A 123,531-nucleotide genomic window follows, 5' to 3' on the forward strand; every position below is an offset into this window, starting at 1 on the left:
AAGTACGAGTTTTCTCATCTCGTGACGACTTCAGGTCGTAAATTACAATTCTCACCGGAATTCGGTGGGGCACTTCTGGCGTAGTGGGAGAGACGAAAAATGGACATACCTTTTATTCTATAAGATTTTAGATGACGGAGGTCAGAGATGGATAGTGCTTCAGTGGATTTATGGCGTTGTGTTTTCCACTGACATGAGAGCTTCTCGTGCTGATAACGTGTTGTAAAATCGACAGTGTGTGTGCAGTGGAATAAATAAAATAAGACATAAAATTTACGAGGTTCCTCTACAGTCAGTGTAACTGGAGTACGTCCTCGGGTAACAGTGATGCTTTCATTATAATTTGGAATAATAGGTGTACAAAGATAACTCTATGTATTCTCTCCTCTCCTCTTCCTCTCTTTCTTTCACTGCTCTCATCTCTTTTTCTCTCTACCTTGAAAGCATACGGAGTGCTCTATTTATAGAGCAACTCCAAGCACACATCTGTGACAATATAATCTTCCTTCATCTCCAAGTCAAGATTCATTTTATGGGCATTGAAAATCTACCCAATGTCTTCAGTTTCTATGTGGGCATTCATTACCCACTATTATTTTCAACAAAAAAAGATTTTTATCACAAATTGTTTTTGAAATTGACCTACCTCATTAAGATGGTTCCTGAAATTAAAAATCCATCAATGTAGTCTCTGAAAATAGGTATCGTAAACCAATTTGTTTCTTTCGTTACGATTTTGTCAAAAATCTGTTATATGCTGATGTAAAACAAACTAAATCACCAGTCTAATTAAATATTGTCATGTGGATTAAAATGTAAAAAAAATAGTTAATTTTAAATTTGGAAATAATAACAAATAAAAAAAAAAATTAACAATCAAAATGCAGAGCTACGATAGATGATCAGATTATTTCTTTATTTTGAATCATTTATCCACGTGATGATATTTTATCAAATTTGTGGGACTTATATATTTGTTCGATCAAAACATAACAGATTTTTTTACAGAATTATGAAGGGACCACATTGATTTTGATACCTATTTTCAAGGACTAAATTTTTACATTTTCAATTTCAAAGACAATATTGATATGATAGGTCATTTCATGAATCATTCGTTATAAAAACCCCTCTGAAAAAACACATATTTTTTTGATGAAAAAAAGCTATGTGAAAGTTACTAAACAAACTGAAAAATAAGTGGTGTTGAAACTTCTTTTCTTGTCAATTTGTACAGGGAATTGTTATTAGCACTCCAAAAATCTCATTTGGCCCTCCAAACTTTCTATAATTAGAAAGAAAAATGCACTTATGAGGAGTGTAGAATGAGATTTTTGAAGTGCTAATAACAGTTCCCTTTGTATAGATATACACCTTTGTTTTAGTGAGACTAATGAGAAACTGAGGGTTCATATATAAAAAAGAAAGGAATCCTCTTCGGATCCCTTCCTCTTAATCCACCAAGTCCAAAAATCCGGGTTGTTGAAATTTGATTCAACGGCTAAAGTTATTTTAACTTTGAAAGTGAGCCCCTGTTTGTAGTCATTGGATCAAATTTCAACGACCCGGATCCCTGAACTTGATGGATTAGGAGGAAGAGATCCGGAGATGATCTCTTTCCTATATATAAAAAAATAAAATAAAAAACAAGTTGAGAAGTTATGAAAAGGAGTTGAATAGTTTGAAAAACTGTTTTGGATAAAATTACAATTGGTGTCAAATCAAATTAGCCAAAAATAGAAATTAAACTTGGGACGTATTAGAGCATCTGCAAAGGAGATGTAAAAAAGTCCATATCAACAATAACGGTAAAAAAAAAGACATGATTAGTGTTTTCCAAGCGAAATGCCAATTCCTATGTGGCATGACATGAAAAGGCATCAGAGGAAGTTGCTGTCAAATTTAACAGCAGCTTCAAATCTATTTTTAGTAATTAATAAATGCTTTTCATAATTTTTATACTAATCTTTTGTTAATACTAAACAACTATAAAAAGTAAATAATGTAATAAAAATTTGACATATCGATTGGAGAACCAAATTTAAAAAAAGATCAATGTGCCACATAAGCATTCAAATTTAAATTTTATGTTTAAAATTTGATATATCTTTTGAAGATGATCTTAGTTATAAGTGTAAATGAATACTCGTGAGTAGAGGTATTAGCATGGATAATTAACTATAGCAAAATTTAGAGATTTCACGTGACATTTAGTAAAATTATAGCATAAACTTAAGGACAAGACTAAAGTGTTGTAACTTTGAAAACATATAGTCACGCTCATAGCAGCAGTGGACCTTACTTTTGACGGAATGTTGCACCTTCAGTAGAGTTCAGACAATTTAAAAAGTGGTTGAGTTGCCAGTATTACGTTTGGTGGTATTTTTTTTATTTATAAATAAGATATTTTAGATTCGAATCTCTTAAATACCTAATAAATTTGATACTAAAATAAGTTTTTTTATTATATAACTTAATCGAATTCCTTCTCTTTTTAATGTAAAATATTTAGTTATATTAAGAAGAAGAAAAAAGTGGTGAAGTTTTGTTAGAGTTCCTGGTCCTTACGCGGCTCCGACAATCTACTTCCTCGTGACCCCGATGTGACAGCTCTTGACGTTCTTGTCCAATTTCAACTCATCACGTGTTCATCGCATTTGGATATTAAACCAATCAGATAAGATTCTTTTTTTGTTGTAAAAGAATAGACACAAAAATTGTAACCTATATATCATTGATACAAAAACATTTTATATTTGTCCTTGTCTTACTAATTAAACGTGTTACTCGTGGTGGGTGGGTTCAAGATTTTCACACTACGGCATCAAAGATGTAAAAATGATTAAAAATAATTTAGTAGGAAATAACAATGACAAGTTAAACGATAATACATTCATTCATAATTTAAGAAAAAAATATTATAAGCTACAATTGTTCATAACGATTCTTCATATTCTAAATGTTAGAATAATCTGACCTTGAGAAACCAAATGATGAAGTCATAACTGATTTCAATAGTAAGTTTCTCCTCCCTTGCAAAAATAATATAATCAACTTACAATATGTTTAAATCTAATAATGAGCCGGTTTTTTTTGTGAGAGTAGTGGTCGTTGTTCATGTAGACAAACCATCCCTTTCAAAACGTTGCATTATGGTTTTTTATGTGAGAGCAATGACCTCTATTTAAATACACTTACACTTGTGCTCATATTTTAACACTGAAAAGGTTGCATGATAGTAAAAGAAAAAAACATATTTCCCAAACATATATTATCATTTAGTTATGGTATAATTTTCATTTAGACTCAAACATACCTCAAACATACCAAGTAATTAAGTAAGCAACTCAGAATTTATCTCATCATAACGATTATCTAACTTTACAAGTTGCCCATTGATAACATAAAAAAAGCCCTCCACAAGATAATGGTGATGGTTGGTCATTGTTGGAGTCTTACGCTATGACCTCCCTCCATTTATGTATGGCATCAAGTTTAGGAACATGGATATGATGTTTCTCACAAAAGAAGATGTGTAATCAACCAAAAGATCAAACTAATTATTCCTTGTGGGGTGAAGTTGTGGCTTACGTGATTGACTAAATTTATTGCATTCACAATCTTTTGATATTTTATTTATAATGCTTGTGACAAATCATTTGTCACTCTTAAGATGGATCTCAACGAAAATAGGTTAAACACAAACTCAAAACTCAAAAGTTAGTATTTCCAACAATAACATATTTTCTTCACCCACACTATCATTGTTATTATCATCAACAATCATTTGAAGCACTTTCACCACCATTTTTCTTTCAAGTTTCAACAAATTTGAAATAGGAATTGTTGTTGGCAATCCAAAATTTCTATAATTAGAAAGAAAAATACACTCGAGAGGAATGTAGAATGACATTTTTAGAGTGATAATAACAGTTCACTTCTAATTTCTAATTATGGATCATGGAATTGACCCCTTGACCCTTGTTACAATTTACAAACTCTAGTTATATTATAAAATTCGAACTCAAAACGAAACTTGTTAAACGCTAATTAGGTTATGAAAAAATTGCAAATCCTTACTTTCTTTCAACTTACAACTTGCTCAGATGGGGAGAGAGAGGCGAGGACAGAGTGGCGCCACCTTGGTTGAAGGTGGAGAGGAGAACTGTTGACCCTAAAAATTACAAGACCTATGCAACGCCCATGTCGAGCAAATATTGAGCTAACTACGTCCTTCTTGTGAATGCGGATGTGCCAACTCGCAACCGAGATTGATCGAGTGAGTAAAATAGATGTGGTGGTGGTGCCGAACTCTAAAATGTACTTGTGAGTAATTGATCATAGAACACTTCACTTTGTTGGGAAAACTAATGAAGTGAATCCTTTCGACGAAAGAATTGAAAGCACTTCACTGACTAAGACTTGGATAGAGAATCAATAGAACTAGAAGTAGTGTTGTTTAACCAAACTGAATGTACTTCTAGACCGATTAGTTATACAACTCTAATGATGTTCACTTGAACTGAGTATTTGCTAGTTGTCAACGAGTGATGTTCAATCGAACTGAATAAGTGTTGATGAAGGAGTTAGGATTTAAGGTTGTCAGAAGGTTTTCGCGTAGAGAAAGGTTTTTTTGGGTCCAGCATTTGAGTTATTTTATGGACACAGAGGAGAGGACAAAGTTGTGTGACTACTTTCATTTCTGATTTTTCTATTCTACGCCTTTGTCGTGTTTTTTGAATTTTGGTTATTTTAATTTGGATCAAAACGGTGTCGTTTTGGCCAGGTGTTAAAAAAAAAACCTTGCGGCACTGGGCGCTGCACAACTCCTGTTGCCGCCTAGTTTTGGATAGAGCATTTTATCAAACACGTAGTGTGCACAAAATGCCCGCTGTCCAGATGATCACAGGGTCAATCGAGATTCGAGAGACTTCCCAGCTAATTTTCTAGCGACCACGGGGTCAACTGACCCACTGTTGATCAGCCCCTGTGTGTTACTGTATTGGCACGTCCGTGCTTGGCTTACTAAGAGAATCGAAGTTTGTATGTTTTAATCACCAATTGATTAGTCCTTTGAAAAATGAAGACGCGACAAATTGAGGAGAGGAGGGTGAAGCGTTCAGGTCATATCATACCATAAAACGACAACAATTTGGTGGGTGTATGAAAAGGACAGATTATTCGATTCGGTTCGGTTTAGTTTGATTTGAAAGCTACTGAAACTGGAACCGAACCAATAGCTTTCGGTTCAATATGTTCTTTTTAGTTTTCGGTTTTTCGCCGACGTGAATACATGCTGGCATGCTTCTGCTCATTTGCCGGCAAAGAATACATTCCATGCCAGGTACGTACTTCTCCCTTTGTGCATGGGCTCGGAATATAAACAGATCGACAAAGGGAAACCAAGGTATGGCACTACGTACGACGTACTATAATATATATAATAGTCAGCAGAATAATTTCTCCTCTTTCCTTCTTGTTAATTTGTTGGAGGAGAATGATTTCTTTATCGACAAAAATGAGGTTAATTTGTTTTTCTTTTTTTCTCTCTCTCTTCTTGAATAAAGTCAAATGGGTTATTTTCCAGTAGGAAGCTAATGTTCAATAAAATAGAAATAATACTTTAATTTTTTTTTTCTTCTTGTCTTATGGATACTTCCTAGTAACAACAACAACGATGATAATTGTGAGCTCCATAAGTTTTTTGTAATATTTTAAGAATTTAAAAAACTTTTGTTTGTGTGAGCGACTTTTAAATTTCAAGATGTTTATGCAAATTAAATTAAGAAAAATATGCACTACAAAACATTAGATAGGACAGATAAGAAATAAATGACATGATCATTACAAATAACTCCTACCAAGTAGTATTTTACAAATTTCACTCATATGTCTTTGTAATTAATGCTCATGCACTGCATTCTAATCCCTCTTATATCTAACTTTTTGAGATTCATTTTTTCCTCCGTTGGCCTAAATGTTTCTTTCACTAATGACATACCTTGAGTGAAAGAAACAAAATAGAAAAAAGAAAATCTGAACTCTAATTTATGTCCTTGAAGTAAAGGAATATGCATGCATGGTTTCAACAAATTAATGGATATGATATGAGCTTGGTCCCCAGAAATAAGTAGTATCACATCTTCCAAAGCAATTATATATATAAGTAATGATAGAGAGACTAAATTTGTAGACAATTTTTGTAAACTAAAGAAATATAAGTTACTGATTGAATTATTACTTAAATATTGATAAACGTACTCATTTTCTATAAGTGATATATATCATTTAATTTATAAATTTTATCTATAAATTAAGTCTTTCAAGCATTACTCTATGCACACTCACACAACCAAATGTTCGAGTCATAAATCAATCAATGCAATATGATGATCCAATGAGGAGGGTAACATCAATTCAAGTCAAGCGGGTCACCTCTTCCAACGTTACTTACAGATCTCTGCGGATTTTTAATTGTTTTCGCAGCAATTTTTGGGGTTCGGGAGCTTTAGTCGCTCACAAATGATATGGATAACGTGGCACGTCAAGGTCAAAGGAATTTCACCACCACCCCCGTGTCCCTCACGAGCATTCCTCCATTGACCACAATGCATGCTCAGCTCAGCTCAGCTCAGCAGTTCAGCATATATACCTAACTGCTTTTTCTTTTCTTTTCTTTTTTTTTTTTCCTTTCGGCATGCCAGAAAATTTATATAATTGTTCTGAAGAAGAATATATAATTGATACGTAATTATGAATGTGATATTTCCAAGTTATGGTAGTTTTGCTGTGCGACGTTATATATATATATAGAACTTGATTTGCATTGGATTAGCATTTTTGGTATTTATTTATTTATTTTTATAAATTTTTCAAAAATATGAAATTTTGTATTAAGTTTTCAGCTTTTTCTTTTTTGTACATGTGTTACGTGACAATTGCAAAGCCATATTGTATTTTTTAATTTTATTAACTGATTTCATTTACGAGTAAAGAGTTGTGAGACGATTGTGAAATGTCACATTGCATTGTATTATTGTTTAATAATATATCACTTTATTAGAAGTACTCATGACTTTTTAAATTAATTTACCAAAAATGTTGTTCTTGAATCTATTTTTAGCACTGCCATTAAATAGTTTGTGTTCGTGTTATGATTATTAAATAGTTTGTGTTTTTGGTCAAGTGGCTTAACATGAGAATGACACAATTTAACATGAAATAAGAAGTTAATTTGGCACATAGTTCAATTTTTTAGTGGATAAGATGTTGGGTTTTTATCCATACGTCTGGCTTCGAAACTTCCCCTCTCCTATTATTGTTTGGAACTTATCTCCTTACCCCTAATAAAAAATAATTTAAAAATAAATTTAATTTGATCCTTTTATTTGATGCAAAAATTATGTTTAATGTGTACATTTGTAATTAACATTAAACGGGTTTTTTTTTTCTTTTTCTAAACAAAAGATATTATCTTCACTAAAGGGGTGGGGAGTGAGCTAAGCCTCACAATGGACTAGCAATAATGTAGTTTAAATTCACATGTGGCGAGAATCAAACCTAAGACCTCTTATGTACTAGTGAAGATAAATATCATTGGATTGTAGTACCAAGTGACTGAACATTAAACGGGTTGAATTATCATGAAAGACATTTAATTGTTGGATATCAGATTTAGAAAAATATCCAAAGAAAAATGACTTTTCTTCTATGGCGTTATATATTTTGGTGTATTTTGTTTTTGGTTTGAAGAACCACCCAATGTGATCTCTAATGTTTTAACAGAGGATAGCATAACATTTTATGTTGTATATATTTTGAATACAATGATATTATTTATACTAAAGAAGATGCGAGAGACTGGACTAAGTCACACAATTTTATAAAAATAATTTAGCATCAAACTTGCTATTAAGGACAATCGAACTTTTTTTTTGTTTGAACAAACAATATTATCTACTCTAAAAAGGAGGATAAGGGGTTTAGCTTTACAATGGGCTCGCAATAATGTAGTTCAAATTCGTCTTTGGCAAAAACTAAACCTAAGACCTCTCACTTACAAGTAAAAAAATATACCACTAAATTATAATACTAAATAACAGAAAAATCGAACTTAAGATTTATAATTTACAAAAAGAAAAAGCTAAGTGCCAATTTTGTAACGAATCGCACCGCATTCTCTTGTACGTTCTTTTATCCATAAATGTGGAAATTTTTGGTTATGACCGGAACACAAGTGATATACCATGTGTTTTTATATAAGTGGTGGAAAATTTTATTTTTTAAGTTATTAACTTTTTAACACACATAAGTGCCAATTTTGTAACGAATCACACCGTGTTCTCTTGTACGTTCTTTTATCCATAAATGTGGAAATTTTTAGTTGTGACCGGAACACGAGTGGTATATCATGTGTTTTTATGTAAGTTGAGAAAAATTTTATTTTCTAAGTTATTAACTTTTTAACATATATATTCCATCATTTATATAACGACACGTGATGTACCATCGTGTGACGATTAGATTAAAAAATCTCTTCCATAAATGAATATTGTACGCTTCTCAAAAAGAAATATATTAATGAAAGAAAATAAAAAAAAGAAGAAATAATTGAATGAGGGTTTGACTTGCAGACTTGCTGACACCAAAACCAAGTCTTGTCGGTTTTTTTTTTCTTTTGAAATTTTTAAAAGACTCAGAGAGAGGGAGAGACTGACTGACTCAATAGCATTCAACTCCAAACGGATAAACCCAACTCCAAACGGATAACCCAACTCCATCTTAATTTCACCAGTTGCCTCCTCCTCCTCCATGCAAACACCGCCATCACCACCTCTATAAATTCCAGATAAGTCATCACAACTCTCCTCATAATAACTCTCTCTCTCTTTCTCTCTCTCTCTCTCTCTCTCTCTCTCTCTCTCTCGAAGGATTAGTTATCCGTTTCCCCAACAGAGCGACATCGACATAGAAAAAGAGAGAAAGAAAGTGACGAAGACAGAAAGCGTGTGTCCTGCCATCCAGCCATGGAAGTTGAAAACGCCAACAAGAATCCTCACGCCGCGCAGGAGCAGCAGGCAAGCCCGCTGAAAAAAATCATCCTCGTCGCCTCCATTGCCGCCGGAGTCCAATTTGGATGGGCCCTACAACTCTCCCTCCTCACTCCCTACGTCCAGCTCCTCGGCGTCCCCCACACCTGGGCCGCCTTCATCTGGCTTTGCGGCCCCATCTCTGGCTTGCTCGTCCAGCCCATCGTCGGCTATCACAGCGACCGTTGCACTTCCCGCTTTGGACGCCGTCGCCCCTTCATCGCTGCTGGCTCCGCCCTCGTCGCCGTCGCCGTCTTCCTCATTGGCTACGCTGCTGATCTTGGACACCTCACTGGAGACTCCCTTGAGAAGGCCACCAAGCCCCGTGCCGTCTCCGTCTTCGTGGTCGGTTTCTGGATCCTCGACGTCGCCAACAACACGCTGCAAGGGCCATGCAGGGCCCTCCTCGCCGACATCTCGGGATCCGACCCGAAGAGAATGCGGACTTCCAACGCGCTGTTCGCCTTCTTCATGGCTGTCGGAAACATCCTCGGTTACGCCGCCGGGGCCTACAACAACCTCCACAAAATGTTCCCCTTTACCAAGACCAAAGCCTGCGACATCTACTGCTCCAATCTCAAGAGCTGCTTCTTCCTCTCCATCGCCCTCCTCATCACCCTCACCGTATTGGCCCTCACCATCGTCAAGGAAACCCCCGCCGACGTCGCTCCAGACGAGCCGGAGGAGGAGTCAACGACAGCTCGAAAGGTGCCCTTTTTTGGTCAAATGATTGGGGCATTCAAGGAGTTGCAGAGGCCAATGCTGGTGTTGCTTCTGGTGACGTGTCTGAACTGGATTGCGTGGTTCCCGTTCTTGCTGTTCGACACTGACTGGATGGGAAAGGAAGTGTACGGCGGCCAGGTCGGTAAAGGGCGACTGTACGATTTGGGGGTGAGAGCCGGTTCGCTCGGCCTCTTGCTAAACTCTGTCGTTTTGGGGTTCATGTCTCTCGGGGTCGAGCATCTCGGCCGTTGGGTTGGCGGGGTCAAGAGATTGTGGGCTATTGTCAACTTCTTGCTCGCCGTCTGCATGGCCTTGACTGTTTTAATCACTAAATTGGCTGAAGCCAGCCGACACGGCCACATCGGAGTTGAGCCGCCTCCGCCACCTGCCGGTATCAAGGCGGGCGCATTGTCTCTGTTCGCCGTGCTTGGCATTCCTCTAGCGGTTAGTCTGCAAATCTTTTTGACACGTTTTATTATTTCTTAATTAATTTCACAACCGATTTCTTACACAAAAGGAAAAAAAGATATCTGATACCAAATAATTATTTATTAATTAGAACAGATTTTCTTTCGACCAAAAAAAAAAAAAAAAAAGAACAGATTTTCACTTGGGAGCTTGCGGACTAATTAGTTTCATTGTTTTACCTTTTAATTTTTGGTGGTCACATATTTTGCCTTGTTTTTCAAGAACCATGGGGTTATCGTTATCCAGAAGGTGTTTTTGTTTGTTTTTATCCGAAGTCTTTTAGTGCATGCAGAAAAGGTTTCACCATGCATTTACTAGGAACATTTACTAGGATAAGGAAAACTATTTTGCTTCTTTGAACAACTCCTCAATTGCGGTTTTATTTTACAAATTAATTTTTCATAATTTAAGGGGATTGATTAATTATGTGCTTGAATATTCTTTTTACCGCTAATATGAAAACGACTTGTATAACACAAATACATCGTTAAAATAGATCTATAAAATAAAAACATGAAAGAGTGTTTAATTCACTTCACGTCACATGACATACAAATTATTCTTCTCCGGCAGCATCTACTACTTGTTTTCCTTGTTCTTTTCGATGCCATCCTTTTCATCAATAATAATAGCTCACTTTTCCTATTTTGTATTTGTCGGTACAATTCCCATGTTTTTCTTTTGTCAAGGCCCACATCCCATGTTATTCTACTCCTTTACATCGAAGATTTTTTTAACATATTCAAAACACGAGACAGTACGTCATATATTATTCCGTAAGTTGATAAACATTTTTTTTTCTTTTTCACAATTATCCCTTCACTTTCACTTATATATCGACATATTCATGTTTTGAACACCCTGAATCTCTCCATTTAATCAACAACTTTCCCCATTCTCAAAATTAAATTAAACAAAACAACCTTTCATAATTCTCAAGCATTTACCGAGTTGAAGGCAAAGTGAAAGTTAGATGCAATCCATTTTTACAATTAAATAAATCCATTCATATGTGATGCGTTTGTATATATGTGATGTGACAATTAAGTTGAGGAATATTCATTGACCCTTGCTAATTTTAACGAGTTCGGATTCTTTTTTGTAAGGATTCTAATGGTTCATGAATCGTGTCTGTTCGTCGTACATTGTGTGGTTAGAAATTATTTTAAATAGTTTTATTTAAAATTAAACACAAACAGTACTTAATAAAAATTGAATGCACGATATACGATAAACTTACATGATTTACGGATCTCCATGATCCTCACCAAAAGGATCCGGAGAGCATCATGTTGGAATTTTGCCCACCACCTAATCTTGTTTTTTTTTTTTTTTTATCTTTACACAGGTGACGTACAGTATTCCCTTTGCTCTGGCTTCCATATTTTCCAGCAATTCTGGTGCAGGCCAAGGTTATTTAACTTAATTTTTACACGTATTAATTATACTAATTTTCCAAAACCTGACATAAACCATTATGTTTTGGTGATTAATATTTTCTGAATTCTCCTAATTAAAACAGGGCTTTCTTTGGGAGTCCTAAATCTTGCAATTGTCGTACCACAGGTACGTAATGCTTCCCTAATTTCATCTCTTTAGTAAAATTTCCTTGGAAAAATACATGTTATCTTAAATTTTAATTCAAATTAACTACATAGTTAATTACTAAATTATTGAACTTGCAGATGTTTGTGTCCGTCGTAAGTGGACCGTGGGATGATTTGTTTGGAGGTGGTAATTTACCGGCGTTTGTTGCCGGCGCGGTTGCTGCCGTCGCAAGTGGAATGTTGGCTCTCTTTATGCTACCGTCTCCGCCACCCGATCTTCCGTCGAACAAAAATGCAAGAGCTCCTGTTGTTGCCTTCCATTGATTTGCTTGCCCTACCTCTTAACTTCTTAAGAAAAAAAATCGATACTGTATGCATCCAAGCGTAAGCAGGATATATTTAGTCGCAGTTTTTCTTCTTTTCTTGTATTTATTTCCGTCAAGGTTTTATGTTTGTGATAAAAGACGTCAAGGTTGAACGCCTAAATCTTTAGCTTTGTATAATGAGGAAGAGCATTTGAGTTTTCATTATTGTTTCGATTCTTTTTATTAGCGCTCACGAAAAATAATCATGCCGCTTCTCCATATATAATGTTTTTTATCTCGTGCATTTTTTCATGAGAGGAGTACGGGTTGACTATATAGGAGCCAATGATATCACACTTCTTTTTGCCCTTCATATTTTTTAGTCTTTATCTTGTCCGTACATTTTAGCGTGACGGTTCTTGTTCAATGTGTATATACGATGTGTTTTTAGTGTTGTGCATTAGAGAAAAATCACAAAAGAAAGACATAAATGGGTAAACCAATCATAAGAGAGAGATGTAATGAGGGATGAAGTCTATATTTCATCCATATCGAAAAAACTCCTAAATTTCAACTAAAATCGATATATTTATGCAAATTTCTTACATCAGATAAATATCATTTATTTTAATTTTCACGTTTTTGAGCAAATTTCATCATTTCCATCAAAGGTAGCTGATATCAATATCAATATATCCATTGATATTTCTAATAATAACTATATTTTAAGCACTGATTGTGACTAATATGTGTGTATTCATATTACATTCATGAGACGGACATAAAATTTCCTCAATAGTGAGTGTACAATTTCAATTATTGTTTTAGCCCATCATGTGTAGAGAAAGCGCGCTTCGAGTAAGGCAGTAACATCCTCAGGTAGAAATTTTGAGATACGAGTCGTCCTTGTACTTTGAGTACAATGGAAGTTCAAGAGCTTCCTCCGCAATTCGCCCGTCCTCATGAATCCTTTCTATCAAGCTCTCAAGCGATGAGAAATTCGCCTGTTTCAGTCCATACCCGAAAATTAAAACAAAGGATAGATGTCAGGACAGGAACGACCATTTGACACCTTCCACAAGAAAATGGACAAGTTAGAGTAAATACCTCAGGCCGTATGTAGCCAACTATAATAAGATGCAGTTCTTCCCCATAAAAATCCTCATCGAAGTCATGAAGCAGCCATGGCTCCTGCATTACAAGCTAAATTAAGAAAACAAGCCAAGAAGAAAAATACTTGCAAAGGCAACCGTAAGTGTCTTGGAAGACTCACTATAGTCTTTTCCGTGTTGTTGAAATAAGGATTCGAACCAATACTCATGACCATTTTGAAGACACCCCGTGTTGATAATCCAGCCCAACCAAAATATACTCCCGAGGGATGTTCGGAAAGAAGAGATGCATATCCTTCTGTGGATAAATTTGCTGGAGAAAAGATGCAGTGCACTAATAAGGATACAAAATGAGGAAAGGGGGCAATTTAATTGAGCATAACAGGGAGAGAACAGCAGTTATATCAGAAGCATTCAAAATATTAGCTACCTATTTTTATCACAAAAAATGTGCTACTTATGAAATACAACTAACTGGTATATGTCGTCTCTAAATAAGAACACCAGTTATAGCTAATTCATCCTTAAGACAAGTAGTAGAAGATTGTAACCGGACAGGCTGACAGTAAAAGCTACACTCTAACACACCTGTAGGGATCCCGAGTACTTTTGAGCCCCGACCAAATCCCTTAACAACTGGACCACCAATATGCCAAGGTTCTATTGGTAAAGTATCTTTTATCCCTGCAACAACAAATTAAATAAAATGAAAATGACTTCTGCAGCAGAAACTCTCCACAGTTGAACAGAGACACAGATACTGGGATTTACAGTCTTGGAAAGGAGGTAGGCCCCACAATTCAGGTCGCAAATCAAGTAGAGAGTTTATCACCTCATCCGCTGATGTATAGAGATTGGACTGCTTTGGGATGGAGGGTACAGCGACCACCTCCATTCCAGCAGCCTTTCCAGCTCTAACACCCGGTCTGACAAAACCCAAATACGAAAATGTTCAAGGAGGAAACTCAAAGGAAACTGACATCAGTTTGAAGACAATAAACACATCATAAGGAGGAAATTTAGCATCTAAATTGTAATTATCAAAGGAAGAATGTTAATGAAGGAGAGAACATCAAAGCAATTTGCCATCTACAACTGAAATTACTAATTTTCGCTAGAAACACTGCACACATGTGCATGTCATGTGCATTGTGATGGAAGAGTGACACACACATTAAGAAGACAAAAAACTAGAATTTGGGAGAGAATAAATGGTATCCATAAAGTGGGTTTAATTAATTCATTAACCTAGTATTCAAATTAATTATTGGATTTATCAATGTGAAAGAGCCACAATTTACATTTTCAAGTCCGTTAACAAAAGTACGGATAAATAGTTTATATATGAGCGAGAAAAGCAATATGATTTATATTCGAGTACAGCATGCGCAAGCCTTATCAAATTTAGTCTACATATAACTTTTTTGAAATAAGTATTTGTATATAGAATAAAATAAAAGTGGCAAAAATAAAGGTTTCATTCAGGTTCACTACTCTATCAAGAAGTTTTAGATGTAATGTAAACAAGGTTAGTTAAAGAGAACATGATGAAAACTATAACACTCCAAAGAAAAATGTTCCCTGCCACATTTGTTGTTTTAACTGTAGTAAAAGAACCAGAGTAGGTATACGTACAGAGAATCTTCAATGACAAGGCAGCTGGAAGGTTCAACATTGAGCCTTTTAGCAGCTTCAAGGAATCTGCATGCAAAACAAATATTTACAGTTTTAGAACACTATATATCTCATCCATGATAGAAAACACTCAAGTCAATATGCACAAATTTTTGCATCTCACATTTCAGGAGATGGCTTCCCAGAACCTACTTCATCAACACCAATGACGACTGAAAAAGATTCCTTCCAGCCTGCATATGAAAACAATAAGCAAATAAGTACTTGTTTGGTACGATAAGACTAACTCAGAATATCATGGATAAATCTGATACTAGACAATTAACCATGTAAGACATAAGCAAACACTGCATGCTTTTCAAGAACAGGAGTATACCCTGATGAAAAGAAAGTTTGGTTTCAATGTTTTCCTTTGGAGAGTTTGAAGCCAATGCCATTGGCACTCTATGACCACTCAAATGTTTAATTAGCCGATTGGAACCTGGAAGCGCTTTAATGTTGCACCACCTATAGTGACAATTGTCAAAATCCAATCAACAGTTTTCCAACACATAACAGGCAAAACAAAATAACTTGGTACTAGCAACAAAAAGTCTTTCTAAACAGACATAAGAACAAGTATAGTAGTAAATTACTGATTGGAGAACAATGGGGTAATCTCTGAAAGTAATTCATTCGTTGTACACGATAACCCATAATCTTCCACAACAGCACTTGCAGCTTCAAATGGTGTTTTTCCAGCTATTTTTTGAACTTCCCGCCCATCCCACTGCTTTCCATACTTACCCAAATAAACTTTCAAAACTTCACTTACAATACCATCTGTGATTAGTTAAAACAATGAAAATAAAAAGAGTCACCAACACCAGTAGAAAGAAAATAGCTACGTGCAAGAATCAAAATTGATCCAACACAGAAAAGCCAAAAGAAGCATCAGGCCCTTATCACATACCACACTAAACTGACGTTAAAGTAATACTGAAAATTCTCTTAAGGGCACAGACCTGTGTTCAGTAGTGTACCATCCAAATCAAGGATAATGCAGGACACCAATTTCTTTAAAGGCCGTGCAGTTGACATCTTCCCAATTATGCAGAAGACTCACAATTAGATTTATGTTCCCACTGTTGAAATATATCTGAAGCAAAAACAGATTTTTAAATTCATTGACTGAAATTCTAATAACTAATCCAAGAAATTCACCAAATTTCAATCCAACCGAAATTTATCGGCCATTTATTCACAGAAATAGTTGCCATTTCCCACCTTATCTTGATCAAACATCACACAGCTCAATTTGACAATAGTTCATGTAGAGCTAGAAACTATAAAAGAAGCAATTTAAGCACTCACATAATCAAGTCTATCCGTTCTTGCATATTAGCCTCTTCGGACACTATTTTCATGCTCAAGGGTTTTTCTGTAACAAATTTTTTTTTTCTCCAATGTATTAGTTAAATTTTCCAGGTTTCAATTAGTTTCATTTTAAAATTAAGCAGGAATCATGAAAACCATCTGTTTGTTATAAGAGCTACTAAACCCTATACGAGGAACATCATGAATTACGCGGCTGCACACAAAGACATAATTTGAAATTGGGGTGAGCTGAACATTTAAGCCAAATCCACTTAAGAGGAAAGTACCAAAAATTGCAGAGTTTGTTTTTTATGGCATTCCCTAAATTTTACACAAACCTCTCAAAACTTAACACAATTTGGACCAAACTGAAGTTTCAGAGCACAACAAAAAGAAAAGCTCTCCAGCCCATAACTTGAAAACTGAATTTGAGAAACATAAGCTGAAATCTGAATCCCTAATTTCCTAAATTCCTCAGTCCTAATTTCCTATATCCCAAACCCTAATGCAAAGCAGCTAAAAGTCAGAAATTCAGAGCATAACAACTGTATAATTAAAAGAAGGAAACTAAATATTTGCAGAGGAAGAACAACATATAATTAGAAAATAAGAAGAAGAAGAAGAAGAAGTACGATCGAGATGAAAAGAGACGCCGCCAACAACCCTGACAAAGCTAAGCTATCAAATCCAAAGTTTGATTATTGTGTTTTGGAAGTGTTTGATGAGTTTATGTTGATAATTTTGATTCCGGAGAATCACACCACTACAGCTGTAATACGGTGGAGGAGGCGCGAAGAAGCTGCGCTTTGGCAGCCGGAGAAGAAGACGGAGGTTCTACGGGGCCCGCTGTTGGTAGACGTTGGAGCGGTGCGGGTTTGGGTGTGGCTGTTAGTGGTCGTTGTTATGCGAAAGAATAAAACGTTACGGTTAGCATTCGGGAAAAAAAAAAAAAACGTTACGGCTGTGGTGGTGCGGGCGCCTGGGCGCCTGGGCGTTGCGACCGTGGTGTACCGGGCAAATAATTGTCTAAATATTTTAATTTGATTAACATAATGATATATGACGGTGTAATCGTATTATATACATCATTTTCATGAATATGTGATGTTATCAATTTCTGATGAGAGTTGCTAGATCCAACTGTTGATGGTTGAGTAAGAAATTCTACGGAAATGATGAGTGATTTAGGATTGAATTTCGTAGAATTAACTTACTTGAAAAATGTGTAGATTGAGATAGTTATAGAGTGTAGGAGCCACATGTTTAGAGTTTTCATGCTATGTGTCGGTCTAATTGGCTAGACTGTGTTATTAGTTGGATGCAATAGAAAAGAATTTTAAGATGTTGAAATATCTTAAGTATGATAGAGAATAATTCTTAGAGATATTATTAAATAAATAATAATATATGAATTATTTTAGAGATCCTTGACAAATTTGATTGTGTTTCTTGAATAAAGAAATGTTCCTAATTAGGAAGGTAAAAACTAGTTATTAGTTTTACATTTAAATCCCTTGTCAATATGTCATTGCCATAGTATAGGCAAAGAAGCATGAAAAATTGTATGTTTCTTCGTTGGTTGAACCATTAGAATGAGTGTGAGCCTCACCAATAAATAAATATATTCTCGTCAAAATCTAGGTGACACCCTCAAAATTTTATAAATTAATTATGGCTCCACGCAATTTTTTTTAATCAAATCGAACCTTCCCTAGATGGTCAATTTATAACTTTCGATTTAACCTACGGTTCGATTTAATTCATAACTTTGCTTTTTTTTTTTTTTTTTCAAACAAACCATATTATTTATTGGTTTAGTCTCATAATAAAATTAACAATAATATGGAAGATTAGACCTGCTATTTACAAGTAAAGAAAAATACAAGTATTTATCAAATATAATCAAATATTAGCCCTTGATTTCAAAAATGTCAGTTTTTATAAAAACTTTCAAATATATGTAAAATATCACTTAAATAGACATAAATACCCTTAAGCTTTAAACCTAATAAATTAAAAAACCAAAACCTTATTAGATGAAGAGTTATCATAGCTAAACCTTAAAATTGGAGGAGACCTAGTAAAGGCATCGACTATTGGTGAAGAATTGTGCATTCCTAAACGAAGATGAGTGTAGATGGTTAGTTTTTTGAACTTTTCCTCTTCTACGTCTTCTCTTTGCTCTTGTAGTTTCTTCATTTGATTGAATATTTATGGAAGAATGAACTGTCAATTTTTGTAACATTATTTATCTCAATTTTCTTTTGGATTATATGTGCTTCGTATTTAATTTTCCACCTTTGCACTATTAAGGGTGTTGTCCTTGTCTGAATTCTGTTTTGAAGATTATCATTGGCTGTGGTAGTGAATCGAGAGATTTGTTATGTTGTTAGAAAGTGCAAAAAGCATATTTTAAGGTTTAGCGAATAGAAAATCTTCGGGTGCATATTAGAAAAATTAGTGAAAGCACCACTTGATTATGACACAAGAATCTTTTAATTAACAACTAGTTATTTGTATGAATTAAGGGTATTTGTATCTATTTAAATGATATTTTGGATATATTTGAAAGTTTTTATAAAAACTGACATTTTTGAAATTAGAAGCTAATATTTGGCTACATTTGATAAATACTTGAAAAATACTAGTAGACTGGAATCATAACTTTGATGTAATCTACGAGTCCATGTTCCCACTTCCACCCTCTTATATTTTCCAGAGACTATTGAATGGCAATCCCATTCCCAGAATGATTCTCGTCGGACTCTCTTTGTGAGGATTCGAGAATCTTTCAATCACATTCATTCATCGTACATTGTGCGGTCAATTTTTATCATGTATGATAAATAGATGTGATTGAAGAATCCGCAAATTCTCACAAAAGAATCCGGAGAGGATCCTTTCTCATCCCATTCATCAACGGCTAGTATCCGTCAGCGTGGGTCCAATTCCGAAGGGCAGCTGAAAATTTCACCTGTCCCCGCCATTTTATAAGTCGAAAGAAAATCAACTTTCATTACCAGAAACCAGAAATCATAGGAGACGATGGATTGCAGTTGCAGGGAGCTCCTCCTCCGTCAGGATTCCTATTCCAGCAACCCCTACATTCTTCTGCTCAACGACCTCTCTCTTATTCCCGTTTGGCATTACCTCTTCGCTTCCCTCGCGATTTCCTCTGCATTTCTATACCACTTCCTTGAATTCCATTTCTTCCAGGACCTTTTCACCGCCTTCAGAGGCTCCGCCGTCTCCTTAACCTTCAACCCCTCCTCCCACATCTACCAAGACGTCGTTTCCAAGTGCCGGATTCTCCATTCCAGGTCCCAATTCAATACTTTCTGATTAACCAACTATTAAATTTTTGATTTTGTTGTTCAATTAACTAATGATTCGATTAATTTGCAGGTATTTGGCGACGACTTGGCTATCGAACCCCCATTTCCAGACTCTTTTCGTCGGCTTCTTTGGGCGGCCTCCTGCTTTCAGCTACCGAAGGTACCCTTGCATCCGTCTTTAACTCGTGGACCCAATTATCAAATTCTGTGGGCAAAAGGGGGTTATTTATATTTTCGCATTTGGTCATCTGGGTCAGTTCGAGATTTGAAATTTGTGGTTGTTTTTGTGTGATGGGTTATGCTGCATCTGTGTGCAATGTGCATTTTTCGAAGCGAAATGTTTAGAGTATTAGTGTACCACTGCAAAACCCAATTCAGCTGGGATTGTTACTACAAATCTTCGTATGTGGATTAGGATTTTAAGACTAGTAAAGACACACTAATTTACTATTCTTTTAGTTTGTTAAAACAAAATTTCAGACTTGGACTTATTTTGAATTTTGAAGGAGTTTGCTGCAAACTGCAAAGCAAATGGTGAGGTATTATATGAGTTGTCTGTCTGGTAGATATGTTAAACCAGAGTGCTCTTAGTCTTTGAGTTAGTGTGATTGTGTGAGGGGATTTTAGTGTTCAGTGGATTTTATATATCGTTTGATATATGTTTGATTTCATTTGGTTCAGGCGTAGTTTTGTTGATATATTATTCTTAAAAAAGTTATAACAATGATCATTTGAATAGGAATTTGATAGTAATCTGTGTACTGTGTTTCATAAAGGTTTTTCGTAAATTTTTTTCATCCACCGTATTTGTTTCACATTTAACACTCGATATAAAAATACCATATGAGATGGCCATTTTTGGCATTTGATGTATATAAATTGCATTGCGTTTCCAGTTTGGTGTTGTTTAAATCAGGCTTATATATTTATTTCCTTGTAAAAGGAAAGAACGCAGAAGGGGAAACTTAATTCTGTATGCTTTTCTGGTGGGCTTTAAGGTTAGCATACAGCCGTCTGAATTTTTGGGCTGTTGAACAAGGTTTTAGTGGGAAACAATACAGCGTATCGTAGCTGATATTAACACACAGCTGCCCTCCATCTATTTAAACATCAGAGAAAAAAAGGTCTCTAAGCCCTGGTGTAACTGAAGCTTAACGAGCTTCCCGGAATCTGACTTTAACTTTATATAAGGTGGTTTTAGTCCTGTTTGACACCGAAGGATAGATATAAAGTGACCACACTGTGATTTATAGCCGTAAGGATACATGAGATGTGTCTATTTGGGGAAATGAATCAGTTGTCTTGTTAATTTACTAATTTACTGCTTTCAAAATGAGAAATGTAACTTTGTACTGTATTGTTCTCTTTTGATCCTTAAAGTTTTTCTGTCTCATGTTGAAAGGTTGACTGGGGTCTCTGATACTTTACATCTTTTTTCCATGAACTTGATTTCTTGCATAGGTTTGCTAATGTTTATTTAAAATACAGATAATAAAATGTCACAATGACTATTCTTCCTCTTGTATTTTGATTCATGCTTTTGAGTAACAGATAGCCATGTATATTCCCTCTCAGAGAAAATTTTCATCTATCTGATGGTGGCACCATTGCTTTGGATTGGCTGAGGAACTCTGATGGTAACTATTATTTGATTTACCTGAAATTAATGACCATATACATATATCCTTTTATAGACATTTATGAACGCAAAGCAAGGGGTTAACTACATTTTACACCCTTCAGGTTTGAGGGTGATTTTCAAAATGGACTGTGGTTCTAATATTCTTGCGTTGCACCCTAAGTTTTGAAATTGTATCAATTTACACCTTTTGCTCTTTGAATATCTAACCCTCTATTAAATTGATGAGTTTTTTGTCAATGTGGTGCAAATGTGGCTTAAACGTTAGCCCATATAGTTATCTCACACTCACTATGTCATCAATTTAATGAAGGATCAAGCAATCAATCCAACCAAATGCATATTTTGATGCTTTATGGTGTTAAATAAGAAAATTGAAATTTAATGACACATTTTTGAAAATCACCCAAGCTTCAAGGGTGTGTAATGTAGTTAGAACCAAATTATACTTTATCATTTTAATTTTATGTTTCTGATATATATTCCTTGATTCGAACCCCTGGATCTTCTAAAACCCTATATACCCAAACCCACCGAAAATATTATTTTGGTTCTTATCATAAAATAAAGACCATTTTTTCATTGGTTACAAAGAGATTTTTCATAATCATAAAATGTGTGCCGGTGACGGTGTCTTTACTTAGTTTGTATTTATCATGCTTTTGTATGAAGTGCTATGACACTCAGTTGATTTCATGGTAATAGTAGTTATAAATGGTTTTTCTATTCTGATCCATGTGTATGCTTGTATTACAGTTCTGGGAGATGCTTTTAGCACAAACAATGCTATTCCTAAAGATGACACCACCCCTATCGTGCTGGTGATTCCTGGATTAACCAGCGATTCTGAATCTCCTGTAAGCTTCATCTTTATTTCTTCATTATTTATTTGCCTTTTTGTGCATAGAGAATTCCCCAAATCCACAAGAGCTCCGGTTTGAAACTGGTGTCCCCTATCAAACCTTACAATTTAGAAGGTAGGAAATTCTTGCAAATAGCTAGATTAGATTGGTACTACAAAGAATTGAACCCCTGACCACGTGGGAGCAAGCTACTCAACTAAACCCTTATTGGTACTCAATTTCGTAGTATCTTTAATTCTACTAGTTATTGTGCTGGTATCAGTCTCTAGGAATAAAATATATGAACTAATTTAGTTGGTTTAAATAGAATTTTTTGGTTTTAGTGAAGCAAGAAGTTAAAATAGTAAAATAAATATCTCAAGAAACCTGAAAAGCTGTTGAATCTTGGAATCTCAACTGGGTTTCTTTTTCTTCAGGAAAAAAGTCTTTAAGATAGGACCTACCACTTTCCCACCCTATCCCAATGGAATTTGAGCAAGAATCCCTGGCAGTTAAAAACTTAGTACTACATTGGGAACTTTAAGATCTTTGGAAGGACCTTTTTTTTTCCTGTTGGTTATTATATGTCTGAAACACATAACTAACTACAACTAGACCTGGCCATGGAAACATCAGTCCTAGTCTCAGCCAAAATAGGAATTAAATTCTCCAGGGTTTTTCAAACCGAAGTAGTTGGCCCAAACCATGCCATCCGATCTACAACAAGAGTGCACCCTGTAAGCATGATAGATGTTGTACTGCCTACACCATTCCATAGACGCTGGCATTAATGTACCCGGAAGTGGATGGGGCCTTTATGGTTGTGATTACTGAAGGAGAAGAGTCAGTTGGTCTATCCCAATTTCTTGTAATGCGCTATAATGTGAGAAGTTTAAATCTTTTGAAGGAAAGAAATGGGTCATATTTCTGTGGAAATGCTATGTTAGCAATTTTGTGGGTTGTATAGGTGGAAAGGATTAGGAGAGTGCTTGAGAAGTAATTGGTGAGAAGGTGGAGGGCTTACGGAAAAGTGTTTAGTTTGGGCTTCTTTTTGGGCATCTGTAGAGTTGGAGGAGGTGTCCCTTTCTGTTAGGTCAGTTTGTATTGTCATAATCCAGTCCAGGAATGGGAAAGTAATTTCTATTTTACCAAGATGTGATGTTTGGCACGTTGTCAGGCTGGCATTTCCAGTCAATTCTAAATTTCTAACAAAGTCGAGTATTAGAATTCCAGTTAAGAGCGTATTTCCATTCCTTACCACACATGGAATGTTAATTTACACAGAAGTCAGGCGTTGACCTGATTCAGTTGTAACAAAGTCAGACATTGACCTTAGCATCTATTCTTTTGTGTAGAGCTGATTTTTAGGTTTCATGATTTAGTAGAAGTGGATTTCATGTTCACTATTCATGTACCTGTGCTTTTGTTTCTTATAAAAACAAAATACACATTTGTTGGGATTGTAAAGGCCAGATTTCAGGTTTTAGGGTAAGAATCTCTCCTCTTCCTTTCTCTCACTTTTGTTCTACTACATCAAAAGGAGGAAATGGAAAAAGGAGAGGACCCAACTCCTAGCCTTAGAGTTATTTTTACTTTGTTTTTTATGCTTCACATTTGCTTCATTGTGCTGTTACAATAGGAAACACTATGATTTTTCATTTATTTATATAGGAAACATAATGATTAAATTGAAGGATGTACAATCTAAGTGGACCAACAGCCCGTAAAAACTAAAGAGCTGGCCACAACCTACAATAAACAAGCAACCACAGAATCTAAAGAAATTCTGCACCCTTATGCAGGATTTAGTCCATGGTATTAATCACAAAGTCTATTTCATTTATAAAAAAAAATTATAAGCATCCTCTTGATATCTTCTTTAGACTCATTCCATAATAAGCTTTTGCATGTGTAAGATATGCTTTGTGTGCTTTCATGATGATTAGCTGATGTGACTTGTTGCTGCAGTATATAAAGCATCTTGCTTTCAATACAGCGAAAAACGGATGGAATGCTGTCGTTAGCAATCACAGAGGACTGGGTGGCGTTTCAGTTACTGTAAGAAGCTGTTTTATAAACAACAAAAGTGGACAAGCTAATGATATTTGAAGATTCTGAAAATTCTCTATTGTTAAAATTTAGTTTTTTTTTTGTTATTTCTCTACTGAGAAGCACACCTTATTCATAATCTATGAACTAGAAAAGAATGAAAGTGGACAAGGTATCCACTGAAGTACAAATAGCATCTTTTAAACAACTTCTACAAATACAAACAGAAAAAAAAAAAAAAAGAAAAAAAAAAAGAAGGATCCAAACAAGCATTTTGTTATAGTAATGAGTTGTATCTTGCTTCTTCCTTGTCTAACTTTCTGGATATTATTCATTTCTCTTAAATAATCAGTTTTCTTATTAAGCCAATGAATTATATTGGTAATCTAAGTTTTTTTTTGTTTGTTATTTTCAGTCTGATTGCTTTTATAATGCTGGATGGACAGAGGATTTACGGAGTATTGTTAACAACCTCCACCATGAATACCCAAAGGCTCCTTTATTTCTTGTTGGAACAAGTATAGGTGCCAATGTTTTGGTATGCTATTTAGCCATGTTAGATTCGTTAGTAAGCATTTTGTTTTTGTTAAGTTAGATTTGATCTTTTATGGTATTATTTGAATTCACTACTTTTTCTAATTCTGCAGCCCTTTATCATATCTTAACTTCATTTATGTTATGGAGGCGCTCGCCTTGCAATTTCTAGAACTATTCTAATGTTTCTGATATCAAACAGATCCTTATAGAATGTTTATAAAGTCAATTTCATTATCTCTCTGTATTCTCATTTGCCAGTAATATTGGCACCTAGCTATGTGAGTTTAGGACATCTTTTAAAATAATTTTCATTATAAACTTAGTTTTCAACATCCTCTATTTCGTTTAATCGCCTGAAGTTAACATCCATTTTAATTAACTGTTTTCAGGTCAAGTATCTTGGGGAGGATGGCGATAAGACTCCTGCTGCTGGGGCTGTAGCTGTCTGTTCCCCTTGGGACCTTTTGGTTAGTGCCTCAACTTAATGGTTATGTGAAGGGCAATGTTTCTGGGTTGTGATTAAATGCATTGGCAGCGTGTGTGGGCAAGTTTCTGTATACGGTTTTGTCCCAAATTTTGGTTTCTACTGTTAATCATTCTTGGTGGGTCAGCAGGGGATAATAATAATGGCTCAGTAGTATGGATTCAGGGATTAAAGTTTGATCTGGGTTGCAGAATTGAGTGTTCTAACTTCTGGACATTTTTTTTTGGTCTGAGCTTTGTTAGAACGAGCTAAATATGTTAGTTAGCCAAGCAAAGATACTTGTCGGTAAAGCAACTGTGTAGAAGTTGAACATGCTGGTATGGCATAATAGCATGAGACATGCTTGGTTTCACAGTGTAGCGTGACATTGAGTGGGTTGGCCTCACCTAGATTGTAGCTTGTCATAAGAGTGTCGCTGGCCTTCAGTTTTTGGGGATGTATAGTGTGGTACAGAATGACGTAATATATATTCTTCATTGGGCTTGCGTGGACATCACTGTTATTTTGGGCCTTAGCTCATTGTGGTCACATAGGTCTTGTCAACTTTTGGACTTTAAATCTTATTCTTTTAGCCCATCCAATGTAACAGCAACTCTAATTTAATACATCTTAGACATATTAGGCATATTAGACATCCGTTTGAGAAAATGGAAAAAGAAATATGGGTCGTCCTTTGTCGTACCATATACTGCTAGGCAAACAAACGATTTTGCTGTTGCCTTCACCTCCCCTGACACCTGTCTGCAAGTTACCAAATAACCTTCAGCTAGATAAGAAAATTAATTGTGCATTTGATGCTGTTGTTTGAAAAACGGTGTTTGCTCCTTTCACATGTGTCATGGAATTGTAATTATTCATTTGGTTTATGTAGTAGTTTCATACTGAATGGAGTTACTTATCCTATGTTTTTATGTTGTTTTGCAGCTTGGTGATAGATTTATAGGCCGTAGGCTGTTGCAAAAGTTTTATGATAAAGCTCTAACAATTGGCCTTCAAGGCTATGCTCAATTGTATGTCTATTCCTCCCTTTTAATTTGGGTAGTAAATACCTCATAAAACATTATGCAGTGTGCTACTTTGTATGTATAGATATTTGCTCGACGTGCATGCGCGATATTCATTTAGTTTCTTACAATATAAAGAAGGTAGGAATAGGATCTATTTATTTAAACAATAGTTTCTGTCCTTTTTAAAATATATTTATGACAAATAATGAATGGTTAATGCAGGCACCAGCCTCACTTCTTGCGCCTTGCTAATTGGGAAGGCATAAAAAAGGTTGGTGTTGTTTTTAAGAGTTTTTGGTTTAGCTTGGCATCATTGTTAGAGCAGTGAATAAAGTTGATACTAGACCTCTGTACCCTGCTAGAAACAAATTGATTAGGATAACAACTTTTTTTACGTTGTGATTCTTTCTGCTTTGAACGGAAACACTGAATTGTCGATTTATGACGTTATGAAATATTGTTAAAACCTGCAACAAGTAATTTTACTTCTGGAATTTTCAATTTTTGAACCCATGCACCACAAAATGGTTGATTGTGGATTTCTATTACTCATGAAAAACAGAAACATCCAAATGAAACAGTTGCGTGGAAATAATCTCTGTGTGTGTGTGTTTGTGCTTCGTTTAGTGGCGCTACCAGCCTTATACTAATGCTTGTTTTGTTCTTGTTCTTCAATAGTCACGCTCCATTCGTGATTTTGATCAGCATGCCACCTGCATTGTTGGGAAATTTGAGGTATAATGTCTGAGATTTCACTAATTCCTCTCACTTTACCTTTGTTCTATTTATTGCGTTAAGCATCTGTTTTTTCTTTACAGACTGTGGACACATTTTACAGGCGCTGTACCAGTGCTACTTACGTGGGAAATGTTGCTGTCCCACTCCTCTGTATCAGTGCTTTAGATGATCCAGTCTGCACCAGGGAAGCCATTCCCTGGGATGAATGCAGGTGGACCTCTTAAAGTGTTTTCTTTCAGCGGTTTCTTCTTTCACATCAGTTAAGCATATGCCTTGTATTTGTCTTCAATAGGGCAAACAAAAATATTGTATTGGCTACAACAAAGCATGGAGGACACTTGGCTTTCTTTGAAGGATTAACTGCTTCGGGCATCTGGTACTTCATGATTCCATGTTGTTTCTATATCTTTCTCTTTTGTGTTAGTCGCGACATTGGAGATTAACTTGATATATTTTCTTCCCGTAAACTTTATGTTATTATGCGTGGCTAGCCTAGTAGCAACCTCTGTAATGTTACTTAATAGCTGTGTCCTTTTAAGCTTGTCGTAATATAGTATCTTTGTCATAATACTCTCTTTGCTATGGTTGGCATGCACACTTTTGGCAACCTCGTCATAACTTTTGTTCTAGTGTGCGTGATTAATTTTCTTTCCCTTGCAGGTGGGTACGGGCTGTCGATGAATATCTTAAAATTCTACACTCTAGCCATTATATGCATGTACAGATGGTATAATTTTGATTGCCTTGGTCTTCGAGTGCTTGATGAACAGGCCATTTTTGCATATTAATATTTTTGATCTTCATGTTTTTCAGATGGTGAGTTGTGGCCCACAGTTGTCATTGGACCCTTCAGTAGATCATCAAGGCCCCTACGTAAACGTTGCAGAAGATGGAATGGTAGCTGCCGTGGGAAATGAACAGGCGATGGACAATAAGATAGAAGATGTACTTGAACCGCAAAAGATCCATTACAGAGAAACTAAAGAAATGGTCTCAGGAGAAGAAGATGAAGAGATGATTCAGCCCGAATCACATTTGTTGGCAGAAATCCCACCATCATCTGAACAAGTTACTAGCGTGCAGGATGCGAAGCCTCTCGATGTAACTACTAGTGTTAGAAGATGCTTAGATCAGCAATCCCGACAAAGTAAGTGGTCGTTGTGGTTGCTTGTTTATGTTTCCATCGCCACAAGTTGGCCATTGGTTGGTTCTGCACTTAAAATTGTCTGGCAAAAGAAGCTCAGAAATTTATTTTCGTGATTCTATTGCCACCCTCCAATATACGAGAAATTTAGGAAATGATAAGAAACTGTTTCGCCCTAGAAGATTGTCGCTGAATGCTTACATTGTATTAAACTGTTATGAAAGAAGATGATAAACCAGTTGAGTCTGGATCAGTCGACTTCGATGACATTTTGAAACTTTTTGTCAGCGATCATCGCATCCATGAAACAAGTGAATGCCTTCATCAGAGCCAAACAAATCCCATACCAGAATCTCAGGCACAGCATCCTCGTACCCTTTGTCTTTTAACTTTTTCTGTCTGTACCATATTTTTAGACTAACAAGATTTTTGACGCAACTTGTGGAAGCCATACTTGTGGCAAGGGAAGGTTGAAATGCCTCTGTGAGTCTTTCCGGCTCCCGAAGGGGATGGATAAATGTAACTTGCCACCAGATGTTCCCTTAAAAAAAATAAAAGTAAAAATAAAAAATTTATGGTGCACTTCAGTTAACATGGTATTTCCTCAATTAATGGTGCACGTTTTCTTAAAATTGACAGCCTGAGGTATGTGTTAGTGTAATTTCTCAAACCTAATTTTTGTAAAAATTTGATAAGCTTTTGAGTTGTCAATAAAATCAACCCGACATACAAGTTGTGCTTTATTATTTTGGATGGTGCCTTCTTAATTTCTGACCGTCGAATCTAATGAATTGGAAAAATCAACCGACAAAAATTAACAAGGATGTGAGAAGTAAAAATGATAGAATAACACTGAACAAGGTTTTAGAGGGAAACAGTATAGCGTATCCTAGCTGATATTAACACACAGCTGCCCTCCATCTAATTAACCATCAGAGAAAAAAAGGTCTCTAAGTCCTGCTGTAACCGAAGCTTAACGAGCTTCCTGGAATCTGACTTTAATTTTATATAAGGTGGTTTTTGTCCTGTTTGACACCCAAGGATAGATATAAAGCGACCACACTGTGATTTATAGCCGTAAGGATACATAAGATGTGGCTATTTGGGGAAATGAATCAGTTGACTATTCTTCCTCTTGAATTTTGATTCATGCTTTTGAGTAACAGATAGCCATGCATATTCCCTCTCAGAGAAAAATTTTCATCTATCTGATGGTGGCACCATTGCTTTGGATTGGCTAAGGAACTCTGATGGTAACTATTATTTGGGTTAGCTGCATTTTACACCCTTCAGGTTTGAGGGTGATTTTCAAAATGGACTATGTGGTTCTAATTTTCTTGCATTGCACCCTTAAGTTTTGAAATTGTATCAATTTACACCTTTTGCTCGTTGAATATCTAACCCTCTATTAAATTGATGATTTTTTTGTCAATGTGGTGCAAATGTGGCTTAAACGTTAGCCCATATAGTTATCTCACACTCACTATTTCATCAATTTAATGAAGGATCAAGCAATCAATCCGACCAAATGCATATTTTGATGCTTTATGGTGTTAAATAAGAAAATTGAAACTTAATGGTACATTTGAAAATCACCCCAAACTTCAAGGGTGTGTAATGTCGTTAGAACCAAATTGTACTTACTTTATCATTTTAGTTTTATGTTTCTGATATAATTCCTTGATTCGAACCCCTGTATATTCCCCAAATCCACATCAAGGGCTTTGAAACTGGTGTCACCTATCAAACCCTGCAATTTAGAAGGTAGGAAATTCTTGCAAATAGCTAGATTAGATTGGTACTATAAAGAATTGAACCCCTGACCACGTGGGAGCAAGCTACTTGACTAAACCCTTATTGGTACTCAATTTCGTAGTGTCTTTAATTCTACTAGTTATTGTTCTGGTATTTGAAGTAACTTATCTCGTTTAAATAGAAATTCTTGGTTTTAGTCAAACAAGAAGTTAAAATAGGAAAATAAATATCTCAAGAAACCTGAAAGCTCTTGAATCTTGAATCTCAACTGGGTTTTTTTTTTTTTTTTCTTCAGGAAAAAAATTCTTTAAGATAAGACCTACCACTTTCCCACCCTATCCCAATGGAATTTGAGCTAGAGCTCATTGGGCTTGAATGAACATCACTGTTATTTTGGGCCTTAGTCATTGTGGTCACATAGGTCATTTCAACTTTTGGACTTTAATCTTATTCTTTTAGCTCATCTAATGTAGCGGCAACTCTAATTTAACACGTTTTAGACATACTAGACATCCGTTTGAGAAAATGGAAAAAGAAATATGGTTCATCCTTTGTCATACCATATACTGCCGGGCAAACAAACCATTTTGCTGTTGCCTTCACCTCCCCTGACACCTGTCTGCAAGTTACCAAATAAGCTTCAGCTAGATAAGAAAATTAATTGTGCATTTGATGCTGTTGTTTGAAAAACGGTGTTTGCTCCTTTCACATGTGTCATGGAATTGTAATTATTCATTTGGTTTATGTAGTAGTTTCATACTGAATGGAGTTACTTATCCTATGTTTTTTTGTTGTTTTGCAGCTTGGTGATAGATTTATAGGCCGTAGGCTGTTGCAGAAGTTTTAGGATAAAGCTCTTAACAATTGGCCTTCAAGGCTATGCTCAATTGTATGTCTATTCCTCCCTTTTAATTTGGGTAGTAAATACCTCGTAAAACATTTATGTAGTGTGCTAATTGGGAAGGCATTAAGAAGGATGGTGTTGTCTTTAAGAGTTTTTGGTTTAGCTCAGCATCTTTGTTCGAGCAGCGAATAAAGTACCCTGCTAGAAACAAATTGATTAGAATAAGCAACTTTTTTTACTTTGTGATTCTTTCTGATTTGGAAAGGAAACACTGAATTGTCGATTTATCACCTTATGAAATATTGTTAAAACCTGCAACAAGTAATTTTACTCCTGGAACTTTCAACTTTTGAACCCATGGACCACATAATAGTTGATTGTGGATTTATATTACTCATGGAAAACAGGAAACATCCAAATGAAACAGTTCTGTGGAAATAATCTCGGTGTGTGTGTGTGTTGTGCTTCGTTGAGTGGCGTTACCTGCCCTATACTAATCTTTGTTTGTTTGTTCTTCAATAGTCATGCTCCATTCGTGATTTTGATCAGCATGCTACCTGCATTGTTGGGAAATTTGAGGTATAAGGTCTGAGATTTCACTAATTCCTCTCACTTTACCTTTGTTCTATCTACTGCGTTAAGCTTCTGTTTTTTCTTTACAGACTGTGGACATATTTTACAGGCGCTGTACCAGTGCTACGGCGTTAAGCATATGCCTTGTATTTGTCTTCAACAGGGCAAACAAAAATATTGTATTGGCTACAACAAAGCATGTGGACACTTGGCTTTCTTTGAAGGATTAACTGCTTCTGGCACCTGGCACTTCATGATTCCATGTTACTTTATAGCTTTGTCCTTTTAAGCTTGTCGTAGTATGGTGTCTTTGTGTCATCATATGTTCGTTGCGGCTGTTGTCATCATACTCTCTTTGCGTCATAACTTTTGTTGTAACATGCGTGATTGATTTTCTTTCCCTTGCAGGTGGGTAAGGGCTGTTGATGAATATCTCAAAATTCTACACTCTAGCCAATATATGCATGTACAGAAGGTATAATTTTATTTTCCTTAGTCTTCGAGTGCTTAACCAAGTAATTTAGTTATTGGGTGCATGAAGTCTGCGTTTTAGTTTCTCATCACATTGTGTTCTACTATTAGTACGCAGCAGGATACCGGCCTTTTTGCAGATTAATATTGTTGATCTTCATGTTTTTCAGATGGTGAGTAGTTGCCCACAGTTTTCGTTGGACTTTTCAATAGATCATCAAGGTCCCTACGTAAACGTTGCAGAAGATGGAATGGTAGCCGCCGTGGGAAATGAACAGGCGATGGACAGTAAGATAGGAGATGTACTTGAACCGCAAAAGATCCATTGCAGAGTAACTAACGAAATGGTTTCTGGAGAACAAGATGAAGAGATGATTCAGGCAGAATCACACTTGTTTGCAGAAATCCCACAATCATCCGAACAAGTTACTAGCATGCAGGATGCAAAGCCTCTCGATGTAACTACCACTGTTGGAAGATGCTTAGATCAGCCATCCCAACAGACTAAGTGGTCGTTGTGGTTGCTTGTTTATGTTTCCATCGTCACAAGTTGGCCATTGGTTGGTTCTGCACTTAAAATTGTCTTGCAAGGGAAGCTCAGAAATTTGTTTTGGTGATTCTATTGCCAACCCCAATATCCGAGAAATTTAGGAAATGATAATACATGTAAGAAACTTGTTTCGTCCTAGAAGATCGTCGCTGTAATGCTTACATTGTTTTAAACATATTAAAGAAGATTATAAACCAGTTGAGTCTGGATCAGTCGACTACGACGACATTTTGAAACCTTTTGTCACTCGACGGTGCACCTCAATTAATATGGTATGTCCTCAATTGATGGTGCACGTTTTCTTAAATTGACGATGAGGTACATGTTTCTGACTGTCGTGATTCCTATTGAAGCATATACTCGATGTGGGTGCTATAGATTTTCTGATTTGAATTATAACTTCAAAATCTCATATTCATCTTAGGCCTTACGGGAAGGCTTTGATATATACACCACAACAACACTTTACAGATTAAACTGTAAGTGACAGCATGCACACACATGCTGCAGCACCATCTATACACCTTTACATATTAAACTACGAGATAACAGCACACACACATGCAGCATCACCATCTGCTGTCTTCTGACAGCACACATGGGAAAATGCTTTAACAGTAACCAAGCACGCATGGGAAGACTTCTGACAGCACACATGTACATGCACATACAGCTTGCCGTGCTGTATGCTTCTTCCAAGGTACATACACCCATGCTTGCCGACTAGGATTCTGCACTGCATGTGGAGCATCAAATCATGGAGTGGATGAACCGGCAGATTGACTTCCAAGGTACATACACCCATGCTTGCCGACTTGGTTACTGTTAAAGCATTTTCCTGTGTGTGCTGTCAGAAGACAGCAGATGGTGCTGCTGCATGTGTGTGTGCTGTTATCTCGTAGTTTAATATGTAAAGGTTTTCCCATGTGTGCTGTCAGAAGACAGCAGATGGTGCTGCTGCATGTGTGTGTGCTGTTATCTCGTAGTTTAATATGTAAAGGTGTATAGATGGTGCTGCAGCATGTGTGTGCATGCTGTCACTTACAGTTTAATCTGTAAAGTGTTGTTGTGGTGTATATATCAAAGCCTTCCCGTAAGGCCTAAGATGAATATGAGATTTTAACAGTAACCAAGCACGCATGGGAAGACTTCTGACAGCACACATGTACATGCACATACAGCTTGCCGTGCTGTATGCTTCTTCCAAGGTACATACACCCATGCTTGCCGACTAGGATTCTGCACTGCATGTGGAGCATCAAATCATGGAGTGGATGAACCGGCAGATTGACTTGGGTTAACAGCCCCCCGCAAGCGAACAGGTGGGGGAACAACTGGAAGCTTGGAGACAAGAAACTTAAATCGTGAAGAAGAGAGGCCTTTAGTAAAAATGTCAGCAAGCTGGTCTTGAGAACACACATAACTTACTACGAGCTGTTTTCGAACCACCTTTTCACGAACATAATGGTAGTCGACCTCCAGATGCTTAGTGCGCGAGTGGAAGACTGGATTGGATGCCAGGGCAATTGAGGAAATGTTGTCACACCAAATGGTTGGTGGAACCAAATTTAAATGAAGATCTTTGTAGAGAGACCTTAACCATGATAATTCTGCAGCAGTATAAGCTAATTGGCGATACTCCACTTCTGCACTTGAATGTGAAACGGTCTTCTGCTTCTTTGAACTCCAGGAGACAAGATTAGAACCCAAATAAACACAGAAACCACCCGTAGAATGACGAGTATCAAGGTTGCCAGCGTAATCTGCATCCGAATAAGCTGTCAACGTAGCAGTTCCTGGTTGATATAGTAAGCCATGATTATATGTAGCCTTTAGATACCGAAGAATTCTCTTGACTGCCATCCAGTGTGTGTTTTTCGGGGAATGCATAAACTGGCACACTTGATTCACAGCGTAGGACAGATCAGGTCATGTGATGGTGAGGTACTGGAGCGCCCCCACAACACTGCGATACATCTCTGGTTTGACGTAAGGATCGCCAATATGAGCACTCAGTTTCTGACCAGACGACACAGGAGTAGAAATAGGTTTGGCATCTGTGAATTTTGTGCAAGTGAGGTGATCCAGTGCATATTTAGACTGACAAAGATGCATGGCATCACCATTATACTTCACTTCAATGCCTAAGAAATAACTGAGCGGTCCCAAATCTTTAATTAGAAACAAACTACCAAGTTTCTGAATCAAATGAGCCACCTGGCGTGGATTGTTCCCTGTTATAAGAATGTCGTCGACATAAATTAACAGAATAATATATATACCCTGCCTGTCAAACACAAAAAGGTTGTAATCACACGTAGATTCCTCAAACCCTAGTTGAAACAAGAAATCAGAGAACCGTTGAAACCAAGCCCTAGGCGCTTGTTTGAGACCATAAAGAGATCGATGTAGCTTACATACATGATGAGGAAACTGGTTGTCAATGAAGCCTGATGGTTGTCTCATGTAAACATGTTCATTTAAGTATCCATGCAAAAACGCATTCTGCACATCAAGTTGGCGTACAGGCCACTTCTTTGACACAGCAAGACTCAACACGAGTCGAATGGTGCTATGCTTTACCACAGGGCTGAAAGTTTTGGTGTAATCCACACCAGCTTTCTGATGAAAACCATTGGCAACTAACCGAGCTTTATGTCGCTCAAGAGTGCCATCAGCGTGACTTTAATTTTAAACACCCATTTGTTGGGTAGCACATTCATTGTAGAATTGTACGGAACCAAGCTCCAAGTTCCATTTCTTTGTAGTGCATTAAACTCCTGCGCCATAGCTTCTCTCCACGCCTGATGTTTGACTGCCTGACTGAAACAGGTAGGCTCAACAAGAGAGTTATCAAGTGCAACATGCATAGCATATTTTGGATTTAGTTTGTGAACCCCTAATTTAGACCGTGTAGTCATAGAATGTCCAGTATCACTGGGGACAGTGGGTTGCACACGATGTTCAGTTACTAAAACTTGCTCATTTGATGATAGTGAGGGTCCTATAGATAGGTTAGGGTCTAAAGGTGGGTTGAGTTGTGATACAGGTTCAACCATGGATGGTGGATTAGTGGGTAATGGAAAGTTAGGTAAGATATGAGGGAAAAAATTGTTACCTTGTTCGTCGACACTGTCAAAAGGAGATGTGAGTCCCTTAAAAGGGAATGAGTCCTCGTCGAATAGAACATGGCGAGACAAATAAACTCGTCTTGTGGTCATGTCCAAGCATCTGTATCCTTGATGGTTCAAAGAATATCCAAGAAAAACACAGGACTTTGATTTTGGTTGTAACTTGTTTTGCGTGTATGGTGTTAGCCATGGAAAGCAACGGCAACCAAACACCTTCAGAAACTCATAATTGGGTTTTCTTTGAAATAATTTCTCAAACGGAGATGTATCAAATAATACACGAGTAGGTAATCGATTTATTAGATATGTGGCAGTTGAGCATGCGTCAAACCAAAACGTAGTTGATATGAAAGATTGAGCAAGCATAACCATGGCAGTTTCGACAATATGTCGATGTTTTCGTTCAGCTAAACCATTTTGTTCAGGATGTTTAGGGCAAGAAAAACGTTGAGAAATACCATGAATATCAAGAAACCTTTGAAAAAAATGATTCTTATATTCACCACCTTCATCACATTGAAGAGTTTTTATGGATTTGTTAAACATATTTTCAACTTTGGCTTTAAACTTCACAAATATCGCAAAAACTTCAGATTTTTGTTTCATGGGAAAAATCCATGAATATCGCGAATAATCATCCACAAACAACAAATAATAACGAAAACCTTCGTTAGAAGGAATTGGAGAACACCACACATCTGAATGAATAAGTTGCAAAGGAAATTGAGACCTAGACTCGGACAATTTGAAAGGTAATTTAGTACTTTTACCTAGAGGACATGACTCACAAAAGCGTACATCAGAGGTACCATGAATTGGTACCAATTTTTTTGAAATTAAAAACTTGATTATTGGTTTTGCAGGATGGCCAAGACATGCATGCCACTTTTGAACCGACACTCGAACTCCCACACATGCAGTAACAGAATGCTTGAGACAGCCACTGCCATTTGGAAATGGGTACAACCCATTCTCACGTCTCTCTCGGAAAAACGTCTTCCGTGTCTTGAGGTCCTTTACAAGGAAAACATGGGGAAAAATAAGTAAGTAACAATCATTATCTAGGGTAAATTGATGAGCAGAAAGGATATTAATGGAGGCAGTTGGGCAATGAAGAATGTCACGTAAAACAAATGAGCAAGATTTAGTTTGAAGTTTACTGGAACCATAATGTGCAATTGAGATGCCCGTGTGATTACCTACACCTCCTACTCCTTCATTCCCGTGATACTCTTTGGGATTGGCCAAATTATGAATGTCAGAAGTAATGTGTGCATTGGCTCCTGTGTCTAGGAGCCAAGAACCATTCTGCTGTTTGTTAAGAGTAATTGGTGAAGAAGTCATGGCCGAGAGTCGTTTGGCCGGAATTCGTCCTTCAAAGCCAGTGTTCATGCGCTGGTAGCAATCCAACGCAGGATGACCTGGTTTACCACATATCTGACACACAATTCTATCACCACAAGAAACAAACCTTTCGCCAGTACCTTGATTATTCTGCGAAGCATTGTAATGGCGAGGATTGGGACCTCGTTGAGCACCACCACGATATGAGTAGTTCCCGCGTCCACCACCACAAGAACGACCACCCCCACGTCCTCGAGAAGCCACGAAGGCATTAACAGTGGCTCCTTCAACCAACGGAACATTGTGTTCCATCATTCTCCTTTCTGTTGTCAGCAGCAAGGATTCAAGGGCAGGATAAGTGATAGGGTTGTCACGAGCTTGTGCTGCGCTCACAGTCATCTCATACGCTGGTCCAAGATTATTCAACACAATCTGGACCAGTTCATCATCACTCACAGGTTGCCCAGCAAGAGCAAGATTGTCAGCAATCGCATTCATGCGATCAAGGTAATCCGTCACAGAGAGATCACCTTTTTTGGTCTGCAACAATTCATTCCTTAGAAACAAAATACGATTCTGAGACGTGGATGCATACCTTTGCTCCAGAGCTTCCCAAGTAGCTCGAGCAGTTCTTTTGCTTGCCACCACAGACAAGACAGACGCAGTCAGAGATCCATTAATCCAGCTAAGGATCATTTGATCCTGTTGCACCCACGTTGTGTACGAAGGATTCACGGTTGTCAAACCAGCAACATGTTTTGGGGGACACACCAAGGTGCCATCAGCATACCCCATCAAGTCCCGGCTTTTTAAAATAGGGAGAATTTGAGCCAACCACAGTGGGTAGTTGGTTCTATCAAGTTTGATATTGACGATAATGGAAAAAGGTTGAAAGGTGGTGGTTTGGGGGTTAGGGTTGATAGCAGGGACATTGTTTCCAGCCATGGAAGCGATGATGGACAGAATAATAGGTTAGGATCTTTGTCGTTAGACAAAAAAGGCTCTAGAGACCATATAGATTTTCTGATTTGAATTATAACTTCAAAATCTCATATTCATCTTAGGCCTTACGGGAAGGCTTTGATATATACACCACAACAACACTTTACAGATTAAACTATAAGTGACAGCATGCACACACATGCTGCAGCACCATCTATACACCTTTACATATTAAACTACGAGATAACAGCACACACACATGCAGCAGCACCATCTGCTGTCTTCTGACAGCACACATGGGAAAATGCTTTAACAGTAACCAAGCACGCATGGGAAGACTTCTGACAGCACACATGTACATGCACATACAGCTTGCCGTGTTGTATGCTTCTTCCAAGGTACATACACCCATGCTTGCCGACTAGGATTCTGCACTGCATGTGGAGTATCAAATCATGGAGTGGATGAACCGGCAGATTGACTTGGGTTAACAGGTGCAGGGTGGACGATTTCAAAGCAGACTCCCCATTCATTAGATAGAGAAGATCACCAAGATTTCCCCTCAATTCCTTTGAGTTTCATTCTTGCGACCGTACTCCCAAGCAGTATACTTAACTCGTTAGCTATAGCACTGCACGGATCGATACGCACAACGTCAATTATCCATCGTTTACGATTAGGACTATTGGGGGAAGCACATATTCCTCCAGGTGGCGATTAGGGCGTGGACATAAGGGTGTAATGAATTGGAGAAATCAATGGATAAAAATCAACAGGAGTGTCTAATGAGTAAAAAGGGCATGTGAATACCACTGCTTATGATATTGTGGACGTGGCACAACATCAGTGGTTACTGGAGGAAATAACATGAACCTTCAAACACCTGATCACTAATGGCTTTTAAATCACCGTCTCTCTATCGCCCCTCCCCAGCGACCCCACTCTCTGTATTCCGACGCCGCCTATAAACACCTTCTCTTGTTGTCTCATGCCCTCCTAGCAATCATTTCCCAGATGACCACCACCACCACCGACATCCGCCACGGAGCCACCAAAGATTAGTCCACACTCCACACTCCAGAGGTAAATTATATGGAAGCTATTAAATAGCCAATCATAGATAGGAAACGAATGAACTATATATTTACATATACAAAGATTTCTCGTTTAATTTGTGTATTATGTTATCTGAGCTCTGTTCCTATTAAGGTTGGTGATGTTTGGTTTCTGGGTATTCAAACGTTGTTCATTTCCCTGTTTTGTTTGTTTTTTAATATCTTGGTTTTAATTGCCTCCTCAGCATTAGTGTGTGAACACCTTACTTGTGTAAGTGATCCTGCAATAGTAGAGCGGAGAAAACAAGTTGGGGGTTTTTCTCAAGGGTATAGAGGGACCCAACTGATCTTATTGTGTATGAGTGTTGTTTGTTTAGTTCTTGCTACATTTATCGGTGCGGCTTTTCGTACAAATGTATCTCTTTTTATTGTAGGTATGGTCTGAATTGAGATTAGGCTCATATGATTTTGTGTTCAATGCTTTCTACCATAGGTCAATCAATTTCGGAGTGGTTCTGAATTTCCGTATCTTTTGATAGTTTTTGACGTATTGATACTTTGCTGTATGAACTAAAACAAATGCATATTTGTGAAATACTGGAAATGCAATCAGTTCTTTGGACTTGCTATAAAGTTTTCTGAAAAAAAGGGTATAGGTTGCCATTTTCTTGGCGACTGCATTACTACTGCTCACAATGTGCGTTTACCTTACTAGTCACAATGTCTGTATAACGGTAGGCGTTCTATCTTGAGACATAAGCCCATTACAAAAGGCTTGTAAACTACTGTTAAAGGAACTTCTGTTTTTGGTTTTTGTTTCGAAGCATTTTCATTGATCCATTTTATCAAAGTTCTATTAAATTACTGTTGTGTTGCTGCATTTGTATAGCCACCTTCTATTTGTAAAACATTAACATTCATCAAATTGGAACATCAATCAAGTATACCATACTTCTTGTAAGACTGGTTGGCTGTTCCATTTCATTTTCAATAACTTGGGCCAGGTTTACACCTAAATTTGTTCTGTGATGTTAGATTCTAAGAGTGATGTTAGTTTCTAAGAATTGTCTGGCTACTAGAAAAAAATTGATCCTTCTTTTCGAAATTTTTTCAAAGGATTTGCGATTTATGTTTTGAGTGGAGTACTAATGTGACATGACAATTTAGAGGAAGTGTACTGATTCGGTTAATTATGTGGTAGTTATGTGGACCATCCTTATAAATGGTTTATAAATGGTTCATTTGTGAAGGGCCATTTACCTTGAGGATGGTTGATTTTTCTTCCTTTCTTGTATTCATCATCATGTGTCTACCTGTTCCAATTATCAACCATCGAGCTCTTAGAATTTGTAACTCTTATTTGTTTTGAATCTTGAGTTAATTATGTACAGATTATCACTAAATTAAAAGATAAGCAGTATCTACAATTAGTTGTGAACAAAGAATGTCATATATTGATTTGTTTTTTAGATGTCTTGATGATATTGCATTCAACAGGGTGCAAGCTTGACTCTCCTATTGATTTGTTAATTTCTGATGGCGAGCTCTTTGCAACACTTCTCCAGCCATGTTCGTCTTTCTCGAACCACTATTGTCTCAGGATCCAAACCTTTCTTGGTGGACGCATTTGTCAAGATCAAACCTGTTGAGGTAAGGATGGTCCTTGGCTTTGAGAAGAACATAGTCATAGTGGACCCTCAACCTTTTTCTTTTTAAAATTTAATCTAATTAATTATCTGTTTTACGGAGTCTTCCATTGGGGCACATAATCCATTTCTTTTATCAAGTAATCTCCTATGTTAGGGAAACAGTTTTGGTATGGTAATACAATGGGGGCATTTGCACAATTTGGTATATTCCTGTGAAAATAAAAAAATTTAGGACAGAACATTTTTCTTTCCATGAACTCCCAAGTTCTGCATAGTCACCAAACCAGTTTTTGCTATCAAAAGTAATTGTGCATTTTTGCTTGGTAAAATCTGTCGTCTGTTGTCTTTTCTTCTAATTCTTTCATTGTTACATGACAGCATGTAATGGGCTTACCTGCCACAACTGCAACCCAACAAGGACCAGGGTAAGTTGAGAGGTGGAAAATCAATGGAAGTATGTTCCGTTTTTGGATGTTCTGCTCACCGGTGTAAATGATCAGCTAGAAGTCACTGTCTTAAGGATGTTTTCTGTTATTATCAATAACTTAATAGTGGTAATAGGTATTATACTTTATGCTTAACGTAATCTTCTGCACCAGGGTATTTACTAAACAATGTAAATGTTCTGTCAGAAATCATATTTATGTTTTCTACTGAAGTTATCTAAATATGTGTTTATATTTCATCTTGAGTTCTTTGCATAGTGACTAATCAAACCGCTCTTTTTAGAGTCAATACCAAATCCAAACTACTTAACGAGGGTGTAACTGCCAACATTTTATTGCTGCTAGGTTATGAATAGTCGGAGCATCCAAATATTTTTTACATCAAAGGTTGCCTGAATGTCCAACACATAACAACCAAAAGTTCCCTGCAGGTCCTTATCAAGATTTGCCTCCTCCACTCTTTCCCGTGCCCTCAGCACAGCCACTGCTGCAAGTGAGACTCAGACCCAGAAGCTTGAGCGCATTGCCGACGATCTCCTTGACCTCACAAAGCTCGAGAGGCACGACTACTCCATCCTTTTCAGGCTGAAAATGGGCCTCAATCGGTACGGCCCAGCAGTCTCGGGTATTGGCTCGGCATCTTCTGAATCTGGGCCTGCTTCAACAGAATCCAAGGTCGCTGAGAAGTCTGCATTTGATATAAAGATTGAGAAATTCGACGCAGCGGCAAAGATCAAGATCATAAAGGAGGTTAGGACTTTCACTGACTTGGGACTGAAGGAGGCTAAAGAGTTGGTGGAGAAGGTCCCTGTTGTGGTGAAGAAAGGGTTAACCAAGGAGGAGGCGGGGCCCATTGTCGACAAGCTTAAGGAGTTGGGTGCCACTGTGGTATTGGAATAAATTGAATTATGCTATTTTGTTTTGCTTATTTCTTCTGTTTCCTTTCACTTAGGATAGTTGAGTTAAATGATAAAGGGAAGATAATATATGCTTTGCGCCAGAGTTCTGGAGGTTAGGATTGTTCCAAAACGTTTCCACCACCCAATGAATTATTTTTATCTGTGGCGATTTTGATGCTCGTCTTTCAGTCGTCTGCACTTTAAACTGAATATTTTACAATTATTTCTATATTCACACGAGGGCATGTGTTTTGTATGGTCAACATGCACTGATAGTTTCACTGGCTGCTGCCCTGGACTTGTTATTTCTCTATTAACGGCAAATTGAACTGTATCTTTTCTGCGGTGGAGGATGGATGATTTTGGTTTGGTTTGATTTGGTTTGGTTGACTACCTCCGCTAAATTCTAACAGTTTAATCACAAAAAATTATAAAGAATTGAACCCAAGACCTTTACATTCGTTGATATTAAAGTAGAAGGTCAAGAAATTTACATCCTTACATTAAAAGAGTTACAGCCGACCAAAAACGTAAGAGTTACAAACTGGGTTCAATTTGAAAAAGCCACATTGTAAGACCATCTTTAGTCTTTGGGTTAAAACTTAAAATTTTTACCCCAGAAAATTTAGGCTAAAAATTTTAAGCTTTAACCCAAAAACAGCTATTTTGCTCCAACCCTTCTAGGTTAAAATTTTAGCCTCAGATTATTAAAGGATGAATTTAGGCTAATTTATTTTCTTAAAGTAACTTTTTTAAAAGAAAAAAAATTATATAGACTATCCTAATTTAATTTTATGAACATTTTAACCTAAAATTATTTAGATTTTGACAAATATTGAAAAATCACTAACCGACACCATGAAACTCGTGAAACACTATGAAAAAAATATGAAATACATAAAAAAATTTCTTTTTAATTACTTTAGCCGTTGGATTTAAATTTAGACAGTTAGATTTTATTTTTTTTAACGTTGGATTTCATCAAATTAGATCTTAACCGTTGGATTCAATGAATTTATAAATATAAAACTAAAAAAAATATACATAAATTTGACCTAGAAATGAGTTTTGAGTTTTAACTCATATTTGCCCCAAGGATTGAAGCAAGTTGGAGTAAGTTTATAACCTAAATTTTAAGTTTTACTCCAATAATTGGAGTAGGTCTAAGAGTTGTAATACTGTAAATTTATTGCATCTGACCACCATCAGGTGATCACCAAGCGGAGAGATCCCAACACACTGCTAGGGTATGTCACCAACTACCATTGCAGAGGAGGCGTTGAGAGGGAGAGATTTTTTAGTGTGACCATCATACGAGATGGTACATCATATGTCTTTATATAAATTGTGGGATATGTGTGTTAAAAGGTTAATAACTTAAAAATTAAAATTTTCCACCACTACATGGTGTACCGTCATTGTTCCGTCACAACTAAAAATTTCTCGTTGAGGGAATGCGAAAGGTGCAGTCGCATAGAGCTCCAAATTTGAAGGGGCCCCCAAAATTTTTGTCACTAATATTTACATGTAATAATATTCTATATTTAAAATTGATTTTGTTAGCACTTTAAAATCTCATCTTACACTCCTTATAAGCATAATTTTTTTTCCCTTCCAAATATAAAAATTTAGAGTACAATCAAGTATTTTGAGTGCCAATAATACATCATAAAAGACGGTATTATTTCAATATTATTATATAATAATGTTACATATTCAAGTGAAACTTTAAAGTTAAGAGTTTTTGAAGTTTGTTTTCTTGTTTGGTTGTTTAAAATTGAAATGTTTTTTTATTATTTAGTGAACGTTATGTTTGTAGCTCTTTTTACTTATTATTAACATTTTTAAACTTTTAATCAGTGAGTGCTAAACTTTGATTTAATTTAAGTGATTGTTTTCTAGCATCAATACAATGTCATACATTTTTTTTAAGACTATCTTAAGGAAGAGCACTTTTATAAATCTCGTACAGGCTCCTAAAATCTCATACACGATCCTGTACCATTGAAATGGTAAACTTACCGTAGCCTAAGGACATCACGTACAGTTGATGAGCTAAACTGGTCTGCATAACCCGGCATGTAAAAATGGTGAGTCTGCTTGCTGCTATGTGATGATGCAGCCTTCCTAAAAACAATTCCAGGTTTTCATGAGACTGCAAAAACCTCTTTTAGCGGATCATGTCGATTTAAAATTTGGCATTGTATTTGAAAGAGCATCTGGGCATCGCCATATGTCGACCTCAGACTCGATGCGACAGAATACTTGTAAACAACACAATATAAGTTCCATTTTTATTAAACTATGTCCTCCATAACGAAAACAACCAAGAGAACTTTGATGCTTCCACGTTTTTATATGATTTTTGAGGATTCAAGGCCATCATTGGACTCATTCAGACGGCTGTTTCAAAGAAAATCCAAGAATTGAGGTGTTAGCTCTTCCCCTCCCGTCTTATTTAGGGTAGCCAAATGCTGCCGACGACGACAATGTTTCAAGACGGTAGGCTTGATACCCTAACTTTTTCCCGCTGTTTTTTTTGTCAGAATGTATACGGCATCTTCTTAGCCATCGGGATCTATCAAACCAACGGTTTAATTTACGGATAAAAAATCAAACACTTTTCATAAATTTCCAAAACAGCCTTCATCAAATATGTTTTCTAAACCGAAGACATGATTCTCTCTCAAGAAGAATATAAAGATACCCATCTCTTGTCTCTCCATCTCATAGGTTACAAAAAATAATAAATAAAAAAACCAAAAATAAAAAATAATGACAGAATGGAATTTTCAGAATGAGATATTCCATCCCTTCCTGCCGTATATAAATGCTCATTCATGATCTCTTTCATCATGTTCTCAATCTAGTACTAGATTCCCTCTCTCTCTCTCTCTCTCTCTCTCTCTCTCTCTCTATTATTTTTTAGGGTTTTGTGTTTTTTGTCTCTCTAAATCCATGGAAGACATAGATGAGGAGGAGGAGCTTTTGAATCTTAGCCTTGCGATTGTTACAAGTTCAGGGAGGGAAAGATTTAGAAAAAGGAAGAGATCAAGAGATGATGGTGTTGTTAATAGTTCGGTGAGGCCTCTGAACTCTTATGAAGGTTGTGAAGGGAAGATATTCAGGCTTCTTCAAATGAGGGAACAAATGCTAAAAAACCTAGACCACCACAAGAAGAAAGGGGTTGATGTCGATGATGAAGACGGAAAAGGACTCCACCTGATCCACATGTTGCTCATAACAGCCACTGCAGTCAACGAAAACAATGTAGGCTCAGCCTTGGAGCATCTCACTGAGTTGTACAAGAGTGTTTCATTATCCGGTGACTCCATCCAACGAGTAGTGGCTTATTTCGCAGACAGCTTGGCTGCAAGGCTTCTCACACGAAGATCCCCCTTTTATGACATCATCATGAAGGAACCGACGAGTGAAGAAGAGTTTGTAGCGTTCACCGCTCTCTATCGGGTGTCTCCGTACTACCAATTTGCTCATTTCACGGCAATCCAAGCAATCATTGAGGCCTTTGAGAAGGAAGAAGAGAAGAACAATCGTGCATTACATGTTATCGATTTCGATGTCTCCTATGGATTTCAGTGGGCATCTCTTATACAGTCTCTCTCCGAGAAGGCAAGCAGTAGGAAGCGAATATCGCTTAGAATAACAGGGTTTGGAAGAAGCGTGGACGAGCTACGGGAAACGGAGAACAGACTGACAAGCTTCTCAAAGGGGTTTCAGAATCTTGCTTTTGAATTTCAAGGGTTGTTGAGAGGCTCAAAGCTCGTAAACTTGAGGAAAAAGAGGAACGAAACACTGGCAGTGAATTTGGATTTTCATTTAAATACTTTGAGCAATAATTTGAAGATATCTGACTTGTTAAAATCTGTACATTTACTTAACCCTTCCATTGTAATCTTGGTTGAACAAGAAGGGACCAGTAGTCCTCGAAGATTCTTATCGAGATTCATGGAGTCTTTGCATTATTTTGCAGCCATGTTTGATTCTTTAGATGAATGTCTGCCATTAAAGAGTGCTGAAAGGTTGAGCATTGAGAAGAACCACCTTGGAAAAGAGATCAAAAGCATGCTCAATTACGACAATAACAACGATGATAATTGTCCGAAAATTGAAAAGATGGAAACATGGAAGGTGAGGATGGAGAGCCATGGTTTTGAAGGAATAAATCTAAGCTCCAGGTCCAAGATACAAGCAAGACTTCTTTTGAAAATTAGGACTCACTATTGTTCCCTTCAGTTTGATGGAGAGAGTAATGGAGCAGCAGCTGGGTTCAAGGTTTTCGAAAGAGAAGATGGAAGGACGATATCTCTTGGGTGGCAAGACAGGCATCTGCTTACAGTTTCCGCATGGCACTGTACTGTACCATAACTATATATACTAATAATCACCAACACATTCATTGATTATCAATTGGTAATCTTCTCCTTCTTCTCCTTCTTCAGATATAATAACTTTGAATTTAAGCAGCTATTGTTTGTTCATGATCACATAGATCTGATTGACTCTTTACACATATTGTATCAACTCAGATAATCAGAATAATGCAGTTCCATTTTACTTCATCTGTTTCAGTATCAATTAAGAACGTCCTCCAGTCCCCTCTATATATATAAAATTGACATTGCTTTGACACAAAATACACCATATTCAGATAGCTAAGAACCCGTTTGATAACAATTTCCTTTTGTTGAGATGTGAGGAAAGTATTCGAATGAATGATGGATGAAAGAACAGTGGTGGAGAGGGAGAGAAAGAAATAAAGAAGTATGAATAAAAACAAAACAACAGGTTTTAGTTTTCCCTTTCTGTACCTGTATTACGCATTTCATCTACATCTATCAAACCATTTTACCTTAGGCCGGCCGGTAAGAGGAGCCTGGTGAGACGGCCACCTAGGGTTCCCGATCGAGCGAAGGTCCATGTTAGTCTAGAACTAATGTACTAAGTTAGGACTTTTTGTCTATTGGCTTCTTGACTATAAAACTACACGCATAGTTACTTGTAATAGCTATTATCACTCAGTCACCTAATATGATAGACACAGAAATATGGTAGTGGCAATTGAAGGTTGATTTCATGAGAGAAATGAAGTAGCTTGGTACAAGTTCACGGTATGATCACATGCATACATTTCATGCATTTGCACTTGGGATTTTCGTATAGGATTTTTATCACAAATGGTCTTTGAAATTGACCTTCACCATCAAGATAGTCCCTGAAATTGAAAATCAATCAATGTAGTCCTTGAAAATAGGTGTCGCAAATCAATGTGTCATTCCATCACAATTCTATTAAAAATTCTGTTAAGTGTTGATGTGGCACATAAATGGATCCCATAAGTCTTTTTTTCTCACAAGTGGTCCTTGAAATTGACCCGCGACATCAAAATGGTCCTTGAAATTGAAAATCGATCAATGTAGTCCCACAAATAAGTGTCTCAAATCAATGTAGTCATTTCGTCACAATTCTGTCAAAAATTCTGTTATGTACTGATCTGACACATAAATGGATCACACGAGTCTAATTAAATTTAAAAAAATTACAAATAGGTTTAATAATTTAATAGTTAATAAACAGTTGTGAACCCAAAAACCCAGTCCTATAATCATCTCCAATACCAGTCCACATCCTCTACCTCCTTCGCTATTTATCCTCTAAAAAAAATTCTCAATACACTTATCTTTACACACTTCGACACCCTTCACCGAATTTAACCTAGATCGAGGTCACCTTTGGTGACAACTTGGCTGATTGGCAACGACTTCTAGGAATCACCATTAACATTTAGGCAATCAACATCCTCACAACCTTAATCTTGGAGAGCTTGTTCGGGACTTCTCTGGTGGTCTGGTGACTCAAATAACGGCGAGGTCTGCCTTGAGATAATGAGATTATAACTGAGGTGTGTCTATTATTGGTTGAAAACTATTTCCAAACCCCCATTCAGGCCTTGGTTAAGCCTTGTGCCTTTGAGAATTTATGGAAGGGATCTCTCTTCGGAGTAGTTCCTAGTATAAGAAAAAAAAAATCTATTGTGTAAAATGGTATTTAGACAACTTTGTTAATTAATTATTAAACCCACATCACACATAACAAATTTTTTTACAGAATTGTGACGGAATGATCATATTGACTTTGCAACACCTATTTTCAAGGACTACGTTCATCGATTTTTAATTTTAGGGATCATCTTGATGGTTTGGGTTAATTTTAGGGACCATCTTGATGGTGTGAGTCAATTTCAAGGACCATTTGTGATAAAAACCTGTAAATTTTGTGGGGCCCATTTATGTGCCATATCAGCACTTAACGGAATTTTTAATAGAATTATGATGTAAGGACCACATTGATTTACGACACCTATTTTTAGGGACTACATTGATTGATTTTTAATTTCAGGGACCATCTTAATAGTGAGAGTAAATTAACCATTTGTGATAAAAACCCTTTCATATATACTCCACTTAGGATTTTCATATGTACTATTATGAATTATCACATTTTTCAAAAGACCCACACACAAGAAACCCTAATTAGATCTAACTATTGTTAACTTCAACCCCAACAAATGGTTTCAGCGAAAGGTGTGCCAAACCCTAAATTAATAAAGTTTATGATTGTGGCAGAAAAGTGCTACTTTTACTACCATTTTCATACCGCATTCATATCATCTCTGTAATAGTGGTGGGTCCTGCCTTTATTGGAAAGGTGATACAAAGTGGTATGAAAAATGTGATAAGTGTAGCATTACTCTTTTAGCATGTAAGTTAACACTACTTTTATCGTACTTACACACGTGGGATGACCTTTCATACATCTCTCCCTTTATTTTCCTCACACCATTACTCCATCCTTGTCAATGGTTGCAAACAGTTCATCCTGCAACAACCATCATTCTCAAATTATCTTAATCTCAAAAGTGTTGGTCCGAAGTCAATCCTCAATGATCCCTGTCTAACCCCTGCATGGCATTTTGAGTATGATCGATGTTCAAAAAATCGTTATGCGGTAGTCGGCCAACGGGGAGGGGCCTAGCGCTTAAGGGACTAGACTGGAGCTTAGATGGGGACCTAAGTGGTTTTTTTATTTAATTAAATTTACTATATAACATATAAATTAATAAGTGTCTGCCTATACTTAAAAAAAAATACTATAATTTTATTCGGAAACATAAATTGGAATATGGAACGATATATAAACTATAAAGTACTACAATATATTGAAAACAATGAGAACAAGCAAATTATGAGCCAACAAAGTCTCCGACAATTTATTGAAAAATAAAATGCAAAATGAAAGTTATCTATTTTCTATCTAAAATAGAGAGTTGTGACTTGAGTCATTTTCTTAAAAAATGACAAATAAAACCAAAAAGAGTGGTCAAATTAATTGGACAATAATTAAAAAATAAAACAAATTCCAATATAAATAAATTAGGTGGGGCAATTTGATTGGTCAATATTTAAAAAAAAAAAATTGTAATTCTCAAAAGTCACGTGGGGTGGGATGGGAGAGAGAGAAAAGGTCTCTCTCTTCTTCCTTTCTCTTCTTGTTCATTAGAAACAAACCAGAACTTCATTTCCAGTCTCCAGAAGCTGCAAAATGCAGATCTTCGTTCCTCCTTTCTTTGGCCTAGGTTTTTTTGGAAAAAAAAGAGAGCTCTCGATCAGCCTGTGCTGTGATAGAGCAGGGAAACTGAAAAGGCCAGAGGGGCGGAACCACCGATCCTAGGCTCGATTTCTGGCGAGGGAAGGGGCGGCCACCACTCCCTGCCCTCACGTAGCTTCGCCACTGATTGTAGGGCTAGGGAGATGTTAATGCATTCAAGGTGACTATCAAGATTGCCCTTGTGATATCTAGTAATAAAGATACAACATGTCAACAAGTGTTCATAAACCTACATCAACCCTAAATTTCCACAAATTTAGTTAACTAGCATACATAATTAACCATGCACACTAAATAAATTTATCACTGAACACAAATAATAACTTTACTTCTAGAGTTCTTGTAGTTGCTCAAGTCAAATCAATAACCTAAAATTTCAAAGTCCTAAACCCAAGCAAAGAAAGAATTACGGGTTGTTTTTGTGTCGAAGGAAAACATTTGAATTTGAGGAAATTTTTGGGGCGGATGGAGACAACAAAGTAAATGCACGGTTTTGCTTTTACGTCGACAAATTAAATTTTTATAACTATTTTCCGCTTTTGTTGTGACCCGGCGTTAGTAATGAGCTCAAAATTATCCAAAAAATAAAAGAGAGAAGATGGGAGGTCTAGGGTTCCTACGTGCAAGGCACCGCTGGTGTCTTCACGCTGTTCTGTTATGGGTGTCCTTTAGGGTTTTCATATGGGTAAGAGATAATTGTCTTAGAGGTAAGGAGATCTCTGTTAATTACGTACTAGATGAGTGCTTGGTTACCCTAATTAGGATTCTGATAATTGAGAATAGGTTAATCATGAGTTCGAGTAGGTTGGGGTGGAGTGCAAACTGGTTTCTAGATAAGTGGGTGGTGAGTCTCGAGGAGTCGATTGAACTGATGTATCCTCATTTCCCAGGTGTTGTAGCTCTTTGGTGGTGTTTAGCAAATCGGTGTGAGAAATTAGGTTTCTTTACTCTGTTTAATCCTTTATGTATTGTTTTCTGGTTGGTAATTGGTCTCTTTGCCTTATTGTTATTATGTTTTTTTGGCTTGTTGGTTTGTGCTTTTTGGTGTCGTTCTACATTATGTGTTTGTGTAAACTTGGTTTTTTGAACTTAGGGTTTTTATTTGTTGCTCTAATTATGACTGGTATTACTTGGGGTGTTGGGCTTGGTTAACTTCCTTTCAAGGTTGATGTACCTGGAGATGTTTGATCTTCCCAAGTTCCTTTTTGCTTATTCTTTTTGGCTTTAGGCTGATGTTTTGGAGTCTTTTAGGCCTCTTGCTAGTGTTTGTCGCTTCTACTCTCAGTAATTGGCTGAGTTTTGGTTTTATGGCCTGTGATGTAGGTTATTTGTGTTTCACTTTCTTGTTTTTCTTTATTGTGTTAGTGTGCTTTGATGGATGGTTCCCCCCTAAGCTTATCTATATGTCCCAGTTTTGGTGGTGCCTCATCTTTCTATCGAAGTTGTTTTCTTCTCATTTGTTTCCTAGAGATCTTAAAATGACAAACCTTGTGCTTGCTGCTTCCTCCTCTAGCAATGTTTATAGGCCTAGAATCTATTCTGAGGGTTATATCCCGAGCTGGGAAAATCCTTTCCTTGTTCCTCAGCCTGGTCAAGACCCGATTGTTGTTGAAAAGGCTATGAGCACGTTCATTATGGAATGTGAAGTGACCAGGGTGAATACCTATTTATACTCTTCTATTAATGTTGAGCACATGTTTTCTAGGGTTCTTATGGGGAAGATGTTCGGTCAACCTCTTGATGCTCATTTGATTAATTGGAAATTGGGGTTTCTGTAGAAGAATGAGGTGAAGAACACCTTTTATTTGGATCACTTTGGAAGGAAACGATTTGCACTCGAATTCACTAATGAGGATGATTTGAACTCCGTCCTAATCGACCGTGGTATATGCGAGGTCAAATTTTTCATCTTGAAAGGTGGACAACAAATTTTAAGAACACGGATGTTATCACCAAGCTGGTTGTCTGGGCACACCTGCCTCGTGTCCCTGTGCAATACAAAGAAGAGAAGATTATCAAAGATATTACCTGGCCTATTGGTCGAGTGATCAAAGTAGATGAGTTGACATTTGGCTTAAACGGTCTTTTCGTCAAAGTTCTTCTGGAAGTTGACTTACGTTTTCCTCTTAAACGTATGCTCATTGTTAACCATGAGGATGACTACCTAATCCTTATCAGCTACGAAAAAATTTTGAAGTGTGTTTTTACTGTAGAAGAATGAGGCTTAAGGGACATGTGTGCACTGAAATTGAAGCTGATGACGGGTGCTTTATGGTTGACAAGGTTTTTGAGGACGAACCATCTGTTTACCTAGAGGATGTGGTGATGGATGAAGATATAAAAGCTAGTTTACAGGAGGATGTGATGCTCTGCTTTCCAAATGCTACAAATGTGGAAGAAGACTACACGGAGATGGAGGAGTCTGGACAATGCATGGAGGACGTAGGCCCTGATGAAGAAGGCTGGACAACGGTTGTTCTAAGATGGAGGAAAAAATGGATAAGAGGAAGACTAGTTATAGTTCCAGGGATGAGAGGTCATATAGAGATGTGGTCTCTAGTCCTAAACCAAAGTAGGTTGCAAAGGCTGACATTGTGTAGGATTTGAGAAGGGCTGGGAAATCGAAGGAACGTGATCAGCAGGTAAGTGAGGGCATAATAGGAGATCAGAGCAATGCTAGACCTAATCATAGAAATGATAATAATTTGTTAATTGATTGGGATATGTCTGTTTCATCTATCTTTGAAGATTTGAATGCGTTATTAGTTCCTTTTGAGTCTTACTACACTAGTGATTTTCAACTATGCAAGGTGAATTTTTTTATGCTATGTTTACTTTGATAAAAAAAAATCGGGACATTGTGATGTAAAATGTGGGGAGTGGTGAGATTGAAGCTAGGGAGAATTCATGAAGTTTTGTTGCTGCCGTGCTTGCGGCTGAGGCGACGTCTGTGAGTGCTAAGCCAACGATTGGAATGCTAAGTCCAAGGAAACGTATTCGAGAGGAGGATGTTGCTGAGGCTGGACCGTCTACTTATCTCTATGAGCTAGACTAATGAAAGGAATTATATGGAAATGTAGGGGCATTGGAAAACCAAATTTCACTAGTAATTTCAATTATCTTAGTAGCTTGGTTAAACTAGATTTCTTTTGTTTTGTTGAAACTAAGACTATTGTGGACATGGCCCCAATTGGTTGCTTTATGAGTTTTTTTTTATCAGTTTTTTGGTTTCAACCGCGAGGGGAGGTTTAGGGGTATTTATGTTTGTTGGAACTCTGGTCTTATTAATTTAAATGTGATTGCTACTTCTTCTAGATATATTCATGCCTTAGTTAAGGATGTGCACTCAAATATTAAATACTTTGCTACTTTTGTTTATGTATATCCTCAGAAATCTCCTCAAGAAAATATGTAGGAGGAGTTATTAGCCCTAAATCCTGCTGATAAACCCTGGATGTTACTTGGTGATTTTAATAACATTACTTGCCTACAGGAAAAATGGGGTGGGAATCAAAGTGTTAGCATCTACATGACTAATTTTGTGAACTTCTTGAATAATGCTAGTCTTATTTCTTTACAAGCCTCTGGTGTTCCTTTTAATTGGACAAACAAACATAAGGATGACACTCTTATCTTTGAGAGATTAGACAGGGTTGTTGCTAATTCCTTTTGGCTTGAACTGCACCTAAACTACTCTCCACAATTATCCTATTCTAGGTTCATACCATAGTCCTTTATTCTTGGATACTGTAGGCCCTTAAGTTGGTCAACGAAGGAAAGCTTTTAAATTTGAAGCCATGTGGAACCTTCATCTTGACTTTAAACATCTTGTTTTAGGGGCTGCTTAGGTACTTTCTCTTATCTTGTTAAAAATTGGAATCATACGGTATTTGGGTTTGTCAAGGAAAAGAAAGGTAAAATTCTAAGTGACCTGGACCGAGTTCAAAATGAAATTATGTCTCTCAATTACAATTCCAACACTACAAATAATTTCCTTGATAAAGTTCAATTAGAGGCTCAAATTAATGAGATACTCACTCAAGTGCTTAAGGAGGAGGAAGTAATGTGGGCTAAAAAAGTCAAAGTGAATTGGTTAAAACATGGAGATAAAAATACGAGATTCTTACAATTGAGTGCCATGATAAGAAGAAAGCACAATGAAATCAACAAGATCAGATATGGCAATGGTTTCTGGTGGTTTAGAGGTGATGGTTTGGAGCAACTCTTTGTGTAAGAATTTAAATTATGATTCACCAATTGCTCTAATCCTACTGTTGATAACATCAACTTGATCAATCAAGTAATAAAACCCTTGTATTTCAAATGAGCATAATAACATGTTAACTGATACTTCTTTAAATGCTGAGATTGGGAATGTTGTTAAAAGCATTAGTGCTCTTAAAGCCCCAGGGCCTGATGGAATCCATGCAAGTTTCTACCAAGAATGTTAGGAGTTTGTGGGACCTTCAGTGTGCAACATGGTGAAAGACTTTTTTGTCAATAATATCAGTCTCAAATTAATTAATCATACAAATATTGCCCTAATTCTGAAAAGTGGAGAATCCGAAGATTGTCAATAATTATCGTCCAATTCGTCTTTGTAATGTTAGTTACACAATTATCACAAAAGTCATGATTACCGGATTGAAATCCCTCATTCATTTGTGTATCTTGCGCAACCAGGGAGTTTTTGCTCCGAGTAGATCTATAAAGGATAACCATTCTTATTGCTCAAGAATTGTTCTCTAGTTTTAACAAGAAGAAAGGCAGGAAAGGGGATCTAGCCATCAAGCTAGACTTGAAAAAGCGTATGATCTTCTAAATTGGAATTATATCAAGTGTGTTTTGGCAAGGTTTGGTTTTTGCCATAAGTGGATCAATTTAATTATGGAATGTATCTCTTCTACATCCTTCTCAATCAATATTAATGGAGAATCTCATGGCTACTTATGCTCAAGTAGAGGTATTAGGCAAGGTGACCCCTTATCCCCATACATTTTCATTCTTTGCATGGAACCCCTAATTAGAAGTTTGAATGAGTTAGCTTATATTGCAAAAACCCATATTGGTCTGCTAACTTCCCTTTTTGGCTACAAAGTCCCGAATTTAGTTTTTGCGGATGATTGCCTTATCTTTGCCAAGGCAACTACAAAGGGTGCCAGGAATGTACTAGAGGTTTTAAATAAGTTTGCAAATGCTTCGGGTCAACAAATCAATTTCAACAAATCTTCTCTGTATTTATCTTCTAATACAAATAACCAGGCAAATAATGAAATTGTTAATATTCTCCAAATTCAACATAAAACTTCCATTGGCAAATATCTAGGTATACATAATATAGTGTTTTGGAAGGACCCAATGCCTAATCATATAATGTCTTGCTTCAAATGTCCTCATAAACTAACCAGTCAATTAAATAGAGAATGCAGACAATTTTTTTGGGGTAATAATCATAAGTGCAACCCGGTGAGTTGGAAAAAAATATGTAGACCAAAGAATGCAGGTGGTTTAGGTATCAAGAACCTAGACCATTTCAATAAGGCGTGTCTTACTAAGCTGTGATGGAAGGTATTATTCGATAATGATAACTGGTGGGCTAATATAGTCAAAAGGAAATACCTTAGACATGATACTTTTTTGGAGACTAAAACTAAAAAAAACCACTCGCTTGCCTGGAAAGGTATTCTAGGGTCCAGAGACATTGTCAGTAAGGGTATGAGGTGGGTGGTTGGTGATGGTAAGGACATCCTGTTCTGGACATTTAACTGGGTTTTTCCTCACCCTCTCTTCCATCTCGTACCAGAGAATCAAAGACATCGAATCCAATTGGGCACTAAGGTGGTAGAGTTTATTGTTGATGGTTATTGGGATAAAAACAATATAAGTCAAGTGATAGACAATTATATTGTTAAAAAAATCTGTGACATTCTTATCCCTCTATATTCTTCCAAGGACGCTGTTGTTTGGGGTCCAAGTTGTTGGAAATTTTGAGTAGAAATTTCCTTGTCCCACATTGGTCACTACAAAAAGGTACCCTCACTTTATAAGGTTTTGTCCCTTATAGAAAGTGATTGGAGTGATGGACCATGAAGAATAAAATTGGGCTCAACCTTAGGGTTGGGCTTTGAGGTGTAGTAATTAATTGATAATTAATATATAATTAATTATCAAAAGATGGGCCTTGAGGCTCTTGGGCTCGGGCTCTAATAATTAAATTCTTTAATTAATTATTTTTAATTAATTTCATATTTAATTAATTAAATTTTTTGTTTATATCAACAGACTCATCTTTTCAAATGAAATCTGAAATGATGAAAGAACGCCAAAGACCAAAGCACCCCTATGAGAAGATGTCTTCCAACATATGCATCTCATTCTCATACATATTGCAAACAGGCATAAAACTATTATATATACATCCATCTGCATGACATTTAGAACACAGAGAAATAAAATTCTTCTTCTACAATCCCAAACATTCTTACTAGAGAACCACAAAGAAATTCGCTAGAAGTCAAGTTTTCCAGTGCTAGAATTCTGACTTAGATCGTTGAATCCTGGTGAAGCATATGTCCATAGAACCACAAGCACTGAGTAGGGACAAAATTTCTGTTTCAAGGACATTATGGTATGCAAGCCTCGATCTTCAATTTGTTTGTTTAATATTATTTCGTTTTGTTCATACTCTGTTAAATTATTTATTCGCATTTATTAGTTATTAGCATATATAAATTTATCATTGATTGTTGATATTTATCCAATACAAGTAATAATGGTAGCTTCTTGGTTAAATCCGCGTCTTGGCTCTAAATAGAGGATCTTAGCCCTTCACCAGTTCAAGATCTTATCAATAGAGTTTGGAAACAAATCTTGCCTCCCAAATTAAAGTTGTTTGCCTAGAGCCTTATCAAGGGTAAGTTACAAACTAGGAAGAAACTAAGCAAGTTCATAACAAATATGGATACTCAGTGTCCTTTGTGCAACAAGAACGAGGAAGATTAAGATCATATGTTTCTCCATTGTCAGTATGCTAAGCAAGTTTGGAGTTGCTCCAATGATACGTTATTATCAAATATTGATGCTAACCTTAAGATAAGTGACTGGCTTAGAGACCTCTCTCATCAGAATAAGAATGTTGTAAGTAACTTAAGTAAAGCTCTAGCTATTTGCTGGCAGACATGGAATGGCAGAAATGGCAGTATTTTCAAGAATGAAAAGCCTTTGCATAGTAGATTTTTTCTTCGAGCTATGGCTACGGTTAATGATTACTTCAAGGAGAATGTTGCTAATCAAGAAAGTGTAAAAGTGCTTGTTGAAAATAACTTAATCAAGTGGAAATGTCCAATGTCTCCTTACGTCAAATTAAATTTCGACGGTTCAGTGTCAAACTATTTGGCTGCCAGAGGCTTCATTATTAGGAACTAGAACAGCAAACCTATCCTCGCTCGTGCTATAAACTTGGGGTTTACCACCATTAACGTTGTTGAGGCTCTAGCATTATGTGAGGCTCTGATCTGGGCTAGGAGAAGGAGCCTGACGCACTGTGATAGTGGAGGGTGATTCTAAGCTTGTCATTGATAATGTCCGTGGTGCCTGTGAAGTGCCGTGGAATTTGAGATCTATTATCAGAGACATCAGGTGGTGTGCCTCGTCCTTCCAAGATATCAAGTGGGGTCATGTGTTCAGGGAAGCAAATTTTGTTGCAAATGTTGCGACGTCTGTTGGGCTTAAGATAGATAACCTTTGTATTTGGGATGCTTGTCTTCCTTTGAAAGCAAACTTGGCCTTCCATTTTGATTGTATCGTCTCTGGCTATTTGAGGGGTTTTCTCTTTAGTGAATTTTCTTTCCTATAAAAAAAATGAGCTCAATTTAGCTAAATATGTTGTGAGCCATCCAGATCATATTTAAAATGTTTACATTGATACAGACTGATGGTCTAAGTATGTCCGTCATCGGATTACATTAAGCAATTCTCCAAATTATATATACTAAAACCTAGTTTTAAGATTGGCACTATTGATCTATAGTGTCCGGACGGATTTGCCCTCACGGTTCTCATTTGTTTCCGTCTGTCTTGCTTGGTTGGCATAGTGAAGAGACGTTTTTGCCCCTATTCTCCATGTGTCCCCCATCCTTATTCCCTCGACTTCCAGTATTGTTAGCTGGTTACAATTCTCTTTATTCGTTTGGATTTTGCCGTTTTTGTTTCGCTCCTTCTTGCGTCCAGTTTTGTGTTTCCCTTTACTGATCGTTGTTTCTTTCGAGCAAAGGCTGGGTGAATTTTGGAAAAACAATATGTTGTGTTAGTCTTTTTTTTGTCCGTCTAGGATTTTCAATTTCTATCTGGATTTTTGGTTGATTTCTAGCCCAGTTTGGGGGTGTCGTGTTTCCAGACGGCTTGGAGAGGGCTTTTACTCATGCTTATAATGATTGTTTTTGGGTTTTTGTTTTGCGTTGTTAATTTTGGATTTTTTGTTGATTTTGAGGAAACCCTAGCAATTTGGATTTGTAGTCAGTTGTAGTGTTGTTGAGACCTTAAGGGCTAAAAGTGGATTCTTACTTTGTTGTCCTCCGTTAACAAATATGAAATTTCCCACGAACTGCAATTGTTGTTTTGGGTATGGTTTCTTGCCTTTCCTGCTTCCTGATTCTGTCTCTATTTTGTTATTTGGCTTGCTAGAATTTGTGGTTTTGTCTGTTAATCTTGGAAAAATTTGTGGTTTTAACATCTCCAACACAATCATAACATAAGTAGTCCAACTAGAATTAAGGACAATGAAAATAACATTTAAAGTTCAACTAGAATCATCAATCAAGTCTTCCAAAGTCCAAACTTAAAATAAACATCAAAGCTTAAATAACTAACAACCCCACAACACAAAAATCGAACAAAATCTGCAAACTGGCTTACTCTTTTTCTTTGGAGTTTCACTCGGTAAGTGTGGGCAAAGTTTAGGGTTTGCAGGACTTGTGGGCTGCTATTGATGCAACAAAATACGAAGAGGGAGTAAAAAAAAAAAAGAGGATGATTAGAGAGCAAAACAGAATGAAGGTGCGGCTAGAGTCCAGGATGAAGAAATGAAGGAGAGAGACAGAAAAGAAAAAGAAAGAAAGAAGATGGAGATATGGTAAGGTGCGGCTAGGGTGAAGGAAAAGAAGGGGGAGGAATAATAGGTTAGGGTTTAGAGTTTCTCAAGGATTTTTTCTTTTTTCTTTTGTTTTTGTTTGTTTGTTTTTTTTTTTTTTTTTATAAATATTTTGGGTTTAAAGTTTGGCAACACATTGGGCTTAGCACATTTAGGCTTACAAATTGGGTTTAGAAAATAATACCCAAAACATATTAATTTAATTAATTCAATGGGATTCGGTTCGATTCGATTTTGAGACCACTAAAACCGAAACTGAACCAAACGAATTCGATTCAGTTTGGTTTTTCAATTCGATTATGTTTTTTCGTTCGGTTCGGTTTTTTCAATCTCGGTTCAATTTTTTTCGGTTTTTGATTTTTTGAACCCACCCCTAGTATATATATGTGTGTGCAATTCTATATGAAAAGCTTTATGTATAATTTGTATAAAGGAGGTTGTATACATGTGTGTGTGTGCAATTTTTTATGAAAGCCTTATGTATAATTTGTGATAAGGGAGGTTGTGGTCTGGTAACATGGCTTTTTTAAATAAAAGTAGAAACCATGATGTCCATTAACTGGACAAAGTTTTGTCCAAGTCTTTGCTCTTTGTTCCAGTTCTTCTACAAAGGGTGTGTGGAGCTTTTATGCATAGAGTGGCAAATGCTTTCTCTTTGTTATCTGTTTTAAAGTACAAAGACTAACAACTATTTTTTCTTTTGTCTAAAATAAAGAACCAAAAACATAATGTTGCTCTTTTTTCTGTATTTTTTATAAGCAATAAGGATCTTGGCATTTCAATTTTTTTCTTAGTTTTTACTGTTACTTGAAAGTAACATTAAAAGCATGTAATAATTTGGTTACAAAGTGTGAGATTAGGTATTTGGAATAGCAAGGTTGTATAAAGAAGTCTTTATCCATAGAATTTTTGTAAGGCAAAAGATGCTTATTGGGGTCAAGAGATTTTAATGGTTCTCTTTATAGACTATTTGTGGTGGATATACTGTATTGTTATAGTGGTGGATACAGTGGCGGATCCAGGATTTTAAACTCGGGGGGTCCCAATTATAAAGGTCAAAAAATTTATAGACAAAAATAACATTGAAAATTTAAATATAATACATTTCATTCAAAAATCATATGCAAAACAATATTACAAATTATAAAATCATAATTCAAGTGTCCATTACGAGGTTTCATAAGTTACTAGGGAGTACCTAAGTTATTGATTTATCTAATATGAACCACTAAATTTAAAACACCGATCAAATAAAACTCTCCCCACACTCCCACTATCTTTCTAACCAAAAATACCATTTTTCTCTTTTACTAGTTTCCAAACATCCACCTTCTCTCTCACTAAGAACAAAGCTGCCATACCTCCACCAACTGCCTCCCTCCCCATTCTCCCAAAGTCATGGCAGCTCCACCCCCAAATTTCACCAACCCATGACAAATAATATCCATCTTACTAACCTTATGAAGGAAATTTCACCCACAAGAAAAATTACTAAGATGGTTGAAATAATTTGGGGAAATTTGGGTTTATGTACTACCCCCGTCAAACGACAAAGAAAGGTTGGAGAAGAAGTGGGTGGCACTGACGGATGAGACCATGGTAGAAGCAAAGAAGAGATAGGCAAGAAGGGTCCCTATTTTCTTTCTTCTTCGTGCGCGGTCATCTTCTTCGGGAAGAAGACAGCCACTGCAACCTACAACCTACAACCTGCACAAACCTTATGCTTGAGTACGAGGGGTCTCGAAAAATTTATAGCAGAAATTTAGGATCATCGACGGGTCCTGGGACCTCCTAGGTCCCTATGCGGATTCGCCCTTGGGTGGATATACTATATTGTTATAGTTTAAGAAGAACTAAAATGTGTTGGATCATTTAGTTTATTTGTAGATTATTGTCACAACAATTTATTTGAGCTAGAAAATGCTTTTGCTCAAATTGGAAAAAAAAAAAAAAAAAAGCGTAAGTGACTGACAAGTAGTGTAAACTTTAGAATTTACAAATTTTTGTTAATCATGTTGATAACTGTTTGTACATATATATATATATATATGTTCTGGTATTTGTATCACCCTTTAAAATTTCATGTAAATCAAATATCATCATGTGTTAAAGTTGTATTTTTATTTATGTCTTTTGTACTGTGATTAAGTCGTTTCTTTCTTTTTTGGAATGAGATGTAATATGTCTTTCTCTAAAATGTGTATTCATTGGTTGTAAATGAGGTTTTGGTGTGAAAACAATTGAAAAAGTAAAGAGCCGGTCGAAAATGAGGCTAAAGATATACAATCAATAATAGTGATTAATAGATTTATATGAGTGCTTATTAAGCTTGGTTAGCCGAGCACTTTCTTTTGTTGGGATTTACTTTGGTAGTTTCATGTTAATTGTATTCTTTTTAATGGTTGGCTAAGTAAGATAACCAAGCGGATCTACTTTCTTTCAGCTATTTTTTATTGTATTGTTGCTGCTCTATAGATCTAATTCACCTAATATTTTTTAATTAATTATGTGTGTGCTAAGTTAAAAGTGTTTATACAAATTTGGTGTTGCCTTGAATACAAATTATATGTGACTAAGGCTGATGTTAATATATATATATATATATATTTTTTTTTTTTTTTGCAGCTTTTGAAAAATCTTTTTTAGTCCGGAATTCAGGCTGTTTATTCTTGGTTTCCAAGGCGTTCTATCCTCAAGGTAAACAATGAAACTCTTGCTACTATTTGTCAAGACTTTAGATATGCGCTTTTCGTTTTTTATGGTTCAAATCAATATGGGTCTACTGTTTGCATTTTGTCACATTAAAATGAAATTTTTGGTTTGGTTCTGTCATTGGTTTTAGAGTGATGATTGTTGTTTTTGTGCATGCCATCAGTTTTTATTGATTTTTTTTTTTAAATATGTTTTGCAGTTGTTTCTTTTCAAATAGGTGTGCTCTTTTGTTTGCATGATGTCTAAAAAATGTGCAAACGATGAAACAAATAACGTCGTGAAACGAAACACAACTGTTATAGACAATGAAAGATTGAATTTTCAACTCCAAAGCCAACACTTGCTTTTTTAGTTTCCTTTCTTGATCCAAACGGAGGTCAAAAAAGTTTATCATTTCGAGAAAATATTAGAGCTTACAACTTTATGTTTTCATTTACTTCAATGGAAGCAAAAGTGGATAATTCAATTAATGACCGATCAAGTCATTACATTTTTAAAATTAGTGGTCAAGTTTGTCATTTGATGGTGTCTCTTTTGCTTTTTGATAATGAGTCACCAAAATTTGCTCAATTATATATTTATGATACACATAATGAAACACAAAATTGTCTAAGGGCTATTAATTGTGATAGAACAAATGAAAAACTTGAATCAAGAATTGTTACAAACTTAATTAAGATGTTTGATGAGTCAAATGAGCTGGTAAAACTTTCTTAAACAGTGAGAGACAAATTTGAAAATGATGGTTTGGTCAATTTAAAAATGACGTTGTTGGGCATACAACCCAATGATAGCAAGCAATATGATCAACCATCAAGCAATGAAACATGTGGATTAATAGTTGGTGATGTAGGTTTGTCAGACTCTAATAGAGATGTTATTATAGACTGCAAGAGTGAAGGGTTAAACGTGTTACAAAATTGAATCCAAAATTTATGGCTCTTTAGTACCTATTATTTTTCCATATGGTGAAGATGGTTACAAGCCGGATTTAAAATGGAATGAAACTTATAACGGTCCAAAAACAAAAGACAAAGAATACCTATGAGACCTTATATAGCTTATCAGATTCAAGAAAAAATCCATACTTAACTGCGTTGTTGAAAGGAGGTAGACTTTTCAACAATATTTAGTAGATTCTTATGCGACACTTGAAGAAGATAGGTTAGATTACATAAGACAAAATAAATAAAAAATTAAGAAGTGAGATTTACAAATGAATTTACAACGCTATGTCAAGAGGTGACAACGATGCGAACAATTTAGGACAAAAAATTGTTTTGCCAGCTTCATACACAAGAAGTCTTAGATATATGATTACTAATTATCAAGATGCTATGGTTATTTTTAGAGAACATGAACATTCTGATTTGTTTATAACATTTACCTGTAATATGAAGTAGACAGAAATTATAAGCGAATTTGAAAAAAAGCTAGGCTACAAACCTGAAGATAAACCTAATATAATTTTTAGAATATTTAAAATGAAACTTGATTTTGGTCAAGTTGAAGCAAATGAGTTCTAAAAAATTATTACTTTGCTTATCTTGGTTTGCTTTCCTTTTTTCTTTTTCTTTTTTGGGTTTTTGATTGTCTCAATTGCTTTTCCAAACAAATATTTGTACAACTGAATTTCAAAAAAGAAGTTTGCCTCATTCTCATATGTTAATATAGTTGAAATCAATGTGCCATCAGATATAAATTCAATTATTTATGCAGAATTGCCAGACAAATTTGTTAACCCTCGACTTTATGAGATTGTTAATCAATTTATGAGTCATGGTCCATGTGGGCATGTTAATCAAAATTTTATGTGCATGTGGGAAAATAAGTGCTCCAAAAACTTTCCTAAGTCTTATAAAAATGAAACAAGTTTTGAACAAAATGTTTTTCCAATTTATAGGCGTCGGGATGATGATACAAACTTTGTTATAAAAAATGGAATCAAAATTGATAACAGTTTTGTTGTTCTTTAACAAGGTTTGGAATTGGCTGCTTCACTGCTTTTATTTGATGTGATAGACAAAGTTAGTTGTTGACTCTCTTTACTATTTCAATTAATGTTCTCTGGCACTCTTCTCCATGTATTTTACTCTAGGGTCTCAGCACCTTGGAAATGACTTTTTCGTCAAATCACATCATGTTCTCATATTTTTATTAATTTTCCTCACATTACAAACCAAATTGTCGCACTAACTAGCACTGAAGCATTTTGTGCTAACAATCCTGAACTACTTTTGAGATATAATGCTCATATAAATGTTGAATCCTGTTGTCAATCTATGCTCATAAAATATTTGTTCAAATATGTAAACAAATGTTTAGATAGAGCACGGTTGGCTCTCCAACAAGATCCAAATGATGAAATATTAACATATCTAAACTATATATACATATCACCTCACGAAGCTGTTTGGAGATTGTTTCAATATTCTATACACTATAGGGAACCTTCTGTAGAGCGATTACCAGTGCATTTACCGTTAAAACACAACATTGTCTTCAGTGGTAATCAATCACTCCAATCAATTTTCAAACAAAACTCTTATGATATACAATGTTAACAAGTTGGTTTGAAACTAACAAAATTTATAGTGAAGCACGCTCACTCACTTATGCACAAATTCCTTCAAAATTCTTATATGACATATGTAAAGAAATGTGGAAACCTAGAAAACAAAAGGTTCAATAGGTAGAATAGCGTATATGCATCATGCATCTGGTGAATTGTATTATTTACGAATGCTTTTGAACTTGAAAAAAATATGCATTAAACTTTGATGATCTCAAAACAGTTAATGGTATTTTACATCCTTCATATCATGTTGCATGTCAATCATTGGGATTGTTAGGAGATGATAAAGAATGGATTGAGACTTTGTTAAGTGCTGTAAATTTAGCGTCATCTCTTCAATTGAGGCAATTATTTGTTACAATAATTTTATATTGTGATATGGTTAATCTTGAAATTCTTTTTAATGCTCATTGGCAAAACATGTATGACATTTTGTACAGCTTGCGAAAAACTTTTGCAATTCCTAATATGATCATACTATAAAATGAATTAAAAAAAATTATGTGTTGTTTGAATTATAATTGCTTTTTAACAATGCATCAAGTTCTCTAGCAAAGTATCATTTACCAATATCTGATGCAAAAAAATATTAGAAATTAACAATAAGCTTCTAAGAGACAAATTAAACTATGATTCCGAAGAATTGTAAAAAAAACACGCAAATTTAAAATTGCAACTTAATCAAAGTCAAAAACTTATCTATGATTGTGTTATAGATGTGGAAAAAAAAAAAGGGTGGTTTGTTTTTTGTTAATGGTCATGGAGATACTGGAAAAACTTTCTTATGAGATGTTATCATAAGTAAGCTTAGATCTGAAAGAAAATTTGTTTTAGCTATGGCATCATCAGGAATAGCTTCGTTGTCATTACCAGCTGGTAGAACAACACATTCCAGATTTAAAATTCCCTTGGTTGTTACTGATTCTTCAATTTGTGCAATAAAAAAAAAACTCATCTTGTTACATTAATTGAAAAAATAAAAATAAAAACAAATTTGATTATATGGGATGAAGCACCTATGAATCACAAACATTGTTTTGAAGCATTGGATAAATCACTTTCTAATATTATGTCCCAATTAAATGATTCACAAGGTAATACTCCATTTGGTGGTAAACCTTTTTTATTAGGTGGTGATTTCGACAAATATTACATGTTATACTTGGAGGAAGCAAACAGGACATAATAAATGCTTCTTTAAATAATTCTTATTTGTGGTCACATTTTAAAATATTTTATTTAAAAGAAAACATGAGATTATCAAAAAATGGGTTAAGCATTGATGAAAAGAGAGGAATCAGTGATTTTGCAAATTGGATTTTACAAATAAGTGATGGAAAAATTGGTGAAAATAATTCAAATGATAAAGATACATCTCTAATTGAAATACCTAAAGATTTAATAGTTGATTCTTCTCACAACCCAATTTTATCAAATTTTCTTGCAACTTATCCCAATTTTAAACATTCTTATCAAGATTTTGCCTACTTGAGAGAACGTGCTATTATAACACCTCGAAACACAATTGTTACAGATATAAACAATTATATAGCCGATTTTTTACCTGGAAAAGAACATGTATTTCTAAGCTATGATTCTTTGTGTTCTTCAAATGGAAATAATGAAAATTTAGAAACATTGTATCCTATTAAATTTTTGAATAAGCTCGATTTCAATGGTTTACCTACACATAACCTAATTTTGAAAATAGGAATGTCAATTATGATGTTACGAAATTTAAATCAGTCTTTGGGTTTGTGCAATGAAACTAGATTAGTGGTTACTCAATTATTCAACCAAATTATTAAAGCTAAAATTCTTGCTAGAAACAATATTGGTTACAAAGTATTCATTCCAAGAATCACTCTAACAGCAACAAAAAATAAGTGGCCTTCTAGTTTTAAAAGACGTTAATTCCCTGTTAGACCATGTTATGCAATGACCATCAACAAAAGTCAAGGACAATCTTTGAAACAAGTTGGTTTATATCTTCCTAAACTTGTTTTCACCCATGGTCAATTATATGTAGCATTATCTAGAGTTACATAAAAAGAATGTCTAAAGATTTTGGCTTCAGATGGAGACAATAATGTAGACAACTATACTGCAAACAAAGTGCTTAAAGATGTATTGCAAAATTTATGAGTAAACTATTTATTTCTTGCAACTATACTGAAGATTTTTCACTTATCATTGACTTTCTTCCATTGCTTTCTTTCTTTTGCAAATGCCGCATGAACACTTAAAAAGACATATCACCTTCGCACTTTCCAAAACAATTGAGGTTGAGATCAAACAGGTGAAATATTGGTTTAAAAAGTTATGTTGCAATGTTGCTTTCCTTTTTTCTAAAACCAATCTCAAACCATATTTACCTGTTCTTTCCTCTCTTTTGTTTTTTTTTTTTTTTCTTTTGCATGTTTTGTCTACATTTGGTTTATAGCATGTTACACGCATGTTTTAAATGTTTACATAAATTTAACACCTTTAACTTACACCTTAATAAATACATGTCAACACTCCAGCCCTACAAACAAAAAAATCACCTTACCATGTTATTTGTCATGTGTATCATACTTTATAAAACATGTGGATTAAAAGATTGTTTATACTTGAAAACCTTATATCAATCTACTTATTTGCGATGTTGATCACCTTGCCAGGTTATTTGCCATGCTCATCACCTATTCCGTTTAAACGGTAAATCAAAATACTCAAAAATCTCTGCCCTTTTTTTCATGACTGTTTTATGCTTATCTACACTAATGTTTCTCTTCAGGGGAATTGGCTGTTGCGAATGTATATGCACACTATCTTCATTTTATATGGCCAAAATGCATGTCCAATTACCTATCACCCTGCCAATCAGTTAACCCGGACATTCAAGAGCATTGGTGAACATATTATCACAACAAATACACCCATTCCACATAGCTTAATAAAACCACATAACACTTTAGTAATAGAGCAATTGTTGCATTTTATCGAAACATCTCATTATTAGTTAGATAAATTTCACAATTCCACTATTCTTATCATGTTCTTCAATTCAATTAAACCATGTGAAAACAGTATATATTCAGTTTCAACAATTGCATTCATGCTTTTGGATGTTCATCTTAAACCCATCACTAATTAGCCATGTAATTTGACATGTATCCAAAATAGGTAAAACGAAGAAAATGTTTGTGTATAAGTTGGTTGTAGTCAATTCCTCTGAAGAGGAAAGATGGAAATGATGATTGTTTATCTACGTCGAATAAGTTTTGTTTGGTCCATCTTTCAACACTCTATGTCCCCATTTTTACAGCAACATTAATTTAAATTGTCCTGCACATGTTCAACTTACACTAAACTTATTAGCACCGCTCTAGATACTTTCGTAAATAAAAACAATTATCTCTCTTTCTTTTTGAGTTTGCTTTGATTAAAACGACACAATGTCAAAACAAGGAGGCAAGATTGTGAGTGTTTTCTGTCTTTCACTGTGATATACTCTTCAACGACGATTCTTGTTGTGGTCTATTTTTGTTACATATTCCAATTATAAAATTGCTTCATCATATTAATCTTCAAAATCAGGTACCTTTTTTCAACAATGTCTTCTTTCCTCTACCTATCTTGTTTTTTAATATTTTGCAAAAAAATTGACATTTATCCATTTCAAATTTTCTGTCAAAAAATTAAAATTCAGGAATTTTTAAAGAGATTAAACATGTTCGAATAAACAAAGTTTTTATAATTGCTTTTTAGATATGCAATGGAGGTGTTAACATCTTCCCCGAATGATATCTAAATCCTCAACCACAATGGAACAATTTAATGGTATGTTTTCTTAACTCTATTTTCTTGGTGTCTTGCGTTTAAATTCAATGTTGACTAACCTTCTCTTCAGGGGAATTGACTGCTACCAATATATGTACAAACTATCTTCTTTTTACTTGCTTTGAATACATGCCTAATTCCTTACTTGCCCATTGATGAGTTAAGTTGGGCATGTGTAAGAATATCTTCGATGGGAACATCTAGATTTATATTTTTGCATGTCCAACTCAAACCCCTCATTGAACAACCAACCAATTAGCCATGTGTCTACAACATATCAAAATAAGAAAGCCTCTATATATAAATTGGTAGCAACCGACTCCTCTGAAGAGAAGATGAAAATGATGATTATTTCTCCAAATAATGGAGGTTGAAATAACTCAGCAAACTATATCTTTGTATTACACAGAGACACCAAACTAACTATATATGATCCATCTTTTTACACCATTGCTTCAACCTGTTTAATTGAAGTATATCCTTTACACCAAAATATGTAAACAATGATCTCAAATTTTGAAACCAAATATCTAATGACATTAATATGCTTCAAATTTCATTCAGTGATGCAATCTATTAACTTATTTTGCAATTACTTTTATTTCAACATATTCTACCTTCTTTACAATCCTCCAATATTTTTCCTTGCATATCCAATCAGTCATAGGTCAATATATCCAATATGTCACTATATTGTCTCAATCACACTCTTCCACAATATATTAGTTAGACGTAACTATTTACACAGTTTTTAATTGTAGAACATCACACTCCAAAAAAATGTTAGCTCAAATATCATATTGACATATATTCTCAGCTTTTTAACACCTTTTCGATGGTGGTCTTCCATTTGTTACAGTTGAAATCATCGAATTTGATTACTCTCCACCCTTGATCATCCTCATTTTGTCGTAAGTCGCTCACAATTACTCAATCGTTTTAATCCATATCAAATACAATTCCTACTTTTTAACATATTTTTCTAATCTTTGGGCACTGCTTGATTTGTTTTGTCAAATGGTGCATAAATTTTCATACATGCTCTATTAATATGTGTTAGACCCACCCCACTTTTGAGGTTTTCGTATGCAATGCTGAAACATTTTGTGCTCAAAGTATATCACATTTGTCTTTTCTTTCAGATTTTTTGGTAAACAATTTTACCAAACACTTTTTCTTCTTCTGTATTGCGTATCTCTTTGGATACTAAGTGTAGAGTATACTTTTTTAACACTTTCGTGTCTACAGCCATGTTATATGATCACCTACTATGCTTTTATTTTCTTCAATAAAACCAAAATAATTCATTAATTTTAATCCATTTATTCTCATTTTTTCTACAAATCATTCTACATCTTTGATTCTAACTTCTTGGTTCTTCAAATATATGTATATATGTTCTATTCTACATTCTTTTATTATTTTCAAAAATATTCTAATTTAACGTTCTTGAATAGCAAGAAACAACGTCGCAACAACACGCGGGCACTATTATAAAATTGCTTCATCATGTTAATCTTCAAAACCAGGTACCTTTTTTTAACAATGTCTTCTTTCCTCTACCTATCATGTTTTTTAATATTTTGCAAAAAAAAAAAATAGACATTTATCCATTTCAAAAGAAATTAAAATTCAGGCATTTTCAAAGAGATTAAACATGTTCTAATAAACAAAGTTTTTATAATTGCTTTTTAGATATGCAATGAGGTGTTAACATCTTCCCCTAACGATATCTAAATCCTCAACCATAATGGAATGATTAAATGGTATGTTTTCTTAACTCTCTTTTCTTGGTGTCTTGTGTTTAAATTCAATGTTTACTAACCCTTCTCTTCAAGAAAATTGGTTGCTACCAATATACATATACAAACTATCTTCTTTTTACCTGATCTAAATACATGACTAATTCCTTACTTGCCCACTGATGAGTTAAGTTGGACATGTGTAAGAATATCTTTGATGGGAACATCTAGATTTATACTTTTGCATGTCCAACTCAAACCCCTCTTTGAACAACCAACCAAATTAGCCATTTGTCCACAACATGTCAAAATAAGAAAGCCTCTATATATAAATTGGTAGCAACCAATTCCTTTGAAGAGAAAAGATGGCAATGATGATTATTTCTCCAAATAATGGAGGTTGAAATAACTTAGCAAACTATATCTCTGTATTACACAAAGATACCAAACTAATATGATCCATCTTTTTACACCATTGCATTCAACCTGTTTAATTGAATTATTTCCTTTACACCAAAATATGTAAACAATGATCTCAAATTTTGAAACCAAATATCTAATGACATTAATATGCTTCGAATTTGATTCAATGATGCAATCTATTAACTTCTTTTGCAATTACTTTTATTTCAACATATTTCACTTTCTTTACAATCCTCCAATACTTTTCCTTGCATCACCAATCAGTCATAGGTCAATATATCCAATATGTCACTATATTATCTCAATCACACTCTTCCACAATATATCAGTTAGACATAATGATTTACACAGTTTTTAATTGTAGAACATCACACTCCAAAAAAATGTTGGCTCAAATATCATTTTGACATGTATTCTCATTTTTTTAACACATTTTCGATGGTGGTCTTCCATTTGTTCTAGTTGAAATCATCGAATTTGATTACTCTCCACCCTCAATCATCCTCATTTTGTTGTAAGTCGCTCTGTTGGAGCGAGATTTCTCACAAGAAGAAATGCCTCCATAGATTCGTTGACCGCAATCCTCACGTTCGCCGGATCCTTCGCTAGAGATGCCCCCGAATAGTCTTCTTCTGTAGCTTGCCCGGGTGGTACCTGCAAGAGATACTGATGCTCAAGTCAGTCGATTGATTTTTTATTCTCTGGATTTTCTCGGGTTCTGATTACGTCCCTTGTTCTTTGGCTCCTTTCCCTATTTATAGGATTGCATGCTTGAGGATCAAGCACCACGGCCAATCCTCTTTTCCCACTTCTTTAGTGGTCATCTGTCATATGACTGCATGCTTTGGGAACAAGTGCCACGACCCGTTTCCCTCTCCCACTTCTCCTCCGTAGTAAGGTAGTTATCTAAGCACGTTCCCTTGCGTTCGTATATTTCTTGTGGGCTTTTTACCTTGCACAACACTTTCCCCTTGGATGATTGGTAATCGCCCATAAGTCGAAACTAGATTTTATCCTCCCACAGTGCCCTTTTTTTCATTTTTTACGCATGTGAAATAGGGGAAAACTGAGTTTTTCGATCTTATGGGGCCTTGAAACTACACTCTTTAAGCCAAGCTAAACTTGAAGCACTTTTTACTAAGGCCAAATTTGTGGAATTTGCTTTTTCTAAGAGTAAATTTACTGAAAGTAAATTTATCGAAGCCTCTGTTTCATTACGAATGAGGGTTGACATCTTCCCACTATGATTTTCGAACGAGGACTTACGAAACTAACACATCACGAAAGTGGACTGACATCTTACGAACTGACGAAATTTAACTGAGTAGGTTGTCTGACAGGCTATACATATATGTACCTAAGCCTTTGTTTCATTACGAATAAGATCTTCCCACTATGATTTTTCGAACGAGGATTTACGAGCGAGGACTGACACGTTGACATGATTTACAAACGAGAACTTACGAACGAGGACTGACACATTACGAAAGTGGATTGACACATTACGAAAGTGGACTGACATCTTACGAACTGACGAAATTTAACTGAGTAGGTTGTCTGACAGGCTATACATATGTGTACTTAAGTCTTCGTTTCGTTACGAATAAGATCTTCCCACTATGATTTTCGAACGAGGATTTACGAGCGAGGACTGACACGTTGACTTGATTTACGAATGAGAACTTACGAACGAGGACTCACGTTATGAAAGTGGACTGACACCTATATCGTATTTATTATATAGATCTTTATCCCATCTTGTCTGCACACCTGCATACACTTTTACCTGATTTACACACACACACACATATATACATATATATATATACATACATATATATATATATATATATATATACCATGTATGTTTCCTGCTCACACATATAATCAACAATGCTAGGCTGCAAACCTAGTCGGCACATCTAATCTACATGCCTATATATACATATATCAATACACACACACACGCACACACGCACACACACACACACACACACACACACACACACACACACACACACACACACACACACACACACCGACACACTTGCTTCACTCATTCTCTCTCTTTATAAATATATTTATAAAAAAGAGAGTTTAGTCGGTACCACTAGGAGCCGTGCGTTAGAAAGACCATATTTGTCTTCAACGTTTTTTTTTTTTTTTTTTTTTTTACCTATTCTCTCAGACCGACACACTTGCTTCACTCATTCTCTCTCTTTATAAATATATTTATAAAAAAGAGAGTTTAGTCGGTACCACTAGGAGCCGTGCGTTAGAAAGACCATATTTGTCTTCAACGTTTTTTTTTTTTTTTTTTTTTTTACCTATTCTCTCAGATTTTCGATCTTGGGTTTTCTTTTCCCACTCAAATTTAGACTTCCGATCTTGGTTGGGTCTCTGCCCATCCGATCTTGGGTTTTCTTTTCCAACTCGACCTTGATTGGGTCTCTGCCCATCCGATCTTAGGTTTTCTTTTCCCACTCGATCTTGATTGGGTCTCTGCCCATCCGATCTTCGGTTTTCTTTTCCTGCTTGATCTTTGATTTCTGATCTTGATTGGGTCTCTACCCATCCGATCTTGGGTTTTCTTTCCCCACTCGATCTTATGTTTTCGATCTTGATTCGATCCTCATCCCTTGGTTTAAGATTTGAATGAAATGCAACTTTATTTATCAAATAATAGGGAGATGTCAACAGACATCCAAGGATACACCCTTCAACATGCAAGGAAGACAAAAAGGGATTTACCCTTCAACATTGTTGGAAACAGAAATTTAAATATGGAAAACATAAACACGAAAAGCTAAATGTGGTACTTTCTTAAATGAATTGCATTCTATAGGCGCGGAACATACTGACCTATTTCAACGTGCCTAAGTTTATAGCTCCCTTTCCACAGGCTTCGGTCACCTCGTATGGTCCTTCCCATATGCGTCCAAGCTTCCCTGCATTCAAATCTTTTGTGTTTTCCATGACCTTTCTCAATACCCATTCTCCTACCCTGAATCTTTTCAACTTGACCCGTTTGTTGAAGTAAGCAGCAACTTGGTTCTGGTAGTTTGCAAGTTGTAGTGCGGCGATTTCTCTTTGTTCCTTGACTAAGTCGTGGGTTTCAAGGTAGGCACAGTAGTGCCTGCTGGAGATGCAGCAATAGTGGCTGTGGCCTGCTTTGATTGGATAAGTTTCTCTTCCTCTAGTCCGATGATTCCATCAGCCCGAGCCATCACCTTCCTCATGTCTAATGGTGGAATTTCGATTAATGACCTACGCATCTTTGTTCCGGGCAACACCCTTCTCGGAATGCCAAAGATGCATTGTGAGAATCACATTCTTCTAAGGTGGACATCTCTTCCGTGAACCTAGTCACATAGCTTTTGAGGCTTTCGCCAACATTTTGTTTGGTGCTGAACAAGATCGTAACATCTTTTCTTGGCCTCCGATTGCAAACATATTGAGATATGAATGCCTCACATAGCTCCGTAAAACTTCCGGTAGACCTTGGTTTGAGTTGTTTGAACCAAGTTAAAGATGATCCCAAAAGACTTGAAGGGAACAACTTGCACAGAAGGGCCTCATCGTCTCCTTCGAGCACCATCTGCTGTTGGAAGTAGTAACTATACTCAACGGGATCAATCGTGCCTTCAAACAACCTAAACTTTGGTTGGATGAACTTGGCGGGTTTTTTAGCCTTCAGGATGTCCTCCGTGAATGGTGATTTGCGGATCCCTCTGGCCGCTTCTAAAGTAAGTTCCGCCGGGGTTTGTAGCTTGTATCCCTTCACAATCTTCTCAATTTGTTCTCGCAAATCAACATCTTTTACTTTTTTTCGATCCTTTTCTCTTGTGATCCTCTTCGCCATGATTTTTCATCACCTTAACACGGTTGCTGGATGGCGCTACTAGAACTACCCTCCTTATCTTCCTCTTCTGCACACTGTCTCTTGGTGCCGGCCACATTTTCCACTGCGTTTCTTGCTTCATCCTTCTTCAATGCCTCCTCTGCTGTCTTTTTTGTTTCACGTAATTCCCTTGTTAACCTTCTAAATTGTTCCATGACGAGATTGGGTTCACTACCTTGGGATTGAGACGTCGCATGTACCGATCGAGTCCCTGCGTCTTCGGAGGGATTCAGAACTTTTTGTGCGGATCCAGTCATGTTTGTAGCTCGATTTTGTTTCGTTTCCACAGACGACGCCAACTGTTGGAGCGAGATTTCTCATAAGAAGAAATGCCTCCACAATTGATCGCAATCCTCACGTTCGCCGAATCCTTTGCTAGAGATGCCCCCAAATAGTCTTCTTCTGTAGCTTACCCGGGTGGTACCTGCAAGAGATACTCTGACGCTCAAGTCAATCGATTGATTTTCTATTCTCTGGATTTTCTCGGGTTCTGATTACGTCCCTTGTTCTTTGGCTCCTCTCCCTATTTATAAGATTGCATGCTTGAGGATCAAGCACCACAACCAATCCTCATTTCCCACTTCTTTAGTGGTCATCTGTCATATGACTGCATGCTTTGGGAACAAGTGCCACGACCTGTCGCCCTCTCCCACTTCTCCTCCGTAGTGGGGTTGTTATCTAAGCACGTTCCCTTACGTCCGTATATATCTTGTGGGCCTTTTACCTTGCACAACACTTTCCCCTTGGATGATTGGTAGTGGCCCATGAGTCGAAGCCAGATTTTATCCTCCCACACGCTCACAATTACTCAATCATTTTAATCCATATCAAATACAATTCCTACTTTTTAACATATTTTTCTAATCTTTGGGCACTGCTAGATTTGGTTTGTCAAATGGTGCATAAATTTTCATACCTGCTCTGTTAATATGTGTTGGACCCAACCCACTTTTGAGGTTTTCGTATGCAATGCTGAAACATTTTGTGCTCAAAGTATATAACATTTGTCTTTTCTTTTAGATTTTTTGGTAAAGAATTTTACCAAACATTTTTTCTTCTTCTGTATTGCGTATCTCTTTGGATCCTAAGTGTAGAGTATACTTTTTTAACACTTTCGTGTCTACAGCCAGGTTATATGATCACATGCTCTGCTTTTATTTTCTTCAATAAAAACAAAATAATTCATTAATTTTAATCCATTTATTCTCATTTTGTCTACAAATCATTTTACCTCTTTGATTCTAACTTCTTGGTTCTTCAAATATTCGAATATATGCTCTATTCTACATTCTTTTATCATTTTCAAAAAAAAAATCTAATTTAACATTCTGAAACAACAAGAAACAACGTCGCAGCAACGCAAAGGCACTACTGCTGGTAAATAAGAAAGTGGGAAATTACCCGGCCCATTTAAACTTTTTGGGTCGATTTGAACGGGTCAAGTTTATTTCATCTCTCTCGTCTGTATTCTCTGCAACGTTGGACTCGTAAGACTAATAAGGGCGACACTCTCAGCTTTGGATCTGAGACTCTGAAATTAAACGAGAAAGGAAAGAAGAAGGTAGAAGATACAAGAAGAAAGAAGCACTGTGAGAAAGTGAGAAATGGAGCAGGTTCGGTCGGCAATGGAGGATCACATGGATCAAATGGCAGATCTCGTCCAGAAGTTATCCGCAGAGTTACGTTCGGGTCTTGCGCCTGCTGTAAACAATTTCTTGGGTTTTTTCCACGCTATCGACTGGACGGTACCTCTATTTTATCTCTCTCTTTCTCTCTCTCTCTCTCTCTCTCTCTCTCCCTCCCTCTCTCTGTGTTTGATTTCCCAGAAAGTAAACAAATTTGAAAAGAAAATCTAATTTAATTTATGGGTTATTGGCAGGAACCTTGGTTGATGGGTTTAATGGGCATGCATCTTGTGCTTCTGATAGTAGCCATCACCTCCAGGAGGAATCTCAACTTCCAAATGTTTCTGTTCCTTTTGGCATGTAAGTTGGTTTTATTACTATTATTTCTTACATATGATTTTATGTTTCGATTAGATTGATTATGTTTGTAGCTTCTGGTGTAATGTGTTAATTTTGGTATAATATGTAGGTTTATGTGTTGTTTGCGAGATTGTGTAATGTGATTGCGTCTTCAGTCAATCTGTGGAGGATTGTTCTTCCCTTACAGCAATAGAAATATATATAGTAGTTTTTTGATGACACAGATAATGGGTTATGGCTAAAATTCTTTCATTTGGGTTAGATTCACAGCATGTCTTTAGTCCTCTTGTGAGTGAAGCCGCATTTTTACGCTTGTGACTAGAATAGATCATTGATGAAACATATAATGGGTGGTGCTAAAATACTTTCATTTGGTTAGATTCACGGCTTGTCCTTAGTTCACTTTGCATACTTTTTAGGATCATAATAAGTTGATTCCAGAAGCAAAAAATCATGATTGAGAATGGTAATTGGAGATGACCTCTGCAAGATCTAAGCAGCTCGTCTTGGTTCAGGCTGCTTTTCTAGAAATAATTGATGGTGGTGGTAGAGAAACCATCATTTTATGGTCTTGGTTCAAAAGGTGGAAAATTTGCCTATAAAGAAACCTGCTGTTCTACTGAACAAGTAATTTGGGTGGTTTATACGGTTACACAAGTCCATAACTCATTGCATTTTCAGCACATAAATTAGTCGGTTTTGTATGGTTTTAATGAAACTTGTGATATGGTAGCAGAACTCTTCTTTTCTTTGATTGCATTTTCAGCGAAATAATTTTCGATTTATGTCCTGCTAGATGTAGCCCATAACATTGGATAAAATCAAATGATTATGATTGACTCCACTGACACAAGTTTTCACTGTCTATTAGTGAACTTGTGCTTCAATAGTTCGATGTGAGACTTTCAAATTTAGGATATGGTTTCAGGATCTTGTTTGATGAGGGAACCACAAAACAGATGAATAAACACGACCAATCTTTAATTTTTTTCTAGTTGTTAGGCAAGATTCCGTAGGAGCCTTGACCAAGCTTTATATCAAACTGGGGAAGCAGTGCCAAAGGTTTGTTCACGAATTCCTTGGCCTCGACTGGACACAACTTTTCTCAGAAGGAGGTTATAGCAAAAATATTTCTGGCAATTATTTAATCACTTGTGTGCTCTTTTAAATTGAAGCTTATAATATAAATAGATTGTTTGTATTGCATGTGCTGTGTGATTTCTCCAGAATATGTATGAATCTCTTCCGTTACGAGTTCTGGTTATTTAGGAATTCCATTGAAACATCTGATTTAATTCTTGGAACTAGCACTGCAAATAATAGCATTTTGCTAGGCTTGTTTCTCTTTAGGGCTTTGGAAGAATTATTTTATACTTTATCAGAAGATTGATGTTTTAGTAAAATTATGCATGAATCTTCCGACTAAGATTTCATGTTCTTCATACCTTTTGTAGAAGCTTGTCAATGGAGAATTGTAGTAATTTCCAGTTTTCGTGATTGGTTGGAAACTTTGCCAATTCAGTCACCAACCAGTACTTATCACAAGGGGTTATAAATTTTTTAATTTTAAGTGCATAGAATTATGACATCAGCGTTAAGTACTGATGTTCTTTTGTGCTGCTGTGAGTATGAAGGCGACGAAGAAATAATTTTCATGTCTTTTGGGGTTTGCTTTTTAGATACTTATACATGTTCCTCAGCATGTCAACTAACATATGTAATATGTTCCTGTTGCCTATCTAGATACTTATATGTGGAAATTGTTTTGCAGTGGCAGGAGTATATCTTGCAGAGAGGCTCAATAGTTTCCTGCGTGCGAACTGGAAGAGCTTTGCCGGTCAGGATTATTTTGATGAGGGTGGAGTTTTTCTCTCAACGCTCTGGTCTGGGCCTCTTCTCGTCATTGCAATCATAATTTTGGTTAGTATGTGCGATTGATATTCATCTATTATTCTATCTTGTCTGATTCCGTATTTTCAATTCTTTGTGTTAACTTGAATCTAATTTCTTTCGCAGGTAAACACACTCTTTTCCTTGTGTCGCCTGATTGTTAAGTGGAAAAGAGCTGAGCTAAGACATCGTGCAAGGCTTTCTCAAAGTAAGCAGGATTGAGCTCCTCTCGTGCTGGATTGCCGGTCAAATCAATATGGGGTTTGTCCTTTCATGGCTTTTTATTTCAGAACTCCTTGTGTCTAGATGATGCTGTAGTTACAAGTTAGATGGGAGTTGGGATAAATTTTCACCATGCGAGTCATGAATTATGTAAAGGACCAACTAAGCAATGTGCTTTAGATTCCCATATCATAATCCTTCTTTCTGTAACATCAAATGTTGACCTATCTTTTTGTACGATAACTGATCTCAATCCGTGTATGATAAGTTTTGGCTGTTAATTTCTTGTGGATGGGATCCTGTACTAGGATAACAGCAATTTCTTTTGTCGTCTCCGGCGGCAGAAATGGCCACAGCTGTTTAATTCCAGCTCGGCTTGAGTCCCCGTCTTCGACATTTTCCGAGTGAAATATTTATTTTGGTCAGTTTTAAGCAATAACGAAACTATTGGCCTTCTGTCGGAAGTCTGCGAACGGTCAAAAGCTTCAGGATTATAACTGCAAAGAAAGTTTTCTGGTGAAGAGGCTAAATTTGAAACTGCGAATTAGTACCTTCTTGTTAAGGGCAGTCACTCTGTGCACTCGAAGTCCCGAGTTCGAATTTCCCCCTCTCAATATTCGCTTGTGTCAAGTACTCACGCCCCTTCTATTTCAAATTTTGTGAGAAGTTTTTTTGTGTTGTGGCAACAACGGAAGCAACATTGTCATCCACTAGACAACGAGCTCGCTCTCGTTTGCTGAACTTGCGCCTCTTGCACTTGTAACAACATAGTCCAACATCAAAATCCAAAGCAGATTACTTAAATCGCCGTCCTCCACTCTCTTTTTGTGATTATCTTTGGAGTTTACTGAAACAATCACAAATGAAGATACAAGCTCAAACAGAATAGAACCAACAAGACAGAGCCAAAACGCAACCAAACTAGTTACTTTATTAGGTTCAATTTTCGATATTAAGGGTGAAGTGTATTAAACCAGACCGTTCTCACCCTTCTCTTTAAAGCATCTGCACCAGTTGGTAAAAGGCAAGGGCAAAGACAACAATGTTGCCCTCTAACCCAAAAAATCCTCTCCAACAGTCCAATAAACCAAAGGTAAGTGGTGGGCCGACAACTTCCAGCCCAAATGCCCAGCCTTCTCAAGCTCAATCTACTGTTTTCGCGCAAGGTGACGTCAATTTTAAATTAAGTTTTTAATAAACAAACTTTTATTTATTGAATTACTGTGTATCCCTTTGTATATTTTTTAGGCTTTGAATAAAACAAACTTTTTTATTTATTTATTGAACATTTCTTTTTTTTAAAATCTTTACAATTTTGAATCAAGTTTCAAAATCCAAAAATTATTAGTGCAATAGCCGTTATATAATTGAAAAAAATCACAACGGTCGCCTTTTTGAAATAAAACCCCACCACAACCTCCCAAATATTTTCCCGAGGAATTACAACTATTCGTCATCCCTCTCTCTCTCTCTCTAAACCCAGTTGCCCTACGCAGAATCCAAATTCTTCAACAAAGAACACGGTCATGGCGAACGAGAAAGTGAACAGGAAGCTGAACGGAGAAGGAAAGGAAGAAGAAGAGGAGCCGAAAATCCCAGTCTTCACAGTCCTCAAGAACGGAGCCATTCTCAAGAACATCTTCATCGTCAACAAATCCCCGCCCCTGCTGCACTCCAAACCCATCTCCACCGTCCACCGGAAAACCTATGAAGAAATCTTGGTCGTCGGCCGACACCCGGATTGCAACATCGTCTTGACTCACCCCAGCATCAGCAGATTCCACCTCCAAATCCTCTCCGACCCTTTTTCTCAAAAGCTCTTTCTCACCGATTTGTCATCAGGTAAGAAATTGGGGTTTTTATTTGGCATTTCAATTAAGTTTTCTTTGCATAAAATAAGAAAATCCCAGAAATTTATAGGACCTGTTGGGTTAATTGGGTTTTTGTTGCAGTACATGGGACTTGGGTTTCAGACAAGAAGATCGAGCCGGGAGTTCGAGTGGAGCTGAGCGAAGGGGACACGCTCAGGCTTGGTGGTTCCAGCAGGGTCTACAGCTTGCATTGGATTCCTATGAGGCAGGCCTATGATTTCGAAACACCTTTTGTGCCATTCATAGCGCACAACGAATATGAAAATGCAGAACAAGTATTGGATCAGGTAAGTATATACGTGGTTTGTTTAATTTAGACACGAATTTGAAGAATGTCCAAAAGATTGCTTGTTGGATTGTTCCAGGAAACCAAGATTTTTTTTTGAATGGTTTTTTATTCTGTTGTTCGTTCAATCTGTTTCGTATTTCTTTATTCGAATTGACTTGAAATGAATAGGGTCCAAAAGTTGCCAATGAACTTTATACAAATTTTCGTTTGCGTTTTCTATTTGGGTTTGTGCAGAGTGAGAATTCTTTGCCAGTTGAGAACAAAGAAACTGAATCTCCAGATTCAAATTCCGTGGGTGTAGAATCGTTGTTCTCCGATGAAATTTTAGGAGTCATTGGGAAGATGGAGGTCCCATCAGCACCTCCACTGCCGGAAAATGCCGTTTACTCAATTTTTGATCCAGGCGAAGAAGGGAGCGAGAACTTATCAAAAGGTAGTGGTGAAGAGAATGAAGTCTCAAGTTTCTGGGCATTTGGAATGGAAAACCAGCGCCTACTTCACTGTGTCACAGAAGAGGTTTCTGAAAGAGAGAACCCAGAGAGTTCCTTTTTTACTGCAGAGGAAGGGGAAGCTTGTCCTGCTGTGCAAGTGTCAGAGGAAAGTGAGAAGCAAAGCCAATTGGGAAAAGACTATGGAAGGACTACTTTTTTGAGTTCACCTCTTCTGACTGGGGAAATCCTTGAGGAGACCAAAACTCAGCTAGATGAGAAAGAAAACCTGACCCCGGAATCAAAACCAAACTTGCCTGCCAACCTGAATGCTGAAAGTTCTTCTGGTGAAAAGGAAGAGGCTGATCATGCTGCGCAAGTACCTGAGAAGTACCAAAGCTCTTTGAGAAAAGATCAGGGACAGTTTGACATTTTATGTCTTTGTTCTGGACCTCGGGTGATGGAGAACTCAACCTTGCCGACTGTAAAAGTACTTGGGGAGGACAAAGATGAGCAAGTTCCAGAACAAAGCCTGACCCCAGAACCAAAATCAAGCTTGCTGATTAGCCAAAAGTTTGAACATTTTGATGAAAAGGAAAAGGAAGCTTATGCTGCTGCTTCTGTACCAGAGAAAATTGAGAACCAACGCCCATCGAGAAAAGATAATGGACAGACTGATATTTCATGTCTTTTTTCTGGACCCCTTGTGATGGAGAACTTGTCGTTGCCAATCGGGGAAGTCCTAGGGGAGATCAAAGATCAGAAAGTTGTAGAAGAAAGCCTGACCCTAGAACCAAAATCCAACTTGCCTCTTAACCGTGAACTTTGAGCATTCTGATGAAAAAGAATGTCTATTGGATGTGAGTTATGGAGAATTGGAAAACAAAAGCATGGCATCAGAAGATTATGACAAAAGGGATTCAAGCATTTCTTCTGCATCTCTTGTGACAGAATCTGGAACCTCATCTATGTCGGAGTTAATAAATAACAAAGAGGGGCAGACCCCACAATCTCTCTTTACTGCAGCAGGACAGCCTGAATCAGAACTATGCGAAAGCCCTCCACTGAGATCTGAGAATAAATCAAGTACGATGATGGGAAGCATTTGGGAAAGAAGAGGTAAACCTGCTAGTGCTGTAAAGCTTCAAACAGATAAGAGCAGAGGAAAACCTGCAGAAGCTGCGTGTGATGATGGTATTGAACAGGAGGGGGAGATCTTTACTCCAGACAAGGAAAATTTAACCCCAAATACTCTTCGACTAAAGTCTTTGAAAAAGAAGGGTAAGATAGAATTTAAGCATTCGAAATCAAGCACATCATCCTCGTTGCAATTAACTCCAGTCACCAATATCAGTCAACAAGAGCTGATTGAATCCCCAGGAAAAGAGAACCAGGTAATGAAGGAACTCCAAGAAATAAAATTAGCAGGAAATACTTCTGGAAATCAAGCTAGGGCGGAGAAAAAGTTGACGGTAACAAAAGTAAGAACAGAAAGGATTCCTTTTCAATCAATAAAAAGTTCTGAGGGCAAGAGCTTATCAGAAGACTCGGTCCCTAACACAGCGACAAGAAGCAGCACATCTTTCTCTTACACTCAAAATAAGGAGGTCACCAATGCAGGCTCTGTAAGTTGGTCAACGCTTGGTTAAATTTTTCTTATTCCCACAGCTCTAACTAGCTTTATCGAGCATAGACATAAGACATGTAACTCAAAGTTAATTTTCAGAATAAATCTGTTGGAGAAGGAAAGAGGAGCTGGACTATGGTTGCAGACGCTACTACTCTTCTCGACAAGGAATCAAGGAAGTCATTGCAGTTTCTACAAGGTCTCAAGGGGACTCAGTTAATCATTCCAAGAATGGGTAATGAAATTTGAATTACGTGCATATTATTTGTTAGGTAAAGTTGTTCCTGATGATTGTGAATGAACTCGCTTATTGTAAACAGTCATACGGGAACTGGATTGCTTGAAGCAACGTGGCAGCCTTTTCAGAAAGAAAACAGAGGCTGAATTGGTGCTGGAATGGATCAAAGAGTGCATGGTTAAAACAAATTGGTGGATCCATGTCCAGAGCTCAATGGAAGACGGAAGACTGATTGCTCCAACCCCTCCTGCTTCGCCGCAGTCTCTATTTAGCGAGAAGAGCTGGGGCTTTCCTTCTAGGACAACGGGCTCATTGACTTTTTCGAGGTGTGGGAGCATGATGGACCTTGTATCACCCGTCCCCAGAAGACCATATCCTAGATTGTGCTCTTTTATATAGAAGGATGAAAAGGAACGATGGACAACTTGTCCTTCTCAGTAACGATGTTACCCTGAAGATCAAAGCCATGGAAGAGGTAATGATACTACAACTAGCACTCCAACCATTTTCTCCTTCCACACTCGACGCACCCTTGACGCATAATGCAGGCATTTTAAGAATGATTATGGTTGTGTTTCAGGGTTTGCTCTGTGAGACAGCTGAGGAATTTCGCGAGGGTCTGGTGAACCCACTTTCTGAGAGGTTTTTGTGGCCTGACAGTTCTCCCTGTGGGCGTACGTGGTCTTACTTAGGAAACGGAGCTTTGAGAGAAAAGTACAATAGCTGCGGCCCTCTGAAGAAGTCGTCAAAAGGAGAAGGTGCAAAGGGTTTGAAGCTCATTCTACACCACAATGCTCATTACGGGCAGATCCGTTAGATGAACCAAAAACAATTTTCATTTACGGTCTCAAATTGTAATGGCGTTGTTACGTTGCAAAATGATGATCGAGTTGTTGACTTGTTTGTGCTTTATCAAGCACTTCAAACTTCTTTATTTCAACTGACTTGATCAATAACTTGAGGAAATATATGCCTAACATATTTGGCGAACCGATCCTATGGGTGCGCTAACAAAGTTCCGTAGAGTACTCAATCTGTGTAGGGGTAGGGTGGGTGTCTAAAGATTAGGGTTAGGTATGACATCTTTTGCGACTTAGGAAAAGTTGGTGAAACTGTTTTCACTCTCTGGGACTGCGACAGAGATGCCAAATTACTCTGCAATGTGAGGATGCGGAGTGTTGTCCCAGATTGGAAATTAAGGGTAAAGCTTTGATCATTTGTTTACAAAGATGCAAGTTATTTGATCAAGTGGTTGTTTGCAGGTGTGCGAAGTTGAAGACCCTTTTCGAGGGCTTGCTTATTGTGGTTCCGTTCTTGCTGACACCCCCTAACCACGGTGTAGATTTACTACGCTATTAGAATCGGGACATGTGTTTGAAGGTTTAACTATGGTAAGAATCTACAGAAGCAAATAATTAAGTGCAAAATATGTTATGGCAGTGAATTCATATCGAATATCGATTGAAGATGGATAACAAAATGCAGCCTAGTAAAACTACTATGGGAGTTACAAGAACTGTAAAGGAAAGTGGTAAATAGAAAGAAACAAAAACACCATCTCTGAAAGAATTCCAAATATGAAATGCAGAATAAAACCGATGAACACGAGAGCTAACAGAATATAAATGATGCAGAATTGATAGACTAAAGTTAAAGGATCGCTAGAGCCTGCTACAACTTCTATTAAGCTACAAACTAGTAAACACCATCAATTATTCAAGCTTAAGAAATCACATAATATATGGGATCACCTAAAACTTACAAATGTCAAAGAAAATCATACACTAGTGGCGAGCAATCATTAGTGTCGTTGAAGATTGTTGAAATTCGACTCCCCTCCAGTTTTGTCAGTGTAATTACAAGACACTGACATTAGAAAAGAGAATGGACTCTCTGAATCCTCAAACGGGGGTCGAGGCAACTCATTAAACCCATCAAAGTTACAGGTTTCAAAATTCAATGGAGAGAAGTAACTAGTAGGATCATCAATACTTTCTTTCACGTCCATGAGATTTTGAGATCCACCACCTCCGCAAGGAGCAGTGGAGCCAAAACTGAAGTTAATGCTTCCAACTCTGTTTGACGCTTCACTGCCTTCCCCGTGGTCATTGGCCCTAGGGTTCCTTTTGGTTCATCAGGGGGTATGGCAGGAGTGTGACCTTGGAAAAGGGCAATATGGCCAAAAAGCTTGTCTTTCCTTGAGAAGGTAGTGCCACAAGAACAAAGCCACTTGTCCTTACCACAATGCTTCTCATGAGTTTTCAGATCTGCAATAACGGAGAACTTCTTGCTGTTGCATCTGCTGCAAGTGTAACTTTTGTCACAGTGGGTTCTCTTGTAGTGATTCTTGACACATAAAATAGTCTTCAAGGGCTGAAACTTTTTGTGATCCTTGTTCCGCTTGCAACCAGCATAAGGGCATGAATACCTTTTGATAAGTGTTGGTTCGGAGCTGGATTCCTTGTTGGGCTTTGCAAGTGCTGCTGGGGTTTTGTACTCGTCTCCATGACCTCTCATGTGCATCCTCAAATTTGCATCCCGCTTGAATCCCTTTCCGCAAATTGCACAGAAGTGAGTGTGAGGTGCAAGGATTTCTTCTTTCTCTAACTGTAAAATTTCATAGCTACCAGGCGGAAGGTTCTCACCTTCATCAGCATCCTCTTCATCTTTTGTTTCATGTTCTTCAATGTTCTCAGTCCCAAATTACTTATTAGATCAGTCTGGTTGGCCTGGTCAGCTAATTTGCTTCCGCTATTAATTTGCAACTTGCCACCCAAATCATTCCCTGCTGCAGAAGGAATAAATGACCTACCAAGCTGCCCAAACTGTCCTGTAGAAGGTATCGTGGTGGAGAGTGTATGCTTCACAGATGGTAGAAGGCTACCTGCTGTAGAGATCAACTGAGCAATTATTGAAGTAAGATCGGCAGTTATGAGCTGCTGTTGCTGAGCCACAAGTTCATCTGGTCGTCCTAGAACTTGACCTCTCCGGCCAACAATCAAATGCACTAAATCCTGAAGCTGATGGATCTTTTCTTCCAGGAAAGATAGATTGTTCAACGTCGATCTTGGATCCCAGCCTTGGATTTTATTAGGATGCTGCACGTCATGCATCCTACCATCTTCTCGATCTGATATTTTTGTATCGTTATTGGAGTTGCAAGTATGTGACGCTTGCGAATCAGAAGGCTGGTGGAATTTCTGGAAGGACGGTTCCACCCCCATTTCATAATCTAAAACAGAGGGACTTTCCCACTTCTGTTGATGCTGCCGTGATTTGAAACTGGTAAAAGGTTGATGATCTGAGGAAATCGTATTTGTCACATCATTCCCAGTGGAAGGATTCTCCCAAGTGTCCCATTGCCTTTCTTTAGGATCCATTTCTCAACTTATATCCTCACCTGATGTATCAAAATCCAACACCAATCCAGCTTAATATACGAGACAAGAGAATCGTCATTGTAAATCAAAGAAATCGCAAACTGAAATGAATCATGCAATTAAGATATAGCTGCATCAGACACGCAGCCGAAAGTCTGAACAAATTCAATACCCATTTTCCCTCTGATGCTATTTTTAAGAAAACTATCATCTTCCTCAACAGATTTATTCATGAAATAATTGAAAAATAAAATAACTTTCACCATTAACGGTCATTGATCCCCACCTCCCATCCAGAATTCAACTTAGTTTGCCAAAAACAATTTATATTGATTGATTAGGATTTAGGAGCTGTACGTGCACACGCAACCCCAACTTTAACGACGCACTTATTGCTAATTAAAAAATTAAAGGCCAATTCAAGATCCCAAAATCTCAATTCAAGACAGCTTAAGCTGAATTATTTTCACTAAACCTAATTAAGAAACCCAAAATCCTATCAAATACGATTCATAATTCCCAAAAGCAGCTGAATCCATTTCAGTTAAACAAAGCAGATTAGAAAAGATTCAACCACATACAAAAATGTAAAATTAAAAAAAGTTACAAATTAAAAATTTACCAGAAACTGGAGAGAATGGAGGAAAACACAGATAAAACTCAATCCTTGGATATATTAAAAAATCTATACATATATATATATATATATATATATATATATCTATATACACGTGTGTGTGTGTGGGTGTGTAAGAACCCTAAAAAAGAGGTAAGAAAACTCACCAGATTGAAGAGTGAATGTGCTTATATGCTCTTTTGTCTCCTCTCCTCCTCCTGCATCTGTATATCAGCAATCTCTGCTACAGTTCACAATTTACAGTCTAACACGGTGGGGGCTGGATCTGTTTGTCAACCCCATCAATCAGACCGTCCATTTCTGGAACATAATTGATTAATGATTATGCTAGTGGGACCCGCTCATCATTTTGTTAGACATTTAATTGTTCACCGTTCAGGGCCGTGATCAGATCTTGCTTAGTTTTGTACGGTTGAGATTTCTCACAGAAGGAGGCGAAGTCTGATCGGAGATGTGGGGCCGCTGGAACTCTGGACGAATTTTTCATAATAAATAAAGAGAATTGTTATTGGCATTTCAAAAATTTCATTCTACATTTCAAACTTTCTATATTTGAAAAGAAAAATACATTTGTGAGGAGTGTAGAATGAGATTTTTAGAATGCGAATAATACTTCCCTAAATACAACTAAATCGCAATTTTAAGTGACAGGAAATTAATTATTCAAGTTAGACAAGGAAGATAAAGAGAAATTGCCCAAATGTAAAATGTTAGTTTAGTTAAGCACGACAAGTTGCACAGGTAAAGTGCGAAAAAAAGGTCTTAAGTTCAACTTTTGTAAGCTATGAATTTGCTTGATTGTGACAACAAATAGGATAATATTCTCAACTAACCTTCTTCAGATCCGAAAGGAATGAATAAATGTGATCCGACATTAGTTATCTCTTTTTTATTAAAAAGAGAGAGCTGGTTTATTTAGTGTTTGAGGCATTGAGCACCTAAAATGAGAGATGCAAAATATTTTGAAATGGAAAGGTTATATTGGGACCGAAAATTTCTCCAATAACAAAATGTAAATTATTTATCTTTAGAAGAAGATAAAAACAAAAAGAGAAATTTTATTTGAACTCATCTAATATTTTTCTACACCCAACTTCCTCTATAAACCCATATTATTTTTAATTAAATAACTAATATCTCTTTAAACTCAAATTTATTACCTAAAGTACCCTCCCATACCCAATTAAAATGCATATTTATCTTTACACCCATTATAAAATAAAATCTCAAAAAAAACTCGAAAGTCAAAAATCATCTGAGTCCTTCATCTCCCCTCCCACCTTGAGCTATTTAGATACAGAGCTTTGTTTTTCAAAATTTTCTCTGCATTTTTTAGCTTCACTACATCTTATTTGATTTTTTGGTAAAGTTTCAAATTTCCACTGGAGCTCCGTATAGCATTATAACATTTTCCATGGCTGCTGTTTTTTTATTTATTTGTGTTGTGGAGAACAAATGTCAATTAGAACGGCAACAAATGCAAAATGAAGTTGAAGTGAAAGGAAGAACAAATGTCAATCAGAATGGCAACAAATGTAAAATGAAGTGAAAGGTCCTCCAATCCCTATGGGACATGAGCCATGGATTCATGAATCATGCCACACTCGTTGACTAGGACGTGTATTGCCTGTCCAGATGCCTCCTTCTCCACACTACCTTGTCTTCTTGCTTCATTTGTGTCTTGTTTTTAATCAGAGATTTCTTACAACAGAAATAGATCCTCTCCGGATTTCTTATACCAAGGTTACCGGATTAAATGATTCGGACTTCTCAAATTTTATCCAACAGCTCATCTGTTTTGACTCCTTAAAAATTGTAATAATTTTTTGTCGTTGGATGAAATTTGAAAGATCCAAGTTACTCAATCCGGTGGCCTTCATGGAAGAGATCCGGAGAAGATCTCTTTCCTCTTACAGCCGAAGCATCTAGGCTAAGTTGACAACAACAATACATTGAATGGTATTCACATATATTTTATTATTTTAAAGAGTAATAGATATGTTTTTTATTTATTTTATTTTTTTGAGTTTTAAGAAACAAAGAACGCATGATATATTTTTATCAGGTTAAATTAGAAACTGAGTACTCACTAGTGAATATTTACGTATATCTAGTTAATAAGTAACTACATGAGTAGTGCAGAGTCACTAAGTATATTATTTTCAAATAACTCATTTGCAGTAGTTATATACAAATTCATGTAGTTATATACAAATTCTCACAAATTCATGCATTGCATCTAGCAGACTCAAATCTCTTTATCTAATTTTTGTTGATATTGCGACATTGGAGAAGAGAGATTTAAACTAAGTGACACATTGTGGCAGTTATAACTACGCATCAAAATCGTTATTAAGATGCCTCTCAACTTGATACTTTTGCTTACAAATAAAGAGAAATACTACTGCAGTATACGTGACTTTATATCTATAATTTATAGTGCATTTTTTGTGAACGTAGCCTACAAACTGCAAAGTAGTAGCTTGTGGCCTAATCTTCGCACAAAAGGCATTGTCCGGTTACCTAAATAACTTTTTCACAAGAAGTATCAAAGGAATAAGAAAGTTTCACAAGGAAAAACCATGGACCACATTCATTGATTTATGCTAATAGTTGACATAACACACCCATATAGACACAGGTAAGAATAAATTTGACATAAAAAACATTCAAATGCACCCGCCGGGCGGCATTGGTACATTTGCATATGTAGCTGAGATTTGCAGTTCCAAAACTTTGAGTTAAATAAACACACGAGCTCATTCAGCACTCACTCATGCACTATAACCATCTGACCACATTGCAATCTACTGCTGCGACGTTTCTCATAGCCACTGTACAACAAAATCTGAGATCCCAGAAACAGGAGGAGAAAGGCATATGAGAAGCAATAAAAATGGGAGAGGGAGAGCAGAAGAGAGAGAATACAGGTAGTGATAACTTACAGTACATTCCGCAATCAGAAGCACAAAAGTATATCAGTCTGCACATTGTTGTTCTTCGATTTCAGGATTTCTATATGGTAGCACATCCCTGTACATTAAATTTTGCTAAGCCCTCGGGTTAAAAGGATATAGTAGTTCTTCGGACCACCCACTGTACAAATTTTAATGGGAAATAGGTCATGGGGAAAAAATTATTTACATGATTATTGTTTATGTGCTAATCCTAGAACAATGGCCTATAAAAGTGAATTAATTCTTTATAAAAGCTTTCAAATGATATCAGTAATCTTAAGCTCAATTGATTAAGATTTCAGAAGATATACTTTGGAGATGAAAATTTTAAGGCCCATTTAATAACCATTTCACGTTTAGTCTTTTATGTTTAATTTTTGGTAAGATATAGGAGGAGAAGAGATGAAATGAGGTGGACAGATGGTGAGAGAGATGTAGAAGAAATGTATATGGAATGGTACACAACAGGAACCTAAAACCAAAAACTAAATACAAAATTAAGTTGTTTTCACACTCCTCCCACCCTTTCCGAGTGGTGATCCAAAATAAAAGACATGAGCTCTTATATTTCCTAAATCTCTCCTTACACAAATCCTAACATCTGACACAACTGGAATGACCCATACTCTAAACATTAGATAGAGGGATTTGTAATGACTAGATGTAATGCACTTCGCGGGGTTTGTAAATGACTGCATGGAAGAAGTCATTTGAGAATCCCTTGTTTAGTGGTAAGTAGAAAATATTCATGAGCTCTATCAAGAAGACGCATGACGAATATAAGCTTATGTATATAGATTATGTTGACAAATAATGAATTAAACAATCTGAGAGCCAGGTGAATTATAAAAATGAACAAGGTTGCATCATGGTAATGCATATATATACATGACAAATTCAATATCTTGATGTAAAGAAATGAATTATATTGAATAAGGACGTGTGTTAGACAAAGACACTGTAAATTTGTTGCCTTTATATTGTGTATCTATCTTACTCATACAATAATTCATTTTTTTCTGTAGATGATATTTTGTTCATGCACTTTATAGTATTTCAAAATTTCAGAAAAGTCATAGTTATGTAACGGACATGTAGAATGAAATTTATAAAATTTGAGAAATGTACAGGCAAGACAAATCAGTAAATTAAAGACCTCATCCTCAAAAAGTACCGCCCCACCTCCCCAAAACCCCAATGGGAAACAAGGAACAGATAATGAACTTGTTTCTGTCATATGGAAAGTTAAAAGAAATTACCTATCAGCTTAGCCATTTGAAACAGATGCTCTTTGATGACGGAAATCCCGGGTTTCTTCCAATAATTTATAGAAGTTAGACAGAGTTGCAGAATCATTGCTTGTATCTCTGGTAAGCAACCACTCTTCTCTAAGCTGAACATTGACATCCCTGCAGAAAAGTGCGACTCAGGAATATCAAGAACTAGGGATTACTATAGAGCAAGGTAATAAGATAACTCTGAATAACAGGATTATCCCTGGAATTTAATGATAAAAGAAAATTAACACAGCAAGCATAGCAACTACCTCCTAAGGGAAAGAATCTCGTAGTTCCTCCTTAGGTAATCAGCATGTTTTGTTAGAGCATCTTGAGCATACTGTCTGCCTACAGTTCTGACTGCAGCTGTGTTTAGTAGGTTTTCCAATGAACCGTGCTTTTTCAAGAGCTTTAGGGCAGTCTTCTGACCAAATCCAGGAGCTAGATGTTGGATTCCAGGAACACCATCAGCGTGATCACCCACAATGCACCCTAGACATTAAGTTAACAGAATTACAAAACATGTTATGGAAGTGAATACATATTACATTAAGAGGGGCTTGGTTTATCAGACAGAAATGCGGCCTAGTAAAACCACTCTGGGAGCTGACAACAGTAAACGAACTGACAAATTAAGAAGAAATAATCACTGTCTCCCCTTATGTGTATGTTTGCATGTGATCAAATGTTTTACAAAACATTGCAGTACAGTTGCTGTGCAAATTTACTTCCGTTAATAATTATCTGAATATGTCAGTGTTCACCCTACAACATCCTAGCGAATTTAATGAGTATTTATAATTAAGCCATAAAAACCATAGACTATATGAATCAATGTGTCTTATATAAAAGTGAACATTCACAGATATAGCATTAGCATCTATGCAGAAAACTGTCCAGGATAAGATACATCAACATCATAACTGGCTCTGGAAACAAAACTGGAAAACATTTATCATTTATGAAACCACCACATTATAATTATACTTACTAAGGCTCAAATCACAGCATGGATCACAGTTATACTGAGCAATGTAGTGCTTAAGAGTGTAAAACGACCAGCGTTCTAACTCATCCAGGGGCACAACAAGCTGGACATCTTCCGAAAGCAATTGCTTAAAATCTTTATCAGGAGAGGCAATCACCACCCGATATCCTGTTTGAAGAACTTTCCCAACAAGTGTAGCTATAACATCATCAGCTTCATGACCTTCTACTTTTATGACCTGCACCACTTTATGTTTAAAATAACGAAAAGCAGAAAACCAAAATATTTGAATTTTATCAGCTACAGGCCTTTTTGAGAGATTTCATGTTTTAATCTTCAATTCCACTAGCTTCAGGCATGGCTTAAAGAATCCAATATGATATGAAGTATCCAGACCAATAAAAAATTATATATCAAACGACTCAACAGTTAAAAGCATACAATTTTAAAATAGAGAGCAAACTGGTTATTGAATTTTTATTCAAACAACTAGAATAAAGAAGGTAAGACTTATGGTTCCTGTATAAAAGGGCAGCCTGTTGTATCCCGTCTTAATGAACAGCATTCTTCACCAACTTGTTGTGAAGGTGCAAGACTTTATGAGTAAAGAAGCAAGAATTAGGTATGTGCGCTATGCTGACGATATAGTTCCTTGCCCGTTCATAGATACAAGTATATCATGTTTATATAGGAACTCATTTGAAACTGATTCAAATGAGTTCAAGGATTATTCTCTTTCTTATAAAGTGATGGTTGTGTTAGCAGTAGTAAAATGAATTTGGTCCAGCTTTAGTTACTTGTTAGGTAGTCCTACTTGAGAGGTCTTAGCTAGTTTTGCTAGTTGGTGGATTTCTTATCCACTTGTAATTCCTTCTATTGATTCAATAAAATTCTATCGTTTCTTCTCAAAAAAAAAGAGAGTTTACTTATAGTTATACGTTATGTTTGGTGCGCAGGATATAATTGACAAATGTGAAAGAATTACATTAGACTGGAATCCATTAGATCCTGTATCTGTATTACGTGTAGTATCAGATATGAGCTCCAAATAAGAATGGGTTCTACAAAAGATAAAATCATTACTGAGACTTCATTAAAAATATTATAAGGGAGATAATGCTTGTTGCAAGAATATAAAAAGTTGGTAGTGGTGGTAAGTGGTGGCAAGTGGCAACTGAATCAACAATGATCATATAACCACAGTGGTGATAGTGGGGAAAACAGCATCAGTGTAGGTGGTGGGGTGTTAATTCCTTGGTCGTTTTAATGCCTTGGCGGTAGCAATAAAGGTGGAATAAAGTAGTGTGTCGACAATGAAAATGACGATAACAACAGTTGGTCACATTGGCAGTGATAGTGCTAGTAATAATGTAGTTCAACTGTGGTAATCCTAGATACAGTAATCCCACCCTCCGATGGAATTTTTTATCCTCTATGTGGTGGACTTCAAAGTACACAGAATTTCCATAACCTTTTTCAATTGCAGAACCAACCACTAGATATGCATACAAGTTTTCTATCTGTAAATGCAGTCTTTATTTACTGGAAAAGCTTTACAAGAGCTTTGTGCATTTTTTTCCTGTTAAATTTAGAAATTATTGAAGCACAGCAGGTTTGGTGAATCTTTAAAAGTTATAAATCTTATTTGGTATTCCAGGTCGAGTTTGCGATTCATCCTTTGCTGGCATAGAAGAATTGTTAGTAGCCTTTAACGAAGTGGAGCCTTCTATGGTCAATTAACAGACCAGTTGTTGAGATGGCTCTTTGATTAGTCTCGTACGATCCATCTCTTTCTTTACTCTGTTAGAATTTTTTTGTCACTTTATAATAAACATCATGTTAATGTTTGTGTACTTGGTAGTTGCCCCTCAGTGTTTACTATTAAAAAGTTAACTTTGATTAATGCTTCCAGCTCTATAAATAGATCCATATTTGCTCTAAAGATAATATTACAACCTAATGTAATGATACGAAAATAGAGGTTCACTCACAGGCACATTGCATTTTCTAAGAACATTGGTGATGACTCCATGTGACCTTCCAACATGCCCCTTTGAAAACTGTCTTGTGAATTTCCACCTGTGTGCTTTATAAGATGGTAATAACTGTCTGCGGTGCTCACTTCCTCCTTCGGCATCAACAACCTGCAAGTGCAGAATTTAGAAAAAAATACATATAGTTACTATTACCAAGATTAACCATCATGATACAGCATTAGTTAATTGTAATTTTAATGTTCAAGTTCAAGTTCCGGGAATCTCAACCCTCTACCCTCTACAGCTGAAAATCATGAAAGAATAAGATTATCTTTGCAGGGAGTCTACTCGGACCAATGATTTATCACCGTTTCCTTCATGAAAATACGTGACTTGTGCATCGCGGAGAATATGTTTCTGTTTGGGTTTATCATTTTTAAGCCTCTACCGGGTCAAACAATGGCACGGCCACTAACTACCTTAGAAATAATAGGGAAGTATTATCCTCCATAAGTGGTTTATAACCCGAATAAGCTAATACAACTCTCTAAAAATGAGATGAATTATAACCAGCCCCTGGGTGCCTAGAAATAAATAAAAATAATGGCTTATAGAGACATCATAAACTGCATCATAACCCTTTAATAGGGCAATCAAAATTCCGTATAAGCATCAACAAAAATATTCAGGAGTGGAGCTACATAGTATCCTCGTGTGAAATATATTTTGCCAAGCTATTTATCTTAACCAAATTTTGATATACTTTATAGTGATGTAAGGAACATGAAGTGCATTATCATAATATATGCTCCAAACAGCAGAAATGTAAGTTTTTGGAGGTTGTGAACGTCGAAGAAAATGATTTTAGTTTAAATATGAAAGAGAGAGTGGCGAAAAAACTCGCGAAGCATTTCATCGAACACATGGTGCGCAAGTGGTAAAGAGGACTTACAGCAATAACAGGGTCAGATAGGCTAACTTGATTGAAAAATAAGGAGACCCAATGAGCAAAAGCGTGTAAGCTGGGTCTGCTTCCAGCATAGCAGAGAGGATTGACGTCTAAAAAGAAGACCCTTTTCTTGCTTGCCTTGTTTGGCAACACTACTTGTTGTCCATCATCAACCGTTTGTTTATACCCACAAGCACTAGTAGTAGAAGAAGAAGAAGAAGAGAAGAAGAAGCTGCAACTTTACGAATCTTCAAGGGTTTTGTCTTTGTTACCACTATTGTGCGACGAATTGGATGATGTGGGCTTACAGAAAGAAAGGGTCTGATATGAACGCCGGTAGGAACTGCAACTTCTACCATTTCCAATAAGAGTAATTTTGATGTTGCAACTTTAGAAGCTTGGATATTTATCCAGTAAAAAAATATACAAATTGAACTAAATTTTAATTTTTTGAGAGAAGAAAAGAAAAATAAATAAACGTTATGAATCATATTCACGTCGCACCAAACTAGGGGTAAGTTCGGTTTTTTCTCAAAATCGAAAACAAAATTGAAATTACTATTCGGTTCGGTTTAGTTTGGTTTTTATCCGAAATTATTATTATAGTGCTCATGTATCCACTTTTTGTATGGATTCCATTGAGTTAGCATGGACTCCTAATTTTTTTTATGGTTTTGTTGAGTTGGTTTGAAACCCTATATTCTTTTAGATTCTTTAGATTTGGTCCAGTATCTCATTTCCGATTCAGTTTCGTTGAGTCGATCAAAAACCCTATATTATTAGCATAACATTGATTTCATCTGGAATCCTACTTTTGTTATGATTTTGTTGAGTAGTCTGAAATAGGGATGGGCAAAGGCTGAGTTGGGCCCAAATTTAAAGGAACCTGACCCTACCCATTTTAAAATGTAACAGGACAGGCTGGGCTGAGTAGAGGGATTTTGAGTTTGGGAACTAAACCTAACCTGACCCATTTCAAACGGGTCGGTTCAGGGTGGTCCACAGGTCCAATCGCAATTTGTTTTTTTTTTCCTTCCAATTTTGGGCATACTGAGATTGAAGCAGAAGGAGGAATGGTTCCGGTGCCGATTGCGACAAAGACTCCGTCGCCTAACAAGATTTCACCAGAGCGATTCAACAAGCTGATCGCTAAGCTAGATCGCGAGGCGGTGGAGAATTCGAACTTGGATTTACAGGTTCAATTTAACTTGAACACTTGCCACTGCCTTACTTATCGTCGAACCAGCGCCACTGCTCATCCTCCTTACCACGATTCCGTTAGCCAACTCTCTTTCACTCAACGCCCTCACCACAAAGGTCGAGAACCCACTGTCGTCTCTATCATCGTCGAATGACGCCCGCTTGAAGTCGCGCGACCTCCTCGTGGTTTGGTTTCGATCGAGCTTGATGATCATTATGCCAAAATCGACACCGTTTTCATCTTCCTTTTCATCGTTGAAGTAATCGATTAAGGCTTCACCACCGAAGTCCTTTGGGAGGCAATTGGGAAGCGGAGGGAGAGAGGCGTTGTCGTCTTCGTCGACATTACCTTTATAGACCATAGTGGCGTAGAGGTCGGATTCCTAGTTGGAGCTCTTATGCTTGCTCTGTCAATCGGACTCGGAGTCATCGTCGTTGTGGATGACTCCCGTTGAGTAATCAAGTTTAGGTGAGATTTTTCAGGTCCAGTGAGTGGTGGGGATCGAATCCATTTTCGATTGGGAGGGAGAGATAGGGAGGTAAAAAAGAAAGAGTGTGTTAGCTAAAGTTTGAGAGACTGACTATAAACTTGCAGAAATAAGAAGGCGATAGAGTAGTTGCAGATGTGGTCATCGAGGACTCGAGGTTGCTGGGCCATCCATTGTAATTACAAATAAGGTTGGTTCGGGGCGGGATCTCGAACCGAAACCCCTAACCCGAATTCCAAACCAAAACATTTCGGGATGGGATTTTATATCCTGAAACCGAACCGAAACTATTCATTTCCCGAAATTTGGGATTCCCAAAAGTGTTTCGGGATTTTCGGGAAACTTCAGGATTGGGCCTTGAAGCCCAAAATGTTGGGTTTTTTTTTTTAACTTTTTACAATTTTAAGCTCTTTAACAAGTAAGCCCACCCATTTTTTAGGAAAAAAAGAGTTAACAATTGTAGGCTTGCAGCCCATTACTCGCACAACCTGTTTCAATTTCACAATCACATAAATAAATTCAATTCAATCAAAGTTCACCACAATTTCATCTCATAATTTCAATTTTCATACCAAGCAAGCAACAACTAACAAGTTAAGCTTAAGTTCACAATTGTCTACCAAACTAGTTAATTAAAGGTGCATGCAACCAAAATGAAATAAGTTAAGTTTTACACACCAAACTTCCGAATGAATTTAGATTAAGTTACAAACCAAAAGCAAAACATAGTTTATAAGCAAAAAAGTGCATGCAACCAAAATGAAGCTTAAGTAATTTCATTCCCTTTCGCTCCTTCGGCCCCTTCCCCTTGTTGATGAATGACCCGTTGCCGTTAATGGTGGACCCCATCCTCTTGTTGATAATTGAACCCTCCTTTGTGTTGGTGTAGATGCTCTTGAAACGGGTGGTCACAGAGGTAGTGATGGGCGGGGTTGAACTTGAGGTGGTGGAGGAGGTGACATTTCACAATAATATATCACAACCACAGTTCAACATATATATAATATTCATATATCTCATATACTGATCAAACACATATATATCACATATATATCACAACCATAAATTGATCCATAAACTGACAGAGTGCACATTCCATAAACTGATCCATAAACACATATATATTAAACACATATTTATCTTTGATTCATAAACTGACAGGATGCACATTCCATAAACTGATTCATAAACACATGTTTATCAAACAAATGCAATAGGAAACTAACATGCTGCACAGTTGGTAATAGGAGAATAGGCTAAATAGCTACGGCGTGCTTTGATAAAATAGTAACAAATGCAGCAGGGAACTCAAAATGTGTTAGGAAAGTGACAAAAAGAGTAAGTTGGTATTGGGTTGTTGGGCTTGGAAAAAAAAATTGTTTGGAGTTTCAATTGGGTTTAATAGAGAGTTGGGTTTATCGAATCAAGCCTGGTTATTAAGATAAAAACAAATGTTAATTAACACGTTCGATCAAGTTCGATTTGGACTGGAGTTTTCAAAACTGAAAATTTAGAATTGAAGCGAGGCCCGTTTGGTCTGGTTCATAACATGGGTTTGACCAGTTTTTAATTAACTCAATTTTTTTGGGTCCAAAACAAATAACTTAATTTTTTTTTGTTTATATTTACTAGTTTGGGGAATGCCAAGGAAACTCTCTCTAAAGTGGAATTCTCCATCATCTTATGTTTTTGGCACAATCTATGTGTCAACATTATAAAACATTGTGCTAAAAACTAGAGGTGACGGAAGGTTCATAAAAAGTCCAATTTTCAGAAAGTATCCTTAGCATTTCTCTTTCTAGGTTTGAATAGGTTTTCTAGTGCATCAGTTTTATTCCCCACTCTTAGCTAAGCACTAACTAACGTAGTTGTGTTCGTTTTAATTAGTAAATACGTGTGTATTTTTGAAAAATATTTGCATTTTTCGCACACTCTTTAATTGATGAACTAAATCGCATGTTTTTAGAATTTCAATAGAATTTCAACATATAATACACACATAGTATATCGTATTTATGTACTTTCAAGTATAATACACGTTATTTTAACATATTTTTCAATTTAACATATTATTGAAAAAAAATAATACATAAATATTTTTAACAAAAATTTGCAAATAATATTTATTTTAACAAAATATTTAAATTATTTATAGAAAGGAAGCATACCAAGCGGCCATCATCAACATTGACACCGGTAAATTAGTTGGAAGTTGGAACCTCCGCCTTTGGCTTCGATGCATTCGAGAAACTCACACCCAAATATCACCAACTTATCAACCATGAAATAAACCCACTAAACAAAACCCCTTCCCATCCGAACCGCCTCGTTCCTTCGCGCTCTCTCTTTCTCTGACTGCCGCTTCAATGGCTCACCTTCTCAACACCTCCTTCATCCCCAGCTCCCAATCCCTCCGCCGGAACGCCACTTCCTCTGCGCCGCCCCTCATTTCAGGGCGCCGGAGCAGGGCCCAAGTCCAGGCCAAGATCCGGGAGATCTTCATGCCTGCTCTCAGCTCCACCATGACTGAGGGCAAGATCGTCTCTTGGGTCAAGTCCGAGGGCGACATAGCTCTCCAAGGGCGAGAGCGTCGTCGTTGTCGAGTCCGATAAGGCCGACATGGACGTCGAGACTTTCTACGACGGTTACCTGGCTTCGATTATGGTGGAGGAGGGCGGCGTCGCCGCCGTCGGTTCGGCTATTGCTCTGTTGGCCGAGACTGAGGACGAGATTGCCGAGGCCAAGGCCAAGGCCGGTTCTTCATCGGCAGCTCCAGCGGCACCAGCACCGGCTGCAGCTGCTCCGGAGCCACTACCGGAGAAAATTCCGTATAATGTGGGTCCTGCGGTGGTCCCTAAGGCGGCGGCTACTGTGGCGGCGGTGGCTTCGACCCACCCGGCATCAGAGGGAGGGAAGAGAATCGTGGCGTCGCCGTATGCGAAGAAGCTCGCAAAGGACTTGAAGGTGGATTTGGGGTCAGTGGTGGGAAGTGGACCACTGGGGAGGATTGTGGCTAAGGATGTTGAAGCTTTTGCTGCTCAGCCGACGGTGGCGGCTGCTGCTGAAACGAGTGTTGGGAAGTCAGCTACTGCTGTGGCGGCGGAGGCGGGAATTCAGTTGGGATCGGTGGTTCCTTTTACGACAATGCAGGGGGCTGTGAGTAGAAACATGCTTGAGAGTCTCTCAGTGCCAACTTTCAGAGTAGGATACACTATCACCACTGATGCGCTCGATGCTCTGTACAAAACGGTAACTTTTCATTTTCCAGAAAATGTGCTTTCGGAATCATTTCACATGTTGCAAGAACAATGCTGAATTCTTGTTGGGTTTAAAATTCAAATTCATTGTACGTTAACGCTCAGCGCTGAAAAGATGGTTTTTAGGTAGTTTCAATTCAACAATTTGGCTGCTTAACATGACAATCATCAAAATTGAGTCTCTACTAGATAATTCGACGTTGTCTTGAAATTGTAAAGTGATTTCTTTTTTCCATTTCAATGAAGACTATGTAGTTTATAGTATGCTATGCGCTTGCATCGTTAATAAGCTTGTATTTTATTTTCCAAGAGAATGTGGCTTACTGGTCGAGAATTGTGAAATCATGACAGTGGATTCGTAAGTTAAGTTTACCACGTTATACTGTTATAATGAGTAGATGTTATGATTAATTTTTTCTAGATCAAGTCCAAGGGAGTTACCATGACAGCATTGCTTGCAAAGGCTACAGCACTTGCATTGGTCAAACATCCTGTTGTCAACTCCGGCTGTAGAGATGGTAAGAACTTTACATACAACAGCAGCATTAACATTGCAGTCGCTGTGGCAATCGATGGTGGATTGATTACACCAGTGCTTCAGGATGCGGACAAGGTTTGGGCCGTTTCATTTTCGATGCTTTATAGTAGTGGTTTCTTTTATTTTGAGAAGGTGGTTGGTGGTCCTGATGCTTGAAATTTTAATGGGTCAGGTTGACATATATACATTGTCGAGAAAGTGGAAGGAGTTAGTCGACAAGGCCAGGGCCAAGCAGCTACAACCTCACGAGTACAATACAGGTACTATTATTACTTACCTAAATGCTTGGTAGCCACACAACATGTCGAGCAGAAAAGGAATGAGAGTGTTAGGTTTATTTTCTATTACATTGTCATGCAGAATGAAATGTGAAAATAAACAACCTTTGCATGTGAAGTTTTTAAAACTTGTATAAAGATGCTTCAAAATTCATGATTATGTCTATCAAATTTAGTAACTACTTTTTTGATCAATACAAAAAATTATGTTGCTAAATTTGATAGAAATAATCATATTCATCGAAATGTAGTTAACTTTTTCGATCAATACAAAAAAGTATGTTCATTTGGAGAAAAAGAGGTTTATGTGCACTGGCATTCACTTAGTTTTGCTGTGGGTATGCGTATGAGATTAAAAAACCCTTTTAATCTCGTCAATATTTCTTCTGGAATTATTTATGGACTATTCAGTTTGTAGGATGTTATAAATTGTTCCTTCAAAACTTTTAATTACTTAGCTAAAGTATGACATGGAATAATTCAATTTATGCTTTATCGTGGTATGAAATTAAACACCAAAGCTGGACAGTGGGAATGAGAACAAGGTGATCATTGATCATGCAGTCAGCGTTTGTTTTCCTCAAGCAAAAATGCCTAAATAATTTGGTTGCCTATGCTCAGACTCTCATGTTCCCCATAACATGTACATAATTAGGCTGTCAGTTAGGTTCATGTAATTGTCAAATTAGTACCTAACACTGCGTGTAAAGTTCTTTACAAGTAGGAAATGTTGGCTTCCTAAGTCGGTTCGTTTCAATTCTTCAACTCAATCTTGGCTCTTTGAGGTCACAACTCCCATGTTTGACTCCAAGATTGACCAAGAAGCTTTGGCCGTGCCATTAGAATTTTGTGCCTCATTGTCTTTCGTTTTTATTCACAATCTCAGATCACCAAAACAGTCAGAATGCTGATTAGAGCAACAGTGTCCAGAATTACTTTTAATGATGCAGTTTACAAAGCCTGTTCTTTCTGTTACCTTTTAACTCTGTGATGCGTTCGAAGGGTCTGGCCCTTATTTTTTAGTCTGCCGTATTATTAGGCCCTCAGAGAACCTTACCATGGTCGAGTACCTGCGTACGTTCTGTCTCTGTTTTTGCTCAATTCAGGGTTTCTGCCATTTTTCCTCCTAATTTTACTTTTGAGTTTTGGTATATGCACTTTAATAGATGATTTCGGAGTTAGAATATTGTTCATATAATCCTAGTTTTTGGATTCTTCAAGAGAGAAATAGTAGCATAATATACTATGCTTAGCGAAGGCAGGAGGCAACTAGAAATTTTACTAGATTACTTGTATGTCTACATGTAGGTTACTTTTTCTTGTGTTCGTATATTATCTTTTATACTTATTTTATTGACATTCAAGGTGCCCATATTTTTATTTCTGATTTAAGAGACAACTGTTTGCTGGTTTTTTAGGTACTTTCACTGTTTCTAATCTTGGGATGTTTGGTGTTGATCGGTTTGATGCTATTCTGCCACCTGGAACTGTAAGCGTTGTATTTTGTCCCTTTTTCCTGATTTATTTTCTGTTCAGGTGATAATGCATGTTGTATGTTGGTTATAATATTTGTGCGTTCTGGTTTCATTTCACAGGGAGCAATTATGGCTGTTGGATCATCTCAGCCTACTGTTGTGGCTACTAAGGATGGTCGGATTGGACGGAAGAACCAAATGCAGGTAAGAAATTTGAAAGCTATACTAATTGGTATGATACATAAAAGGGAAACTACGAATTCTAATTCTTGGAACATGCAATGATTTACAGGTAAATGTTACTGCTGATCATCGTATAATTTATGGCGCTGATCTGGCTTCATTCTTACAAACCTTGGCCAAGATTATTGAGGACCCCAAAGATCTTACCTTCTAGTCTCGAAATGTCTAGTCGTCACCAATCGATCCCCGCTTGGCTTTCAGAATGTCTGGGATTTTTCTCCGTAGGATCTCGTCAGGCATGCTTCTGCCGTTGCTAATCATTTAGGTTTGACGGGATGCTTGTTCAATTCTATGACGAATAGGAAAACAATTTTGAACATTAATGCATAATGAGTTTTAGTTCCAGTTCATCAAAGGTTCTATCATAAAATCTTGCTGGCCGTTGTTTTTTCTCAGTTGTTTTCCGGTTTTTAGAGTTGGCTATTGCATGAAACTGGTTATTGAGGTTGTAGAATTATGTATTTGTAACTTAACAAGCGTATCCTTGATACACACGTATTGCTACTCACAAAATGTTTTTAGGACTTCGTATGTATCGTGCCTATTTTCAACTAACATGAAGCAGTGGTACAAGCAGCGCATTGTTTATATATTCGCGTTCAGTTTATAAATTTTCTACATGTTACATTACTTCCTATAGTTGCATATATTCTATGGAAAGATAAGCTTTTAACTACATCGAACGACTGATATTCTAGTTGTAGGAACTGACCAAAGCTTCGGGTTCATCCCAGTCTTATGCATGGAACTTGAATTCATATAGCGACGTTGAATCATGCTGCTTTACTTTATCTTGCATTGAGGAGATTAATAAGCACACTCTTCATTCTTGGCCTTGCATCGGGTGATACACTAACACAAGCGAGAGCAATTTTCAGAACCGCAAGCATCTGGCTTCGGACAGCAGTTGATGTTCTGCTGATACTGTAATCAAGAATGTGATCCATTTTATCTTGCTGCACTGAGTTACTCAAGACCCACTTGGCCAACTCAATCCCCTCACTAACTGCTGGCTTTCCCGTCAGCAACTCCAGCAGAACGACCCCGAAGCTGTAGATATTCCCGGCCATTGTTACAACCATAGTGTATGCATACTCTGCCACCACAGAACAGAGACAAATATTCAGACACAGTTACTTCCAAATCCAGCAAGTTACTTAAATAAGCGGTATACTGACAAGTCGGGGATGACTCTGAGAAACAATACTATGTTACTGTAAGGTGAAGAAATCACAGAACTGCATACCTGGAGGAATGTAGCCAACAGAACCAGCAATAGTAGAAAGGCTTCCGGTGCTCTTTGAAGGATCGATCACCTTCAAGAGCTCAGCTTCTGCAATCAAAGGCTCCTTGAGGGACTTGAGCAAAATGCTTTTGCTTGACAAGTCAAGGAGGAGTATTGGACTTGGAGTGCACCCATGAAGAAAAGAAAGACCCTGCGCTACTCCAACTGCAATACTATATCGGCTCCCCCAATCCATGTCATCACCCGAGATACCACGAAGAGCATCAAAAAGGGTTCCTTTTGGAGCAAATTCATAGAACAGATAAGCACTGTCAGCAGTCAAGACATAGGCCAGAGGATTCATGACATTGGAATTGCTTAGTTTCCCAAAGACCTTTAAATCCCTGGCAAACCTATCGTGGCTGCCCAGTTGGAATATCTTGTCACTCCAGTTGAGCTTCTTGACAAAGTAGCTTGCTCCAGACGGCATGATGGCTTTGTAGTAAGTTGAAAACCTAGTCTTCAGCACAAGGTTTGACTGGTCGGAAACTACTTCCATCGCTTTAGTGAAATCGATGTTTGATCTATGAATACCATTTGCAGTTAAGAGATTGCCCTGGACGACCGCGGGAACAGCAAGTTCTTCCTCTGTTTGCACCTGTTCATCATTAACCCTGTAATTTTGTCGCGATATTGATACGGCAACAATGGTGATCGCTCCAAAAGCGACCACAGCTGCTACAAGGGCAAGAACAATTGTCACTGCATATGATTTTTTCTTCTTCTCCAATTGGGGTGGAGTTGTTGTTCTGTTAATCAAACCCTTGTTCCCATGTGCGTCGACCATGACCCAAGTACGGAACTTCGGAATTTCTCCAGAAAGCTCATTGTTAGAAAGTGACAACTGCGTCAAGGCTCCCAATGTAGTCAAAAAATCAGGTATCTTACCTGAGAAACTGTTATTTGAGAGATCCAGAATTTCTAGTCCACTGAGACTCGAAAGAGTTTCCGGAATAAGTCCTTGAAAAAGATTGCTGCTGAGATTCAAAGCAATTTGTAAATTCGCCGGCATTCTTGGAATGTCACCACTTAATTGATTTTGTCCAAGTTGGAGTTCCATCAGAGAATTCATGGAGGCAATACCGACGGGAATGGAACCGCTGAGCTTGTTGCCTTGTAAGTTCATGTTAACAAGACTCTGCATTTGTGAAACTGAAGGTGGTATTGAGCCGTTGAGAGAATTCCAGCTGATATTCAGAACGGACAACTTGGGTAGTTGAGTAATTTGAATTGGAATTCCCCCACTCAAATGGTTCGATTGAAGTCTCAAGACCTCAAGACTGCTAAGGCTACCCAAATTCGCCGGCAAAGCCCCAGACAGTCGATTCTGAGCCAAATTCAGCAGCGCCAATTTCCTGCCACTCGCCCACTTCAGGAGGAATTGATCCAATCAATTTATTGTTTTCCATCTCCAAGTAGGTCAAATTTTCATGTGCTTGCAATTGCTGCAGAAGGTATCTTCCCATCAAGCAAATTGCTTCCCAGTCTCAACCTCACCAAGCTCGGAGACAGAACTTCAGGTACCGGTCCCTCGAATCTATTATTCGACAAATCCAGAGTCTGCAGATTCCTTGCCGACAAGAGGTCCGATGGAATCGACCCACTCAATTTATTATAACTGAGATCCAAGTTTTTAAGATGCTTCGTAATGCCACCAGGAATCTTCTCATTGAAATCGTTAGAATTTGCTGCAAATCTCCAAAGGCTTGTGATATTGGAAATGCTTTGTGGGATTCCGCCGGATAACTTATTGGCCGAAAGAATCAAAACCTCCAACTTGGAGAGCTCTCCGATCCGAGCAGGAATAATCCCGGTAAGCTGATTTCCGCTAAGATCAACGAGAGTCAAATTCGGATATCCCACAATTTCATCAGGGATAGGACCATCAAACATATTCATAGAAAGCTCAAGCTCCTCCAAAACCTTAGACTTTCCGAGAAGAGTTGGAACAGGCCCAGAAAAATTGTTGAAGGTAAGGTTCAAGCTTCTGAGCTTGACCAACCCGTCCAACTCGGAGTCAATGTTTCCACTCAAGTTATTCCGAGCAAAGTCCAGAGCCTCCAACGCCGAAAACCCAACAAAAGCAGGCAGACGACCTACCAAATTGTTCACACTAAAATTGAGCAGCTTTAACTCACCTAGCTTTCCACAAGCTGAGATAAACCCGGGCGGAATTGTGGTCAGACGGTTGCGGGACACATCAAGAACCTGCAGAGACTCAATCCGACAAACGAGCGGCAGAAACTCCGAGGAAGATATAGAATGCCCGGACAACGAAATCCGGATAACTGATGAATTGGTCGAGGAATTGCACCCGACTCCCTTCCACGAACATGGGTTCGGTTCTTTGTTGACGTCCCATGAAACAGCACCAGCAGCAGAAGCGTTGAGGCTCTTGGAGAGATCGATCATGGCGGTTTTTTGGTTTGAGGATAGTGCAGAGAACACCACAGGAACAGGAAGGTAGCAGAAGAAAGACAAGAAGAAATGGAAATTGAAATACAGGACAAGTGAGGTGGTTTGGCGGCCATAGCTGCTCATTTTCCGGCTACAAAGATAGTGTGAGGGAGACTTGTTGTATGTATACTTAATATATGTGATTTTTCAGGTGGAAGGAGAGAGAGAGAGAGAGAGAGAGAGAGGATCAGAGGTAGATGTCTGTGTGTTGGGTTATGGAATTTTTGGGGGAACGGGAAAGTTTGTGGGGGCGAGGAACAAAGTGAAAGGAGAGAAAAATGCCGGGCGTGTTCGTTGGGATAGGGGGAGTGGAGTTGACTTGGACTGTTGACCAATGGGTCTGTTTCTTGCAAAGACTTCAGACGGAGAGTTAAAAAACGAGTGGTCTCTGCAGTGTGGGGTGTGGAATTAAACTCCACCAAGCGATTTTCGAGCAGGGGCTTCTTCTTATTGGTACGGTGGCACCGTAGTCGGTAAATTTAAATTACGAAATCAGTACGTGAAAAACACGTACGTATGTCCTTGGCCAACTTTGCAAAATTGATGTTTTATAAACTTGGCCATTTTCATAAGGGAGCTTTCATGAGATTTTTTTTTTTATTTTTTGGCCAAACGATAGATTTTGTTAGATTAGCCACCGACGGGGTTCGAACTTATTCCGTTATGCAATGACTCAACTCCTTTTCACCACTGTGGTAAAAGGAGAAATTTTTTATTGTGACGGGAATAGGATGGTACATCACGTGTTTTTATGTAAGTGGTGAAAAATTTTATTTTTTAAGTTATTAACTTTTTAACACACATATCCCACAAGTTGTATAATGAAACGTGATGTACCACCTCGTGTGCCGGTCATACTGAAAAATCTCTTGTGTTAAATGGTCACTTGCTTTATGAAAAGGGTTTGGGTTAAATTTATTTTAACCAAAAATCATGCTATAACTTTATTTAATGAAAAAAAAAATTAAATTTTAATGAAAAACCCTCAAATTTTAATAAAGATGACAAAAAAACTTAAATTTTAATGAAACGACACAATTTTGATATAAATTAAAAAAAAAAAAAAACCTAATGTGTCCATCACAAACAATATTTATGAAATTGAACATAACTATATTGTTTATAAAATTGAACACTACTCTATTGTTTATAAAACTTAACGGTACTACACTATTTATGAAATTGAATAGTATTACATTATTTATGAAACTGAACGGGATTACACTATTTATTGGTCCAAATTCATAGATAGTGCCTAGTTCTTGGTTCACTTTCATAAATAGTGCCTAGTTATTGGGTACAGTTTCATAACTAGTGTCTCACTCTTGGTCCAATTTCATATATGGTGCCTAGTTCTTGGTCCACTTTCATAAATAGTGTCTAGTTGTTGGTCCAGTTTCATATATAGTGTATAGTAGTTGGTACAGTTCCTTAAATAGTGTCTCTAACTTCGTCTAGTTTCATAAATAGTGTCTTCTTGGTCCAGTTTCATAAATAGTCTATTTCTTAGTCTAGTTTTTTGATTAAATTTTAAAAATAGAGACTTCTCTAATTTCGTGCATCCTCTAAGCAACAACCACCTTCATGATGGTGATGAGGTGGTGATGCCCATGCCCATGTCGTTCTTCAAGAGATACCCGGTCATTCCTCACTTCTTTTTTACGTTCTCTTCATGAGATATCCAAATCAAACACAACCCTTGCTACGAAGCTACATAGCTTTGTAATCACATAAAAATGTTGGAGTGGGAGTGAACAAAAATGTTGGAGTGGTGAAAATTTTTTGAGAAAGTTGGAGATCAACCAGCAGCGGTGAACAAGAAATTCCATAATAACAAAAAAAAAAAAAAAACTAAAAACTTAAAAAAAAAAAAAAAAAAAAAAAAAAAAAAAAAACACAAAATTGAAGTGGGTGAAAACCCAGAAAACCCCAATGTTTGAAGAAATTGATGTAACTGGGAGTGCTCATTGAGCATCACCTTGGCGATGATCAAAGGCAGTGCCCTTCTGCTCATTGAGTTGCACGCGCGCCAATAAGGTTTTTTTTTTTTTTTTTCTTGTGTCTTTATCATTAAATAAAGTTATAGGATAGTTTTTCATTAAAATTCAAAGTTTTGGAGTCTTTTATCACTAGTTTTTTTTTTTTATTAAAGACTTACTTTTACCTATGTCTTCTGAAATTCGAATCTAATCTAATTTTGCTCATTGCAGCTCAAAAGTCACCACTTTACCCCTAAAATTCAAAGTTTGCTTCACTTTGCCCCGTGTAACTCTATTTTGATCGCATTTTGCTTCTGAAACTTGAAAGTTGTCATTATAAAACTCAAAATTCCCTCCACGTTGCATTAGATTTGTTATACTCTTATGTGGATTTGATTTGGGTGCACCAGGCAAATCAATTTATTTTTTAGTTTTCATCTCTTCAATTTCTTTTAAACTTAATATTTTATGAGTCTAGAATGTTAACACATAATGGAGATTTATAATCAAATTTATTGCTTACGTGGCATAGTCTTATTGGTTGTTGGATCTCACATGTGTTTTAGGATGTGACATGTAAGTTTTAGGAAGTAGAGAGTCCACAAGTTAAAGCGGAACAAATTTTGAGTTTTAGGAAGTAAAGTGATGATTTCTAAGTTACAAGAGTTAGGAGGCAAAGTGAGAGCAAAGTGGAGTTCTACAGAGTGTAGCTAAAAATAAGCTTTTTTGAATTTAATATTCAAAAAATGTTATTCTTATTATATATTTATACTATCATTTGTATCATCTCTCTAATAGAGATGAAAATTTATTTGTATTATTGAAAAATATTTAAACGTGTATTAAACATAAAAAGTATGTATGTACATGTATAACACATGTATCATATATTAGAGTTTAAAAAAGGAAATTGTTATTAGCACTCTAAAAATATCATTTTGCACTCTAAACTTTCTATAATTAGAAAGAAAAATACACTTGTGAGGAGTGTAGAATGAGATTTTTAGAGTGATAATAACAATTTCTATAAAAAAAGTGCAATCTTTAAGATGTACTAAAAATGTACAATATGCATATTATATGCGAGTTTACTAACTATAAACTCAAAGTACATAAAGAAGAGACTCTTGCATTCACGTCCACCAAAATGGATCATGTGAGATCCAAATGCCAAAGAGTGATCAACCAAAATGGGTCGGGTGAGATCCAAACGCCAACAAGAGTTTTCCTTGTATTTTTCTTGAGTGCATATGTAACGTGACACGGAAGCCAATACTTAAAAAAGAATTCTTCAATTCATATGGCCCTATAAAAGTTTCTATCGTGTGGAGCCATGCTTGACTAGAAAACTAGGTTGTTCAAAAACGCGTAAATGGAGAAAGAAGAAGTTAAAAATACAGATGAGAATGGGAAGGTGCAGATTGATTCCACTAAAAATCGTTTGTTTCTGGAAAATGTGATTACCTTGGAGTCATGAAGGTTTTAATTCGATTGGTTAACACAGTCGTCGCGACCTTGGCGGTCATGACGTGAATGATCGGCTGCCCTTTTTCTGGGCCTGCCACTGACTTTTCTGCTTTGAACCGGGCCCGCATTGACTGACCAGTTGTTGTGCTTGGTGCTGGATGCTTGATGTTAGGTTGTTTTACCTTCCTTGGATCAAACTGGCCACCATTTGACGTTCTTTCAAAACCTTAATAATTGGATCACTAGTTCAATTTTCCATTCTTTCAATAAATAATGGGATCACTAGTTCTTGAACTATTATCAAATTGTTGTTTTGGTCCCTTGATTACTGACGGAAATTACATCAGTGTTTGCCAATATAGCTAAGGTTGTAAAACCCAACCTAAAATCATTGTACTCAAAGTTTGACTTGTTTAATTATTTTCGAGCTCAAGCTAGGTTTGGCTTGGTTCTTACATGAGCCGAACTCGAGAGAGCTTAACAAATTCGAGCCCAATACTAAGCTCAAACTGTTTCAAGCTATTTCTTATGGTACGTTGGTTCGAATGTGTAAAGAACTTTGCAATATCATGAAAGGGTTTAGGCTAAAGAGTTGAGTACCTGCATCAAATCTTTTTCATATAGTGTCCCGTAGTAATCACTAATCATGATATAGTGTTTAATAAAAAAAATGTATATCACGTAAAGCGTCTATTAAAATGTATTAATGATATTGTGGATGCAAATTTCTTACACATCAGATTTGACAAAATTCCACTACAAGAAAACAAACACCGTTAGCTTAATTGGCGAACCAAGAAAAAGGGGAAGGTGTCCACCAAAGGTCCTCTAATGCCTAAGTAAAAAAAAAAAACAGTAGAGAGAAAAATAGAACTTGAGAGTGTTCTTAGTAGTAAGTGGCAATTAACGTATCCTCTGACTGATTTGGCAATTTATAAGGAAGAAACCTAGTAGACAGCTAGAAGGGGAGGCTGCAAATGTGAGTCAGTCTTTGCAATCCGGTTGCTAGCTCGCAGTTTTGAAGGTCCTTGTTGGTGAGAGCACATAAATTGTTTTATTCCCACATTTCCTTTTATCGAGTGATGTTTCTATTAGAAATTGTATCGAATGATGTATCTGTCAGAAATTGTATCAAGTAATGCATCTGTCATAAATTTTTTTGTTCTCACATTTCTTGTAGTATAGATTACTTAAGTAGTTCTTTTTCGAGTTTGTTTAAATCATAGATATAGATAGTTGTAATATACACACATATGTCATATATCATATGGGTAAAAACAAATGCACATAGGTATCTATGTCTGATTGTTCATTGGGTAACTTGTTTAGCAAGTCTATGGTTGCTTCGTGTTCGTATAGGTTGTAGCTGGTTCTAAGAAAGAAGCTCAGTGCCAAAAGCAAGAGGTTGAGTTGAAGCTTGAAGTTCGACGGGTTACAGAGGTAGGTTTTAATTGCAAAGCTTTCGATTAATCTGTTGTTTACACTGTATTTTATTTTTATCTTTTTTATGGTGATATGTCTCTTTAACTTCGTGTCTGACATGTCATGCTTCTTTTGCCAAAAACTATCTCAGCTTCCGAGTTATTCTTGGTTTGGTTACATCTATATGTCTCCATCATTTTAGCATATCTATCTTTTTGCTCACTTTTGTGATGCATTTTCGGTGTCCAAGTACTCATTTTTTTTCGTTCGTCTTGTTAGTTATACCTATATCGATTATCCATGTGCTTTTTCCTTCTCAGTCATTGATGTAGTTGCTCATAGCTCAGCTCGATGACTTATGTATGTATATGCAAACGGTAATGTTATTCATACTATATTTTTATACCATATTTCTATATCATCTTAGATGACATCTGATGTAGACAAACAGATCATTTGAAAAATTTGCACAACCCAAGGAAAAGAAGGAGAAAGACTTCTCACATACCACAATCATCATTTAATTAATTAGTTTTTATTAATTATTAGTTTATTAAATAATGAACTAAATTTAAAAATCTGATTAATTCAAAGGCATACTAATGATTCGTTGAGCAAGTTCATGATATGGAAGCAAATTTCGAGCGTCGCATAACTACTTTGGAGCCTTGCATTCCAAAGGATGATCCTCCTGCTTGAGTTGATTTCACTCACTGCATATTTAGCATTGAGACTTACCGGTAGTTTGTGTTTTAGGATCTCAACTTATAACTTGAGAGATATTGCTACTCCTATAACCAATGTTATGCTCCTGGTTCAGTTGCTTCAAGCTGGTTTCTAGTCACTTAATTTCTTATTGGCTTTGTTTATCTTTCTCCCTTTTATCCTGCAGCACTTGTCTATGATATTTAATACGCACGCTGCCCTGTGGGGTTTTGGGTTTTGGTACCATTTAACTTTATCATTAATAATGAAATTGTGGAAAATATGGAAGAGAATGCCTTTTCTCATTATATTACTCTACAAGATTACAAAGGTATATATACATGAAACACGGGAAAGCTAATGACCGCTAGCCAGGTTAAGAACCATTGGCCAGCCTAAGTGCCCGTTGGCCAACACACCACAACCTTAACATCTGTGAAGTTATCCCTAATTATAGGAAAACTCTAATTACAAGTAACAAGATCAAATCACCCTAAATTAAGGGATACAAGTGTGTAGGTAGGGCAACCGCCAATACTTCCAATACTCCCCCTCAAGCTGGATCAAGGAGGTTAATTGATCCAAGCTTGGAGAGCAGACGTTGAAACTGAGGAGAAGCAAGAGGCTTCATGAAAGTATCAGCAAGTTGATCTTGGCTTCGAGTGAATGTGGTTTGAATTACCTTGGACTGGACTTGTTCCCGAACGTAGTGACAGTCAACTTCAATGTGTTTGGTGCGTTCATGGAACACATGATTGGAGGCAATATGCATAGCTGCTTGATTGTCACAAAAAGAGACATAGGTGTGTTGATTGAGAACCCTAAGTTCGAGATAAGGCCCTTGAGCCAAATGAGTTCAAATGCAGTGGAAGCCATGGCTCTATAATCAGCTTTCGGCACTAGAGCGAGCAATTACATTTTGTTTTTTGCTCTTCCATGTCACGATGTTTCCTCCAACAAACGTGCAGTAGCCAGTAGTGGATTTTCTATCAATAGCATTGCCTGCCCAGTCAGTATCAGTGTATGCGATGATTTGAGTATGACCATTGTTTTTCATGACGATTCCCGACCAATGGAGCCCTTGAGGTATCTGAGAATTCTTTTAACAACGTTTAAATGAGCTTCAGTGGGTGCATGCATGAATTGGCTTACAAGACTGACGGCGTAAGTTATATCCGGTCTAGTAATGGTGAGATATATAAGCTTACCCACAAGTTGTTGGTAGTAACTAATATCACTGAAAGGTTCTCCTTTCAAGTCCAACTTCAATTTGCTATCAAGAGGAGTACGGGTTGGTTTGCAATCCATCATCTTCACTTCTTGAAGTAAGTCAATCACATATTTCCTTTGACTTAAAAAAAATCCCTTGGAGTGAAGTAGCCAGTTCAATCCCAAGGAAGTATTTTAAAACTCCTAAGTCTTTAATGGCAAATTGTTGATGAAGAGAATGCTTAAGAGTGTGAATCTCATCAATGTTATCACCTGTGATGATGATATCATCAACATAGATTAGTACAACTAATTTGCCAACTAATCCTGTTCGAAAAAACAAGGAGGAATCAGCATGACTTCTCTTGAACCCAAATTTTCAAGTACGGAGCTCAGTTTGGCATACCAGGCACGAGGAGATTGTTTTAAGCCATAGATTGACTTATGAAGCTTGCAAGCCATACCTGAATTCTGTGCTTGTGGATGACCCGGGGGTAATTGCATGTAAACTTCCTCTTCAAGGTCTCCATGTAAAAAGGCATTTTTTACATCCATTTGGTACAATGGCCATGCATGGTTAACTGCAACAGATAACAAAACCCTTGCTATGCTCATCTTAGCCACGGAAGCAAATGTTTCCTTATAGTCTACTCCAAATGTTTGAGTAAAACCGCGAGCCACCAATCTTGCTTGTGTCGTTCAATTGAACCATCAGAATTAAACTTGATTTTATAGATCCACTGACTGCCTGCCACCTTCTTGCCTTTGGGAAGTTAAACTACACTCCATGTTTTATTTTCATTCAAGGCCTTGAGTTCTTCTTCCATGGTTAGCCTCCACACAACTTAACGATTGACTTCTTAAAAGTTTCTTGGTTTACTTTCATAGGACAGTTTACTGAGGAAGGCTGCATGAGAATGAGAGACTTTGGAGTAATTTACAAACTTATGAATGGGGTACGTTGCATTGTAAGTTTCATAGTCTTGCAACCTTGATGGTAGATGTCTATCTCGAGTTGGATTCCTGCAAGGTTGAGCTGGGATCACAATAGGTTCAGCTCCACTCTCTTGTATAAATGTTGTGTTATGGTCATGAGGAACTACTTATGCTTCTGAGGCTTCAGTGTCATCTCCAATAAGCATGTTGTCGTTACGGGTTGCATGAGAGTCACAGGTTGTGAGGTAGTGAATGGACACAGTCACTGGGTTCGACTGGATTTGTAATGGGAAGAGATCTAGGAAGTGCTCCCCCTGACGATTTTGATATGATGATTTGTTGAAATACGGTTGGTTCTCATCAAATCGTACATTTCTTGAGACAAACATCTTCCTGAAGCACGGATTGTAGCATTTGTAACCTTTTTGGGTGGAGGAGTATCCCATGAAAACACACTTGACTGCTTTGGGATTGAGCTTGTCTTGGTGATGGGATTAAATATGAACATAACAGGTACATCCAAAGATTCTCAGACGGGAAAGGTTAATTTTTTTGTTTTGCATAGCCTCAGATGGTGATTTTGTATTGAGAACACGACTAGGCAGTCTGTTGATAAGATAGGTGGCTGCAAGAACTCCTTGAGACCAAAACCTCTTAGGCACATTCATTTGCAACATTAGAGCCCTGGTTTTTTCAAGTAGGTCCCTATTCTTCCTTTCGGCAATTCCATTTTGCTGAGGAGTACCTACACAACTTGTTTGATGTATAATTCCATGTGTGCTCAAATAGTTAGTCATATTTTTGGATGTATATTCAGTGCCATTATCAGACCTTAGTATGTGACTTTGAGACGAAAAATGGTTCATGACAAGATTATGAAAATTCTTGAAAGCATCCATGACTTCACTTTTGAATTTTAGGAGGTACAACCAAGTGGCTCTTGAGAAATCATCAACAAAAGTAATGTAGTACCTATAACCATCAAAATACTCTAGAGGTGCAGGTCCCCAAACATCGGAGTGCACCATCTCAAAAAGCTTGCTAGTCCTAGACATGGAAGAATTGAATGAGATTCTAGTAAATTTTGGCAGATGACAAATTTCACATACAGGTGAGGATTTGCATAAACTAGGGAACAACGTAGACAACACAAATTATGAGGGATGTCCTAGGCGTTGGTGCCACAACCGATGTTCTAGGTTTGAGCTGACTTGGAACCCCTTTGGAACATTAAGGTCATTTGAAAAATAGTACAACCCATTTAGGTAGTGATCTTCACCAATCAGCTTCTTGGTGACTAGATCCTGAAAAACAACATTGTGGGGGGAAAAAATTGCACGACAGTTTAGAGAATTTGTAATCTTTCCTGCGGACAATAATTGAAAAGGAAAGGATGGAACATATAAAGCTATGGACTCAACAATTTCTGAGATCAGTTTAACTTTCCCTCTACCTAGAACTGGCACACCTCTACCATTTGCTACAAAAACTAGTGATGGTTTAGTGTAGCTTTCAAAATCGTATAGCTTTGAATATTGATTTGTCATGTGATCTGTGTCACCTGAGTCTATAATCCAAAAATCATGAGAGTGACTAACATTTAGGGCAGTTGAAAGAGCACACATGATACCTGGAATGTCTCTTTGAGGTACATGACCAGACTTAGCTAAGAATCCTGCAAACTATCCAAGGAGAGCAGTTTGACTTCCCCAAGTCGACATTTCACCTGTGCTTCCTTTTCTGGTTTGAAGGTAGGTTAAGAACTCATTCAACAAGTCAGCCAGATTGGCTGTGAAGTTCATCGACCCACCCATAGATGTAGCAGCAATAGCATGGTACTTGTTTGTATGTGGTCTAGTTTGTGAGCCCTTATGATCTCTTGAAGGCTTGTTCTCAAACCTTGGCTTCAACTCAGGGTACAATATCCAGCATCGATCTATTAGATGTCCAACATTATTACAGTGTAGACATTTCAGATCTGGCCTTTTTCCCTTGTATACTTTATCTCCAAATGACTTGTGATTTGTCACAAAAGCTCTAGCCTTAGACACACTAGATTTTACATGAACATTCATGACTTTTCTGCGTACTTCTTCTCGCTGGATGGTAGTGCAAACACTTGCAAATGATGGAAGTTCGGGATTCATTAGAATATGGATTCTAAGATCTTCATATTCAGAACCCAAACTTGCAAGCAAATGAAAGATTTTGTCTTCCTCGGACCTTTTTAACAGTACGGCAGCATCGATAGTGTGTGGTCGATACATATCTAGTTCGTTCCACATATTTTTCATGCAACCGAGATGATGAACAAAGGATTTATCACCTTGTTGAAGACGTGCGAGATTCCTCTTAAGTTGGAACACTCGAGCAGCATTGTTTTGATTTCCATACATGTCTTTTACTGCCTTCCAAAGAGAACTGAAAGATTTTGAAAAACTGAAAATTTTAGACAGCTTAGGATCCATGGAGTTGAGGAGCCGCGACATGACCAGCTGGTCTTTGCACATCCATGCTTCATACTCCGGCGATGAGACGTCAGGTGCTTCAATACTTCCATTGACGAATCCAAGTTTGAATCTTCCTCCAAGGGTAAGAGATATTGATCTAGACCATGGAAGATAGTTAAACTCATTTAACAACACAGAACACAAACATTAGTTTGGGTTGACTTCAGCTTCTGGAAAACTAGGGCAAGGAGCTGTGAAGCTTTGAGCTTCAGAGTCAAAAAGATTATCTTCTGCCATTATCGAAAAAAATGTGCAGAAGAAGAGAAAGGACAACAATGGAGATATGCCGGTTAATGTTCCTGCTCTAATACCATGTGGAAAATATGGAAGAGAATGCTTTTCTCATTATATTTCTCTACAAGATTACAAAGGTATATATACATGAAACACGAGAAGGCTAATGACTGCTGGCCAGGTTAAGAACCATTGGCCAGTCTAAGTGCCCGTTGGCCAACACACCACAACCTTAACATCTGTGAAGTTATCCCTAATTATAGGAAAACTCTAATTACAATTAACAAGATCAAATCACCCTAAATTAAGGGATACAAGCATGTAGGTAGGGCAACCGCCAGTACTTCCAATAGAAATGCAATAGCATCCAAGTATAACATCATATATACCTTAGGAGTGTAATCTAGCATCAACGCTGTAAAGGGAAATCTTGTTATATGATGCGAAAATAGTTAAGCACACAAATTAACCTTCTTGTTGTCAAATTGTAGTAAGTATGTAAGTAGGGATCGTTCAGGACCGGGGATTAGGAGGGATTGTTAATCACTTGGATTTCACTCAAAAACGTAAAAACACAATATAAAACACTATACTAGACTCAAAGAATGCAAAACTAAACTTTAAAACACTAAAACAAATCAAAAGACTCAAAATAGCACAAACACACTCAAATCTGCTTAAAGACCACTTTCTGGGCAGTTTTGAGCACAAACCCAAATTTGGACGAAATTAAGTTGTAACTTGACTCAAGACTCTTAAAAACACAAACTAAATTGATTTCTAACTAATTTGACAATAAAGTAAAGGGGGATTTAGGGTTTGACGAAATTAAACTAAATGAACAAATTGCAATTAAAACAGAATGTAAATATGAAATTGATGAAATGGAATGAATGGATGCTAGCCAAGGGGTTCATCTCCACACATGTTACACTTGCATAATAAAAAGATTTCCAATTGCATTTCAATAAACCATGAATTCTCAACACCCCAAGTTAACCGTGATGCACTAATTAACCTTCAAATCTTCCTAACGTTATTGAATTGGATGATTGCATACGACAACCCGAAACATTCCCCACAAGTCCCCTACATGATTGCATAATAGAGATACAAGCAAGAATCATTACGCTTTATGAAAATTATAAGTGTTGACGAGGCATTCGTTACTATGATTGCATGAAACTTATGCCAAGAATTCGTTTAACGCGATTGTTTATAAGCAACCTCCACTACTTGTGAATATAAGTTCGTAACTATTAGGTGAAACTCACTTATATTCTAGCGTCATATTCATGCATGAAAATTAAGCGTGCACTCTCAATAAACATACATAAATAAGTTATCAATCAAACAGTTAAACAAATTGAATCCACAACTTATGAAACGCAATTAGAAGTAATCAAATCAAAATGCAAGCATAAACATATATTTCGAATCCCCCCTAGCCAAGGGGGGTTTAGTTCCTCATACGTACAAAACAAAGAGAATTGAAATTAAACATTGAATTCAAAGGAAAAGAAACACCTAAACATTCCAACAACTCAAACTTGAATTGTATGAACGTTTAGGCCCGCTTCTCTTCCTCTTTGTTGTAGCACAAGGTCTAAGGTGAGTTTTGGGGATTATGGATGATGTAGAATGGAGTGGGGTGGTAGGATAGGGAGTGGTGAATGGCTGAATTTCTGGTGGTGTTTGGATTAATAGGGAACTCACGACACAAGTTGGTGTGTATGGATGATTTTCTGAAATGGAAGAGTCAATCCATGTTGTGTAAAGTGTGTATGGTTTTTATAGGGAGATGAATGGATGGGAGAGGGAACATGACAGCTAGGTTAAGTGAATGCATGTGCAATGAAGTGGAATGACAGCTAGGTTATGATGATGAGTGCATGTGAGTTGAAATGCATGTGGAATGGCTGCAAGGATGAAGTGGACAACCTGGAAATGCAAGGTGAATGTGCATGGCTGGAATGAATGTGTTTGCATGTGAATTAAAGCTATATGTGGCTGCAATGATGAAATGGATGGGAGTGCATGTGGCTTGGGTGGAATGAAGGGGGAAGTACACGGCTTTGGGAGAGATTGAATGTGTGAATGATGGCAGATTGTGTATGTGAATGATTAGGGTGAATGTGCATGTGCTTTGACAGCTAGGTTGAATAAATTAAAGGGAGTGCATGTGGCTTGGCTGGAATGATTGGAATGCAATCTGAAATGGGATGGGAGTGCACGGCAAAGGGTGAATGGGGGATGTGTGATTGAATGATTAAAGTGCATGTGGGTTAATATGTGGTTGATTAGAATCTAGGGTGAATGGTGTGTATTGGATGCACGGCAAAGGATATAGGAAAGGTTTAAATGTCCTAAAACTAAAGGGAACAAGGTTCCAACACTTTGGTCTTCAATTAGGTCTTCAATTTCGTCCAACACTTGGGCTTTAAGCATAAGCTATCCATCCTTAGCCCAAAAGTGCTCCAAAAGTCTCCAAAATGCATCTTTTTGCTCCTTTAGCCCTTTGGACCTACAAACACACGAAAATAGCTTAAAGTACTAAAATTACTAAGTACTAGCAACATAAATGCAAGAAAACAAGCAAACTAAGGCGCATAAATATGCTCCTATCAAATTCCCCCACACTTAGCTTTTGCTAGTCCTCGAGCAAAATAAAACAAAAGAAACCAAAAACAAAACGACACTGAACAAGTAAAACACAACCTAAACCTTCCAACAATCGTCTCAGGGATTTCCAATGCACATGACAAGTTAAAAATCATTATTCCCACAGATTTTAGCCATCTTTACACTTAAGTACATTCTTAATCATAGTCACCACATACTAGTTCACAATTAAGCATTTAAAACACATTTCGAATGTAGTAACATGCCTTAGAGAATTTCCTCAATTCCTTACTAAAATGCACTCTATTTTCACACAGATTTTCTGACTACACACCCTACACTAGTTATATGTGAGAGATTGATGTAAACATGAAAGACTAGTATCTCACATATGTTATAACAAAGAAAGCATTTTCTGGATTTACGATAATGACATGAATATGATCTCATGAATGGAATGCTACTACTTAGAATGAGAACCAGTGATTCCATAAGCTTATATCAATTCCAAACTCCACAAATTGAAACACATAACACTCAAGATAGAAGTCACGGGTTGTACTGGGGCTTGGGGTGTGTGGATAACAAAGAAGGGATATGGAAAACAAAGGTTCTTAAAGAAATAATGAGCAAAGCACCTGAATCAACTTAGAATTCACTTTTGAATGAAAACTCAACTTTTGAACAAAAAGGGAGAATAAGCTCTTTTTTTTTTTCTTTCTTTCTTTTCTTTTCTGTTTTTCTTTTTTTTTCATATGTTTTTCACAATTTTTTTCTTTTCTTTTGACTCTCAAAACATACATAAACACTTAAGAACAAAACATTCTCCCCCCCCACACTCATTTTCTTTCATAATGTACTCAAAAGGAATTCATTTAAGTCATGCTCACTATCTTTTAAGAACAAGGGTGTGGACTGTCCTACACTAGGCTAGGTGAGGATAATGTGGGTAAACAAAGAATAAAGGCTAAACAAGGCTCAACGGGGTTAAAACTTACAACAAATACAAAATATGGGAAGTAAGGCTATTTGGCTATGGTGGCAACTACACAACTTCATCTTGATATATGTTATGCAATTCAATGTCATGCTTTGAATGAAACGGATATAAGTTCTAGCATTTAGTTCTATCATGATACAATTGCATTCTAAGTAGCAACCAAGCAAAGAATAATGAGATCATGCAACAACTTTAGAAAACAAAGAATCACAGATTATAACTCTCCAAAGAAGGTAATGGCTCGAGTCTCACAGGGTTGTAGTGTTTGTTTGAGTTCCTTCCTTCAAGCATGTTACAAAAACGAATTTTTCTTTTATGATTGCATGTGAAGTCATACATTATAACCATAACCAAGCATATACCAAGAGTAAATCAAACTTTTCTCTATGTTTATAACTCTTTTTAACAGTCATGCAATTACAAACCAAATCCTTATCATTGTGTTGGAAGGTACCCTAAGACACAAACACACAAAACGACTCAAAACACTCTTTTTAGGCTTTTCAAAACATGTTTTTCAAATTTTTATGTGATTTTCAGAGTTATCAAAACAAAACATACTAAAACACTCTAAAACAACTTAAAAATACCTTAAAACAGCAAGGAACAACATTTGAAGTTATGGGTGATAAAATCCCACGACTTTGCATCAAATATACTTAGTTACCCCCCCCCCCAACACTTAAATCACACATTGTCCTCAATGTTTTAAGCATAGATTTACATAAAACATAAGTAAACACACAAACAGCATTTATACATACTAAACATGGTAGAATGTAACTAACAAAGAGAAGAGTTTAGGGACGCAAATCTGGAATTGGAGTGTTTTCTCGGTCTTCCTTTGTTGAATGCATGGGTTGATCTTGGTGATTCCACAGGCTTACTCTTGAACTGGGCTGGAGGATTCTTTTGGTCTCCTCCACTCGTTGATTTTCCTTTGTGCTACTCTTGAACTGGGCAGCAGGATTCTTTTGGTCTCCCCCGAAGGTCTGAGCTTACTCCTTTTTTCTGTTTCTTTGTTCAATCTCTCCAATTCGTATTGAAGAGGGTTAGAGGATAGCTCAGCATATGCAGTTGTAGCTTGTCTCCACATGCTTCAATGTATCATTTTCACTTGCCTTACTTGCTCCCCTTTGCAGAAGTGGTCCCTTCTCTGGAAGTGTATCAACCGTTGAAGATGACTACTCGAGTGCACGGCAAAGGGTGAATGGGGGATGTGTGATTGAATGATTAAAGTGCATGTGGGTTAATATGTGGCTGATTAGAATCTAGGGTGAATGGTGTGTATTGGATGCACGGTAAAGGATATAGGAAAGGTTTAAATGTCCTAAAACTAAAGGGAACAAGGTTCCAACACTTTGGTCTTCAATTAGGTCTTCAATTTCGTCAAACACTTTGACTCCAAGCATAAGCTATCCATCCTTAGCCCAAAAGTGCTCCAAAAGTCTCCAAAATGCATCTTTTTGCTCCTTTAGCCCTTTGGACCTACAAACACACGAAAATAGCTTAAAGTACTAAAATTAATAAGTACTAGCAACATAAATGCAAGAAAACAAGCAAACTAAGGCGCATAAATATGCTCCTATCATTATAGTAATACCAACGTCATTCAATATAATTAGTTATAACTTTAAGATAATGTAACCTTGGAGTGTAAATTTGAATGATTGTAGTGCAATTTTATGTTTTATATTATTTAGACGTTGAACGTTAACGTCATGTTGTAACATTATACGGGTAATATGTAAGAGAGTATTTTTGCTCACCACCCTAAACTAGGGTGTATGCTTACCATCACTTTTAAAGCTTGACATATGTCCACTAAGGCCATCTCCAACTGATCCAGCTAGAAGGCCATAGGGCTAAAAATAGCTCGAAATGATACGAAAACCATCTCCAACCGAGGGCTAGGCCAAAGGGCTTGTGGATCCCACTGAGCTAAAAATACCAAATCAGGCCAACTGGCTGGCCCAAATCAGCCAGCCAGCCAACTCCGGGCCCGCCTAAAGTAGCTAGCTGGAGTCATGCTGATGCCAGGTAGCCGTTGGATTTGAATTTTTTATTTTTTATTTTTTTTTGTGGACAAAATTTAAAAATAAATAAAAATTCTAATTTTTTTTCCCTATAACTACCTAAGCCTTAGCCATTAAACAACATTAGGGGGTGTAGTCAAATTAGGATTTTGTAGAATTTAAATAGACTTTAAAATCTGGATGTAGTCGATTAGAGTTTTAAAAGAGCTTTTTAAAAGATTTTGAAATCATGGTATAGTCAAATTAGTATTTAAGAGGATTTTGAAGAATATACCCAAATCTAGGGGTGCCAATTTAAGAGTTTCAAAATACATTCAAATCCAGGTATATTAAAAATGTGAAAGATTTATTAGGATTTTAATGGACAAGAGATTTTGAGGGATTTGAAGGTGGGTGGTATAAATACAAAATGCCATCAAGAATCTCACCCTAACACACAAATTAAACCCTTTTTAGATAGTTGTAGTATATGAAACTAGAGATCGTTCTAGGCCAGGGATTAGAAGGGATGCTAATCTACACTAATTACATCCAAAAATAGAAAACTAAGTTAACTTGACTCAAAACAAGCACTAGAGAGAAGTTTGGATGAATATTAAACTAAAAAGACTCAAAATACTGAATGGGGGTTGTTTTGATGAATTTAACTAAAACTAAGTAGATTGCAGAAAACAAATTAAGTTAATATGAAATTTGGGTGAATTAAAGGGTGAAAGGCTAGTTAGAGAATTCTTCTCCACACATGACACATATGTATACAAATCGATTTCCAATTACTATTCCAATAAACCATGAATGACAATGCCCCAAGTTAACCATGAACTGCACAAATTAACCATCAGATTTCCCTAAATTCATTGAATTGGACTCAGTGACGCAATCAAATTATTTTTATCAAGTTCCCTATATGAACTGCATGATAGAGATACATATCAAAAATCATTAAGTTCTATGAAAATCATAATCATTGACAAAGCATTCGTAACTATAAACTGCATGATACTCCTACCATGGATTTACTTAATACAATTGTGACTAGTAACCTCCACTACTTATAAATATAAGTTCATAACGATTAGGTGAAATTCCCATATATTTTACATCAGATTGATGCATGCAAACTAAGTAGGCCTCCTTAATCAACATACAAGAATAAGTTATCAATCAAATAGATAAGTAAATCGCATTCATGTTTTACAAAACAATAATTGGATGTAATCAATTCATATAAAACATATGTCCATGGCTTCGAATTCACCTCTAGCTAAAAAGAAATTAGTTCCACATGTTCATCATAATTGAAAACCAAGTTAAAACAAACATTGGACTAAAACTAAGGATAGAATACACCTAGAAACGCTCCAGCAATCCAATGGCAGATTGCACAATCCTTGGATGCAGGTACGGCACAAGATCCTTCTTCTCCCTTCCTTGCACGGCACAAAGTGTATGTTTTTTATTTTAGGCTTTCGTGTGTGGTGCCCTGAATGGTGCGGCAGATGTGGGTATTTATAGGGCGAGGGGGCACGACAGGGTTATTTTGGAGAAGGATTTGGCACTCCAAAGGTTGTGTTGGAAAAGGATTGCACAGCACAAACCAACAGGGACAAGGATCCAAGATGTGGTAGATTTCTAGAAGGACAAGGGATAAGGTATACGGCACACTTTTAGGAGAAGGTAAGGCCTTCTAGAACTAGATATTTAGGTGATTTAATGTGAAAATGAGTCCCCTTTGCAACTGGAATTAAGCTAGCAAAAGATTAGGATAGGATAAGATAAGATAAAGTTTGGATAA

At 36.8% G+C, this 123,531-nt stretch overlaps 12 protein-coding genes and 2 non-coding genes across 15 annotated transcripts; 10 read left to right on the plus strand and 4 right to left on the minus strand.

Moving 5' to 3' along the window:
- Nucleotides 1-8,950: 8,950 nt before the first annotated feature.
- On the plus strand, nt 8,951-12,354 carry LOC103964096 (sucrose transport protein-like). The gene is made up of 4 exons (XM_009376984.3): nt 8,951-10,256; nt 11,629-11,692; nt 11,803-11,846; nt 11,966-12,354. Exons 1-4 carry the CDS (start codon nt 9,027-9,029, stop codon nt 12,149-12,151), a joined length of 1,524 nt encoding a protein of 507 aa, XP_009375259.2. The 5' UTR covers nt 8,951-9,026; the 3' UTR covers nt 12,152-12,354.
- A 454-nt stretch (nt 12,355-12,808) lies between these two features.
- Nucleotides 12,809-17,174, minus strand: LOC103964097 (bifunctional riboflavin kinase/FMN phosphatase). 2 transcript variants are annotated; one of them, XM_009376986.3, is made up of 11 exons: nt 16,868-17,174; nt 15,884-15,963; nt 15,515-15,701; nt 15,256-15,386; nt 15,043-15,112; nt 14,880-14,945; nt 14,016-14,170; nt 13,833-13,928; nt 13,406-13,557; nt 13,240-13,323; nt 12,809-13,136 (listed from the first exon to the last, which is right to left on the minus strand). In XM_009376986.3, the coding sequence occupies exons 2-11, from the start codon at nt 15,957-15,959 to the stop codon at nt 13,008-13,010; spliced, it is 1,146 nt and encodes a 381-aa protein (XP_009375261.2). In that variant the 5' UTR covers nt 15,960-15,963; nt 16,868-17,174; the 3' UTR covers nt 12,809-13,007. The 2 variants fall into 2 exon arrangements, with proteins under 2 accessions (XP_009375261.2, XP_009375260.2); XM_009376985.3 differs by having other exon boundaries at nt 15,884-16,017; nt 16,868-17,173.
- Nucleotides 17,175-18,929: 1,755 nt separating this feature from the next.
- Nucleotides 18,930-28,283, plus strand: LOC103964098 (embryogenesis-associated protein EMB8). Its single transcript, XM_018651600.2, has 14 exons — nt 18,930-19,555; nt 19,641-19,730; nt 21,146-21,207; nt 21,966-22,066; nt 24,020-24,109; nt 24,516-24,638; nt 25,027-25,104; nt 26,046-26,131; nt 26,351-26,399; nt 26,807-26,863; nt 26,947-27,077; nt 27,159-27,242; nt 27,527-27,593; nt 27,680-28,283. The coding sequence occupies exons 1-14, from the start codon at nt 19,281-19,283 to the stop codon at nt 28,124-28,126; spliced, it is 1,740 nt and encodes a 579-aa protein (XP_018507116.2). The 5' UTR covers nt 18,930-19,280; the 3' UTR covers nt 28,127-28,283.
- A 2,683-nt stretch (nt 28,284-30,966) lies between these two features.
- Nucleotides 30,967-32,270, plus strand: LOC125475845. Its single transcript, XM_048581211.1, has 5 exons — nt 30,967-31,035; nt 31,132-31,188; nt 31,292-31,428; nt 31,591-31,657; nt 31,824-32,270. The coding sequence occupies exons 1-5, from the start codon at nt 30,967-30,969 to the stop codon at nt 32,268-32,270; spliced, it is 777 nt and encodes a 258-aa protein (XP_048437168.1).
- Nucleotides 32,271-38,532: 6,262 nt separating this feature from the next.
- Nucleotides 38,533-41,838, plus strand: LOC103964099 (50S ribosomal protein L7/L12). The gene is made up of 4 exons (XM_009376990.2): nt 38,533-38,703; nt 40,173-40,325; nt 40,703-40,749; nt 41,202-41,838. Exons 2-4 carry the CDS (start codon nt 40,212-40,214, stop codon nt 41,668-41,670), a joined length of 630 nt encoding a protein of 209 aa, XP_009375265.2. The 5' UTR covers nt 38,533-38,703; nt 40,173-40,211; the 3' UTR covers nt 41,671-41,838.
- Nucleotides 41,839-44,627: 2,789 nt separating this feature from the next.
- LOC103964128 (GRAS family protein RAM1-like) lies at nt 44,628-46,055 on the plus strand. Its single transcript, XM_009377019.1, has one exon. It carries the CDS (start codon nt 44,628-44,630, stop codon nt 46,053-46,055), a length of 1,428 nt encoding a protein of 475 aa, XP_009375294.1.
- A 21,895-nt stretch (nt 46,056-67,950) lies between these two features.
- Nucleotides 67,951-68,053, plus strand: LOC125475853. Its single transcript, XR_007257241.1, has one exon. It is a non-coding gene; the product is annotated as a small nucleolar RNA Z103 (small nucleolar RNA).
- A 1,669-nt stretch (nt 68,054-69,722) lies between these two features.
- Nucleotides 69,723-69,820, plus strand: LOC125475854. The gene has a single exon (XR_007257242.1). It is a non-coding gene; the product is annotated as a small nucleolar RNA Z103 (small nucleolar RNA).
- Nucleotides 69,821-75,071: 5,251 nt separating this feature from the next.
- On the plus strand, nt 75,072-78,064 carry LOC103964102 (transmembrane protein 18). Its single transcript, XM_009376992.3, has 4 exons — nt 75,072-75,426; nt 75,561-75,666; nt 77,438-77,586; nt 77,683-78,064. The coding sequence occupies exons 1-4, from the start codon at nt 75,286-75,288 to the stop codon at nt 77,776-77,778; spliced, it is 492 nt and encodes a 163-aa protein (XP_009375267.2). The 5' UTR covers nt 75,072-75,285; the 3' UTR covers nt 77,779-78,064.
- A 1,140-nt stretch (nt 78,065-79,204) lies between these two features.
- LOC103964130 (FHA domain-containing protein PS1) lies at nt 79,205-83,223 on the plus strand. The gene is given in 8 exon segments (XM_009377022.3): nt 79,205-79,620; nt 79,731-79,936; nt 80,173-81,183; nt 81,185-81,991; nt 82,093-82,228; nt 82,314-82,585; nt 82,587-82,706; nt 82,812-83,223. Coding segments are annotated over 8 exon segments (3,105 nt in total). The 5' UTR covers nt 79,205-79,304; the 3' UTR covers nt 83,049-83,223.
- Nucleotides 83,224-83,792: 569 nt separating this feature from the next.
- Nucleotides 83,793-86,547, minus strand: LOC103964131 (protein SENSITIVE TO PROTON RHIZOTOXICITY 1). The gene is given in 4 exon segments (XM_048581013.1): nt 83,793-84,340; nt 84,343-84,933; nt 84,936-85,631; nt 86,395-86,547. Coding segments are annotated over 3 exon segments (1,575 nt in total). The 5' UTR covers nt 85,612-85,631; nt 86,395-86,547; the 3' UTR covers nt 83,793-84,032.
- Nucleotides 86,548-88,820: 2,273 nt separating this feature from the next.
- Nucleotides 88,821-94,857, minus strand: LOC103937732 (5'-3' exonuclease). Its single transcript, XM_048581014.1, is given in 8 exon segments — nt 88,821-89,096; nt 89,194-89,344; nt 90,465-90,614; nt 90,752-90,974; nt 91,474-91,708; nt 93,462-93,614; nt 94,399-94,619; nt 94,622-94,857. Coding segments are annotated over 6 exon segments (1,107 nt in total). The 5' UTR covers nt 94,755-94,857; the 3' UTR covers nt 88,821-89,096; nt 89,194-89,344; nt 90,465-90,472.
- A 3,408-nt stretch (nt 94,858-98,265) lies between these two features.
- LOC103964104 (dihydrolipoyllysine-residue acetyltransferase component 5 of pyruvate dehydrogenase complex, chloroplastic) lies at nt 98,266-102,464 on the plus strand. The gene is given in 7 exon segments (XM_009376996.3): nt 98,266-98,653; nt 98,655-99,332; nt 99,762-99,953; nt 100,051-100,138; nt 101,575-101,645; nt 101,752-101,835; nt 101,924-102,464. Coding segments are annotated over 7 exon segments (1,422 nt in total). The 5' UTR covers nt 98,266-98,449; the 3' UTR covers nt 102,029-102,464.
- Nucleotides 102,440-106,204, minus strand: LOC103964105 (leucine-rich repeat receptor-like tyrosine-protein kinase PXC3). Its single transcript, XM_048581015.1, is given in 4 exon segments — nt 102,440-102,970; nt 103,121-104,525; nt 104,527-104,601; nt 104,603-106,204. Coding segments are annotated over 4 exon segments (2,886 nt in total). The 5' UTR covers nt 105,701-106,204; the 3' UTR covers nt 102,440-102,662.
- Between the last annotated feature and the right edge of the window lie 17,327 nt (nt 106,205-123,531).

The sequence above is a fragment of a genome, unplaced genomic scaffold, assembly GCF_019419815.1.
Source record: "Pyrus x bretschneideri cultivar Hongxiangsu unplaced genomic scaffold, Pyrus_bretschneideri_v1 Contig16, whole genome shotgun sequence".
Lineage (NCBI taxonomy): Eukaryota > Viridiplantae > Streptophyta > Magnoliopsida > Rosales > Rosaceae > Pyrus > Pyrus x bretschneideri.

Excerpts from the sequence above, each read along its gene's own strand:
- LOC103964096 (XM_009376984.3), top strand. The coding sequence starts at position 9,027 with ATGGAAGTTGAAAACGCCAACAAGAATCCTCACGCCGCGCAGGAGCAG. Across the intron at positions 10,257-11,628 it reads TGCTTGGCATTCCTCTAGCG|GTGACGTACAGTATTCCCTT; the intron begins GTTAGTCTGCAA and ends ATCTTTACACAG. Across the intron at positions 11,693-11,802 it reads CAATTCTGGTGCAGGCCAAG|GGCTTTCTTTGGGAGTCCTA; the intron begins GTTATTTAACTT and ends TAATTAAAACAG.
- LOC103964097 (XM_009376986.3), bottom strand. The coding sequence starts at position 15,959 with ATGTCAACTGCACGGCCTTTAAAGAAATTGGTGTCCTGCATTATCCTT. Across the intron at positions 13,324-13,405 it reads ACAACACGGAAAAGACTATA|GAGCCATGGCTGCTTCATGA; the intron begins GTGAGTCTTCCA and ends CTTGTAATGCAG. Across the intron at positions 13,137-13,239 it reads TTGGCTACATACGGCCTGAG|GCGAATTTCTCATCGCTTGA; the intron begins GTATTTACTCTA and ends GGACTGAAACAG.
- LOC103964098 (XM_018651600.2), top strand. The coding sequence starts at position 19,281 with ATGGATTGCAGTTGCAGGGAGCTCCTCCTCCGTCAGGATTCCTATTCC. Across the intron at positions 19,731-21,145 it reads CCTGCTTTCAGCTACCGAAG|AGAAAATTTTCATCTATCTG; the intron begins GTACCCTTGCAT and ends ATTCCCTCTCAG. Across the intron at positions 26,132-26,350 it reads CTTCAAGGCTATGCTCAATT|GCACCAGCCTCACTTCTTGC; the intron begins GTATGTCTATTC and ends TGGTTAATGCAG.
- LOC125475845 (XM_048581211.1), top strand. The coding sequence starts at position 30,967 with ATGGACCACATAATAGTTGATTGTGGATTTATATTACTCATGGAAAAC. Across the intron at positions 31,036-31,131 it reads GGAAACATCCAAATGAAACA|TCATGCTCCATTCGTGATTT; the intron begins GTTCTGTGGAAA and ends GTTCTTCAATAG. Across the intron at positions 31,658-31,823 it reads AATATATGCATGTACAGAAG|ATGGTGAGTAGTTGCCCACA; the intron begins GTATAATTTTAT and ends CATGTTTTTCAG.
- LOC103964099 (XM_009376990.2), top strand. The coding sequence starts at position 40,212 with ATGGCGAGCTCTTTGCAACACTTCTCCAGCCATGTTCGTCTTTCTCGA. Across the intron at positions 40,326-40,702 it reads TCAAGATCAAACCTGTTGAG|CATGTAATGGGCTTACCTGC; the intron begins GTAAGGATGGTC and ends GTTACATGACAG. Across the intron at positions 40,750-41,201 it reads GCAACCCAACAAGGACCAGG|GTCCTTATCAAGATTTGCCT; the intron begins GTAAGTTGAGAG and ends AGTTCCCTGCAG.
- LOC103964128 (XM_009377019.1), top strand. The coding sequence starts at position 44,628 with ATGGAAGACATAGATGAGGAGGAGGAGCTTTTGAATCTTAGCCTTGCG.
- LOC103964102 (XM_009376992.3), top strand. The coding sequence starts at position 75,286 with ATGGAGCAGGTTCGGTCGGCAATGGAGGATCACATGGATCAAATGGCA. Across the intron at positions 75,667-77,437 it reads GTTTCTGTTCCTTTTGGCAT|TGGCAGGAGTATATCTTGCA; the intron begins GTAAGTTGGTTT and ends ATTGTTTTGCAG. Across the intron at positions 77,587-77,682 it reads TCATTGCAATCATAATTTTG|GTAAACACACTCTTTTCCTT; the intron begins GTTAGTATGTGC and ends TTTCTTTCGCAG.